The sequence below is a fragment of the Aricia agestis genome, chromosome Z, assembly GCF_905147365.1.
Source record: "Aricia agestis chromosome Z, ilAriAges1.1, whole genome shotgun sequence".
Classification (NCBI taxonomy): Eukaryota; Metazoa; Arthropoda; class Insecta; order Lepidoptera; family Lycaenidae; genus Aricia; species Aricia agestis.
In genome coordinates this window covers 27706024-27850202 of record NC_056428.1, presented here as the reverse complement: position 1 = coordinate 27850202, position 144179 = coordinate 27706024, and the positions used below count along the sequence as shown (strand labels likewise).

General features: G+C 34.9%; 3 protein-coding genes across 5 annotated transcripts; all 3 read right to left on the bottom strand.

The window, feature by feature from the left end:
• Positions 1–6535: 6535 nt before the first annotated feature.
• LOC121739393 (ATP-binding cassette sub-family F member 2) lies at positions 6536–35536 on the bottom strand. The gene is made up of 12 exons (XM_042131842.1): positions 35426–35536; positions 35033–35203; positions 33558–33764; positions 31642–31830; positions 20605–20748; positions 20290–20413; positions 18793–18991; positions 13843–14022; positions 13104–13244; positions 11394–11585; positions 9939–10142; positions 6536–6771 (listed from the first exon to the last, which is right to left on the bottom strand). Exons 2-12 carry the CDS (start codon positions 35181–35183, stop codon positions 6637–6639), a joined length of 1866 nt encoding a protein of 621 aa, XP_041987776.1. The 5' UTR covers positions 35184–35203; positions 35426–35536; the 3' UTR covers positions 6536–6636.
• Positions 35537–44776: 9240 nt separating this feature from the next.
• On the bottom strand, positions 44777–107325 carry LOC121739394 (calcium-binding mitochondrial carrier protein SCaMC-2). 3 transcript variants are annotated; one of them, XM_042131843.1, is made up of 8 exons: positions 106917–107325; positions 103041–103164; positions 102073–102160; positions 100379–100405; positions 94516–94627; positions 46943–47101; positions 45734–46310; positions 44777–45475 (listed from the first exon to the last, which is right to left on the bottom strand). In XM_042131843.1, exons 1-8 carry the CDS (start codon positions 107088–107090, stop codon positions 45291–45293), a joined length of 1446 nt encoding a protein of 481 aa, XP_041987777.1. In that variant the 5' UTR covers positions 107091–107325; the 3' UTR covers positions 44777–45290. The 3 variants fall into 3 exon arrangements, with proteins under 3 accessions (XP_041987777.1, XP_041987778.1, XP_041987779.1); XM_042131844.1 differs by lacking the exon at positions 100379–100405 and having other exon boundaries at positions 106917–107324; XM_042131845.1 differs by lacking the exons at positions 94516–94627; positions 100379–100405; positions 102073–102160; positions 103041–103164; positions 106917–107325 and adding an exon at positions 59467–59739.
• Positions 107326–126353: 19028 nt separating this feature from the next.
• LOC121738784 (nuclear receptor subfamily 2 group E member 1) lies at positions 126354–135114 on the bottom strand. The gene is made up of 5 exons (XM_042131023.1): positions 134976–135114; positions 132758–132816; positions 128035–128271; positions 127081–127787; positions 126354–126561 (listed from the first exon to the last, which is right to left on the bottom strand). The coding sequence occupies exons 2-5, from the start codon at positions 132786–132788 to the stop codon at positions 126382–126384; spliced, it is 1155 nt and encodes a 384-aa protein (XP_041986957.1). The 5' UTR covers positions 132789–132816; positions 134976–135114; the 3' UTR covers positions 126354–126381.
• Between the last annotated feature and the right edge of the window lie 9065 nt (positions 135115–144179).

Here is a 144179-nt window from a genome sequence, read left to right as displayed (position 1 = left end):
CTAATAGTCCAATTACGAGTAGTATAGTAAGTTCACCTCGGAATTCCAGATACCCAGCTGTAAGTCTGTAAATATTTGTATATTCGCACCTTGAATGTTGTCTCAAAACCTACATGTGGTAGGGTGTGCGCAACTATTAAATTTCAAGGTCAAAAGGTCACAAAAATCGTTTTTTTTTTTTTGTACTTATTTTAAAAATATTTAATTGTCTATGGGTTTTTTGCTATTTGTATTTATTACCATACCGTAGAATACAAAATTCTCTACAACTTTTGTTCAAAAAATTTTTTCATACACTGAACCGTTTCCGATAAAGAGGGCGGAGAGAGAGTCCCTACCTAATTTAAGCCTATTTTGACTGGACCATAAGCATTAATTAATGAATGTTATTATACTTATATACTTTAAAAAAAACCGCATCAAAATCCGTTGCGTAGTTTTAAAGATTAAAGGGAACAAAGGGACATGAGGGAAAAAAGCGACTTTGTTTTATAATATGTAGTGATTTCTTCGATAGTCATAGTATCCTCTTCTTAAATTACTACTTGATCAATCAGCTCATCTCCTTTCAACTTCAGAATTTCAGTCTCTTCTCATCAATATTAAACTCTGGTTCTGTATCCAGATCACATTGTACTGTCGCTAAGTAAGTTAGTTATATCCTTAGGGTTATTTTTGTTCAAAGTCGGAGGTAAATAAAACAAAAATTAACTGTTGTATAATTTATTGAATAGATTAGGTTCAAGCATAAGGACTAATATAATATGACCATTACAGAAAAGTCTACGCAGTATTTTAGAGAAATGTGTGAGTACCGAATATTTTAGATGTACAGGATTTTTTTTAATTATGGGTAGCATAAATCGCAACTTATGTACCGTAAATTTTCTTGTAACGCTCTTGCTAATCCACACGTGTACAGACGTTACAAAATTGCACGCGTTTAAAGCGACTTCAACGTATCATACGAAAACGAAACATCAAACAAACACCTGTATCAGAATCTAATAGACAAATGATAATACTGAATTAAAATGTTGTTAATTGTTATGTGTGATGCATTCAATTAGTGTTTTCGATATTCGGCAGCCGCACATGAAAATTTAACACTTCTCATGGAAATAGTTGTGGCTAGTGGCTACGCCTTTATATGACGCAGTACAAGGAAATATATTCATAGGGAGTGCCTCCGCTGCCGGCGCCAGCTATCAAAAATATCAGTAATGGGAACCGGCGGTAGTAACTGCCGGCAGCCGAGATATAAAACAACGGCTGCCGGCGCTGGCACTCGAATAGGAACCGGAGATAATGCGTAAAATGCTAGGTTATAATGCCCGTAAACAAATTTTAAAAATAAATAATTACAATCTCATTTACTTATTCGATTTCTTAACCGACTTCCAAAGGTGGCGGTTATATGTTCGGCTGTGGATATTTTAGTTTTTGTGATGCATTTTCATCTACTTTAGCTTTACTACCTTTTTTCGGCTACCAAAAAGTAAGATTTTGCACCACAGTGTACCCCGTGGCTACATACTTCCGAAGGTACTGAACCAGGGCTGTAGCTAGAGTCAAATTTGAGGTAGGGCAGCGTCGGTTACAGGTAGGGCGGAAGCAAAAAAAATCGGTCAAGTGCAAGTCGGATTCGTGCACGAAGGGTTTCGTACCGTTATAGATAAAAAATAGGCCAAAATTGTGTTTTTTGTAATTGAGCCCCCTTTAAATATAAATGTTATTTTAATTGTATTATTAATTAATTAAGTGATTTCGCAAAAATGGCCAGTGCCTACTGTTGCCATTAATATCAATATGCAGCAAAAAAGGCCAAAAAACACGAATCCTTAAATATTGATTTTATTTTGTTTTTAGTATTTGTTGTTTTGAATTATCTCTAGGTCAATGATGTATTCAATTCATTCAATAGTTATTCTTAGATACTTAAAAAAATTCTGTGACAAAGCATGAGCACTATATCTAAGAACTACATATTATTAAATCCTCAATTACGAAGAACAAGCGAACAATATGGTTAAACTTCTGGATGTAGCGATCCACGTGTGAGTGAGAGTGAGGAAATAATAATTAATTGTTGGGTTGGGTGATACGAATCAATAGATACGACTAAAAATATATTTAGATTATTATTGTTTCTGCAAACTTATTAAAATAATAATTAATAAGAAAATAACATAAAATATTTAAAACAGCTGAATTCTACGATTCGCCATATTATTAAAAATGCGAAGAACTTCTTTCAGATCAACTTTTTTTGTTCTTTTTTTTTCAAAGGCCAGAAATACCATACCAGCCATTCTTTCGTTACCCATTGACAGTCTTTGAGGCCTATTAATTGCAGTTAAAGTTGAAAACGTGGACTCGCACACTGCAGTACTACATCTTTTTTTTTCATTAAGATTATAATTAAATGGACGCATCGCTTCATGTAATCGTGATTCAAATGCCATCTATACACAGAACAAAGAATTATTATCGACGACTTCTGTTGCCCAAATGGTTGGGCGTGTGGCAGCTTAACCCGGGGGATGCGGGTTCGAATCCTGCCAACGGAACAATAAGTTTTTAAAGGTATAATAAAAATCTTAACTATATAATGTATAGTTTATATAAGAATAAAGGTTATTTCTGTTGTCTAATACCTGTAATGCAAGTCCTTTAGGTCGTCCTTTTTAGGGTTCCGTACCCAAAGGGTAAAAACGGTAAAAACCCTATTACTGAGACTTCGATGTCTGTCCGTCTGTCCGTCTGTTTCCAGGCTGTAACTCAAGAACGGCAATAGCTAGAGATATGAAATTTTCACAGATTATGTATTTCTATTGCCGCTATAACAACAAATACTAAAAACAAAATAAATTAAATATTTAAGGAGGGCTCCCATACAACAAACGTGATTTTTCTAACATTTTTTGCTTAACTATCAATGATGACAACAGGTAGGCACTTGAAATTTTCACAAAGGCCTTAATAATATATGTAATTTAATAAATAATAATAAAAGTTAAAAAAAAAATTTAAGGGGTAGGTAGGTAGGTCCCATACTATTTTTGCTCTATAACGGTACGTGCGCGGTATAACCCTTCGTGCGCGGGTCCGACTCGCACTTGGCCGATTATTGGTATTTTTAAGGTAGGGCATTGTGATTTTAAGGTAGGGCATTGCCCCACTATGCCCCCCCCTAGCTACGGCCCTGTACTGAACAGACTTCGGACTCCTTATACATGTTAGAGTTTAGCAAGTTTCAGCGTCGCGTTGTTTAAAGAAGCAAAGGTATGAGGATATATTGTATTATGCTACTATGCAGATCATAATATATTTTATCATCATCACTACTATTAAAATATGAATTCTCACATTATGAACTTATTATATTTTGTACTTTTCATAGTCCTTTAGCTCAAGACTGATGTTTTTAATCATTATTCTGTAATTTGACAAGCGATGTTTGCCGAATAGGCACCGGCAGCCTATTGACTTCGGCAAACGGCGCCGGCAGACATTTCGGCAACCGGCGCCGGTAGCGGAGGCACTCCCTATATTCATATACTGGTTATATCTCATTCGTTACTGATTACCGTAAACGATTTTTTTCATGTAGTCGCAGAAACATAGATGAAATCTATTAAGACTGCTACTACCAATTAAATATATCTTATGTTGTCTAAAATTTTGTATGCAAAATACTTTCTTAACAAAATTTCATTTGGTGTATGAAGTCACTTGTCAATATATTAATAATAATTATAATCTAGATAATATTGCAACAAGCGATCAAAAATTTTTCTAAAAACCGTTGTATTTCGTTTATTGCTACAGGCTATATTATAGAGGTAATTATTTATTGACAATGATAGCAATGTGGTTTAAATAAATATAAAATCACAGGTTACTAAAATACAATTTTTTACTACGCACACGATGCTCCAAATTCAAATGTTTGTGTTTCAGTTGGACGTACTTTACCTCGGAGCTACTTACAGACTACAGTACCACATATGACTTATTCAAACAGCGTGTAGGCCACACACAACTTTAAAACCACTCGGCAGAGTTCGATTATATTGTTCTCATCAAAGCCACAATAAGGGGCAAGCCACACGAACGGGGACAAGCTTATGGTAGATCAATCATCAATTGGGCCTTTATTGGTAGATCACGGTCAGATGTGGACACGTTATTGTTCGCCATTGCATCTTATTGGTTAATATTTCGAACATACGCCTATGATTGCCCTCTCCAGTTTCGCCTAGCGATCCTAGATTTGTGCGTGGCCCATTCATGAATAAACTTTTCCTGAATAATATTATATACTTACTCAATGTTATCAATTAACCATGCACTAGTGAAGGAAAAAGACGAATGGGTCTGTATTTTTTTGTTAAATGGTTGACGCAATTTAAAAAGTTGAAATATCGTTAATTTGATGTGACATCTTTTGGGGTTAAAATTTTTAAGTAATCTCAAAATAATGACCATAAACCATTTATGAAAGTGGTTAACGATAAACCACACTCATTAAGAAAAGTAAATAATCAACCCCCAAAGCTATTAAAACTTGGACTTTAAATCAGAGTGTTTCTTTCAATGTTAAAATACGAATAAATCAAAATTCTCAGAATTGTTATTTTCAAATACCACATTATCTTTTGAACGCATAAATACTTAAATATAATATTTTTTTATCATTATTTCCTATGGTTAAATTTAGGCAATATTCGGACTGTACATTTCTTAAGGATGTATGGTAAATACAATCGTGCATTTTTAAATAAACAACATCTTTTCTATGAATAATGTTAGTAAATCATAAGATATTGCGCTATTATAGTACTTCAGAAACATCATCAATGGCTTCTTAGTCAAGTTGTCCCACTTCATAGTAGCTATGTGGAGGATTAATATTATATTACAAAAGGTTGTTAAGGAAGCTTTAACCTAAGTAACTAAATATGTATATAAAAATATTATTATAATAAATCATTGTTGAATTTTATTATTTAAATAAGAAAATGGTTATACTTTGAGAGATATAAGAAGTTACACAACATTTTCAGTTAGAATAATTTAACATGGCACGGTCAAATAAAAGAATATATTTTGGCCGTGCTATGAGTTATGACACATCCCTCCGCTGCAGCGTAGTCGCTTATGGGAGAATTACACGGGTGACTAAAGCCGCACAACTTTGGCCGCACGACGAAAATCGACCCGTGTAGATCCCCCTTCAGTGGTTAATGGTTTTTTAGACCTTAATGGTTGCACTCGTGGACCAACCTTAAGACATTCCAATGATAATAATATTATGATAATGTTTCTGAAAGACCAGTGAACTTGTAACAATCACAAAAATACATTGATGTGACGTAGGCAGCTTCAAAATCACTATGACTCATCACATATTGGTATACTACCTCAATTTACACCTGACATCGAATTGTTTTAATTATAAATATTGAATGATAATAAATAAAATAATAAAAAATAAATGAATAGTTAAATAATTCTATTGACGAAAGAGTACAGCCGTTACAAACGGATAACTACTACAAAGCAGATAATAATATAACGTTAACAGCCATTTTTGCAAGGTATGTAGTTGCATCATGGGGGGGCGGAGGCAGTACTTGCTCAGAGAGCCCCACTCAGAGATTATTAATTACAAATCTGTAATTAAATATAAGCCCCATATATCATTATTTGTCACAATCTTCATTTAATTACAATTATGTAATTAATATTCATCAGTACGGCAATTCGACTTTATAAAAAAGTAAAAACAGAGCTTTGGTAACCGTTTTCTTTGTTTTCACAACCTGGTCACAAAACCAAATGGGTAGAAATTCAGAAAAACCAGTTCTAAATCTCCATATATTTCTTTCACAACACAAACTGGTCGCTGTTAAGAGTCCGGGTGCCATCGAAATTTTCATACAAACGTAATACCAAGATCATTTCCCGTAGGAGAATATTTACAATATTTGAGTTATTATTCAGCTGAAGATAGTGATTACCTAGGTTCCTGTACAAAAATTCACTGCAAAATATTTACATACTTACCAAAAAATATGAACGATTACAATTATTTAGTATGTAAATATTTTGCAGTGAATCTTTGTACAGGAACCTAGGTAATTACTATCTTAAGCTGAATAATAACTCAAATATGGTAAATCTTCTCATCTGCATTCATGACTCAATACGTATTTTTTGTGGGTTAGTACACGAATGCTCCAGCGCGCAGCGTCTAATTATGGTTATCGAGCTTCTATGCAACTGTTTTTATTTTCTTATCGACCTGCAGAACTTTAGTGGTAAAAACTCCGTCTTATCTAATACACAATATACCAAATTATTATTTAGGAATATAACTTAATTGACCTAACTAAGCGAACTCTATCAATCAAAATGAAAAATTTCCTAACATAGAAAATTAGATATTATAAGAGAGCATAAATGAGAGGATGAGGATTCTATTGCTATAAATAAATAAATGGTAAAAACCGGTAGAACTAAAAAGAAATTAAAAGATACATAAATACTTTATTGGGTGCATTAATTACATCTCAGGTGTAAAAGAGATAGCTTTGCATATTTTCTAAGACAATCGTACTACAATTTTTACTATTTGCGGATTTTTGCCGCGTTATCGGCGTTCTCCTTTAAGATCTTCGACTTGAGATGATCCTTGTACTTGAGAATGCCTCCCTGCCACTTGGTGACTGTACCGTTCTCGCAAATCCAAATCTCTTCAGCGACCTGAAATTATTAATCAAGAAACATTTAAAATAGTCATACTCAATCGAATCAATCAGCTAATTATAATACTGGATCTTAAAACGTGATATTTAAAAATATGAATGATTCAAATTATAATATTCAGAAGTAAGTGTAAAATAAATTGTTATTAGATGTTGCAGGCAATTTCGTTGCGTCGAAATCCTTTGAAAGTGCGGAAACCGTACACGTCTTGTTCCATAATAAACCGAACCAAAATGGAGAGGTAAGAGATACACAGACAGATAGACAGACATACATTCGCCTTTATAATATTATGAGCATTGATAAATATTATATTGATATTAATGTGTATAAAAATGGCAGAGTAATAAAATAGCATGGCATACATACTCCAGTATTTTTTTAAATAATTTAAAGCGAAGCTTTTCCATCCTTGGGCTTCCAAGATAATTAAGCTTTTAATGTTTTTTGAGCTTTCCAGAGCTTCATGCATCATTTTGTTAGTTTTCACAAATATTTTCACCACCATAGCAAAACAACTTAAAAGCTTTAAAAAAATATGTAAGCGCATACAAAAAACCGATTTGATAATTTCCAATACATTTTACCCAAACATAGCATGGTTATATTACAATATAAGTACATATGAACAGGCATCTTATCGTAACATGATAAGTGTATGAAAGCATAATAGACGTAGCCCAAAGTGCAAGTAACATCTAACGACTGTTTATTTACAAATTGTTGAGATGAAACTTTTTTAGGCACGTTGAGAGTGAAATTTCATGGTCACGTCATGAAAAAGAAGCTCGTAATTCGATCCTCTTTTCATAATATATCCGTCACGACGACTTGACAAAAACTAAAATAAGCAGCCTTGGTTAATATTATCGTCGTGGAGATAAAATAGTAAGCATCGGTTGTTATTATTTTAAGGCATACATACACTGTGCTGCCTTTAAAATTATATTATTAATCAATTTAACTTACGCCATACTGAGCAGGTGTGACAAGGAGTACATAAATAATATTATGTGGATGTAATTTAGTAATGATCTGCCTCGTCTCGTTGACCACATTGCCTTATTAATGTGAAAACAACAATATCTTTAGTATAAGTAGGTATAATATACTTGTTATTATAATATTGTTAGACGTGCAAAGTGCATACGAAATACCAAGTGTTTGAAGCCAGTCATATTAAAAGCATGTTAGCGGTGAAGTGCATGCAATGTGCAATATGCAATGTTAATAGTCGCACCGAATACCGATTCCAGCAACCAATCGTCCGTTAGTTCATATGAAATTCAAATTAATAAGAGTATTTTAAAAAGATAAGACCGACTTCAAAATTGTGAGTAATTGAAGACGTGAGTGGAAGCACCTAATAAATGAAGGCGGCTTAAGGGCCGGAAAAATGTATTGAAAAAAATATATCGGCCAAGTGCGAGTCGGACTCGCGCACGAAGGGTTCCGTACCGGTATAGAGCGAAAGTAGACAAAAATTGTGTTTTTTGTATGGGAGCCCCCAGAAAATTTTCAGAAGTCTAGCTATAGCGGTTCTTGCGTTACAGCCTGGAGACAGACGGACAGACATAATAAGGGAAAAATTAGTAAATGTCCGTATATTACAAAATGATAGTTATCGTGTTCTTCCACTCACGTCAGAGAATTAAAATTCCCTATTTCAAAAACTCACTGAAAAAGTTCTGGTAATGATTACATACTGACACACGGGCCACGGGTCAGATTGATAAACACCTTTTTTTGAAGTCGGTTAAAAAAGGTGATGTGATCATCTATATTGCATACATTTAAAAAAAAATAACTATTTTGCACACAAAACATAGACAGAGTAGATAAAAAAGTCAATAAAGACGGTCAACAGAAATCAGCAGTTTCAGCACCTTACTAATAATACACAGTAACAAACGTAAGTTTGCTCAGGGGCATGCACTCCTTGAAAGCAGAAATGCAGTGCATTACCTGCCATTCACAGATATTTTTATTAAACTTTCGTACGTTTCAGATGACTTTAATTAATAGTAAAAAAATGAACACACTAATAGTAAACAAATGAATAAACTAAAAAACGCTTATACGATTATAATAGCACCAATTTACAAGTAACTAAAGTTTAAATTCTAACAGCGCAGACCAAGTCATGCGGCGATCTCCCGCATGCCTTGCCATTAATGTGTGAGTTTTGATTTTGTGTGCGTTTGCGAACTGTGGGCACAGTTCGCAAACGCACACATACATGAATATCGAATTCGCTTCTATAGGCAAGGTCTGCAGGAGCTGGACTCAGGAGTTTACTAATAATCGGATATGTTCGTTACCTATAATAGACGGAAATAAAAATAATAGACGGAAATCTAAATAATCACGTATGCACATTATGCATAGCAGAAATGTTTTGTGTTTTGCCTCCCATTTGCTTTTTACATATTGCAATAGTGATGAGCAATGTATATAATATTATTTTTGTTTGCGTTATTTTAACATATGAAAGTTTTCTACATTTAACAGTTTATTACTGATTTTCTTTAATAAATGCGTTTTCCGATTTCTTAAAAATTTTAATTGAAAGCGAGGTTTATTTTACTTTTCACAATACTTGTCATTCAGTGAAAATATTCAAAATGTGTCTTAAGGTAGGTGTGTACCCGAGTTACAACAATAATTAAACCTTAAAAAGGAAATGTAACTCGAACGTTTCATGTTGAAAGATATGAATCATAATTATAACTGGCTGTGTGGTTGTGTACACACAGTACAAACGATTAAATTACATATTATGGTTTCCATGCATATTGTTTAATAATTGTAGTTCAGTGTGGACTGATTCAGGATATTCAGATTTAAATAATTTATATAAATTAAAAACTTTTGTATTTAGTTCTCGATGTTCTCGATAGATGGCGCTAAAATATTGCCGTCGCTGGCTACATTGCGCTATTAAGATTTTTTTCATAATATAATATATTATATCATGCTCGGAAAAAAATGTTAATGATGGCCTATAGGCCATCATTAACATTTGGGCATCCAACTACTCCGCTCCCCCCGCGTAGCTTGTGTCATATTCCTGTGCACGCCCCTGAGTATGCTCAAAGCACGGGTGATGCTTCCAATATTGCTAACCAGGTTTTGAATATAGTCTGAACTTCAAGTTCTCTTACCTGGTTAATAAGTCGGAAGTCGTGGCTAACTAGGACCATTCCTCCGTCAAAGTCATTGATGGCGTCGGCTAGCGCGTCTATGGTTTCCATGTCCAAGTGATTGGTGGGTTCGTCGAGTAGCAGTAAGTGGGGGGTTTGCCAGGCGAGCCAAGCGAACACCACTCTGCAACGCTGACCGTCTGACAGCTGACGCATCGGACACACCTACAAAAATATTTCAATTACTATTATAATATCCATGGGCGTACCCATGTAGGGACAGGGGGAGGGGGCAGCTATCCCCCCTAGAAGATAAAATAAACGTCAATTTTCCTAGCAAGTGGGAATTAAAAACGTGTTACCTACTCTGCGCAAAATGAATTGTTGGAAACAAAATATATTTTTTAGTCAGATCAATACAAGTCAATTTTCATGATTTTTTGTTTCAATATATCAGACCGACCATCTTCTCGAAACAGGTATGCTGCCCCTCTAGCTAAAATCCTGAGTACAAAAAAAATACAAAAATCTTTATTCACAAACTTAAAATACAATATAATAACAGTGTTTGAGACCCCCTTTTAAGTAAAGTTACCTGTGTTAGGGGAATCTCGCTCTGCCGAAAACAATAAATTTGGGAAGTAAGTATATTAAGTGAGGCTTAAAGCAAACAAACAAACAAACAAACTCTTCCCAATTATAATATTAGTATAGATTTGACATTATCCAAATCTTCTCTTAAATTGTCATTACTCATTATCTAGTATTTGACATTATCCAAATCTTTTCTTAATAGGCATGATGACTATTTTTTTTTCTTATCGGTAATTGAAAGACCCTTAAAAAATAGAAACATCGGTGAAAGAATGACTCTGATAGCTTAAAAATTCACCAAGATATGATAATTATTCAAATATCTCATAAAAAAGACCTGCCTGAAACGCTCCATACAAAGTGCTACGAAAGTATGATGTCAGTCTTTCGTAGTTTGTACGCATCGGGAGACAACTTTTTTCGACAGATATATTAAATATTGCGTTTATGAAAGTGGTTTCATAACAAATGTTGCTTATAATTAGATAAGTTATCGAATTGTATACAAATATTAAGAAATTTAATTGAAAAAAAAATCGACTTGAATATCCAACTTTGAAGGCGCATAACAAAAAGAAATACAAATGCTATCAAGTTGAAATTTTGGGAACACTTATTTTTTACCGTGATTTCTTTATTTTATTAACAAAATTCGCTAATATTTGACCTTGTCATCATCCCTATTGTCATTACTCATTAATGTGTAAATATATTTTTTTGTAACTTTTCTTTTTGTTAAGCCTTATCAAATGTTGCATTGTGTTATAAGAATTAATGTTGTGCATATTTTTAATCGATATGAATGCTGTATGAGCACCTTATTATTTTCAATGTAAGCTTGTATTCATATTGCCTAGTAAATAAAATAAATAAATATTGTACCTGTTGTCGACCCGTCAAGCCGTATCTTCCGATGATCTTCCGCATCTCCTCCCGTTCTCGCACCTCGGGGAACTCTTTGAGCATGTAGTCTAGCGGAGACAGATCCAGGTCGAGCAATTCGTGCAGATGCTGGTGATAACGACCGATTCGGAGATGGGAGTTCTTACGGATCATTCCGGTGCTCGGTACCAGCTGCATTTTAGAAAAACATTGTCTCAACATAGATAACTTTATAATGCGAATTAGAGCACAATGATACATAGAGGTAATATAATATTATAACCGGACTTTTATGTAATATTAATAGGTAATATGACATAAAGGTCCGGAGCAGAGGACGCTGTTATTACATATAGTAATTAATACATAAATAACCTGACATGTTGACATAACACAACATAATCGGCCTAGTTCAGAAGAATCAAACTTGTATTGTGCCTTCTCGATACGCCCACTGGGGCACGGATGCTGTTAGAATGAAAAGTATAACAACATGTTATACAAGGGTTGCTTCTCTTGTTTAAAAACAAACCATAAAACGTATTTCGGGCTTTCGAATCCTTTATTGTCATGATCCTATGATCATGACCATTGTTTATTGGATATTTACATGAGAAGAATTGGTCAGATCAGTGTGAAACCCTGTGGAAAATTAAAATTGCTGCCATTTTACAACCGTGATAGAGACAAAATTTGGGAGCCAATTTGTCATTAAATATATATTTATTTTTTTGACACACCAACAAGGAAATACTTTAGAAAACATACAATTGTAGAATAAATATTAATGTTTCCTAAATTACAGGTGTAGTTCTACATGCGCAAATCTTACACACATTATCTTAAGAACTAATAACTATGATGAATCTAAAATGGCAATAAATAAGCAATAATTACATATAAACAAGCCACAATGTGAGAAAGAAACGAACAGAGAAGGGTTAACACAAAAACAAAACAAAAATTGTATGTAGCTTAAAAAGTGAAATATCATTAACAACCTAACGCGACAAACCAACAATTAATTTTTTAAACTTAGCATTTGACACCTAGTATTTGACAAACTGTTATAAGACCTGCACATCCTTTTAATCGGCGAAAATTGACCCAAATTGGTTTTGGCTGATTTAATGTAAAAAGGTTTGTATTTATTTTTCCTTGGTAAACGATTTGGTACATTTAATTTTATTCGTTTCAGGAGTTCTTTATTATCAATAGTGCCGATTACAAGTTTGTGCAGGAAAATTAGATCGAAATACTGTCTACGATCATGAAGCGAAACCATCCGAAAGTAATCAAGTATGTCTTTATAATGTGGCAAAGTATGTTTATTAAAGGATAAATACCATAAAAAGCGTTTTTGTACTCGTTCAATACGATTAGAATAGACAGCGTAATCGGGGTTCCATGCAGGACTACAGTACTCTAGTTTGCTGCGAACTCTAGTTTGCTGCGAGCGAATATGTCATACATCATAACATTAAATGATCGGACACCAGAGTTGGGACACATTGTATAGCTGTGCCCTGCGGTGTTACCCACGGTTTATTAGGGTGTATTATAAATTATGATATTTTTCTTCAGCCTATGTGTTAATCCAGGGCATCAACAATTTAAAATCGTTTAAAATACAAACTCACGAACTTATAATAATTAGTGTGATTATTTTAACTTTTAAATCTTGTCAGAGTTTTGATTATAATCACTTACATCTCCGTATAGTAGTTTCAGCAAAGTAGATTTTCCAGCACCGTTAGGCCCAACGAGCGCGAGCCGAGTATCGAGATCAATACCGAACTCTAAGTTCTTGTAGATCCACGGACTACTGTCTGTATATCTGAACGATACATTCTGAAAACATGCGAACACGTTAAAATATTGTATTACTACTAGGATTAGTTTAATAACATTAGACAGAAAAGAAGTCTCACGGACTTCAGAAAACAATAACGGGGAAAGTACACCGCCTTGTGGGACTCCAGTTAAAGTGCAGCACCAGTTTGAGAAAAGTTCATCGATTATTCTTTATTTAAGATTTAACGCCTCCGTGGTCTAGTAGTTAGAGCGTCGCTCTCGACTCCGGAGGTCGTGGGTTCGAATCCCGCGTTGGAAACATGTTATTTCCAAGTTTGGTTAGGACAATGCAGGCTGATCACCTGATTGTCTGACAAGTAAAATGATCCATGCGTCGGATGGGCATGTAAAAAGTCGGCCCTGCGCCTGATCTCTCGCCGGTCGTGTCGGTCTTCCGTCCCACTGGGTTATGAGAGTAAAGGAATAGAGAGTGCTCTTGTGTACTGCGCACACACTTGGGCACTATAAAATTACTCCTGCGTACCTGGCCTGGTTTCAATGAAACCGGCCACCGTCACCGAAACCGGTGTGGGGAGTATTATTATTATTTAATATTACTATAGATTAAGTTTAAAAAACTTCAAAATAACCGTACCTGCACCATAATAACCGGGGGAGGAACCTTTCCACACGACGGGAAGTAGAAGTTAAGGATTTTGTCATCAACCACCTTCTCCGTAAGACCCTGGGCGACCATCTTGGCTAAAGTCTTCTCTTTGGACTGAGCTTGACGAGCGAGCTTGGCCGAGCCGTGACCAAACCGAGCGATATAATTCTGTGAAAAAGAAACGGTGTGCATTAACGATACGCTCAACATTAAAGCCAAAAATGCAAAATGGATCGATTTAAATGCGTCTGTGCGAACAAACGGATTGGACGCTACACAACGAGATGACTAGCACTTAATTCGCAAAACGGATTACTCCATTTTTTTCACGAAAATGGCTTTTTGGTACCGAACGTAACTAAGACTGATTGACTATCACTACATATTATAAAACGGAGTCGCTTTTTTTTCCTCGTGTCCCTTTGTTCCCTTTAATCTTTAAAACTACGCAACGGATTATGATGCGGTTTTCTTTAAAAGATAGAGTGATTCAAGAAGAAGGCTTATAAGAATAATAACATTTATTAAATAGTGGAGAAATACTGTTAATTTTGGGGTTTCTAATGTGATGTCGTAAATAATTACATTTTCTCCTCCTACTCTACAAGATTTATCAAAATAATGTACTAAGTATTGTACATTATGAAAAGGTCTACAGAGAAAGCTCCGCGATGGTATATGTCTATCTCTTATGGATATCTCACAATAACATTTTTTGTCATTTACTTTTAACCTCAAATAATGGCTAATTTTCGAAGCGATTTTAACCAACACGGCAATAGTTATGTCCACACTGTGCACTTTCATCTTCAATTTTCGTCATCAACTTTCATATTGGCGCATTCAATAATTGAATGCGCCAATATGAGCGCAATGATCAGGTGATCGAAGCCGCTCGGAGCGGTCGTAAGGTTAAGTTACGAAATATAATTTATTTTTGAAAGAAAGCGTGTTAGATGCCTTACTTACGCACTCAACACCAAATTATTATCAAGTGTCTCTGAATCTGTGTTGAGAATAATATTCAATGTTTGTCTGTCATAGGTGCAACAGCGATGCTAGAGATGGAGTGCAATGTACCCAATGCCTCAATAAATATGACTACCTTTGTTCTGGCATAATGGCCGGTTATCGAATACTCGGTGAGAAAAAGGCCACGTTGAAGTGCAGTCAGTGCAGAGTAAGTGGTGGTAGATCTACAAGTCCGGCATGTATTCCAATCGATACACCAGTTGTTGGCCAGGTGGCTGCCTCAAATCTCAATACCCTGACGGCCTGTCCCTCCTGGAGTGGACAACGGACGGCCCTCAGGGCTGTCATTGGCATTGACATCTCACTGCCAGCACTGATCCGCTAGATGCTGTGCGGTGAGGAGGAGTGGAGGGCGGTCGAATACTTCGCAGAGGAGATGGTGACTGCCAAGAAAGAGGCCGAGCGCACGAGAGAAAGGGAGGCACTCGACTCTAGAAGACGGCCCAGGCGGAGACGTCGCGCCCACAACGGCGATAACCTCCCGCCATAGATGGGGAGCTCAGGGTGACGGCAATGGCAAGCCGTCACCCATTGCACCGAGCCCCCGCGAGAGTCGTGATGCGCAACGTGCTCCCGCGCATCGCGACAAAAGGAGAGGAATGGCCTAGACAAGCCCGCACTGGGGCCTCTGTTCGGCCTGGGGGGCGAGTAATCGACCTTTTCTGCCGACCACGAGGGCGCACCGCCAAGTTTTAGTGTGTAGGGCTTTTTTCGAGCGAGTCCCACATATCCGCATCAGGATCTCCATCATCCCCCGCGGAATGCGTAAATGCATTTCTTTGCGTTAAAAAAAAAATGGCTGCCTCAAGATGATCTTAGCGACATTAGGCTCTAATTAATAAAACTCAGGGAGCAAACGGCATCTCTCCCGCAACTGATTAAGAATGTAATAATACGGAGCAGTCTCTCAGAACTGATGACTATTAAGAACGAAATGACTGATTTCAAGAACTCCTTATAGTTAAAACTATGTGCAGTGTGCACACTACTATGGATCAGCTCAACAGTAAGATTCTAGAAGTCGAAAAAATTCAGTCCCTACAGAAAGCGGAAGATGATATATCGCGACTAGAGCACCGCCTTGGTAGGATTGAATCTCCTTGCAAGAAAACGAACAAAGGACCTTTGTTCGTTTTCTTGTAAGGATCAACATAGATATTAAGGGTGTTCCTACCACCTCTGAAAACCTCTTTAATATTATTATGTCGAAGATTGGTGACAACATTGGCTGCAGAATTGTGAAGGAACAAATAAATTACATTGCTAGAGTAATATTGCAGCGTAATGATAAGGATACTAAGAACATTATTGTATCCGTACATTATAGATACCTTCGAGATGATTTTATTACAGCCGCTAAAAAGTTGGGTCTCTGACTGCTTCGGACATCGGTCTCACGGGAAATATCAAAATATATATTAACGACCACCTAAGCTTGGAGAACAAACAGCTGTTAAATAAAGCTAAAATCCTAGCGAAGCAGAAAGAATTCTCATTCATCTGGCAGCCTACAGCATACACCTCTAATATGTATATTGTATACGCCATAAAGACAGAAATGGACCTAAAGAAAATCTGTTAAAACCGTATCACCGATGTATTATTTTTATGTATATATTTTAAGCTATTTGACCTAGCTTTGCTCGGTGTTCGATAAAACACGAATAAAATGACATTTTCTAAAAATGATTCCTAGCTAGATTTATCGCCCCTGGAATCCCCTATATACTAAATTTCATGATAATTGTTGGAGCCGATTCCGAGATTCCAATTATATATTTATATATAAGTATACAAGAATTGCTCGTTTAAAGATATAATAAGATAAGATACTTCAAATATTATCTTCTTTCATATATGTATATGATACAGTCAAAACTCTTAACCAATCAAAAGTACTATTGACTACCAAAATCAGTCAAAACTACTTTTGACCGTATGCTTTAGTCAATAATACTTGTAACTAAAATAATAGTTAATAGTACTTTTGCCCAATGAAGCTGGTCAAAAGTATTTTTGACTAAGTGATTTAGTCAAAAGCGGTTATGACTGGTTGTATTAGTCAAAACTTCTAAAAAGTGAGAAAAAGCAAAGAGTGGATTCGATTTTAGTCGGTAAACGTGGTACCGGTTTTTCTAAGACTTCGATGTCTGTCTGTCTGACTGTCTCCAGGTTTATCTAAAGAACCACTATAGATAGATTTCTGAAGTTTTCACAGCTTGTGTATGTCTAGTGTCGCTATAACAACAGATACTAAAAACAAAATAAATCAAATATTTATATATGATATCTAATAACGCATACAACAAATGTAATTTGCTACTTTTCGAGGCGCTCGATTATCTAATAACTCATACAACAAATGTAATTTGCTATTTTTTGAGGCGCTCGATTATCTCACCAATTCTATTGACATGCCGTTTCTTTACCCGAGTGAACTCTCTCTTGAAGGACCTAGAGGCAAGGACTTCCAGTCAGCAGAATGTCCAACAGGGAAGGATTCTGACTGTCCACATCTGGGATTCGCGTAGGCGTAGCAACCAGTTGTGTTAGGTCGTTCGCAAAGGCAAAATCGCAGACAGATCTCCCCACATGATCAGTTGAGGAATTGAGCCAGTCGGCGTTTTGGGCGTTAAAGTAGTAAGTATGCCAATATAAAGCTAAGTAGTATGATCTCTGCGGATGGGATCTGCTGCTGCATTAAATCTGAATCTGTCCTCGATAAATGGGCTATCTGTTAGATAGCCCATATTTTATCGAGGAAGGCTATAAATGCTATAATAGGCTATATTTGATCACGCTAAGACTAATAGGAGCGAAAAAAATAGAGGAAAAAATGGGGGAAATTATTTGAAATTGCTTATAATCTTACGAACTACTGGAGCATTTTTATGTTATTTGGCACACATGGCCACGTGAAGGGACATAGGTTATTTTGCGTAAAAATGTACGGTTCCCGTAAAATTCCTAAATAACGCGGGCGAAGCCGCGCGGAACATCTAGTAAATAATATATAATCTATCCGATCATTTTCACCACATCTTCGCCGGGTTAAATATTAAAGATTATTACAATAATCATATCTCTAAAAATATACATCCTGAGTACTTAATTAAAAAAATCGGTCAAGTGCGTGTCGGGCCACGCGCAATATAAGGTTCCGTAGTACCGCTAATTTTTAATTGGTCAATGACAGGACATTTATAACGTGTTTTACACTACTAACAACATCATCTCAGTTACGTTCAAAGGAATTTGAACGAAAAGTTCCTTTATACTTCGTCGAATACTTTTTTGTAGTTGATCGACAATTACTCAATAACTTATGAAGTCTTCTTAGCCGTTAGTTTTCCTTTTAAATTCAGCATATCTACTATCGTGAATTTTTTCACATTTCTCGAAGCAACCGTTTAGCTGGTAGAAGGGGGGGACACTGGACTCTAACGATTTTTTCCACTTTAAAACTTCACATTTCACAAATGGATCCTTAAATCGGAAAATGATCTATGAATCCTCGTATTATTTAAAAAAAAAACCTATCCAACGACAACCCAAACGGTGGGGTGGGCGCGAAAAATAAAATTCATCCCCGCTTGATGTGTAGCCCGGTCCTATAAAAAACATTTTTTTAGGATTTTATATACCATTTTGTCGGCACGATTAATGTGTGCATTCATGCCGAATTACACCTTTGTAGGTCCTATAGTCTCTGAACAAATACGCGGACAGACAGACAGACAGACGGACGTACATTCCGAAACTATAAGGGCTCCTTGTTGACTACGGAACCCTACAAAAAGGTGTGTTTAGCTCATCTAAAAAAACGATATTTCAATTTACGATTTTGATTTACAAGTAAGCCCTTTGCCGCACCTGCACCTCACGGAAGTACACAACAAAACTTACCTTCATATGCGCGATCTGATCTTGTTCCCAATTGTACTGTTTCATTTGGTTCTCGAGTAACTCCATACGCGTGCGTACGAACGCCTCGTAGTTACCCGTATAATACTTGAGCCGTCGTTTGTTCATATGAACAATATTTGTGCACACACCGTTCATAAAATCTTGTGAATGTGACACAAGCACTAAAATTCGTTTGTACCTAAAAACATTATATTTGTAAAACTATGTTCATTTAAAATAGCACCGCTCACAAAAATTAAAAAAAAAAAGCAACGTGTGATAGCTAAACAAAAAACATCATAATGCAAAAAATATATTAGTCATTAATCACTAATCAGTTAAGAGGGCGACTAACCCAAAAAATCAAACATCGTCCTTCTCTCTTCACACTCACGCCCGTCTTTCATATGCCAGGTGACAAAGGACGACGCGGATTCATCACCAAATTAGTTTTTCCTCAATAACGTCTTGATAAATATACAACATTTTAAAAATCCGCTAGGTAGGTTTCTCAATGATAGAATTTTATACGTGTTTTTAATTTTATATGTGTAAAAATATTAACTTAGTTCAATGCACGGTTATGGAAATAAATGAAAAATTCGAGAAAATTAGATGCATTTTTGTGATTTTTTTCTATCAAGAAAATTTTAAGATATCGTGTTGTTCTTGGAAATATAATGAAGTATCTAATTTTAGAAAATGAAACAATTCGGAGCTTATTTTCAAGTATAAAAATGAATTATAAAATCGAAAATTTTGGGTTAGTCGCCCCCTTAATTAGAAGTGTTATCGCCAGTTAACTCCCATCTGTATTTGCTGACGTGAAGTGGGGTCATCAGCAGATACGTCCACCCTGTAGAGGCGTATTAAAACAAATTGACCAACAGGCGACGAATGTGAGTATACTGACTAGCTCAATAGGAAAGCGAAAGAAAATAATGTAACAATTAGATGTGGACGAAAATGTGGCTAAAAACATATAATGAACTGCGTAAAGTTTGGTGTTACGAGCCTAAAATAACGCAGCCTTAAAAATCGGCAAAGTGCGAGTCAGACTCACGCACGAAGGGTCCCGTACCGTTATAGAGCAAAAACAGGCCAAAAATTGTGTTTTTTGTATGGGAGCCCCCTCAAATTTTTATTTTATTTTAATATTATAATTGAATAATTATTAAAGTACACATAACTTTGTGAAAAATTCAAGTGCCTACCTGTTTTTCATTATTGATATAGAGCAAAAAGAACCGAAAAATTCACGTTTGTTGTATAGGAGCCCCCCTTAAATATTTAATTTCGTTTTTAGTATTTTTTGTTATAGCGGGAACATAAATACACAATCTGTGAAAATTTCAGAAGTCTAGTTATAGCGGTTCTTGAGACACAGCCTGGAGACAGACAGACGGACAGACATCGACGTGTCAGTAATAGTGTCCCGTTTTTACCCTTTGGGTACGGATCCCTAAAAAAGACACTTTAATATTGAAATATACTTACTGCTTAAGTTCCTCTTCTAACCATACACAAGCATCCAAGTCAAGATGGTTGGTCGGTTCATCAAGAAGCAATAAGTGGGGCTTTACATACAGTGCACGGGCAAGAGCAATTCTCATACGCCAACCTAAAAATTAAGAAACGAATGTAAATTTACACTGTATATTGGTGCAAGCTATTAAATCCTGGAGATGTTAATCAGTAAGTCGAGACCGAAATTTATTTCAACGAAGTTCATCTTCGAAAATGCTTGGACCGCACACCATGGGTCACCGTTCGGTGACCCCTGAAATAGATTAAGCAATCAGGCGTACCCACCTCCAGAAAAGTCCTTGGTGGCTTTATTTTGCATCTCCTTGGTGAAACCTAAGCCGTGGAGAATATTAGCAGCGCGCGCTTCGGCCGTGTCAGCGCTGAGGTCATCTAACCGGTCGTATACATCTAGCAGCTGCTCCTGGGACTCTGAAATTAGCAAAGTACAACTTGAATAGTAGTAGGCCCGTAGGGGAGGGAAAGGTTCTAATTTGAAGTCACTCGAGCGTCATGGAGAGATTCAAAAATTGCAAAAAAATAAATGCCCTGAATCGGAAAATGATCTATGAATACTCATAATATTTTTTAAAAACCTATCCAACGACAACCTACACGATGGGGATGGACGCGAAAAAAAAAAATGATCCCCGCTTGATGTGCACCATAAAAAAATATATTTTTTAAAGATTTCATGTACCATTTTGCCGGCATCATTAATATGTGCATTCGTGCCAAATTACAGCTTTGTAGGTCCTACGTAGAGGCATAGACTCACTCTTCCTGAAGATATTTAAAAAAAAATTTAGATAAGCTCTATTTTGAAGGAGGAATCAGAGGACTTTGTTACCTCGATTTACGCTAAAAAATTGTCGGATAATGGGCCTGAGTAGCATCTGTCTCTATCACAATACATGGGCCGGGGCACGGCGAAGCGCGATGGCAATAGTTTCTTCAAATACCTATTTTTTAAATTCTACTGCACCCACGTACGCTCCTAAAACTAGGAGAGATACGCTAAGATTTACTCAGGGTAAAATGAGGGGTAGATAGACCTGAAGAAGCATATTAATTTTTGCTTCCTTATCAAAAATATTGCTTAGTGAAATTACTTGTTAGTCTAGGTACTTTACTATTATTTTATTTATGATTAATGATTATATAAATAAATTATGAAAAAATCGCCAAGCCAAGCTCCGTACCGATACAGAGCAAAAATAGGCTAAAAATTGTGTTTTTTGTATGGGAGCCCTCTTAAATTTTTATTTTATTTTAATATTATAATTATAGTATACACACCGGCACAATTAGCGGAACACAAAAAAGCAGGATTTTAAAATCTTTTACTTGAAGAACTGGCCAGTTATGATATTTTTTTAATTTATTGTCAAAGGCCTATGGGGGATTTTGTATGGACCCCGTCCCCACCCTTCAACAGTCATGGGATGCGTCTCGATTTGTTCACTGGGACCCAGAAAAGTCTTAAGTATCAGTGTCAGTTTCAAAATCAATTGGGTTTATTAAAATAATAAAAATAATAGAGATATTATGTTGACTTTAAAGGAAAACTATCACGGCTAAGAAAACTTCATAAATAAGTAATTGAGTAATAGTCGATCAACTAAAAATATGTATTCGAAGAAGTATAAAGAAACTTTTCGTTCAAATTCTTTTGAACGTAACTGAGATGGTATTGTTGGTAGTGAAAAACACGTTACAAATGTACATTCATTGACGATACAAAAATTATCAAAAACTAGCGGTACTACAGAGCCCTATATTGCGCGTAACCCGATACGCACTGTGCTGGTTTTGACGATTTAATTGAAGACAATAATATTAATATGATCTCCATATTTTAACACTATTTATTTGCACATTAAGGAATGCGTATGTAAAATAAAAATAATATAATATTATTATAAAACCTAAGGCCGCGTCACCATCAAACACGGCGCGGCATCGTCACCGTGCCACAGAATATATATTAGTAGTACCAACAGAAGTCCAACTCGTAAAACCCGTTTAAAAAAATAACAACTCTTGCTGCGATACGATAAAGTTCAAATTCCGACCGCGCAGTGCTAGGTGCCTACAATTATATTTGCCTACATGTGCGCTCCCTATCTAACGCGTAAGAGGTACCCTTTCTGACGAAATCAAGATTGTCACCTTTTAGAAAATAAAATAATCTTCTTTTAATTACTATAGCTACTAATAGCCAACTTTTTATAGTAATAATCAAATTTTAGTAACCCAACGTATATTTTTTACTTAATAGTTTTATATTCGATTATAGTGTAGGAGCTGGTCAGGAATTTTTTACTACTTAAACATAGTAACTTGTGTTTATTTATGTGTAGTATGCGGTTTGTTTGTAACAAATTGGTTTATTTGCTATGTTTGTGTATTTTTTTATCTTTTTTGGTATTTTAAAGTCTTAAATTACTTTATTGAAATATTTCTTTGACTTTTTTCAATTGTTCATATTTATCAGATTAATAATGATTCTGTCACAGCGATTAAATCAGTACGTAGATATATGCGACGAAAAAATCTTGCGCACGCGTCACCGCTCGCTTGTGAGTCCCTTGTGATCTGCCCCTTGAAAGGGGTACTTACAGTTCGATACCTAAAGGCGCGAGTAGGACAGGCCTGACCGTGCCACGATACGACGCCGCCACCGTGACACGTGACGCGTGTTCCGACTTCCGGTTCCGCGAACAGTGCGCCGCCCCGTGGCCCATTTAGTTTGATTGAAATCTGACAATATTTCCACTACGCGACTTTGTTTGATAGGTATTTCACATGCCTCGTTTAAGTTTGGAACGCCATTTTTCGGAAGTTTCACCCTGAATAGAGGCGCGCGGTGCACCGTTCGCGTCATCGTCGATACTGTGCGGCATCGCACCGTGTCAGGTGCGATGTGGCGGCTCGATTATGGTTTGGGGAGGGATATGTTTGGGAGCTCGCACGGAGTTAGTGATGGTCACAGGAGGGACCATGACAGCAGATCGATACATCAGAGACATTTTAGAAGAACACCATTTGCCCCATTTATTGGTGACGACTTTATTCTAATGCAAGATAATGCTCATTCTCATAGTGCACAATCGGTACAGGCATATCTGAGCCACGTAGGTATACAGGTGATGCAGTGGCCGGCAAATTCCCCCGATATGAATCCGATAGAGCATGTCTGGGACTTGCTAAAAAGAAGGGTTAAATCCAGAATGAAACCCCCCAACAATCTGAATGAACTTGGAAACGCATTACTTGAGGAGTGGGAGCGGTTGCCCCAAGAAATCATCGATAACATAATCTGTAGCATGCCCAGACGAATGGAAACCGTAATCAGAGCAAGAGGGGGAAACACTCGTTATTAATTTTGCTTTAATTTTATTGTTAAATCATTTAATGCTTACTTTTTTTATTTTTTGTGATGGTTCATAATCATCTATAAAATTTCACTTATTTCAAATTTCTTTACTTTTCAATAAAAAATAACGAAGACTAATTAAAGTCGTCGTTAAAAGATGTTAATCAATTTGTTATTTTGTGTCTAATTACATTTTCGTCAAATATATGCGTTACTAGCTGTTGCCCGCGACTTCGTCCGCGTGGACTTCAGTTTATAGCGCGCGGTGTCAATAAAATTGGTGTCAAAAGCTTTTTAAAACCCTGGTACCCCTTAAATCAAAATACCCAAAACAGCCGTGTAGTGTGCACAAAACAGCCGTGTAGTGTGCAGATATACTAGTCACATTAGGCACTTTTAATTGCCGATCAGTTAAGCGTTCGGCGGAACAAATACGCGCGCTAACGGAGCATGTTGACATTTTAGCTCTACAAGAGACGTGGCTCCTTCCGCATGATTTGGGGTTTATAAGTGAGCTGAATATAAACTTTGGCAGTTATGCAAAATCTGCGGTAGATACGTCGCAAGGTATTTTGACAGGCCGACCGTATGGAGGCGTCGCGCTCATGTGGCGTAAAACTCTGTTCCCCAACGTATCTATCATTGACTGTGCCAGTGATAGACTGGCAGCTATAATTATTAAGTTGGAGGGCCGTAACTTGCTTATCATGAGTGCCTATTTACCGTATGATGAAGGGACTGATGAAAGCCTAGCGGACTTTATAAGCTGTCTGGGTGACATCGAAGCGATCATTAGTGATCACGACATCGAGGCAGTTTTTGTGCTAGGCGACTTTAACGCCCACTGCGACTCCAGATTTGGACAAGAGCTATGCGCTTTCTGCTCGGATCATTCTCTTAAGTCCATCGACGTTAAGCTGCTGCCCTCAAACTCTTTTACGCACATCAACGATGGTAGTGGGGCGAGGCGTTGGTTGGATCACTGCATCGTGACGGCGGCCGCCCAGACGTCGGTGACATCAGCTGTTATCGACTACGGAGTATACTGGTCGGACCATTTTCCCCTATTGATTAAGTGTAAGCTACATAACATACAAAAGAAACTCAGTCATACAAAAGTAAATAACCCTCTTTCTAGAGTGTATTGGGGTAACAGATCCATTGACGAAATTAGTCTGTACAAGAAGTTATGCTGTGATAATTTAAGTAAAATTAGTTTGAATTCTAGTCATTGTATTGTAAATTGCACTGAATGTGATATTTTAAAATTTTATATTTGTAAGGAACATGTTTTAGAAATAGATAAATTTTATGATTATATAGTTAAAAGTTTACAAGATGCTGCAATACAAAGTGTTTCAAGTCGCGATGTACCGGCTAGGAGTAAAAAAGTTGTAGGGTGGAACCACCATGTCCGTGAATTTCACAAAAAGGCCAGATTTGATTTTAACTGTTGGATGTGGAATGGGAAGCCAAAATCTGGTACTTTGTACAATAATATGGTGAGTAGTCGGAGAAATTTTAAGAATAAGCTAAAATGGTGTCAACGAAATGAAGAGAAAATAAAGATGGACATCATTGCCACACACCGGTCGGACGGAAACTTTTCCAAATTTTGGAAAGCGACAAAACGTCTTAACTTTGAGCAGGGTCTTCCGGTCTGTGTCAATGATGTTCAGGACCAAAGTCAGATAGCCGAATTATTTGCACACCATTTCAAAGTAAGTCCCTTGCCCGTGTCTAATAATACCGATACCACTAAAGTTAGTGTCGATAGGAATAACTTTGCTTGTAGTGGCTTCTCTCTTAAAGAGATATCAGAAGTTATTCTTAAAATGAAGAAAGGCAAAGCGCCTGGTTTCGATGGACTTAGTTTAGAGCATATTTCACACGCGAAGGAATCTGTGATGCCTATGTTGGCAGATCTCTTTACAATCTGCGCCAACATAGGCTACTTGCCGAAAAACCTAATGAGAACAATGGTGGTTCCCGTACCCAAAAATAGAACTGGCGATCTCTCGAATCCCAAAAACTATAGACCGATCTCTTTAGGAACCATTATAGGAAAAATTTTTGAAACATTAATCTACCCTAGCATAAGAAATAATATTAGGATTGATGATGCACAGTTTGGCTTTCGTCCCGGTCTCTCAACAGATTCAGCTATATTTGCGCTCAAATCAACGGTTCAGTATTACACAAAAAGAAAAACATCCGTATACGCATGCTTTTTAGATCTTAGCCGTGCTTTTGACCTGGTAAATTACAATTTACTTTGGCAAAAGCTCCTACAATGTAGTATACCCGACCAAACAGTGAATCTGTTGAGGTACTGGTACGAAAATCAAACGAATTTCGTAAAATGGGGCGACGCAACCTCTAATGATTTTAGATTAGAGTGTGGGGTGCGCCAAGGAGGGTTAACCTCGCCGGACCTGTTTAGCCTGTACGTCAATGGTCTGATTGAGGAGCTCAGAGGCACCCGTGTGGGTTGCCACATAGGTACGACTTGCATTAATAATTTGAGCTATGCTGACGATATGGTGCTTCTGAGCCCCTCAATCAGAGGCTTAAGACGTCTTCTCGGCATTTGTGAGACCTATGCTAGAAGCCATGGCCTCAAATACAATGTTGCTAAGACGCAGATGATGGTGTTTAGGGCTGACAAGGGTCCGGAGAAGGTCCCGCCGATTTATTTAGATGGAGAAGTAGTGCAGCGAGTTGAGCGTTTCCGATACCTGGGACACATTTTGACCGAGAATCTGTCTGACAATGAAGACATTGTTCGTGAGAGACGGGCGATGGCCGTTCGGTGTAACATGCTCGCGCGCCGTTTTGCACGTTGCAGCGCTGAGGCAAGGCTGACACTGTTCAGGGCATACTGTCAATGCCTGTATACGTGTCAGCTTTGGAGCAACTGCTCTAAATCTGTAAGGAGTAGCATCAGGGTGCAGTATAATAACGCATACCGCATTCTTATGAGACTGCCTAGATACTGCAGTGCTTCGGGCATGTTTGCCGACGCCAGAGTTCCCGATTACTTCGCCGTTGTTAGGGCACGAGTTGCGGAATTCTGGGCCCGCGTGCGATGGTCTAGGAACGAAATTCTCGGTGTGTGTGCCGGGTGTCCGGAGAACTCGTTTCCAGCCTACTGGTTATCGGTACATCGCGACAGAAACCAGAAATGACTTTTAGAATTATTTTTAAACGATATTTTTGTAGCATTTTATTTTATTTGTATTATTATTTAAAATTCACAATGTTTATGTACTATTTAATTTTAACTTTTAATTTAATTTAATTTTATATATTTTATATGGGTTTATTGCCTGCAATAAATGATTATTATTATTATTATTATTATTATTATTATAATATGATTTTTTTTTAATTAAACTTTTTTATACCTTTTAAAGCTTATTTAGCGTTACACAACTTAGCTGCATTATGCATTACACAACTTTAGCTTTGCCCAATAGCCAATACCCATAGGCCATAAACTATTTAGTATTTGACTGTTGTTTCTGTTTTCTATATTGGTACGTGAGTTATTTAAGAGGATTCCACACCGCCATTTTTTCCATACAAACGTTGTCCCCTGTTTCCTCCCTGGATAATGCTAGTAGAGTTATAATTTTTTTCCTGAATATCTACGGCCACTAATACAATGTCCCTATGTTTTCTTTTTTTTCATAATTTAATTACTAAATAAGATATGAACGTTCAAAAACCCAAAAAAATGGCCAGATTTTCCACTGTGTTCAAACGTCCAGAAAACAGATTTGGATGGATTATACAAAAAAAGCAAAACATAGGAACACAGCTCAAGCCTTTTTTTAATCTTTAATGAAAAAGTACTTAAATCGGTTAAGTTTTGGAGAAGGAATCAGGGGACAACGAATCGTTGATTTTCTGGATTTTCTGCAGTTGTCTCTATCGCGTTCTGCGGTATAGGCTTGAGGTAAGGGAGACAGCTATAGATATTACACGTACTTTTTTTTCATTTCTCTAGCCGCTGTGGTATCCTCTTAATAACATGTATAACAATCAAAAGAATCGAAATATTAACTCAACATGGTACCACCTCTTATAGAAATACGCATGAGCAAGCAATAGCGCGATCTAGGGGACTCTTGGTGTCATCTATTTTGAGTTTTTGGAACTAATTTAATTTGACCAAATTTACGCATTTTCACCTCCTTACAACCCCCTTTTCCAGTTAAAAAGTAGCCTATGTACTTTCTCAGTCTTTAGACTATCTGTGTACAAAATTTCATTACAATCGGTTCAGTAGTTTTGGCGTGAAAGCGAGACAGACAGACAGACAGAGATACTTTCGCATTTATAATATTAGTATAGATTACCTCATAGTCTCACTTTTTTTCTGTTCCGCTAATTATTGTGCCGGTGTGTATACAGGATGCAATTAAACCTACCTGCCAAATTTTTTCTGGGGCTTAGGTATCATTAGGTGAGTCCATTAAACCAAAAAATAGGGTGTTAATTTTTTTACAATAACATATTTTATCCCAAAAAAAATCGATGCACAATGGTCACTTCATAAGTTAATAATTACGATATTACCAGCTCGGTCTGGATATCTGTGCGGCGTGATGTACTAGCTGTACATCACGCCGCACAGATATCCAGTGGCGAAAGTTTACGCGGAACCCAGAGACTGTACGAGCAAGAAAGCGTTCCTCGTCTTCGTAACAGCTGATTGATAATTCTCGAATACAGCTGTACCCTGAATCTGAATCGCGAGACAATCAAAGAATCGGATTATGGACAGTTCGCACTTCGCAACACCTGCACACGCCTAGCCAGCTTCGAAAACATGCCTCTGACGAGGTTAAAAGTGACAAAGTTGTGCTTAACAAACTTTTAAAGTCTTAAATACAATGTGCAAAACGCGCTAGACTCTGCTTAGAGCAAAACGGATTGCAGTTTGAACTCGTTTGAACTATGCTAAGTGTAGACAAGATGGAAGTAAATAAGATTTAGAGGTGGGTAATTTTGATTTTTATTTTTTAATTAGTTGTACTGTGTACATAAGTTAATTGAATTTTTTAAATACGCCTAAATGCAAAGGATGTGGTTTAGATTTATTATAAATTTCTAAAGTGCTTATTTTTCGTAATTAAAAAGTTGTAATTTTCGATTCTTTTGATGGATTACGAACTACTGGAGCAATTTTTATGGCAATATTTGGCACAGATAATATCTAAGAGTAGACCAAGTGAAGGGAGTAGGGAAATAAGCAATTTTTTATGGGAAAACGTACGGTTTCCTTAAGAGGATTCCACACCGCCATTTTTTCCATACAAACGCTGTCCCCTGTTTCCTCCCTGGATAATGCTAGTAGAGTTATAATTTTTTTCCTGAATATCTAAGGCCACTAATACAATGTCCCTATGTTTTCTTTTTTTTCATAATTTAATTATTAAATAAGATATGAACGTTCAAAAACCCAAAAAAATGGCCAGATTTTCCACTGTGTTCAAACGTCCAGAAAACAGATTTGGATAGATTATACAAAAAAAGCAAAACATAGGAACACAGCTCAAGCCTTTTTTTAATCTTTAATGAAAAAAGTACTTAAATCGGTTAAGTTTTGGAGAAGGAATCAGGGGACAACGAATCGTTGATTTTCTGGATTTTCTGCAGTTGTCTCTATCGCGTTCTGCGGTATAGGCTTGAGGTAAGGGAGACAGCTATAGATATTACACGTACTTTTTTTTCATTTCTCTAGCCGCTGTGGTATCCTCTTAACATTCCTAATTTACGCGGGCGAAGCCGCGCGGGACATCTAGTATTTTTATACAACGCTTTTGCTGTACCATCAACAGCAAAAACGTTATAAAAATAGTTGAACATTTAATTGAAAAGGATGTTCAATAAAGAAAATAAAAAAAAATGTTCCTTATAAATAAGTCAAACAAGATAGGCTTCGCATCGGCTGGATCATGCTGATGGAGCGAATGTTGTTTGGAGATAAAAATTCATAATTGGTCACTTTGTTAAGTGCATTTCTCATTCTTTTAATCTTTGCGCCTCGTATGCATGTAAAAATTGTCAATAGGCGACGAAGACTTTCGTGGGCTTAACCAGATACAGAACTCTCCTAAACGAATTGGAAATTTTAAATAATTTCAAGCATTCACAAATATCAAACTACATACTCCACCCTACTCAAACAAGAACTATCAATAAAATAATTATACTTTCAAGCTGCAGTTCGTGTTGCTACATTGCTTTCGGCCTCTCCAAGGCTCTTGATTCGACGACGATCGACGGCATTGTATCTGGAGTTCTTCAATTGGCATCGCCTCAAGAAAGAGATAAAATCCAAGACTTGCCGTAAAGTAGGTAATTATGTTTACTTTACGACAAAATACTGACTGCATAGATAGATTGCTATACAACCTGAATATTTAGGTCTTACAGAAAAGGAAAAAATGAAGCAAGAAATATTTATTCCAGACGTGAAATGAAACAAAAATATTAAACTGTCACTTCTCGAATGAGCAGAAGCATTTACCGATGCAAGAAATATACGTAGGTGGACTGATCAGAATCAAGAGAGAGAACGGAGAATTAGAGGAAGCACAGCTTAATCTCTTTTTACATAAAGTGCAAGGAGTTATGTCGAAGCCACTGAATGGAATTAATAAGCCGAAGTTGACAAACATTTTAAGAAGTTAACATAATATTAATAAATCCATATTTGTTAACTTTGGGTCAACTCAATTCAGACCGCAACGAAACGCGTAGATGCATTTCTAAATTTGTATTGGATTTCAATTGAAATCTGTCAATTCAATACAAATTTAGAAATGCATCTACGCGTAGCGTTGCGGTCTGAATTGAGTTGACCCAAAGTTAACAAGTATGGATAAATTAAAACGCAAAAATATCTTTTCGTACAAATACAATACCGAAAGTGCCATCTAGAACGAAAAATATGGTTTTTGATAAGGCAGTTATGAGAAAATATAAGTGTGTTTAATTCGAAATATGACGTTGATCCGAACGAGAACTCTATAGCACGTCACTAATTAACAATACCAAGGGGATAGAAAATAAGTTGGGAACCCCTGATGTAGACCCTAGTGGGTGGCCAAATTGTTATACGCAGTGTGAAATTTTTACGTAGATTCGTATTAGTTGATTGTATAGGCATTTAATGTTGTGTGTTTTACTATTTTTGATTTATTTTTTGTTTCTTTAGAGCTTAGGCTGTCTTCTACATTTTCTGAGTTAGTAACATTTATATTCAATAATAATTTTGTTATAGTAACACCGGAAGTTGGAAAGAAAGTTAGATGCGATACTTTTGTTTTTGTTTATTTTTATGAACTCCATGTAGAATAGACCACAAGTAAATATATTAAAAAAATAAAACCCTGGAATTTACTGCAAAAAATGCGGTTTTAAATTATTATTGTCAATTTAAATTTTGGCGCCAAAAGGGATCCATAGTCTGTTTGACATCACGACTACTATTTGATAATAATTATGTTGGGGCCATTGCCTGATCGTACCTCTTAAAAAGTCGCCATGCCCCACGTTCCATTTAGTGTTAAAAACGATTAAAACGCTCAAAATGCCTCCCGCGTTCCATTTAACGTTCAAAACTATCAAAGCGCTCAAAATAGGAGCATATGGAACGCGATATATGGAAAATATAACATACAATGGAACGCGGGCATAGCAGGTGTGAAAAATTTTAATTTTAGAGCAGTGATACTCAACCTTTTTTATACAAACAAGTTTTAATCTGGGCGTCGTCGCCCAATTTTCACGACTTTCAAGACACCTCTGCACTGTTTTGCCGGTAGTCGAAATTCTAAATGGTTTAACTTCACGAGGGCCACAGAAAAGTCCCGGTGGGCCACGTGGTAATAAATTAATAAATGCGAAAGTGTAAGGAAGTGAATTCTTACCATCGTCCTCACACTGAGCGAGTTCCTCAGCGAGTTTTTCCAGCTGGATCCTCTCCTGGTCCACCTCCATAACGCACTTCAGCGCAGTTTTATCGGAGGCCGGCATCTCCCGGGACAGATGGAATATATCAATGTGCTCAGGTATCGGCACTTCGCGCCTACCCAACGCTGACAGCAATGACGACTTGCCTGCGAAGACAGCACCATGTTATAGACTTTTACTCGGCTACGGCGCACCAAAAATAAATAATTTCCTTATTTCATAATTTTGCTACCCACATAAAGAGAATTTATCCAGCTGGTTAGGGCTACACACAGGTTCTTTTATTTTAGATGTTGAAAATAAATTGAAGAAAATTACAATTTGCATAGCATTATCTTAATACAAATAAATTGTCTTAAAGCATTTGTTGCAAATAACTAATCGCTTAGCCCTAACATTAATATAAATTATTATTTAAGGTGAATGGAGATATAGCCTCATAAGTCATAACAAATGTTGCTGTTTCTTCTAAATTTTATGCAAATCAATGTCACGCACAGCCCTATCAACGGATTTTCTATAAAAACAAATAAAGAGCCTGCAGTGCAGCTTGTCTTTTTAACACTTCTATCCTCAGATAAAAAAAATCAAAGAGGCATTTCACTGTATTATATTCCAACAATGAGTAATTTCTATTTATTGATAATAATTAATAATTATACATTTACAAAATATATATTTATAACTTATTTACAACTACCTCGAGACTCTAAGGTTAATTTATAAACTTATTCATTACTATGGCTGGTTTTATTGTTAAGCGTTTCGGCAGCGCCGTTGGAGCGCCGCGCGTTCGAAGATGTATGGGGGTAGTAGTTGCGTTTCTAAGTCGCGCGCTTGAGCAGCGCCGTTCGCCCGTATGTTCGTTACATCTTAGAACGCGCGCGCTCCAACGGCGCTGCCGAAACGCTTAACAATAAAACCAGCCTAAGAAATTTGTTTGAAATGTGTTTGCAAACTTACTGACTTCAGTCATAAGGCTTTATTCAAACCTACGCGACCACGCGACTGCGAAGCCGGAGCGTCAATACAAAACACACATTTGACAACTTGACGCAACTTGACGCTTCGCAGTCGCGTGGTCGCGTAGGTTTGTCCTAAGCCTTATGACTGAAGTCAGTAAGTGGCTTCTCAGTAATTAATAACTTCCTTGTTTACATTATCATTAAATGTGGTAATTATATTATATTCAATATTGTATAATAAACTAGATGAAAACAAATACAAAATAATTTGCCAAAATAGAAGTAGATAACTAGGTAACTAAGCTAGGCAAGTTTTATACATATGTTTTGTAATATAAACTTTGTTTTTGTTGCTTTTAACACACTATAAGCAAAATGTGGGATATTGCCGGCAATTTCATTTGTTGCATGGGAATCGCACAATCCGTATAGATACTATATTATGGCTATATTTCTATTTTCATAAAAATCAATTTCAGCACAAAGAAGTACATACAGACAGACATATTTTTGCATTTATAATATTGATATGAAAAAAAAAACACTTTAATTCATTTATTCCATTTGCCAATAATAATTGATTAGTGCAATTAATCAACTGTACATAATTCTAATTTAACAAGCATTACTGTTATCGCAAGGCAGAGTTTAGCATTCTTTACATTACATTATACATACAATTCAAAGAATAAGATTAAAATTTTTATTTATAAGCTTAAAAGCTAGTGATGATTTTAAGTTTCTATTTATTTTCATCCAAAAGTAACATAATCTGCTATAACACTTTAAATTTAAATGCCATTTTAATTAAGAATATAGTGCATTAATTTTGCCAACATGAATTTGTTTACATTTACAGCAGAATCAATAGAATTTTGTATACATTGAAAAAAAAGAAGAATACATACCACATCCATTTAAACCAACTAATCCATATCTTCTGCCGCAGTTGAGTTCTAGCAGAGTATCTTGAAGTAGTTCGCTACCATAGAATGTGATGGAGAAATTTGCTATCTTGACATCCCTTGAGCGAGGGTGCACAGCTAAGGACCCAGTGCAGGATCTAGCTTCGGAATTCATCTTGGCCTCTTCTTCCAGTTTCAAGCATAATGCCTCTAAAATATTTAGACATTATTCAAAGGTTCAAAAATGTATCCTTATATTAACAGGATTAAAATGAAATATCCATGATTTTACTAAAATGAAAATATTGTATGTCAATACTGAAAATTATATTAGCAGTCAAGGTGCTATGGTGGAAAATCTATTGGACATAATATTTTGATTACACGTCAGATTATATCCATTTGCATAATATTATGCAAATGCATGTAATGACACTTTTTAGTGCATATTTGGAAATTTTTCATTGATAGTGCATATTTCAGTCGTATTATGCCCTCGAAGTCTCTGAACTAGCTATCATAATAAACACTGGGGCCACTAAAACGAGGTACAATAGATCAAAATACTTCAAATATGTGGCCCCATCCCTATTAAGACTATTGCAATACATCCATTTATATCTTACTAGAAACAATTTTTTTATAGATGGCAACATTAGAAAAAAAATTACAACATAATGTAGGTAATGAAAGAATATTCTAAATAAAGAATTAGCGGTTGACTGGTTTTTGAGATTAGCCCTTGCCAAGTAACAACACATTTAGCAATTCATTTTTATATGATTGATAAGTGTAAAGTTGGACATATATGACCTATATACTGAAATTAGTTTTTTGGTTTATTTGGTGCTGTTTGGTGACCCAGCAACTTTCAAGCAAGTTGAGGCTTAATTTATGTATCAATTAATCATCATCATGTTTACAGTCCAGAAAATTGTGTTATGTAAGCAATCCTGCGAGAGCAGCAGTGATGCAATTGAGAAGCTATAAACCAAAATCTTGCTCTACTTCCAAGGTCTTGCATAGAGCAAGATTAGAAAAGCTAAGTAATTTCCCTAGTTGGATATTGCTTAAAATTTCTAGAAAATTACATCTCGTTTAAAATCCTAGTATAAATTCAATAAAATACTTGTACACTAGAAAATGTTTACAAAAAAAAATGTGAAATTAAATGTAAAATAATCCTTTGATCGTGGATTCTTAGAAATCTATTGTAATTCTATTGTGTCTCGCTCACCGGTGAGCTTATGGGGTTTGATGGGTTAAAATAGTAAATAATTTTTACTGTGAATATTTACCAATTTTAGTACATGCCGCATACAATTATGCAATTTAATTTTATCCAAAGGGCAGTTATATGACATAGTATATATGAAGAAACAATTTCAGTGTGACTGATTTCAGGTAATAATTTATTCAAGAGTTTAGAACTCAATGTGAAACACAATTAGATCATGATGATCCTTTTGTTTTATTACCTTCTGCAGTGAGTTCACGGTCTTCTTTCATAGTTCCGTTGGTCGATCCATTTTCTTCCGCATTAGTTACCCTCGCTACGGGTTTTTTGTTCCTATTACTCGCTTGCTCTTTTTTCTTTTGTTGCGCTCGTTTCTTCGCGTCCGAAGGCATCGTTTGGATATAACCTTAAACTGTAATGAAAATGTAATCTAAGCACGTGAACTTGTCATGTAAATATTCAATGCTATGAAATCACTCCGAAAGGAAAATTTCTTCTAAAACCACATCATTGTCAATGTTGCAAAGTAACTACTAGCTCAATACGCGCATGTTTCATGTTTTAAGTAAAGCAACTATCTACATACGTAAAAAACGCATTATTTCATAAATACAGTATACAAATTCATCTGTACCTAATAACTTTTAGATAATATGCAAGTCGACAGCGTCTACACGTGCTGCATTGAAGTTAAAAAGACAAGTTTAAAAAAAAATCTCGCCTGAGTGGTCTATTTGTCATTTAGATGACAAGTCTTTCTCACCTTCTTTTGACTTTCCGATATTTACTATTTTTGCCAGTACAAAGTAGTTTACGGCCGTTCCCAATATTTGATCTATCTCTGGTTTTGCCCTCTAGAGATAGGAATAGCTCACAATTGACATAAAATATATGTCTCTAATGTCTAATGTGAGCTATTCCTATCTCTAGTAGGGCAAAACCAGAGATAGATCAAATATTGGGAACGGCCGGCCGTTAGACTTTAGCAACCAAGATGAGAAAAGCTTCACGCGCTAGAAAATAGAAATAACCATAATTTACTAAAAATAATATTACCAGGTCCATAAATCATCTCATATACAGTTTATTTAATAATATTTGAAGTTGTCTTTGTTAATAATAGGTTGTTTTCTTTTTGAAATCTGCACCAGAGGGCGTGATGATAGACATTAGACACTTCTCATACACTTCTAGATTTTCTATTGGTTCCCCACCACTGACCTCCTTTATACAAGTACGCTTGAGACAATGATATTCTACTTATACAGATATGTTATAGCCCGTCAAAAAAGTCACGACATTAATAGAGTCGCCACTTGTTTCCGGTGTGGCCTCTTATGGCCACACTGTATCCAGTCACTATAAAAGATTTTGATACTTTATATTAAATACAGTTTAAAAACACGTTGTAAATATTATGATTTAAAATTTGAAATAATTATGATGAATTTATATTGTGTGTTTAATTTACGACATTACAAGAAACAGTCTAATCTATGTAAAGTACCTACCTATTATAATCTTTGTATATGTCATAGTCTGTCTCTGTCAAGAAAGTGAAGAAATTAAAAAGTGGCAACATCGTACTGTCATCCCTTTCAAATCAATCTAAGAAATAATCGGTCAAGTGCGAGTCAGACTTGCGCACGAAGGGTTCTGTACCGTTATATTTTTATTTTATTTAAATATTATTAAATAACACATATTATAATTATGGCCTTTGTGAAAATTTCAAGTTGTCATCATTGTTACCGAGCAAAAAATGATTGAAAAATTATGTTTGTTGTATCGAAGCCCCCCTTAATTATTTAATTTATTTTGTTTTTAGTATTTGTTATTATAGTGGCAACAGAAAGACATAGTCTGTGAAAATTTCAACTCTCTAGCTATTACCGTTCTTGAGTTACAGCCTGGAGACAGACGGACAGAAATCGAAGTCTCAGTAATAGGGTCCCGTTTTTACCCTTTAGGTACGGAACCCTAAAAAGAAATGACACTACGATGTTGCCACTTTTTAATTTCTTCACTTTCTTGACGGACTTATATAAAAAATGCAATAACTCGATTAAACGGTTGAACTGATGTGGCTAATTTTAGTCTTTAAATATTTCTGGAAGTCCAGGGAAGGTTTATAAGTGACACGAAGTTCACCGGGACATCTAATCACTAGTGCTACATATTATTATGAATTTATAACGCCTGTTATTTAAGTACCCTCTCCCTGAAAGCTGCAGAAATACTTTGATGACCAGTGAGAGCTGATAGAAGCTCACTCCTTTTTTATTATGGAACTACTTATTTAGGAAATACAAAAAATAAATAAGTAAAAAACAGGGTTTTGTTATTTTAATAAAATATGATCATCCAAATAATATTCTACAATGCAGCCGGAAACAGAATCATCGCCACTTTCTAGGTCCATGTAGTTACAGCAGTGGTGTTACAGTGAAGAGGCACTTTCATCTTCAATAATCAGCTCTTCAATATTGAATTTAGGATATCCTAATAAAGGGTTAATTCCCACTCCTTGTATTTATTTTCAGTGTTTCAAAATGATAGCATAAATTCTCCCAGTCATTTCGGTTATTTCGTTAAACGCTTTTTCTGCTACCTGTAAACATAAATCGTAATAATTATAATATTATATTACGCTGCATCAAAGTGTTAAAGGAGTTAAGGACATACACTGTGACAAGAGAATTTTATATAGGTATATAAAATTCTATTCTTCAAAGAAATCTATCATATAACGCGCCTAACAATTATTGATACTTTGACTTAGGTGCTTTGCGTTTTTAGACATAGGTACATCTAAAAACGCAATGCACCTAAGTCAAAGTATCAATCATTGTTAGGCGCGTTATATGATAGATTTCTTTGACAGTTCATTGTTTACGTAAACATAAGGTTTAACAATGATGAAATACTCAAACCAGATATGTTACTACCGCGCGCGTTGGGAAGCTTCAAATACGGCCCAATTGGGCCGTCTGTTGTTTAGTCTGCATCAAGCGCAGTCACGAATGTGCCGCGTCTTGTCTTACCTAAATAAATTGAAAATGACGTCGTGCGTGTATCGAAAATGTACCAATTATGACTCGAACAATGATATTGTACTTAAGCAGATATGTTACATCCATACTATTTTCCGGCTTAAATCTCTTCCGAACAATTTTCAAATTCAAAATTGCAGACATTGACAAATTTGACAGATGAGTCAAACAAAAGGTACGAAAAACCATATACGTAAAAGAGACAATTCTATTTTTAAACGTCGAATCTTATGTCTTTCTCTTTCTTCGCCTGAGCTATGACGAAAATTCGATTTTTTCCAGATTGTTCGAAAAAATAATTGAAAATGTAAATAATCGAGGTATTTATTGCAATCAAGACATGCAGTAAGAGATTCCATGTGTTTTGTTTACTTTCGAGTCATAATTGGTACATTTTCGAAACACACACGACGGCATTTTCCATTTATTTAGGTAAGACAAGACGCGGCACGTTCGTGACTGCGCTCGATGCAGACTAAACAACAGACGGCCCAATTGGGCCGTATTTGAATCTTCACAACGCGCGCGGTAGTAACATATCTGCTTTGAGTTTTTCATCATTTAATGGAGATCACTGATCAGTGTTCCCCACCGATCTGAAATTATCTGCAGGTTGGCATATTTGACTTCATATTGGTTGTTTCTTAAAAATATCAGTATAGTTTCCCTTAGCATAAAATTAACACAAAAATATATTATGTAAGTACCTACCTATATTTTATACATTTCCATATATTTCTATGTTGTTTTTTGCTTTGTCTCTCTAGTTACTTCTTACATAAATGCGAAAGTGTGTATGTCTATCTGTCTGTTACCTCTTCTCGCCCAAACCGCTGAACCGATTTTGCTGAAATTTGGCATGGAGATGCTTTGAGTCCCGGGAAAGGACATAGGATATTTTTTGTCCCGAAAAATGTTCTCGGCTTCCCGCCGAGATAAACGAGTTTGGGCGCAACGGTGTTGCGGGCGTCATCTAGTTTTAGTATATTTTCTAAATTATAACAATTAAAATACCTCCACACCGGTTTCGGTGATAGGCAGGAATAATTTTAAGTTAAAATTTTTCTCTTCCTTTACTCTCAAAATCCCCACTGGGTTAGTGAGATTCGATAGAAAGAGGATAACCTGCTATTAATTTCAGATCAGTGGGAAAACAATAGACAATCCAAAAATAAAAAAAAATCGGCCAAGTGCAAGTTAGACTCACGAAGAAGGGTTCCGTACCACATTAGGCCTAGCGCGCACCACGACTTTATGCAGCGCGATTATTTTATCGCATAAATACAACGTATGAATGAGTATGACAGTGCGCGCATATGCGAGTAAATAATCGCAGTGAAATCTTTTGAAAAAACGGCAAATAAAGACCTAATAATAGGAAAAATGTTAAATGTAATGTAATGTTCTATGTCAACTATTAGTTCATATTGGTGTCTACTATTAGTGATGTTCGTTTTCTGTGATGTCATCTATTAGTTGTTATGACTAAGTTTACAAAAATACCAATGATATATTTTTTAATTGATTTGTCAATGAATAATCATAATAGTTTTATTTTCTAAGAGTTACTGAAGACATGGAAGAAGTTATCAATCCTTTATTTTGTTGTACAAATGTTCCATGTTTCCTTAAAGCGTCTGCCTTATATACTTGGATAATCTTGCTGAAATAACAAAAAACAAGCCATATTAAAAATGACGATGTCTTTTGACACATCGAATTCTCTGAGATCTAGTAACCCTGACGTCAATACATGTCAGCGGTAGCGCTCTCCATTGGCTATTGAAACCACATACCTATGACGTAAAATAGGATCAATGAAATATGATAATGTAATAAGCAAATATGATCAAATGATCATATACTTATATTGGATCCTATATAATATGATCATAGAAATGATCCAATATAAATGATAATGTAATACCCCCCTAAGGCGTGATTGTTAAAAGGGTAAAAAATTGATTAGAATCATAAATTGGGCATAAAAATATTGAAAAAACGTTTATTTTATATAATTAAACACAATTAGGTACTAAAGCCAGAATGGTAAGATCTGCATTTTTCCTCATTTTTTAAAAATGGGTGAATTTCACCCCTAAAATGCACAAAGCGCAATACGAGCGTATGTCACTTTTGAAGTAGAGGATAAAACATACTCAATTCCAAAATTTTATCCAAATCGAGGGAGGTTGTGCCTGATTTTTGCCTTCATTAACTGTACTACTAGCGGAATAAAGCAACAATCTCGAGCTGTCAAACGAAATCGAAATTGATTTACATCTGTGTGTAAAATATGTGTACGTATATAATATATACTTACACAAGCATCTTTCTATGGTCAAGGTGCCGATAAGTGCCGATTGGACGTCAAAAAAAGAGTTCTGCTGTCATGTATCACTGTACGTCTCTTTTTACCACACAGTGTTACTAATAGTGACATCTCGCTTGTTCTGGCCTGTTTCTCTATTCCGCTAGGTCAGGGTTTCTCAAACTTTAGGCTCCACGAACCCCTTACTTATATTGAAACCCCCCCTCCCCCCTTCCCTTTTAAGAAGGGGAATTCACCGCTTTGCGTGAGAGTTCGAAATACTCTGCCTGTCTAGCTGCCCAAATATCTATCACATCCTTTTTAAATCAGCTTAAAGAGTTTCATTAACGCACATAATTATTATATAACAATGACTCCTGTTGCCACTATTACGTAAATCTTGTCGCGAACCACCTGCCGTCGAATGGCGAACCCCTAGGAGTTCGGGTACCCCACTTTGAGAAACCCTGCGCTAGGCAAGGGCGTCGCCAGGAGATGGCGCAGAAGGGGACAAGTTGACTTTACCTACTACAATTCATACTTTTCTCATTCTCTATGAATGAGAAAAGTAGGTATGAATTGAGGGTAAAGCCGACAGCACATGAAGCTTTTCACTTTTACTACGAGCCTTACGTCTATTACCAGATTTTAATATTATAGTAGTCGTTGTTTGCATTATATTGCGTGGCAACTTTTTTAGAATCTCTGAGGGAGGGGGTAGCCGCCCCTCCCTGCCCCCCCCCCCCTGGCGACGCCCTTGGCGCTAGGTATATTAACTTTATGAGCCGGCCACACGGGCGCTGCGTTATTACGAAATACGAAGCAGTCTTAACCGCGTCAACACCACGTCCCGCTTCGTTTCGGGGGTTGCTGTCCGTCATGTGTGCGTTGCGACGACGCAGTGCGTCTTGTGAACACCTTGGTTATTTGTATGTACTATCAGAGAAGTTGATTCCTATGCAAATCGGGGACCTAAGTAGTTTGGTTGCGTTACGTCAAACTCAGCTGACAGATCACAATTAACATTGAATCTACCATTGAATTGACATATTCGACCAAATAACGTTGGTCTGTCAATTGCATAGGAATCAACTTCCTCGATGGTACAATAACGCAACGGCAGCGCTGCGTCGACGCACGCGCCGTGTGGACAGGCTCATAAAGGATCGGTCACTGGTGTCGGGACACATTGTAGGGTTCTAAGCCTAAAACAGACGTAGAAATAAAATACAATATTTTGGGCACAATTTTAATAGGATTAAGTCAACAGACAATAAGTAAATGATGTAGGTATCGAAAATTTTAACAAAACAATTCAGAATAAATAGTAAGCTTTTTACTAAGAAATTAATAATCTTAATCGTATTATTTTCAATTAAGTATTACGAGTAATCGCCTATACGCGTAGTAGTAGGCTCTTTAACGCGAATTTACATATTATTGCATTTAATGCACTTACAAATAAGGGCCTGTGCAGTTCGACGACAGAATTGTCTACGTCACACCGCACACTCAATCTCTCGCACACAGAGACAATTAACCGTGATTAAATGAAGATTTTGACATAAGCCCAAACACTATCCGTCAAATTCTCCATTAAATTGAAGTTTATTCATAATTAAGGCTGAAGTCTCGTAACCAGCGGGCAGCGGGGCGGGAGCGGCAACACAAAGAACGCAAAACTGACCGCTTGAACGTTTGACCGCGTGACGTCGATATCGATCTCTGTCTGATAGGTGGCTATAATTTAAAAATAAAAATTTGAAATGGGTCAATTTATACTGGCGCAGAGTCGAAGCGCATCGAAGCGAATTATTAACACTGAACATAAAAAATTCAACCTTAACTCCGAAGCGTTAACGCACATATTACTTCTCAGAATTTACGCGAAAGTTCGCCCATCCTCGCGCACTTTCGCGAATTCGCTTGACCACCGCTTTTTGGTGCGCGCGCATTCTCGCGCATCCAAGCGAATCTACGCGTCATCAGTGGTAGGCACTCTGGCGAATCCGCGCGCATTCGTTCGACTTGTTGCGAATTTGACGCTTCGACGCGCTTCGCTGCACTTCGACTCTGCGCTATCATAAATTGACCCTAAATGTCTCTGAGCGTGGTCGTTACACACGCATGTGAAAAGCAGACTATTTCGCGCAGTCTATAGTCGATAATCACAATGTAAATGGCAGGCAACGAAGACATTTCAGTCTCTGTCCGCACGGAGTCTAATACGTTTTGAACCATCATAAATACCTACTTACAATAATGAACAGAGTATGCAGTATGATCTAATGTTGACAAAGTAGTGGTTATATTCACTCTCTAGGTTTTATGCTTACAAACATATGATATAAATGATTGTTCTAGTTAAAAGGTTTAGCATTTGCTACGAAATTATAATACTTTGTTAATGTAAACAAAATTGGAGTTATTTACATCTAGACCTTCTCACCACCGTATTAAAAAAATTTACACATCAAATAACTATACAAGGTCTTGGTCTGGAATATTGGAAGTTCTAATACGGACAAATACGATCCTTGAATAGTTTTTCGCTGTGTCAATGTCTTTTTACAGTAAGAAGTAACTGTTTGAGACAGACTGAATCAGTCAAACCAACTCAAATTGTGATTTTAGTGTGGAAAGTCAAGAGGCAATTCCTGAATCCTGAGAATTGATTTACTTAACTTTTAAATTTGTCTTAAGTGAGATGAGTATCATCTTATACCTACCTAGATAAATTTTTTTCACATAACAAGTGACGACAATACTTTAATTTTTATATCGTAGTGTCATTAAGGTTTATCAAGATGTATTGCGACAGTAATTTGTTACCTACCTAGCTAGCAAAAATACATTTATTAATATTAAATACTTTGGAGAAAGATTATATAAGCAGTAATACATAATATAGACTTGAAGTTTTCATTAAACATCTTTCAAAGTATTAAACTGTAAGAGATCTTATAAATGTGAAATGACAAAAACTCAAGTACCTACAAGTACGTAAGCAAAAAAATTTTTGAAAAAAAGCTTTTATTTAAATGCTTACTTTAAAAAGAAGAAAATAAATTTCCCCTTAATAATTCTAACTATAAGTTATAACCTCAATATATTATACAATTTGCATGATAATAAAAGCTTGTCGCGAGACTTAACAATCTGTCAATATTTAATTACTTTAATAAATAAAAAAAATTAAAAATTACTTTAATAAAAATATAATATCAGTTTACTTAGTTATTAATAATCACGCGACAAGCTTTTATTATAATGCAAATTGTATAATATATTGAGGTTATAACCTAATAGTTAGAATTTTTAAGGGGAAATTTATTTTCTTCTTTTTAAAGTAAGCATTTAAATAAAAGCTTTTTTTCAAAAAGTTTTTTGCTTATAATTTATTTTAATTTCTTCACTTTCTTGACAGGCTATAAATTGGCAAAAACCTGCGTACTTAAATTAGAGCAACACCTATAATTAAAGTTAATATTTGATTCAATATCATATTTGTCATCTATCTCGCTCTTTATAACAATTGTTACAATTGTTATTGTAACAATTGTTATTTTAACAAGTTACAATAACAGACGTTAGTTAGCAGTTAGCACCCAGCCTAACTTTTAATTTAAGTTATAAAAAAGCTAGAAAGCAGGTACTTGTTTACCTAACACTAACTGGTGTTATAAGATACCTCTCTTTTTTTAAGAATTTCAATCAGTAAGATGATTTTCAAGCAGGCGGTGAAGGTGATAGCCTATTAGCTATGAAAAAACTTTTTCTTGTGATAACTGTCTGTAGTAATGTGTAATCTAGCTGTAAATCTTTATAAAGATAAATACGAACCTAATTTATTCAAATATTCAACTCCAAAAATAAGGCCAAGGGTTGGAATAAAATACGTCTATTGTTTTAATTTACTCCATTCGAAATTTAACTGTCGTCGTCATTGAAATTATTGTGTTGAGTACAGAAAAAAATTAAATGATCGCTTCAAGAAAAATAAATATTTTCAAAAATGGGTTATAAACGTAACAATCATAAAAGCCTATAAGCAATTTTCGAAACGAGTTATTTAAAATTAAAATTATAAAGACTCATTAGCTGAGAAACCTTAAAGAAATTGCTACTCGTTGGAGTATGTATTTGATATCTATGATTATTGATTTATGAGAATAGCTGAAGACATCACAGCCAAAGTATGATTAAAATCAATAATATTTGGCTTCAGCCGTAGTAAATTTTAAATAAGTACGAAATAATAGTCCTAACGTCGTTGTAAAGTTATAATTTACATCAGCGTTTAATAAACAATAATTTAGTATTAAAGTCCAACTAAAAAAATAATGATTAACTAACCTCTGATATCATAAATATCCGGCAGATTGAATTTTTTAATTCTGAATCGGTAACTATAAAATAGTTTCCGATTCTCTGACCCGGAAGTCAACTTTGTAGACTGGGAAACCTTAAAATGGCGGCAACGTTACATTATTTTGCGCACAGAATATCTGATTTAACAGTTGACACTTTCCATGGATGTTAAACATGATCCTATTCACTTACATCTACTCTTTAACAGCCTTATTTATCATGGATCAGGGAAAATTATCAAAATTAAATTAAAAAAAAAGTTTATTTTAATCACAGATGTTTCGGCGCGTTAGCCGGCACCTCACTCGAATAAACCAATTAAAATACAGTGTTAACTAAAGCCGCAAATATGTTACATATTTGCAGTCACAATACGAATAGTAATGGAATTCACAATAAATAATCTTAATATAACCACTGCTATTTACAATGACATACAAAATTCGCTAAGGCTTAAATTAAAATGTGACGAGGCTCTGAAAGGGCTTAGGAGTTTCGGTAGATTTCTTCCTCTTATGGGCATGTGTGAACCTGATGCGGTCGCAGTCAAAGTTTTGTTTTCGCGAGTTTGAGGAGGAGGGGGAGGAGGGGGAGGACTCGAATTGTTAAAGGCACGATACCTACGTCGAAACAGAGACTCACACTAGATGTTGAGGGTGTCATTGTCTGCGACCGCCTCGGACCGCGCATGAGGTGAACGCAAAACCATATACATATTCAATGATTATTTTGCTGTAAATAAGCAGAACAGTAGGCCCGAGGTTTCACGTCATATTAACACCGAGCGAGCGGCTAGCGTACTCGTAGACGACGTAGGATATGGACACGGCCGGTATGACCTTGATGAAGTTGGGTGTGATGCCGCGGTACAGGCCCGTCAGTCCCTCGCGCTGGACGATCTCGCGGAACGCACCGCGCATCGTGCCCTCGGCGCCTTTCGCGGCTTTCTCTGAAAACGATAGTATATATAAGGTAAATAATCGGCCATAATCGGCCAAGTGCGAGTCGGCCTCACGCACTGAGGGTTCCGTACGTTAATTACACTGCCTTTCGGTTTCACAGCAGTTAGGAAAAAAGTACGCGCAAAACTACCTAACTGTAAGAAAAACAAGTTTAGGCTGCTTTTACGCAATGCTGTATAATAAAATGAGCATACGGGTGCTTCTTGATAACCTGTTATTGTTCTATTTCGATAGACGATAATTACCTTGAGCCTGCAACCTCGTCCGCACCAGCGCCAAGGGGTAGGAGCAGACTTGACCCAGGGTGCACGAGGTACTACCGCAGGCCAGCAGCAGCAGCATGCCCGGCTGCTCGTTATTCTTCTGGTACTTGTTGATATACTTCTTCTTCAACGTCTCGTAGACCGCGAGATCGATACCAGCGTAAGGCACAATACCAAGGATGTTTGGAATGTATCCTTTGTAAAAACACTTGAGACCCTCCCTAGCGTATATCTTCTTGGCCGCGTCCATTATGCCGGCGTACTGGCCCGTCTTCCTTAAAGCTAGTCTCGTCTTTAGCACCTCCAAGGGATAGATCACAGTTTGGCTTATGGCTCCCGCGCTGGCGCCAGCCACGAATCGCTCGTATATTTCGAGAGGCTGGTTTCTCTTCTCGCCCTTTATTAATTTCTTGACTTGCTCGTACGCGGCGAACTTGAGTGCGGACTCGGGGGCTATCTTTATAACATTAATACCGTTCCCCCGCCACAGCCCACTGATACCACCCTCGCTTATCATTTTAGCTAAGCACTTAGTCATATTTTCTCTAGTAGGATTAACCTGAAAATAAAAAAATATATCCAAGTTAATAATTTGCATAATTAATCGAAATACGTCAACTTTTTTTTGGGTAATAGTCGTAATTTAAATAATCGCTATTCTTAATGCTTGTAATTTGGTTAAAATAACCTGTAATTTTTTTTAATAAGTACACAATTAGTCAAAAATTACGGCGCCTTTTTAACTAAAAATATACTCTGAAACCGATATACGACGGCCATGAGTAACTGGACCTTGGAATATTTGTAACAATCATTGTTCAACTTTCAACAAAATTAGCGACAGATAACTGCTACCAAAAATATCCAGCAGGTAATCAGTAACACGACAGCATTGATGTCGCTTCCAGTAAACTCGAATATGCATTCGACTTTAGTGAAAAGACAGAAAAAATTGAGCGGATGTAAAATAAAAACAGAATAAGAGCAACAGCAAATAATGTATTACAGTCATAGTGGTTTCAATGGAAATAGGATATTTCATAGAAATTAATACATTGCTGTAAGGTGGTCGTACATTTGTGAGCACACAGTGTGGTGCGAATGAATGTGTGTGCAATAAATTGCGGCGCGTACGGTGCTGACAAATGTGGGATCAGCTTTAATGGTAAGAATTTGAGATTTGATTGTTACCTGCAAAAATACTTTAAGTCTATCTAGGGGGGCAGTGCATGTTCTGCTAACGGCGCCAGCTATTCCACCGGCCAGCAGATGCCTCCACCATTTACCGGACTGCAGCTCACTCTGAGTGAAATCATCTGGCACGTTCATGTCTTCTCCGATGTCCAGGTACTGGAAATATAACACGACTTATTTAAGAATTTATTGAAAAGCAATGTCTCATTAAAAATTAAAGGTGCTTTCAACCTGAGATGAGCCAGGATGACCCGCTTTACGAATATTATGTTTTTCATAAACCAATTGAATCGCTGTGCTAAGCGAGACAATGAAAAGGTGAAAAAAAAGCCTTGCTAATTTGGCTGCAGCGATATCAATTTTTCTCAACAATGACTAAAGCTAAGAAATTAAAGTTCATTGTCAGTATTCATGATGTCTTTATCTTTGAATTACTTATGTCTTATAGAATAAGACGATAGGTCAACTTTTATAACATAGAATAATTAATCAAAAAGACCTCTATAAAAACAGGGATTCTAGTTTTGCCAACAGAGGAGAGTGATTTAACCTTCCAACATTTGTACATAGATTAATTCAAGCATATACATATATTTATGGTTTTTAAATTATGCGACAAAAACCATTCTGTCGTTACGCCCTTTCCATTTCTTGTTTTCTATTTAAACAAGCAATCTAAAACATATCCAAAACGATTTTTTACTTTAATGCGGCGTCACCTTTAATGTAATTGACACGCACCCTAGTACAGGCCAATGGAAGGTGGTCGTAGGTAGATTACATAAGGTTTTACGTCTTGTAACATCTACTTATGCAAGAATGAAGCTACACTATTTATTAAGTATATAACCTAATTACTTTGTACATGGTACAATTTTGTGTAATACTTAAATTATTTATTATCTACGCGATAAGTTTACTTTCATTGAAAATGAGGGACAGTATTACTTCCTAATTAGCTAATAAATCATATTATAACAGCTTATTATTATACGATTTAGCTACTTTGAAGTAACAACGTGATTCCATGTTTACAAATAAGGCCCTGACAGGTTCGTCAGCACAGTTACACCAGCCTGGTAAGCTATAGGTGAGCATGAAACCCTGCACAGTTGTGCAACTTACATGCTCTGTTTTACTTTTAGGTGCTTTGCAGACGACCGACAGGGCGAGGCGGGCCGGTCAATTTCGCCGCGTATGTACGTCGATGTTTGCGGCTGCCCGTGCCGCGGTACACGAAGCACACGCCGTCTGCGTTACTGCATGTAAACTGGTTTGTGTGATCCACGGCGGGCAGCCGCGGACATGGGCCGCCAGTGCGGTGCGATCTCTTTGCCCGCCGTGTGCGTTGGTAATATAGGATTCTCTTTGTGCTATCGTTCGCGTCGAAATTGACCAGCCCGCGCCGCTCCGTCGTCTGCAAAGCGCCTTAAGATTCAATTCAGGCCTGTCAGGTATATATTCATACCCCTAAGGCGGTCACGAGTGGACATAATGACACAGCAAATGAGTAGCCGCCTTACGTGTATGGCTACAATTTATAATGCAGATGTAACATCTATTTTATAAAAATACTTTATCTAAATACTTATGTAAAGTTTCCAATACCACGCTATTGTAAATTTCCTTCGGGGCCAACTTTTTCACAGAGAAGAGGGTCGAGAAATTTTTCCAGTTCATTTTGAAAAGTTTCATTAAGCCTGAGTAAACAAAGTTTATTATTATCATTTTATTTATCTTACTAAAAAAGGGCGTGTACGTTATTTTAGAAAAAATAAGTAATTTAAACTGAATGTAAAATACTGCTAAAATATTCATTCTTTTTCTTTCATTGTTGTCAAAAAGTACCAATTTTGCTATATCAATGACATCTATAGGCAGCTTCAAGATGACCTGTCGACTTGGACATTCGTGTACGGTACCTAAAGTTCGACCATAAAGTTAATATACCCGCTAGACCGTACCTATATTAACTTTATGAGTTCGACAAGGCTTTATATGATTATGAAGGTGGGTGACATTGACGGGAGCGCTGCTGGTAAAAGAGAACTGTCAAACACATGTGTTTTTGTATGACAGAAGCGTTTAGTTCCTTTTCTCGCCTGCACGTTCACAGCCTTGTCAAACTGTAAAGGGCCCCGAAGACGATCAAACGGTTTGACTCAAACACGTAAATTTTTGTTTGACTCAAACCGATTTGATGGTTTACAAAGCTTGTTTGAACGGTTTGTCAAACATTTACGTGTTTGAAGCATGTTTGATGAAATTTAATATTTTCGTTGTGTTTGACGTGCCGTTTGATCGTGTTCCGACGCGTTTGAAGGTTTGAACAAACCTGGCTTAGTTTAGTGCTGGATTATGAAGAAGAAAAAGAGAAAGAAGCTGTTTCGTGGGTAAAACGATATTATGTTAGTCCATACTCCATACCATTCTTTGGAGTTTGGACCAGTCTTTTTCTTTTTTTTTTTCTCTTCTGACGGAGGACATTTACGCAGGGCAAGGGCTACTGGCGCCTGTGTGCAAAAAAAAGGATTTTGGCGCCCCTTTAGGCAATTTTTTGGGACTTTATTTTTGGCGCCTCTAGAGGATGGCACCCGTGTGCATTGCATACATTGCACATATGGTAGCGGGGGCCCTGAATTAATGTTATAAACATAAGATAAGAAAATCGCGATCCTAGTTTTAGAATCTAGAGCATCTTCTACATCACAATTCACAAGACGTGTACTCGACAGCGCGTATTGAATGAAACTGTGCAGTGTCGTTTGACAAACCGTTCAAACCGACATCAATTTGCATCAAACACGTAAGGTTTGAATCAAACCGTTTGATCGTCTCGGGGGTTCTTAATACCTAATCCTAAACCATAGAGCAAAATACAAGAATACAGAACCTAAGACCTAAACATAATAATTATAATATATACAGAACTGAATACTGATATCCTGAACTTAGATGCGGCCGCACCCAGAGTTAGCAGGCCCCTAGACGAGCAATTTTACTGTCAATATCACATATTGCATAATATTATTGACCGTCTAGGATTCATATTGAACATCGCGCGCCTTCAATATAATTGTCGTTTAAACTGTTCAATAAAATTGAAGCGTGATATTGTCTATTGAGTATTGACAATAAATATAATAATGGATTTCTACAGAGCACTGGTCTACAAGTCATGAACAAAACAAGCGATCACCCAACTCATGGAGCAGTAGAGTGGCGAACCATGGAAGGCTTAACCGCAACAGAACATGGACCTGTTTCACCGAAGCAGTACGAGAGAGCGGCAGATATTTCTGTGGTAGAGACCAAACCTAATAGTATGGGAGCCCTAGAATAATTTTTTTTATTACATTATGCCAATTTTTGTGAGTAGCTTCATTTTGATGAGACGAACAACATTTTTATCTGCGAAAAATCTTGAAAGTGGTAGCTAACAGAGATAGAAAGGATTTCATAATTTGAATTGATGGTCCTAATTCCTAAAATATGGACTGTTTTATTTGTAGGACAATGTTACTCTTAAATTATATGACTATTATAATCTATCAATATACAAAAAAATCAGCTCGTTAGGGTTCCATTATAGGGTTCTGTTATCAACAAAACTTGGTTGACTACTGAACCCTAAGCCTGAGCCCTAACAAGCAGATTTTTTGTATATTGATAGAGTTATATAATATAAGAGTAACATTGTCCAACAAATAGAACAATCCATATTTTAGGACCATCAAGTCAAAGTATGAAATCCTTTCAATCTCTGTTAGCTACCACTTTCAAGATTTTTCGCAGATAAAAATGTTGTTCGTCTTATCAAAATGAAGCTACTCACAAAAAATTTGCTTGACAGTGATAAAAAAAATTGTTCTTCGACTCCCGTACTTTAATTAGCCTTTCGTCACATTTTTTTATTATATATATATATAGTTGGGACAAATGTTTTGTATTGGTTCATTAATAATATATGTAATATTCAGTTACTATATTTAGGTTATTTTCTAGATTAAGGCACAAAGAGACTGTATGTCTCTCTGTATGAAATTCTCTACAGATAGGAGGCATAAATACAAAAAAAGCTGCAAAATGTCCACACAGCAACAAGAAACGAGAGACTGAATTGAATCTTCTTGATTATAGGAAAAGCACAAGAAGCGAATCTGTCATCGAAGAAATGTTGGCTCGATTTTTGAAAATTAAAAGATATAAGTACACCAATCTCCAAAATTATTCTACCAAATGCTCGAAATACACAATTTCAAATATATATTAAACAGAAATAATCCGCCAAGTGCGAGTCGGACTCGCGCACGAAAATTTTTTTTTATTATTATTATTATTATTTATTAAAGTACACATCTAATTAAGGCGTTTGTGAAAATTTCAAATGCCTAAATGTTGCCATTATAATATTGATATCGAGCGAAAAAGACCGTAAAAATCACGTTTGTTGTATGGGAATTGGGAGCCCCCTTAAATATTAATTTAATTTTGTTTTCAGCATTTGTTGTTATAGCGGAAACAGATATACACAATCTGTAAAAATTTCAGAAGTCTAGCTATAGCGGTTCTTGAGATACAGCCTGGAGACAGACAGACGGACAGACAACGAAGTCTTAGTAATAGGGTCCCGTTTTTACCCTTTGGGTACGGAACCCTAAAAACCAACAAAGGCCCTATAAATTGATAAGTTGATGAATAATAGGTGTATAGAAAAAGTGTACCGAATAATTGATATGAAGCCGTCGACCATTGGTGTCAAGGGTTTCATTTCAAGGTCACAATTTCGTCAAGACTCGACTACGATAACTACGTTCGGTTAGAAGGTTACCAACTAACCTTAGATATTTCCTTTCTATGATTATAGGTCCATACTGAGAAGGCACTCAATTGATAAAGATATCAATAATTAGTACTCGTATGCAGTTGCATAAAATGACTACATCCTGCGAGAGTCGAGAGTAAAATGGTCACATTTAGCAATTCCTCTCAATCAATTCAGCAAATCAATTGTCAAAACTGTCAAATGTCAAATCAGTACAAAAATACAGAAATGAATTGCAAGCAGAGTTGCATTTTGCGATTTTAGAAAAATGAATCATATTATGATTCATATCATGATTCTTCAAAGCGACCATTTTAGCCCCGCTGTGGTGTTTAGAGCAACGCATCTGATAGTGGTTATAAGTTATAACTTTCCTAACGATTATTAGCGCGTTGAAATATGTTTTCGAGCAATTCAAACTGAAGATGTAATTTTTTGGTTAGGTACAAGAGTGTTGGGGACTGGACGCCACATAACTTTTTTATCTACTCATTAAGAGTTATCTAATGGTGTATAATTTATCTTTATTGAGACTATACAATGTGTCCCGACACCGGTGTCCGATCCTTTAATGTCAACCAAAGTTTAAGAAAAAAATTGTGTATTTTTTAATTAATGGCTTTTTGTGAAAAATCTAGCACATTAAACTGTTTTTTTTGTCTTAAAAAGATAGAGGAGGTTTTTATCCTAAATAAATTCTTTACTTCAATGCTCTAAGTCAGATAGTTTAGAAGTTATAACGAAATTTTTTTCAAAATTTGGAGACAAAAAAATCGAACTCATGATTTATGGCATATTTTAGTGACAAATTGCCTTTCAAATATATTATTTTTCTAATTTTTGAAAAAAAATATTCTCTGGCTTCATACTAATCTGACCTATACTTCATAGGAAAATCGTTATAACTTCTAAACTATCTGACTTATCTGACCTATACTTCATAGGAAAATCGTTATAACTTCTAAACTATCTGACTTAGAGCATTGAAGTAAAGAATTTATTTAAGATAAAAACCTCCTCTATTTTTTTAAAACAAAAAAGAACCAGTTCAATGTGCTAGATTTTTCACAAAAAGCCATTAATTAAAAAATACACATTTTTTTTTCTTTAACTTTGGTTTTTCTTTGTTTAATTCCACGAAATTTAATACAACCTGTGTAAGCGTAGTCCACAAGTTTAGCTATCAAATGAGACCTTTTTTATCTTCATAGGATATTTACATAAGGAAGTACTGGTCAGATTAGTGTGAAAGCCCGAGAAAAACTAAAATGGCTGCCATTTTACAACCGTGAGAGAGAGAAATAATTTGAGGGCCAATTTGTCGATAAAATATGCCATAGATCATGACATTAAAAGATCGGACACCGGTGTCGGGACACATTGTATATAGTCTCAAGCCAGTTGGTATATCAAAACGCCCATCATCCTTTAAGGCTTTGGGTTTAGATGTACGCATCAATTAAAAACATTCGTTTGTTAAACAATTCGGGTATGTTTTTTTTTATTGTTCTGTGGTGAAAAAAACATTATGACGTCACACGCGCTCGGGTTAGTGCCGGAGCTGTCGGCGTGTCTTCCAATTTTTATTTATAAATAACTTTTGAATTATTGCGAAAAAAAATAAAACAAAAATGTTTTGTTATAAAACTTAAGTATAAGTATATGATCTTTCCATTTATCAAAAAAAAATTGTCTTGTTGAAATACCCAATTGGTATAGGCCAAAAGATTTTATGACAAGTTCATACATACTATAATACGAAAAGACTTTTCCCCAACCTACTAGTTAGACCTTTTAGACCACAACAAGCTTAAATAAAAATCAAGATCAAATGAAATAAGTACTCAACCATAAAAACCACACTCTCACCATGTTTTGGCAACTAAAATTAAATTAATTTATGATGTAAACCTACAAAGCTACAGCTGATATACAAAGGCACAAATATTACCAGCCAAATTGAATTATCACTAGTCTAGTGTTTATATGAAGTATAATACTTTGACCTGCTATTACGTTGATAAGGTTACTTTAGGTTAAAAAATTATCGCTAACTGAAACCGCTTCGTATCATCGACCTCTCGATTCGTTTGACTCTTTTAAAATATGTGATTTTAGTCCACCGAAATGTTACATTTGCTTTGCAATTAGTAGAGGACGCAATTTTATTTTAGGGATATGTTGGGGGGGTCAATAGAAGCTTAACCTCAAGTTTGTGGGGTCGCCACCCTTGTCCCCTGGCAGCCATCTTGAAAAAAAGAGTGACAACACTATTTTCGCGACATCTCGGAAACTACACGTCTTACAAAAAAATTGTAAGAACATAAATTGTTGCAAATTATTTTGCCTACAAATATGATTATATAATTTTTTACCCTAAATTAAAAATTTAAAAAGTTATAAGCAAAAAATTTGAGATTTTTTTACAAACGTTTATTATCGCTCTTTAAATTTAAGCATCTTTTGAGAAAATGATCCCTCAATCCCGATCTCATGAAATTAATTTTCTGCAGATTCAAAGGAAACTGTGGAAGCATGTGTGGCTGCAGAAAAGCAGGCCTGAAATGATCTACAGAATAGTAAGAATACACTGTAGAGCATTGTATGCCTGCTTTTCTGCCCATGATGGGTTGCCCCTGCGCATCAAAAAAAGGGCCCGCTTTTCTGCAGCCACACATGATTTCACAGTTTCCTTTGCATCCGCAGAAAATTAATTTCATGAGATCGGGGGGGATTAGGGGATCTTCTTCTCAAAAGATCATCTACTAGGTTGGCCTAAGGTAATTTTTTTGTAAAATGTATTAAACAAAGTTAAAGAGCGATGATAAACCTTATAAAAAAACTAAACCTTATAAAAAAACTAACTTTTTTGCTTTTAACTTTTTAAATTCTTAATTTAGGGTAAAAAGTTACATAAACATAATTGTAGGAAAAATAATTTGCAAAAAATTATGTTCTTACAACATTTTTAAGACGTATAGTTTCCGAGATATTACGAAAACAGTGTTGTGACCACTTTTTTCAAGATGGCGCCACAAGGGTGGCGACCTCACAAACTTGAGGTTAAGCTTCTATTGACCCCCCCAACATATAACAAACATAAAATTGCGTCCTCTAATAAATGCAATATTCGGTGCTTAAATTGTAGATAACATTTCAATAGACTATTTTTTAATTGTGAATCGATTAAGCGGTCAATGTCATGTGACTTAATTTAACTAGCCTTGGATGTGGTAAAAACACCGTCGTCTAAATTAATATATGGTAGGAAAAGATTTGCATTGAAGTGGCTCCAAAATCACTCCAAATATCAGGACAATGTTGTGACACAATATTCCCATCGGAACGACAAAGCTAATAAGTCTACGAAATTCGAAGAGACAGACAGACAAGACCTTATAATATTTAGTGACGCTAAAAGTGTAAAAGTCAATGAGCAGACAAAGACTACATTGGACGAGTTATCTGCTGAGTAAATATTTTTTGAAGGGCTACAACGCTGATAACAATTTTTCATTTGTTAATATTAGCAAACGAGCATTTCAAACATATGACTTTTACGTTGTACCACAGAATACATATTAGTAGGTACAAGTAGTTGTACTCTACCCGTGTTATACATTATACATACGTCACTCAATTACTGCGATTTACGATCATGATAAACATACAACAGATAACAATACAATACGTACCGTCTAGTTTTTATTATTCGTAGGTACCGTCATATACTTTTGAACTTTATTGCTAACAGTATTTAGCAATTGAGTTTAAAAGTTTCTTCAAAAATTATTTAAAAAACAAAATTTTCATAATGTAATGAAGGAGGCAGACGGTTCCGTAGGAATTGCCTTTATCTTTTATCAAGTTTGAATAATCCTTAATTTTCTTCCGCCTTGATTACAATTACGTTGCACAAATCCTAGATATATTCATTACGCATTCTGAATTGTTACTAGCATCGATATGTATTATTTCGCAAACGACAGTTATTTTCCATTCTAACTATTTTATGTTTATATCAGATTATCCGGATTTGAAAGAAGTTATTTAAACGACGAGACGATATAACTTTATTCAGTTATATCGTCTTCATTCTTACTTGTATTTAATATTCTATTGAATACAAGTAAGAATGTGTTAAGGAAGATTTTTCACGAGACTACGTCGTACCGTGAGATGGGATGTCGTATGTATGATGCCATACTTTTTATTTTGGCTTCACTAAATGCGGTCACACAAAGTCTCCCGGAGCACGTTTTGATCTAATTTTTGTAATGGTGAAACGCTACGTCTTTTATCCGTAATAAACGTCTTCAATTTACGAAGCACATAATTCTATACGTAGAACTTGTTATAATGATTAGAAAAATTTTAACTCTATATTAACATCGCTGTTTATAAGAAAATTGTCAAATAGTTATATAACTTTGAAGAACTGTGAAAAAAGTGAACTCAATAACTAAAAATTTAAACAAGCACAAACCCAAACAAAAATACCAAACAACTCAAACAGAATGCAGTAGCTCCAATATCCAGAAAAATAAGATAACAATGTAGAATATATAGGTGACGGAGAGGATGAAGGCTTAAAAACGTTTCTGGGAACTAGAATTAAAACACTGATTAGAAGAAATGAAAATTCTTCTGACTTATACGATGAACAATATGAAACGGGAAGGTTTGTAGTGAAGCTAGCCTTCAAGGAAAAAAAATATATTTACAATTTAAGAGAAGCTGCCAAGAAAGAAATGGCGCACCGGGAGCAAGATTCCTAATGGATCCGCGTAAGGACATTTTGAGAGAATAATATAGAAAGTCAAAACTCCACCATCTACGGAACCGCCACCGAACGAGAGACGCTGCATGCCCATTGGCGTTGCGGAAGAATATATTTTACATGAACGCAGAGCGAACAGCTGTTGAATGCTTATCGCACTTCTGCGGTAATGGAGTAAAAGTGAGGAAAGTTACTGTATTATCAAGCTCTTAAGAGTTCATATCTAGATCATACCGGATAGATAACTTAAGTGTTTCTAATATACAATTAATTTCCAGAGAATACACAGCGGTAAATCATCTAAATCACACGTGAAAGACTTAAAACCGGGTCTTGCTGGTATTTCCCCGTATCGTTAACATATCGTATAAGAATATCGTGTTCGTGATTCAAGCGTGACACATCGCGGTACGTCATGGCTCGTCATCACTGTACAGTCGCAGACGATACCACCTTATTTCAGTAGTAATAAGGTCGTTATACTGCGAATGTCAAAGTATGCCAGTCGGATATTGGCTCGCAACTGGCCGATATTTAACTGTGAATAGACAGAATAGAATCCAATTCTGTTTAATTTAATGTTATATTGATTAGGTAGATTAGGTATTGCAACTTTTAGGTATGTCACAGGATTTTTCATAAAACATTGAAAGGGTCTAAAGTCTAAACTCTAAATTAACGCAGAATTAACAAGAAACGAACATAAAGAAAATCATGCCAGTAAAAGGATTAACGCGAATCAAGGGAAAAAGCAAAAAAAGCGACTGGGACTCCACCGTTTTTGTAGAGCGCTTTTTTCACATCCAAAGACGAAATAGTATCGTCAGTTTTCCTACGATTTTACTAGCGCGTGCATCAGAGGCGTCTCATGTATTGTAAACAGCTGTTGTGTTACATAAACGATTATTTACCTATTAACATGATTAACATCACAATTTCCTGTTAAATTAAGTATACTACATATTATATGCCGTATGCGATTCTTTCTTTGCCCGATATTTTCTGGCTTAAAAAGTTAACGGTATAATAAGAATGAAGCGGAATTAATAAAACTAGAGATCGCCCAATGGTCGAAATTCGACCTTAAATTTAATTATCTTCTTTTTTTGGGTCCTCGTTTAAAGTATTAACTATTTCAGATTTAATAAAAAAAACAACAATCCATTTTCAATTCACTTAAAATAAATAAATAAAAAAAAAAAAGATTTCAACCATAAACAAAGGAGTATAATTCGTGTGTTTAGGCTTGACAATCAAAATCTCCCAGTGTGTGTATGTTGCAGTGTGTGTAATGTTTTATTTGTTAAAAGAATGTATGGTAAAAGCATAATTTTAAAAACAATTTCAGCTCGATGCACTCCTTCACCATATAAACTATAATTGTGCAAAATTTCAATCACCTATGTTTCCGCATTTTTCGTCAAAAGGGATCCAAAGTTTTTCGCTCGCGTATTAATGTATAGATTACAGGATAATATAACTATAGTAATTGTTATCTACTTTTTTCGTAATTCCCATGGAGAAGTAAAGATTGTTTAAAAGATATTACAATCTATATAGATTATCTATATCTATAGATAGTTTTACTGTTCCAGTAATTTGACATGATAATATTTGCACTACATGTCAATTTGTGACGTCATATTATGTCGTTGTGTCTGATGTGGTATCAGACAAGCTGTTTGTATAACCTAATTGATAAACAATTATGTAGCTCTTAGTCTTGAATATAGACTTGAATATAGTCTTGAATAAGATTGATGAGTTAACAGAAATTAATGCTTAAAATTAAATACTTATCAGTAACGTTAAAATATACAAATAATACTTAACAGTAACGTTAAAATAATCTAAAATATAATAAGTTCTGGTAAAAGGACGACGCGGAATCATCGCCAAGTTAGTTTTATCTCGATAAATATACATTAAAAAATCCGCCAGGTCAGTGGCTGAATGATAGAATATTATAATGTGTTAAAATATTAACTAAGTTTAGTGCACAGTTATGGCAATATGTATATGAAAAATTCGTGAAAAATTAGATGCATCTCTGTGATTTTTTTCTATCGACAAAATTTTACGATTCAAATTCTTGGAAATATAATGTAGTACCTATGTTTAGATTTTTAGAAAATGAAACAATTCGGGGATTATTTTCAAGTATAAAAATGAAATATATACTTAATCGACAATCTTGGGTTAGTCGCCCAATTTAATGTTATTTTTTTTACCAGCTTCATTTTTTAAAAACGTTTTATCGCATAGAGTAATGTTAATGTCATTTTGAAATTCGCTTTGCAGACTTTCAGTAGTCAGTCATACACTAATATTTAATGTAATATTCAAATTAGAGAAACTATGACGTCTCAGATTAATGTATGTGAAAGTTTCATTATGACATTGGAATGTCAAAAATTCATACTTTCGCACTGCGTGCCATAGCCATGTGAGAATTCGCGCTATTAAGTGAGGTTATTGGTAGAGCGCAAGTGTGTAAAGTAGTAAAATCACTGGTGTATTTAATGTGTATAACGTAAAATTGACGTCATAGGCGTCAGAATGTGGGAGACTGAAATTCGATTAACCTACAAACTATGAAATACTTCGTCGTTCGTAAAAATATGCTAGATATATGTCCCTTCGCAACAGCCGATTAGTAGAGATAAAATAAGCGTGATAAAAAATAGCCAGATGGCAGTGTTCCTTAACCTCAATTTCGAATTATATTAAAATAAAAGGAACGTCTACTTTTAATCGACTAAAGGAATTACCGAACTTATATTTGAAAGCCAAGGTTACACCAACGCAAAATTAATGAGCACACTTCATTAACATAATATGGTCGGGGTATAAATTAAAAGGAAGATACACAAAAATATCTAGACTTTGAAACAATGTCCTATAAATTAAATTTACCTTTGCCAAACACCGACGGAGAATGTACAGGAAATCCTCGAAGACATCGCCAGTCGAGACAGTCGCCTCTTCCAATTCCAGAGACATAATTAATTTAAATACTCGCTAATTATAATTTAAGATCACAGACAGATTACTTCTTTGGAACTATAAAATCAGATCGCTTAATACTTTAAATAGTCGAGTGTGTTCGTAGCGCGACATTAGACGCGTATGGTGTCACTAACGTGTACGCTCACACTGGCCGACGACTGTCGAGTTTCGTCACTCGCACGAGAAACCGCTAAGCGACGGTTGTAAGCGGCGGAGACAAGCCCTACTATCGTACAATTCTAGAAACACGGGCGACTAACGATACGTTAAGTCGACTTATTTAAAAAAACTTTTCGTATTGATATATCGAGACGACAGCGAGGAGCAGACTGTTGGTTGGGGTATCAGCATTAGGGTCAAACCTCAAGTTCAATAAGGCAGGGGCTCGTCACATGAAAATTTAGATAAATTGCCAGTTGATATAATAATAATAATATTACGAGTGTATAGTTTATACTTTATCGCATAATAAAGTGTACCTAGAGATGAGCCTTACACATTTTAATATCTAATGAAAATTTACAGCAGTAGAATCCTATTAACAGGTTAAGTAACTTGTAGGATCTGCAGAGAAGGAAGGAAGTGTGACAGCAAAAGATAGAGTCATGAGAAATGCAGGAAGGACTAATACGAAGCGGAAGCTAAATTGACATTGAATTACTTGCTTATTCAGAATCATTATTTATTGTTCAGATACAATACAACACAACAACTAGTACAAAGAGAATGTTTCTAGCCAATGCATCAGAATAAAATTCGGATTATTTTGATTAAATATACAAGTTATATAAAAAGACATTAAACACATAAAATCAATCGAGCCTTATTGAGTTTGTACTTAAGCTAAGTGTAACGATTTTGTATGTTGCCTGTAAAAAACATACCAATAAGGTTGTATATTATGTGATTTTTTCTATACTGGCTGGGACGCCAAAACTGTTTTTGTTTTTTTTTTTTAACTTTGACATTTTGCTTCTGATTTTCTTCTGCTACGACTAGACGAATTTGGGAAAACTAAAATTATTTCTCTACTTTTTCAGTTAATGAATAATAATATTATTACTATCCCCACTTGGGGATCGCCGCGATGGCCATCACCGCTACGGGTGAATTTCTACATGTTCATATCTTTTTTTTTTTCTTTTTTTTTTATGAAATAAGGGGGCAAACGAGCAAACGGGTCACCTGATGGAAAGCAACTTTCGTCGCCAATGGACACTCGCAGCATCAGAAGAGCTGCAGGTGCGTTGCCGGCCTTTTAAGAAGGGAATAGGGTAATAACTAATAGGGGAGGGTAGGGATGGGAAGGGTGTAGGGGACGGTAGGGAAGGGAATAGGGTAGGGGATTGGGCCTCCGGTAAACTCACTCACTCGGCGAAACACAGCGCTAGCGCTGTTTCACGCCGGTTTTCTGTGAGAACGTGGTATTTCTCCGGTCGAGCCGGCCCATTCGTGCCGAAGCATGGCTCTCCCACGTATATATATCTCCGGGCTCTGCGGTCATTGGGAGAGCTACCTTACCTGCCTGCGTCCTTCCTACATCCTACCCGAATCCTACCTGCCTGCGTCCTTCCTACATCCTACTCGAATTCTTTCTGCCTGCGTCCTGCCTTTCTGCAACCTAACCATCTACCTTCCGGGACTCCTCCGCCTGCACTCCAGCCTCCAGGAAAGTAAAGTACCATTGGTACAACAAGGTAAGTACATTTGTTCTGAACGACCGAACCACGATGCTTCCTAAATTCTAATTTTAATTTAATTGTAATATATTTTTAAGTTACTAACTAATACTTTTATTTAACACCTACTACAAGTGTTACATAATAATTAAAGTCTACACCCTTATAGAGATCGAATTACCATATTTATAGATTTACAATAATAATATATTTACCACCATTTTTTTCTATAATTATTATTGTCATTATAATGCGCACGCTAAACGGTAATTCTGCATTACATGCATTACGTGCTGTAATGCACGAATTATCGTGTATTGCAGTGAATGATGCGAATTACATGCAAACTACGTGCTGTACAACGTGCTGTACATTGAATGACAACTTCTTTAATTTTTCAGCACGACATGAGTGACGTGCTGTAATTCACGCATGATCGTTTATTGTAGTGAATGACGCGAATGACATGCAAACTACGTGCTGTACATTGATTTACAAGTGATTTAATTTTTCGTCATGCAATAATACAGCGGATCGCGCGATCGGTATGTCATCGGCATGCCCATGGGACAACTCAGTTCCAGGGTGGTGCTCCCGAACACTTAAAAAAAATATGCGTTTCTTTGAACAGGGCATACAAACTGTTAATGTGCGCAAAATTAATAAATCAAATAATATATTTTGCCATAATATAATATTTTATTGCTAATAAATAACTTTTGGACGAATATAGGCTGATATGATGATGAAATAACTTTTTCAATTTAATTTATACAAAAAACGTCGGTAAGTATTTACAAGAACGTATCGTGATCTCCGTGGTCCAGTGGTTTAGCGTGGTCGTGGGTTTGATTCTCGCGTTGGAAACAATATTTTATTTCCAAGATTGGTTAGGACAATGCAGGCTGATCACCTAATCGTCTGACAAGTAATGATCCATGCGTCGGATGGGCATGTAAAAAGTCGGCCCTGCGCCTGATCTTTCGCCAGTCGTGTCGTTCTTTCGGCCCACTGGGCTAGGAGAGTAAAAGGAATAGAGAGTATACCTACTCTTGTGTACTGTGCACACATTTGAGCACTATAAAATTACTCCTGTGGGATGGTCTCAATGAAACCGGCCACCGTCACCGAAACCGGTGTGGGAAACCGGAAATATTTGTACAATAATTTATTCAAGGTGCAATGAATAAGATTATCATCATAAAAAAACTTGAGAGGTGTCAAGGGACACCCGGATGGAACGAAGGTCCAGTTTACATGTTATACTAGTTACTTTAAAAAATATAGCAAAAATGCTAAATAGTTGTAAGCCGTGCGGTAGTGCTTGTTTCTCTCCCCCTCTCTGGCATTGAACAGTGCGGTGAAGCGACGTCTATTTTTGAGTGTAGGGGAACTGCATGCAAAACGGACCATGCAGGCAAAACGGAACGGTCAAATTACTTGAAACCTACTAGGGCCATCTATTTGCTAGGTAACGCTACTAATTACTCGGGCCCTTCCCGTTCTCGGTCATTGCCGGCGAAACTGTCATACGGAACAGCGGATTTTTATTGCGGTTAAATATTTTTTTCACATTTTGATGTAAAAAACACAATTTTTGACCAGTCCGCACTTTTGTTGTAATTAATATTTTCTATTTAATGATATGACACAGTGTTCTGCATGATTTTAACTTTAATATAGTATTTAAAGAATGAAAGGGGTAAAACGGTTAACTTCAAAATGTGACATTTATTCATGAAAACCTAAAAACAAAAAAGACGGGTGCAGTGCATGATTTGTCTCCTCTAGGCACATTGTAGTTTAGTTGTACACAACATTTATTTGTAAAAGGTATTCCCCAAATGACATATGCATTGGGACCATTTTGCCCTTTACCGTGATCCATTTTACCTTCACACGCAGGCAAAATGGCCTGTGTGATTAATAGGAATTGTAGAGTGATTAATAATAAAGATATTCTATAAAAAATTTAATAGTAAAGCTATATTTGTTGATGTAAGACGAGTTTTGCCTTAAATATACAATTTTGCCTTCAGTTCCCCTATACAGGTTTTTATTACTTACATAAGAAATAATACCTATCTAAGCCCGGGTGTCCTTTGACACCTCTCAAGTTTTTTTTTGTTTTTTTTCCGTTATTATGGTGTGTGAAATATTTTAGTGAAATTATACATTTATTCGAGCTAATTTTTTTTTTAATTTTTGGCAGTTTAGAGTTTAGACTGAAATGTTTCTTAAAATGTTTAACCTATACTTGGTACTACTAATATATATTCTGTGCCTAAACATAAATTAAAAAAATATATACTTATCGGATATAATAGGTATGTGTTTTTTTTCTTCTGTTCTGAATTTCGAAATTCAATAATAGAACAGAGAAGGAGATCATTTTCCGAGCTCCACGCGGTAACTTGTTTTCGCATTTCTTTTATTTAATTTTTAAGTTTATTAATTTACGTTTTAGTTTTATTGTTCAATAAAGTGTTTTGATATGTAACTTCTTTCAATACATATCTGTATCTATCTAATATCACAGCTAATATATAAAAATAAGTCGGGGTTTCCTTCCTGACGCTATAACTCCAGAACGCACGAACCGATTTCCACGATTTTGCATTCGTTGGAAAGGTCTCGGGCTCCGTGAGGTTTATAAAACAAAAAAAAAACAGAAAAACTTCAAGAGAAAAGCAGGAAAACTGGGTAAACAGGCAAAACAACATTTGCCGGGACAGCTAGTACTTATTATAAAACAAAGTCGCTTTTTTTCCCTCATGTCCCTTTGTTCCCTTTAATCTTTAAAACTACGCAACGGATTTTGATGATTTTCTCAGTGTTAGATAGCCCATTTATCGAGGAAAGCTATAGGCTATATTTTATCACGCTAAGACTAATAGGAGCGAAGAAATAGATGAAAATGTGGAAAAATATTTGAAAGGGCTAACTTGAACGCGCTAATCTCAGGAACTACTGGTCCGATTTGAAAAATTCTTTCAGTGTTAGATAGTCCATTTATTGAGGAAGTCTATAGGCTATATTTTATCACGCTAAGACTAATAGAAGAATGCGGAAAAAACGGAGGAAATAATTTGAAAGGGCTTATCTCGCGAACTACTGCGGCAATTTTTATGTTATTTGGCACAGATAAGAAGTAGCCCACGTGAAGGCTATCGATTTTAATCAGTTTTTTAGTGGCTATTTATTTTATACCTACCCGTGCGACGCCGGGGCGGGTCGCTAGTTTTAATTAACTTGTTAATAACACGAGTGTGTTTATTATGACAAAAGCCCCGCCACCCGTGTACAGACACCAGCACTAAATTTTAATTATTATTTTTAATAGTTTATAACATAAATTATAATAATTAGTTTTTAATAGTTTATAATATAAATTAAAAACTATTGAGAACAATTAAATTTTTGTATATTTTTTTAATGAAATAAGGGGGCAAACGAGCAAACGGGTCACCTGATGGAAAGAAACCATATCGTTCAATTTTTGAGCAGTATAGGGTTGGGGATGATACTCTAGTGCGAAGGAGTCACAATAGATCCTCATGGGTCGCAGTGACGTCAGGGCTACAGAGACCTGCCTGCTCGATGCCCCTAGGACCGCGGCGCCCGTGTGCACCGCACACGTTGCACCTATGGGAAAGACGCCCCTGAGGGGGGGGGGGTAGGGATGGGAAGGGAAGGGAATAGGGTAAGGGATTGGGCCTCCGGTAAACTCACTCACTCGGCGAAACACAGCGCAAGCGCTGTTTCATGCCGGTTTTCTGTGAGAACGTGGTATTTCTCCGGTCGAGCCGGCCCATTCGTGCCGAAGCATGGCTCTCCCAGGTTTTTTTTTTAGTTTAGTAAATAACATTATTATTACACTCTTGAATTATCCTCCTGAATTATCATGCTGCATGATGAAAAATGAGCGTTCATCATGCAGCATGTAATTCACGTAAATGAATGGTCATGCTGAATTACCGTGTACGGGGTACTTAACATTTTTCTAGTTTCCTCTTGGAAACTTGTACACAAGTTTAATGCGTTATTAATTATTACTCCTTAGGTATAATTGATATTTGACCAGCATTAAAAACATTGTCGTATCTAAATTAAAACATTTTTTTTTGTAAAACACGTGCAAACGTAAACTAAAAAAGGCACGTGCCGTTAAAATTGGAACTCTCAATAATTTTGAAATATATTGTTTAGAATAAAAATGTGTATATCAGCAACAATAATGAAATTTAAAAAAGAAACCAAAATGTATATGATAAATATATGTATAATATATAAAAGGCAAAGCTGATTAACTCACAGGCCAAACCATTGGTACTTGAAAGTCGCACATGGGTTTCCCATGATACTGCATTTATACATTCGCGTTCACTATTCGCCTCGTCATTTGACGAAACATCCCGCGACAGCATTCGTATACGAATGCTATCGCGAACTACCGTTCACACATTCGTGGGGTGATTCATTTTGACATTCGCGCACGAACTTGGAGGACGTGTTCATATTATGATAGCGATGTTGAATGAGAAATATGAAATTTATGATAGCGATATTTTAGGTCCCAAATGAGCTCATCCTTTTTGTAAAATTATAGGAATTCTAAAATTCGCCCTTCACTCCACTCTATTTTTATTACATAATAATAATAATAATACTAAATACTTAATAATAAAAAATCTTTATGAAATATATTTCCTTATTATATTAGCCCGCCAAACTGCATAGCAGTTTATCGGCGAGCTACGCGCTCATAAATACTATATTAAAACTAACAAATATAATAATATACTTTACTAACTACAAAATCTTTTTGTATGTATAATGTATAATAAGTTATAAGTAAGTATCTTAAATTATGACTTATAAGTTTACACAATAGTAAGAAAAGAAACGACTGTAATAACTAATAACATTGTACTATAACATAATAATAATAACATGATAACATTTTTAATATACACTGTACTAAAAATAGGCTTATTTTCAGTACAGTGTACAGTCAAATATTATGCATGTTCGGCTTTGTACTGTACGTTCTGTAGGTTCGGACGCTAGCTGTCAACTGAATACAGGCGAATGTGTAAACAGTAAGTTCATATTCGCTATTCGTGCCCTTTGATTCGCGCCCGAAAAACCGCTCTCAACGCGAATGCCACGAATAGCGAGGCGAAGTGCGAGGCGAATAGCGAGCGCACTGTTTACACATTCGTGTTCGTCATTCACCTCGTGATTCGCCTCGCTATTCGTGCGAATGTATAAATGCGGTATAATAATAATCATATCTCTAAAAAGTCATGTATAAAGATGACGCTGTTGATTACCCTGTTGATTTTATAAATCCTTTTAATCCGCCTAGTCTTCCATATCATAAAATCCTTTGGCGTATGAACACTCCAAAACTTTGCAATGGTACTAGACTGCAAGTCAAAGCATTGTATTGTAATTTGTAACATAGTAGAAGCCTATATTATGTCAACTGAACCTGCCGAAGGAGAATTGATGAAAAAGAACATTTACGACGGAATAATCAAAACTGATAGTATAAGTGAGACTGGTTCAAACAAATTGACATCAACTTCTGGTAGCTTTAAACTCCAGGTAATGATGTGTTACATTAGTAACACAAGGATAAAACCAAAATTCAGTAGGAGTTTTGGCCTAATGAGGAGTTATAATTTAAGTCTACGCCCTTAATAATTATTGTGATCTACACAATGTTTTGTGTAGATCACAATAATAATTATTGCATGTCTTATTTTTTTTTCAATTGTTTCGTACTTCAGTTCTATGTGGTGTTTCGCAAGGCTCACTGTTATCATCTCTTCTGTCCATATTTTTTATAAATAAAATTATATAAGTCAACTGTGATTTACTTGTGGTATTGTCTCTACTTAGTCCTATGCAAAACATACGTCTACAACATTAAATATAAATATATGCTTAACATACATTTTATTAAACACTGTATAACAGTTACCCTCTAGAGTCTAGAGTATTAAGCGCCTTACATAAACATTAAACGCCCTTGGATCGGAAAATCACAATAATAAAGATTGAAAGGTGAGCTGAAAAAGTGATTTTTGTTATTGCTTTCACACTCCTTGTTTAAGAGTCGATGCAAACTAGCGACCATTTACTGCGACTAAAGAAGACTACAATGCATGATTTAGTATCTATTACTGAAACACTTCGTACTCATTTATAAAATCATGTATTTATAGCTAAAAAATAACAACCGAAAAGCTATGAAAAATTAATGATTACATACGGAATTTTTAAACATACGTGATTTTTGGATATTGCTTAATTAAATATTGTACATTGTTTAAGTGCTTATCATGAAACGAATAAATTAATAATATTTTAAAGCTAGATGACGTCCGCAAATCCGTTGCACCTAAATTTGTTTATCGCGTCGGAACCGTACTTTTTTCCGGAGCAAAAATATATCTCTATCCTTATTTAAAATAAATATGTATAAAATAAATCTATTACAAAGTAAATCTGTATCCTTTCCCGGCACTCAAAGTATCTCCATACCCAATTCAGCTAAATAAAAAAAGAGGTGAGGTAACAGACAGACAGACATACTTTCGCACATTTATAATATTAGAAAGTCTGGATATTCACGATCATTGGTCGCCGGTTAGTACGGGGCCTAGTAATCTCGCAAGTGCCGCACGTGTAGGTTAAAGATAGCCCCTCGGTAAACTATCTGAACACGCCTCCATCTATCTAATGTACTCGATGGCCGATATCAAGTCCAAAGTATTGTTCTGTGACCTATACGTTTCCACAGTTGTTTGTAGCGCGAGACGGTGGGCTTTTTGTTCTATTAGAGGAAAATTTTGTGTCTCAATTGTTATGAGTCTAGCTAGCTAGCTCTTGTCTTACACCCTTAATAAAATGGGTATTTTTAAGTAACGAAATGTATCTCCTGAAAAGTCTTTATGCACGTTAATGACCAACTTTAAATCGCACCAACAAAATTATATTTTACGTTTCTTGGCGATAATTTTTTTTATGATACTTGATTGAATTAATCAATTGTTTTTGTAGTAAGTAGAATATTCCAGGTATTCACCTGGAACATTCTAAACTAATAACACTATGATTCTAGTTTAAATGTAAAAAGCGAAAAGCGACGCTAGATTGGTTACTAGCAAGATCAGGTTGAATATCTCGGCCAAAGTTGTACTTGACATTTAGTCGAGAAACTTGTATTTCGTATCTTTAGTTGCTATGCCAACACAATACAATCAATTTCGCGGATAAAAATAAAAGCTCTATTTTCTTAAATGTTTGCAATGCATGTAGGTACTACTTATGTCAATTATATAAACTAGTGGTAGCCCAGTGGTCGAAATTCGATCACGGGCGCATTAGGCGGCCAGGCCAGGCAGTTATTGAAAATATTATAACAAGTTTGAACATTATCTATGTTTTATTGTCAAACAATAATTGACTATAATTATTATTGATATAAAAATAAAATAAAATAAATAATTAAGGCACACACAAATAACACATTTTTTTATCTATATATAGTACGGAACTCTTCGTGGTTACTTTCTTCCTTCTAACAAGTTGTAAAAAAAATTTATAAAAAATAAAAAGTAATAAAATGCATAATATATTTATTTTTTATTCTTATAATATACAAACAAAAAAAGCTATGTGTTAAAATAAAAATTGAGCGAAAAATAATTTTTCAAAATATGCAGAATATTTCGATAAATTAATTAAGTATACTAAACTTCCCTATAAACAATATTTTTTGTGAAAACTCTTTCGTCGTGTGCTAAATGGCCTTGAGCATTATATTCAGAAATATAAAATCTCAAATCATCGAACGACGGAACTCTACTTGCTGCGACATACAATTACCCGTGTGTAAAAACTGGACGATTCAAAAAAAATCCCAATTTTTTCAAAAGTTTGTCCTTGGAACTTATTTATTGTCATCGCAAATGCAGGTATTACAGGAAATTCTGTTCTTTGAATGCTAAATGGTAAAATAGTTCCGGAGTATGTTAAATTTATACGTGGAATCAAAATTACATTAACTAATGCTTCCTTTATGATATTTATGTTTCTGATCAGCAAAACTATGCAATTCACTTTCAATACTAACTTATACGGTGGTAAACCACTAATCGTTAAAGAATTTAAAAACTCTATCGGACAGTTATTAATGGCATTTTCGTCATCAGTAATAATTTTATCATAGCTGTGATACGTTCGCTGTTCTCCAGGAATTTGATTAAGTATATCGGTATTAATCGAACTACAATCATCATTTGTAGCCTTTGTAGGTACTAAAATAACGGAGTTCAAAATTCTTTCTGAGAGTATATTTTCGGCAATATAACCATACACCTCATTAATAATATTATTTTTATCACCTATTAATTGTTGAGTTATTTCGATAACATTCTCACGAAACTCAGAAAATTGTGTGGCTTCATCATTTCAATTTTTTTAAATTCTACATAATCTATTTCATTTGGTAAGACTATTTTGAGTTAATGAAATGAAAAAAATTTATGAAAATAAATAAATTCATGCCAACTTGTAACACCATTTTCATTTAAAGTTCCACGTCATCCATATGGAACAGCAGGCAAAATTTGACGAAAATCACCGCAAGTATCGTTTTTTATGTTTATTATTTTCATCGCATAGATCTCGCAATAACCTGTCTATGATTTTTAAAACTTGTAGAGGACACATAAAAAATGCATAGAAACTTCATCAATTATTATCAGTGATGATGAGTTTATATAATGACCGTAACTAATATTCGTAGTAATATTTGCAACAGATTTTATTTAAAACAGGTATAGGTAATTGAAACAAGTGCAAAGTCCTACCTTCAAGTAATAAAGTTGAAGCTATGCCACTGAATGCAGTTGCAAGACAACGAAGATAAAGTGAATTAAATTTGTGAGTAATTGCTGTTAGAGTGAATGTTTTGCCACAACCTGCATGAGCAGTTTAACAAAAAACATTTGATGGAGAATCATGATAATATAAAATTTTACGAATTACTTGATCGATAAAATTATGCTGTTAAGTATTCGCGGTTTCATAACACTCACAAAACAGCAATTCTTGTTCTATTATATCAATAGTATTTGCTTCGTCTATGATTTGCAAATATGTCGGAACTGGTAAACCAAGTATGTGACATGACAAATTATGAGCATTTAAAATATCATCAATTTCTAATAGAGCTCTATTGAAGGATTCTTTTTCGTTGTAGAGTCTTAGAAAATCTTCGCCGAGATATACTTTAAACTCATTGGGCGAAGCCCGCCCAGACGAAAAAATAAAACACATTAATAGACATTTAATTTTCTTTATCTCCATGATAGTGGAAATGAAACTCTTTACAGTTTTAAAATTAGATGTTTGAATTTTCCGGAATATTTCTTAATATATTTTGGATGTTGTCATGACTGGGTAATGGTATTGGTTTTAAATTAATTGTGGGAGTTTCTGTCGTTTAATGAGTTTAATGAGTAATTGTATGAGTCACTGTTGCTGGAGATTGATGGGCCTTCATAATTTTATTATAAATATATTTTTTATTTTGAATGGAATTCTTAATGTAACCACTAGCCACTGTATCAGATCTCCAACCACCGTGTTGCTTTGAAGCTCCGGAATCAGTTAACAACGTTGTTGACGTACGCCGAAAACTCTGACCGGTATATTTCTCGGGATCAGGTAAATTCAAGTAAGTTGCTATTTTTTAGGGATTTTTTCGAATGAGTTCTTCCCCATGACTTGACGGACGCTTTGACCCTTTTGCATTTGCATTTGTAAGAAAAACCTATCGGTATTTGGGTTCTCAGGTCGCAGAGCTAGTTTATACTGCAGAAATTTCTCCGTTTTTGTTTTTAGAATCGTCACAATCAGCTGATTATCAGTATCTTCGATATGTTGCACTCTTAATAATTCTGAAAATTCTCCGCCTCGTATTGCTCCAGCGATACCAAAAATTGCGACAACCTGGAATATATTTTTTATAAGTATTTGTAGAGAAATGTATATAACAGTATATATATGCGCAACAGTAAATTATAAAAGTAGGACTATATTTAATTAATTACTTATTTTTTTAAATTACAATGAACTATTGATTAAAATATTATTTATTGATTTTTAAGTGTAGATTCTTATTTTGGAATGTTAAAATTATTAATAATAAAATACTTCCGGTCTTAATACTAAAATGAAAAGGTGTCATTTAAGTTTTCTTGATTTATACATTTTAATTATAATTTTTAAATGCTATTGCATTAAAAACATGATTTAAATTATTTTTATTACTTTTTATAATTGTTTGTTTAAAAAATTACAATATTTACAACAATTGAAAATAACACTATTTGTTGTTTAGCTTAAATAATAAAAATAATTAAGTTTACTAATTTGATGTAATAATTACAACTCAAAACATTTGTCTCTTTAAAATTGCATTATTTTGTAAACAAGTTCAAACCCTATAAAACCTGCTGCACAACACTCAATCAGTTCTGTTTGATTTGAGCTGTTGTGCAGTAAGGATCAAATAATAGTGCTGTTACGCTAAATTTTAAGAAGAAATTTGTGAGTTGTGTTAAGAATAGTTGGAATAAAAGTGTTTTTGAATTTAAAAAGAAGAGTTTTACTTAGTGAGTGCTTTTCTACTTATATCAGCATGAGTTCTGAATTTGATAATAATTTGGATAAAGAAAGTGATGTCAGCAATGCTGACATCACACATTTTAAAAACAATACTGGAGTTCTTCATTCGTCATCAAGAAATTTGTGAGTTGTGTTAAGAATAGTTGGAATAAAAGTGTTTTTGAATTTAAAAAGAAGAGTTTTACTTAGTGAGTGCTTTTCTACTTATATCAGCATGAGTCTGAATTTGATAATAATTAGGATAAAGAAAGTACATTTTAAAAACAATACTGGAGTTCTTCCTTCGTCATCAGAAGTGGGATCGCAAACAAGCTCGATTCAAACCACTTCCTCATCAGATCGTTCAGCTCCTGAACAACTGGAATCAACTGAAATACAGCAATCCTCTGTAGTTGCCCAAGTAATAGCTGATGAACCTGTGCGAAATATTCAACATGTAGTGCAGATGGATGGGATTCCACCACAATTCGTTATGCAAATGATGGAAATGATGCAGAAAATGTCGGAACGTTTATGTACTGCTCCGAGTGAATCAAAAATTAAGGTCAGTCAAACGAAGGTAAATAGACATCTATTTACCTTCGTTTGATCCAGATACTTATGTGGGAGTACGTGAGTGGTGTCAACATATTGACTAAGCCATTGTTGCATATAAATTAAATGATTTTGATGTACGCATGAAAGTTTGTAGTTTATTGAAAGGACACGCAAAAATGTGGGCCGATTATTGAATGGTAGCCACAAACAATTGGGAGCAGCTGCGCAAAAACCTCATTACAACTTTTGAACCAGAGATTAGATATTCCCGTGATATCATCATGTTTAGGGAACATGTTTATGACTCTACTAAGGATATCGCAGAATTTTTGTCACGTGCATGGATTCTTTAGAAAAGAATCACCAAAGAAAAACTTGGAGATGAACATGCTGTGGAAGCTGTCATTGGATGTATCAACGATGAACGTTTGCGTATTGAATTATTGAATGCAAGGGCATCTACAGTTCCTGAACTGATTTCCATTGCATCATCTATACGTAAGAAACGTTCTCACCCCAATTCAAGTTCGGCAATTCAGAATAAACGCCCACGATTTTCAGACCATACACAATCAACTTCAAGCTGTCGCATTTGCAAGAAAACAAATCATTCTACTAATGATTGCCGATTTAAACAACCGGATAACAAACCTGAAAACGCTGATAAAACTATCAAAACACCAACACTAATTTGTACTTTTTGCAAGAAACCAGGACACAATTATGATACATGCTTTAAGCGTGAACGATCATTAACTTCTAATGTTAACTGTGTAGTCGGCAATAAACTTGCTCCTATTACTATCAAAATAGGAGAAAAGTTATTACAGGCTATTTTTGACAGCGGGGCGGAACGTTCCGTTATAAGGGAGTCGATTGCCACAACGCTACCCGGACAAAGGATTTCAGCCGTGAATTACCTTAAGGGAATTGTTTAGTTTCCTGCATTGTCTTTAACTAAAATTATGGCCCTGTGTACCATAAATACTATTAGTGTTGAATTGGAGTTTTTTATTCTTCTCGACTATGAAATGTCAACAGATATTTTGGTTGGTATGAATTTAATTCATGGAACAAATTTGAGTGTGGTCATTACGTCCAGTGGAACAGAACTTATTCACGAATCTGTGATCAATAATATGAAAATGCATTCTCCATTATTCAATGATTTGGACTGCGACCTTTCTGATGAAAATGAAGTCAAACAATTGCGGGAACTTTTAAATAAATACGAATATTTGGTTAGCCGTGGATATCCTAAAACCAGAGTCAATACTGGTGAATTGGAGATCAGACTTAAAAATCCTGATAAATATGTTGAAAGGAGACCATATCGTTTAAGTCCGGTGGAACGAGAAAAGGCTCGCAATATTATACAAGAGCTGCTCGAACACAATATAATACGAGAAAGTAAATCACCGTATTCAAGTCCCATTATACTGATGAAGAAGAAGAACGGCGATGATCGCCTTTGCGTGGACTTTAGGGAACTTAACTCAAATACGTTACGTGACCATTATCCACTTCCATTGATTAATGATCAAATTGATCAATTAGCTGATGGTCATTACTTCACCTGCTTGGATATGGCTGCAGGGTTCCACCAGATCCCTATTGCTGCAAATTTAATAGAAAAGACTGCTTCCGTTACACCAGTCGGCCTGTACGAGTACCTTACGATGCCATTTGGTTTGAGTAATGCCTGCTCTGTTTACCAACGTTGCATTAACAGAGCCCTTAAATCGTTACTTGGAACTGCAGCACAGGTGTATGTGGATGATGTGTTAAGTAAAAGTAGTGATTTTGCTGAAGGATTGTCATATTTAGAACAGATTCTTATAGCACTTCAAGATTCCGGATTTTCTATTAATGCTGATAAATGTAGTTTCTTTAAAAGGAAAATCGAGTACCTTGGAAATGTAGTAGCTGATGGTCAAGTTCGACCGAGTCCCCAAAAAGCAGAGGCATTGGTCAAATCTCCAATACCTAAAACGGTCAAACAAGTTAGATAATTTAATGGTTTGGCAGGATACTTTAGGAAGTACATACCTGATTTTTCTCGCATTATGGTACCCTTGTATACACTCACTAAACAAGCTGCGAAATGGGAGTGGACCGAAAAACATGAAAAAGCACGAAATACAATCATTGAGTGCTTAACATCTACACCTGTACTTACCATATTTAAAGAAGAAGCACCTATCCAACTTTTTACAGATGCCAGTAGCCTTGGATTTGGAGCTGTCTTAGTACAGATCATCAATGGACGTCAATATGCTGTTGCTTTTATGAGCATGAGGACCACGGAAGCTGAGAGCCGTTATCACTCCTATGAATTGGAGACTCTTGCAGTGGTTAGAGCTATAAAACATTTTCGGCAATATCTGTATGGGAGGAAATTCACAGTGATAACGGATTGCAATGCCTTGAAAGCATCTAAACATAAGAAAGAACTTTTATCTAGAATTCATCGTTGGTGGGCATTTCTGCAAAATTATGATTTCGATATAGAATATCGAAAAGGTGAACGCCTGCAGCACGCTAATTTCTTTAGCAGGAATCCTACAGAATTTGCAGTAAATGTCATGACAAGAGATTTAGATTGGCTCAAGGTTGAACAGCGACGAGATGAGAAACTAAGATCAATTATGGACAGCCTCAGTGATAATAATAATTCTGTTGATGGTTACGTTTTGGAAGGCAATGTTTTAAAAAAGAAGGTTAATGACTCAGTTCATGGTCAGCAGTTTAGTACAGTTGTACCTGAATCATTTCAATGGAGTATCATAAACTCATATCATACAGCGCTTAAACATCCTGGCTGGGAAAAAACACTGCAGAAGATAAGAGAGACATAATATGTCTCTCTTATCTTCTGCAGTGTTTTTTCCCAGTTTCGTACAATAGAACTCATTTTATTCAAAACAAAGAGAGACATATGTTACGAGAAACTACGAGATCATCCTTCTTCCTACAACAAGGCTGGTGCAGAGCGCACCGCCTGTCAGCATGGCCGTATCGGCGCAACAGTAAATTATAAAAGTAGGACTATTGACAATTAATTACTTATTTTTTTAATAACAATTAAAATTACAATGAACTATTGATTAAAATATTATTTATTGATTTTTAAATGTAGATTCTTATTTTGGAATGTTAAACTTATTAATAATAAAATACTTCCGGTCTTAATACTAAAATGAAAAAAAGGTGTCATTTAAGTTTTCTTGATTTATAAATTTTAATTATAATATTTAATATTATTGTTATTACTTTTTATACTTGTTTGTTTAAAAAATTACAATATTTACAAAAATTGAAAATAACACTATTTGTTGTTTAGCTTAAATAATAAAAATAATTAAGTTTACTAATTTGTAAATTTAAATATTGATTTTTGATGTAATAATTACAACTCATAACATTTGTCTCTTTAAAATTGCATTATTTTGTAAACAAGTTCAAACCCTATAAAACCTGCTGCACAACACTCAATCGGTTCTGTTTGATTTGAGCTGTTGTGCAGTAAGGATCAAATAATAGTGCTGTTACGCTAAATTTTAAGAAGAAATTTGTGAGTTTTGTTAAGAATAGTTGGAATAAAAGTGTTTTTGAATTTAAAAAGAAGAGTTTTACTTCGTGAGTGCTTTTCTACTTATATCAGCATGAGTTCTGAATTTGATAATAATTTGGATAAAGAAAGTGATGTCAGCAATGCTGACATCACACATTTTAAAAACAATACTGGAGTTCTTCCTTCATATATACAGGGTGTAACAAAAACAAGTGATAATACTTTAGGGTGTGTACGTGTTCCTTGTAGAGAGTTCAATGTGAAAGTAGCAGCGCTGAAAGACCAAAATTTCTTTTCACTTTTGTATAGGGAAACTCGTGACGCTCGGGCCCTTGCCCATACAAAAGTGAAAAAAAATGTTCGTCTTTCAGAGCTGCTACTTTCACAGTGAACTCTCTACAAGGAACATGTACACACCCTAAAGTATTATCACTTGTTTTTGTTACACCCTGTATACGCTGATTATTTCAAAACAAGAAATCCAGATTTTTTTTTATTATTCTTTTGAGCTAATCTTAAAAAAGCCTAGAAGAACCCTTTGGAAAAATTCAAAAATTTTGATTTTTTACTTTTTTATGAACAATCAAAGGCATACAAGAATTTTTCATGTAAATAAATATATTATGTCTATTGTCTACTAATAGTTAGTACCCAATTTTTTTTATTGATTTATATTAATATTTAATCATTAAAAATATATTTTTACTCTTCTTTTTTACCATTTATTTAAGGTCGCTTTAATGTAGGCATCTATCCTTTATTCTTAAACCTTTCTTCTTAAACTCTCAGATTCCTAACCTAAAATTAAACCAGAATAAAATGCCCCTGATTCGTTTTTTCAAGTTTATTTTCAATGTACAAAAATTTTACCTCTACGATTTTATTATAAGTATATAGATAGATATAGCTACATTGATTAATACTCCCTAACTATGAAGGTAAACTGGATGGGAAAGACAGAAAACGTTACACGCTGTATTTTCAACTTGATTAGGAAGGGGGACAAAGTTTATCTTACCGGATCTGCGTTGAATACACCTAAACCAGATTTTTGACGCATAATGATGAAACTTAACATTGTTTATTTAATTGGGTAATTAGTCATGATAAAGAGTTGCTGTACACTTTTTGCTGGTAGCACCACGTCAATATAAATTATTTTAGATGAATATTAAAATATTTCAATTGTTATTGAATATGCATGATATTATTATCATTATTTTCTTTATATTGCATCATTTACAAAATACACTAAAGCAACGTGCTGATAACATTTTAAACGTTCAAATAATCAAAAATATTTTTTTAAAGACTGTAATATATTGTAGGTATTACAGTTAATATAATATCAAAGATTTGACAATAATAATTACTATTATTTTTAACAAAAAATTAAAACCGACTTCCAAGGTAAAAACAATAATAATATGAACTAAAAAGTATTAAATAACTCTTACTCTATAATAGTGCCTTTTTCAGAATTCGTCTAAATCTCAACTATTTCTGAACATACTACAGTCTTCATTATTTGAAGTCGGTACCAGCTAATTTTATCGTGAGTTCAGTCAATGTCAGAATATCTGAAGCTTTTGGGACTGGTACCGACTTCAAAGTAATGAAGACTGTAGTATGTACAGAAATAGATTTAGACGAATTCTGAAAAAGGCACTACTATAGAGTAAGAGTTATTTAATACTTTTTAGTTCATATTATTATTGTTTTTACCTTGGAAGTTGGTTTTAATTTTTTGTTAAAAATAATGTAATTATTACTGTCAAATCTTTGATATTATATTAACTGTCAAATCTTTGATATTATATTAAAAATAATAATTTCACTCTTTTTAGTTATCTACAAGATAAGGCTTTAAATGCGTAATGACTACTACGAATGTTCCTTATTCACATTATGTTACTGTAAGCAAAATTGTAGTAATTGCTTGCAGTTATCTAAGCGATGCTGCAATTTAAAAACTTTTATCTTTAAAGGTTCAGGAGTTCTGTTCAGTGCCTTTGGACCAAGAGACACCTTCGTATGAACTTTCTCTTATTCGTGACATATGTTTAAGTTACTAGAAACAACATTTTAACCACTATGAGTCTTTTGGTTAATTTCAAGGATTTCCTTCGATTGCTCATAGACTCCATCATCAGCTCACCACTTTCGCAATTATTATACAAAATCAAGATTATACCCTATACAACAACACAAGAATTTTGAAAATATCGATATAATCATCAAAAACATCTGCTTCGATGCAAAATATCACGAAAAGCATCAATAATTGGGTCATAATGTGATGACCCATGGCATAATTATGATTTTGATGATGATTATCAAATATATTGATGTGTTGGCTTATGCTTTCAGTTGTTTAAACAACGCCGATATCCCCGAACCTGTATCTATAAGGATTCAAAAGTTCTGTTGGGTACCTTCGGATCCAGGGTATAACCTGGTGCGAAATCTTACTTTTTGGTAGCATTTACCTCGAATGCTTCAGAAAAAATTGAAATCACTATATGTTTCCATACAAATTTCAAGGAGTGCCCTCGATTCCTCCAGGATCCCATCATCAGATCACCACTTTTGTGAACATGGTACCAAATTCGAGTTAAACCCTATACAACACAAAAAGAATTTTGAAAATCGGATCACAAACGGCTGAGTTATCGTTGAACATATAAAAAAAAAGATACATACAGCCGAACGTATAACCTCCTCCTTTTTGGAAGTCGGTAAAAAGGTAAACCGTAAAGCAGATAAACATTGTTTACAAAATCTTCACGACGGTTATCTTTTAGCTTTTTTAACCTTTGATAGTGTTTTCTGGACTTCGATCGCAGTTTCTATTTTTAGAGTCTTACTAGCTGTCCCGGCAAACGTAGTTTTGCCATATAAAGTATTTCACCCATATTATTTTATTGAAGTGACTAATTATAAGATTTATAAGTATGGCACCATGGCAACATCCATAGCTATCCCGTCACACAAACAATGATCGCCGTGAGTCTTGGGTTGTAATAATTTACTACTATTTATTTAAAAAATGCACTTATCATTATAAAAAGTAGCAAGTAGCCGATACTCAGACCTACTGAATATGCATTTAACCCGGCGTCATGGGGGTTGGGTCTGTGAGACCCATCACTTTTTATTTCACTTGTAATTCAGTTACCATGCGTTCAGCGTTGCCAAATTTCTCAATAGCTGGAGCTGTTGAGTTGGTCTATGAGTCACAGGTAACGCGTTAGTCCTGCGACGGCCGCAGCGGTAGTAACAGGGGCCCAAAGTTGCATAAGGTATGTGAGACCCATCCCCGCAGTCAGTGTTACAATTTCGGGACATCTTACACAGACGTTATTTTAATGATTATCAGTGTTTTTAACATTTATTTTTGTATTTTTGTTGTGTTTTACAATAAAATTAGATGATTTATAGTAAAATGTATTTTATTTTTTGTAGGTACTTACTTAATTACTTTGCGTTTTTTGTAGGTAAGTACTTGAAGTACTTTAATCTTTCGATCGTGGATTCTTGGAAATCTATTTTTATTCTATTGTTGTCGCGATCACCGGTGATCTTATGGATCTCAAAATGGATTGAGAAGAGGAAGAACGACAACCCATTCTTTCAATTTTACAAGAGTCGGAACTCGGACTCTGATTCTGCCTCGTCAGACCAGGAAATATGCAAAGAAGATCTCTTGAGTAAACGTAGTAATCCTAGTGACGCAGAGCAAGATATCTCTGGCGATGATGACATTCCACTGTCTTCGCGTGCAGATAAAAATCGATTGTCGGAAGAGCATTGTACTGTATCTGAATCGGCTAGTTCGTGGCAAAGACGGTACAATTTGGTACAAGACGCCTATTGAAAAATTTCTTGGTGAATCTTCAGGGGAACCTCCGGCAAAGAAGCCGAATATTCGCAAAAGATGCCAAGACTGTTCAGCCAAAAAATACCGTAAAACGAATTATTTCATTTGCGAAAGTTGCAACTTGCACCAAACACATTTGCTTAGAACATGTTGTACCTTTCTGTGCTGATTGCACCAAAGATAATGATTAGATGTGATTATTTGTTAATTTTTTATAAAAATATTTTAGTATTCTTTAAATAAGTGCCATTAAAAAATTAAAACTGGTTGTTAATTAGTAATAGACTAACATTTAAGTAGAGGAGAAATATTTTGTTGACTTTTGTCGTTCTTTTTTTAAAGCTCTATTAAATATGGTTATAAATTATATAATATATTTATGTTTCATTAATGCATATAAATACACATTGAATTTAATATAAACATATAAAATAAATTGATTATTATAAAAGGTTGGACTAATTTTGATATCTAACACACGGGTATGTGAGACCCACTCCAACGTCCGTGTAACACTTTTCTGCCCCCATGACGCCGGGTTAAATAAAAATCAGTAAAGCCATTTCGGAGGAGTACGGTAACTAACATTGTGACATACGAGAATTTTATATATAAGAAGATAAGAATAAGATAAGATAAAATTATTTACGTAATTCAATAATCCTTTTTCAACTACTTCCTCTGTGCCGAGTTGACGACGTCCGAGGTGGAAGGTCAACATAATTATATCAATTTTTATACGAATTTCATCTAAAGCAGGCTTGAAATATCAAGCCTAAGCCCCAATTTCACCACTGTATGTTAGTGTTAACAGCTTGTTAAAATGTCATGTCTTCTCTTTCATTCATAAGAAAAATGAAAGATGTAACGTGATACTAATTCGAGCGTTAACTTTAACAGTCGTTGGTGAAATTGGGGCTAAATATCAAAAACTGACATGATATTGAATTCACTATCTAAAATGTATAAAAATGGAATGGACATTTTAAAATCTCAAGATAAAGCGACATTTCAAATCTGGAAGAGCTCATAAGGTGAAATGTAAAAAACTAGATAGTTATCTTGATGTAGTATAAACAACTTCAACAAATAGGATCCCGCAAAGTACTGCTGTTACCTAAATAGCCAGAACACCAAAAAGTCGATCGTGACTTATCATCACGCCTCTGTCGCAACAGAGTGCTTGGTCCACAAACTACATTCTACATAACGTATTATATGCCAGTTTCAATAGCAAACTTAGATGTCAAAAATGTATGAGATTTGACATAACGCATCTCTAGGTGTCATGTCGCTTGCGTTATAACTTATATCAAATGCCATTCATTCTTGACATCTAATCTAACTTCGTATCAAAACAGGCGAATGCATTTTGATTAAAAAAGCACTCTGGACACACCCTCAAGTTAACAACGCAAAGACACAGTTAAGAGTAACCTCAAATAGTTTAATTATGATTCGTTGACTAAAGTAGATAAGTTACAAACATTTGTAGTTTTTCAATTGATTTTATTTATCATGTTTCCTTTGAAAAGGTAACACATGTTTACGTAGTGACCGACGGAGTCAACAAGGGAATTCCGAATTGAAATAGGCGATCACAAGAATAGCTTGGACGATAATCTATCTAATGTTAATAGTCAACAAATAAAAAGTGTAAACCATACACACCTACTAGTCACATTGACAGTATGACGATATGTAGATTGAATACAGTGTTGCCATATACAGGGTGTAACAAAAATAAATGATAATACTTAAGGGTGTGTACGTGTTTCTTGTAGAGAGTTCACTGTGAAAGTCGCAGCGCTGAAAGACCAAATTTTTTTTTCACTTTTATATGGGGAAACTCGTGAACGCTCGGGCCCTTGCCCATACAAAAGTTAAAAAAAATTTTCGTCTTTCAGAGCTGCTACTTTCACAGTGAACTCTCTATAAGGAACACGTACACACCCTAAAGTATTATCACTTGTTTTTGTTACACACTGTATGCAGATTTCTCCGTATTTATACAGATTTTTGGTGTGTAATACAGATAAGTACTGGATTTTTAAGTTAAGTTATACAGAATTACAGAATTTTAACAAAATGATAAATTTTGAAAAATTCAACCACGAAACAGGCTAAATACAGACACCATTGAAGATCCTTTGCATTCAAAGTAACTGATTGGTGCAAAGTAGCTGCAAAACCATGCTATAATCTCTAGAGGTTGAAGAAATTTAATAAAATACAAATGAAAATAATATTTATATCTCATTGCTATATTTTTTTTGGTTCCGTACCCAAAGGGTAATTTTGATTTTATTTTGATTTTACTTCCTTATAAGTGCCGGATACTTAACTTGACAGATAAAGTATGGAGAACCATGTCAAAGAAGCTGTGCCTTTCCGGTACATAATCAGGAAGGGGTAAAACAGGCCGTATGTAGTGTGTTTAATTTTTTTTCTATCAGATTTAAATTTTTTATTTGCGATAAATTGTTACCATTTTATGTACCATCGAGAAAGTTGATTCCTATGCAATTGACAGACCAACGTTATTTGGTCGAATATGTCAATTCAATGTTCTTCTTCTTCTTCTTCTTTTGGCGTAAGCCTCCCCATTTAGGAGTTGCCAGCGTCAGAGTTGAGGCGAAAAATGTGAACAGTTATAACTTATAACGTAAACTGATTGCCATGCAGCGGGCACGGGTGATGACTTCATGCGACCATGCAAATACAAGATAAAATAATGAAACAGAAAAAACCAGAACAAGCAAATAAGTACAGCAAAATATTGTTTCTTAGCCTTTAAAGATACACAGAGTACATAAACATAAATACAATCTACTTATATTAAATAAAAAAGGAAGAGAATTCATATTACAACTAGAGCCTAATGTGATTATGAGCAATGAACGAGCATAATATGTCTATAAATGGAGAATATACTAACGATAAAATAGATTTAAGATTAGTGGGACGAGGAATATTAGGAGGAAGGTAATCGTACAATGAAAGGTTGTTTTCGCAAGCAAAAAATATATGGTCTGGAGAGCCTTCATCCAAGCCACATTCACACAATGAGCTATCCCTCACCCTTATTTTAGCTAGAAATACCGGGTTACACGAGTGACCCAGACGTAGCCGACAGATAGTAGAGCAAACAGGCTTATTAGCTTTCAAATATTTAAAAAACCACGGTCGACTAGGTACTGAATCCTGAATTTCAGCGTAAAAACGTCCTTTATCCCTACTCGACTCAGTCCAAATGGTATTCCACTCCAGAGTCAAATGCGACTTGGCCAGAGGAAGAAGATCCTGACAAAAAATTTTGAAATTACTTAAACCACCAGACTTTGCAGCTTCTTTGGCATAAAGATCCACACATTCATTTCCTATAATCCCGCTATGACCAGGAATCCAAGCAAGTACAACCTGTATGTTGCTACAATAGCATTTAAATAGTAACTGCCTAATTTTAAAAATTAAAGGGAATTTAAATTTACTTCTAAAGGGGTTTGACAAAATCGCTTCCAGGGAACTTTTACAATCGGACAAAATAATTGCCTCAATTCAATGTTAATTGTGATCTGTCAGCTGGGTTTGACGTAACGCGACCAAACTACTTAGGTCCCCGATTTGCATAGGAATCAACTTCTCTGATAGTACATAATATTTTTATTCATTTTACAATTATCACCTTATCACGTCAATACGTATTCCTTTTTTCATAAAAAAGCATAGATAATGATTAATAAGTAATTTTTTGTTGACTTTAATACAAATTTTATACAGAATATTGAGACAATATAACATACAGATTTTATACAGATTTTAGCAGTTCCCACTGCAGATAAAAGGTTGAAACCATCTGGCAACACTGATTGAATACATAGAGTAAAATCAATAAAACGAGAGCAAACCTAATCAGAATAATTGTATGATCATAACACGTATTTTTAGTTAGTGTTCCCATGTATTTATCCATGTATTTATTTTATAATCAATGCTCCTACTAGAAAACATTTTGAAGAGAACGTTGTATAGATCATGACTGAAGCAGTCATTGAAGTGGTATAAAGTAAAAAAGGCTACTTGAAAAATACTTACCCCTTGGAATAGAAAGTGTAAGAGCAAAAATAAAAGGTAAAATAGTTTACAAGAGGAGGTGAGTTCGGAAAGTTATTTTGCGATGGTTAGCTCAGAAGATAAAATTTCCGAGGCTTTTACAAGTGGAGTGTATCATTTCAAAATACATAATGTTTTTTATCATAAAACGGGTCCAGCGACTGCTGCATATGTTCGTCCATCAAGCTATGCGCAATAATATATGTATGGCAGCATTATCTACATAAATAGCAGCATTATCTACAACATAAATAATGTCGTAGATAATGCTGCCATTTATGTTGTTTGACAATAATGTTCAAAGTTATAATTTAAATTATTTATGGTCAAATTTTGACCACTCGGCAAACGCTGCTTTTTATTAATTAAGTAGTATATTTTATTAATAATTATTTTTTAAACTGCCCAGAAAACTCGACTAGTATTTTGAAGGAACTTGGCTACGAATCAATAAGACATCACACGACTCTGCGTTGTACTAAATCAGAGGACGTGTGCATATGACCTAATTTTCATCTTCGGGACACGGAACCATAAATCGCTTCCAGACTGGTGAATTGCAATCTTCCTAAAAGTGGTCGTTATGTGCAACAATGGGTGGTTTCGAACCGGTGTGCACTCGTCAGAGATGGCTCGGTGACGTATCGCCGACGCCCACTACCGCGCCCGCCAATTTCAATAATCACTCAATTGCGTTGCGGTGTCGACGCCGACATTAGGGTTGCCGATAAAGAATTACTATTTATCAAATTCCTTTGAGTAAAACTTTAACTGTTAGAGGTATACTTACAACGGCATCCCTGTGTAAGCTAATATGTAAAATAATAAACACAGCTAAAGAAGGATACCGTACATTCAATTGCTTTGCTGATGCCAGTCAAATGTCCGAAAGAAGTCCCCTAGCTTGTAGCTTTTGCATTTTTAGCAAAAGCTACAAGCTAGGGGACTTCGTGCTTCTTAAATTCCATCAATTTAGCAATTAATAACTCGTAAATTTATGCCAAAACGTGATGGTCCTTATCGCGTTAAAGTAGTATCAAGTAATTAACTTGCACCACATTTAATATAGCAGACATTACCGTGGAAGTTTTATCATTGGTTAATACCATCACCGATTTGACCTGGTCAAAAAATTGCGAGTCGTTTGACATTGATGTTGGATTTACTATTTGAATATTTCTGTATCTGAATCTGACTTACTGGCGAAATCACAATGCGAGTAGAACTCGAGTCTCGTCATCCGAATTGAAAGATTGAAAGGGAAAATGGTGGTCCAACGGAAGTAGCAGCGATGCCATTGCGGAATCTTCGGCAAATTTCACCCAGGTTGAATTCATCCAGACTTCGACCTGGATGAAACATGAAAAGGAAAAATGGAGGTCCATCGGAAGTAGCTGCGATTTCAGCCAATGCGGAATCTTCGGTTTTTTAACTGATAGTTTTTGCTGATGAAGTAGTTTTGGCTAATATAAAAGTTTTTAGTAGGTTTTAAAGTAATTTAGTTAAATTTGTTTGAAAAACCTTCTTTTTTTCCTTACTACGTGAAACTTAATCAAATCGGAGGTAATGATCATCAAACAATTTTATAGATGGCGTTAACCGGGGACAGTCGTAGATTGTATCTTGTTCTGCATGCGACTGTGGTCGTAGATGCGGAATTCAAGAATTGATGCGACACGAAAATTCAAACACCAAGTAAACTGTAAAAAAATTCAAAACCAACCTAAGCTTACATCTTTGTTTGCGTCAACATTAAAATCACAGGATCCGCAGCAAATAGCAAAATTAAATTAGCATGTCTTATTGCTATATTGTTGTATGCGGAACAGACTTTCAATACTAGCATTTAAATATTACTTATGTTATATAAAATAATGTGTAAATTTTATTAAAATTTACACATTATTTATTTTATATAAAGATGATAATTTCATGACATTTCTGGTTTTTAATGCCCTTCCTAAAATATATTTCTATCATCATTAAAAAATTAAAAAATCCAAAAAGGATCAAACTGTCAATTTACTGTTTTTCAATTTGGTATTTTCATTTTCTTTCATTTTCTTGGGGGGGGAAAAAAGGTCCCGCTTTTGGTTTTTTGCTTACTCATCAAAAACGGTGCTTCGTACGAAATTCTCTTCTACTACATAATAAAAGCTAATTAAATTCTCTACAACTTCGTCCTTTACACTTTGTATCTATCTCCAATCATTGCCTACTACAACTACTCTAAACAAAGTACCAAAGTTAAAATTTCTGCTTACGACTTTTCCAAGCAGACCCCCATTTTGAGCATTCGTTTACTAGGCTATAATATAAATTGGAAGAATAAGAATAATTAAAATAACCACTTTGAAAATTATTTACAATATATAATAGAATAGTCCAATAATGGAAAAAAGTAATAATTTGCTTGGTAAACATAAATTATGAAGAGAAGATGTTTCAAGATAAAGTGACAACAAGGCGCATAAAAAATCTAGAACTGATAACCCCGGAAAACACAATGTCAATCTCACTCTAGTAACTTCGCTTATTCACCACACCGCAAACATCAATAAGAATAGTTGACGATGATGAAATTTATTGCGTTTTATAATACACGCGATGCGACGCGTAATCTCTGACAAACATTGTTAAGTAAAATAATAATAAATAGCAGAAGTCATTGGTACTTACTTACTAATAGGTCAATGAAAGTTTTAACGCTGAAGCTGCATATGTTGAGTTTAAAATCTACGAATAGCCATTTTATTCCATAATTTTGGGACCCGCAACAAAATTAATTAGAAGAACGGTAGGAGCAAGAGATATTCCAATTTTCCCGAAACAAAGCGGGACACAGCTTAAAAATACGCAATATGTGGACCCAGCCTAAGTAAAAAATGACACTATTGAAGACACGTTATCGAACTGTCCTCATGACCCGGGCAAGTGCGTACATGTTTGCGTACAAGGGCAATGTCGGCTGATGTTCGTAATCTTCACAAATCTAGATTAGTGACCGGCCTTCATAGGTAATTGGATAAAGACTTATCGTGACGCGCGAACAAACATTGAGATTAGAATTGCGCAGGTAAAGGTGGAAATACAAATAAAAGTTAGTAGAATTATCATTCTAACTCAAAATGTACTTCACATATTGAGTTAGCCCAAGCCCACCCCGCCAAGACACAAGTCTGCGCGTTCACCACTAAAAAGTCACCAATGGTCGTATATCCTCGTTTCGAGGGTACATCTCTAACCATCTCCCCCAGAATTGAGATACATGGCGTCAACATATCGAGCGAAGTCCAGTTCCGATATCATCTAGAAGGTAAGGCCAAATTAGCCTCGAAGAAGCTTGGTGTTCTTAACAGAGCGAGACAGTACTTCAGTCCGGACCAACGCCTACAACTCTACAAGGCGCAGGTTCGGCTTCATATGGAATATTGTTCTCATCTCTGGGCAGGGGCGCCAAAATACCAACTGCTCCCTCTGGATCGTATCCAACGAAGGGCCGCTCGAATTGTTGACTGCCAATGTGTTTCAAACAGCTTGGACCCCTTGGAGTTAGCCGAGATGTAGCTTCACTCTGCATCCTCTATCGGTTGTATCACGGGGAGTGCTCTGAGGAATTGTTCGGAATCATACCATCTCCAATTTTTTTAACATTGCTTTTTAACTATCAAACGCACCTGCAGCTCTTCTGATGTTGCGAGTGTCCATGGGCGACGATAGTTGCTTACCATCAGGTGACCCGTTTGCTCGATTGCCCCCTTATTTCATAATTAAAAAAAAACATCAATAGATTCGATTTATGTATAGTCAGTACTGGGCCAATTACATATTACATTCAGGATAGTAACTGCCTGAAAGCGATATTACAGTATTGTTAGCAAATGGCAGCAAGGAATTCAAATTAAAGTAATTTTATTCACTCTTACAAGAAAATGTTGCATAATAAAGATATGTAGATAATAGCGACCAATCTAATTGATAACATAATATTATGACGTATATTTGCGAAATACTGTATATTAATATTTCAATCATCAATATTACAGCCCTCACAAATATTAAAAAGCATAATATGCTGAAACAATGTATGTGACTGCACTTTATTTCTCGACTAAAACCCACGGCCGTACGAGATTTCTTGGCGATCTCAAATTCAAGTGTCAACTTACCAGCGCGCAAGTGCTTACGCATTACGCATTGGACGAAACTTTTGAGGTACATCGTTGTGCTGAGGAAAATGAGGAAAAAGCATAACCAAGGAGTAAAACTACGCAACATCTTGATTCTTGGATGCTTCCAATTCTTACAAGCGACAGGCTTCCTCCGGCTGATGTGGAGGTTCATCAAAGAGAAGAAGGGGTCTGCTTAGAGCTTATCGATTTTTGGGGACACCTAACGATCGGAGGGCATTTCGCCCAGTCTGGCGCTGATGACATAGTGCTCTCGTTTTTGAAAACAATTTGCAAAAATGGAGAGACAAGAGCAAACTGACATTAGCCATTAGAGACTCAAGCCCCAGTCAACACTCGCCAGCTCTAGCAGACTCTAGGGCTGAGCACGAGCGAGTTACCGATAAAGCCAAAGAAAGAAGAGAATGATTGGATCTCGCAATAGATAAGATGACCTTCAATCCCAATTCCCAACATAGTCAATTGAGCTGGGAATTAATGGCCAGAGTATTGAGACTCATCTAGATATTATATCATAGTTGGCGCAGAGTTGATAATAACCTATGCAACCAGCGCGTGGACAAACATTGCGAATAAGCTGGGTGCAAAGTATAAAAGCAATAAGAACACTAGCAAATTAAAATATTAAGTGTGTGGCGAAGGATGTTACAGAATAACCAACTGCGAAATAATCTAACAGAACGTTGGCTTAACATTGACATTGCTTTTTAAATCAATGCTTTTATCAAACAGCGTGAGATAAAAGCGTACATAATACTCAATAAAACAAGATTATGTAACTTCCAAGTTCCAACATTATCTATATACTACGCAATACATTTTTGCAGACAAGAGTTATTTAGTAAAACTAACAAGCAGTAACATAATATGGATTAGAATATTTTTAACAAGAAGTCCCAATACAGTTCTCGTGTTTGCTTCCAACTTCTGCTTCTGCCTGTGAACACTTATATCGTGTTTATTGCAATAACAAAAAATAAGTGCAACTGTGGTTTGGCTATAAACTTAACCCACAAAAATTATTATTTGATTTTAAAGAAATTAAAAGATTATTGTTTAGAGCTAATTTAAGCCCTACCCGCTCCAACAAAATTTCTCATTACTTTATTTTGTTATTTCAAGACTGTTTGCAGTAAGATTGTGTGGCTGTCAAAAAGTAGGCTTTTTTGCTCACCTGTGTGCATCGATTGGCAAGGTCAGACTTGCTCCAATATCGAACAAAAAGCAACAGATGGAAATATTGATGTTATCGATGACGAGTCAATTGATGCATCAATCATTGATCATGCAGAAATATTGCAAAGGAAGAATGAGCGGACGAAGAAATAGTTCTTGAAGTAACCAATCATATATTATAATAACAATAAGAACAAAACAATATAATATACCACTTCGTCAATTATAGTACCGTTTACATAATTAATAACATACTAATTAGTAATTACTATCGGATTAAACTTGCATCATCATTCGTCACAATAATATAATATATCGTGGGGTATACCTATAACTGGAGAAACGACGTTAAAAAATTGGCGAAGTGCGAGTCGGACTCGCGCACGAAGGGTTCCGTACCGAAAGCGAAAGTAGACGGAAAATTTTGTGTTTTTTTGTATGGGAGCGGCGTTTTAATATTTTTTGTAGAGAACTCTATGATCTACAATCTTGACATACCTATTTTATGATAAAACTAGCTGTTGCCCGCGACTTCGTCCGCGTGGACTTCAGTTTATAGCGTGCGATGTCAACAAAATTGGTGTCAAAAGCTTTAATAAAAAAACCCTGGTACCCCTTAAATCAAAACAGCTGTGCAGTGTCAGTAGGGTTGCTAAGGATTCCTCTTCCGCTTACTCATAATGAGGAAGTTCCGCAATATTTTGGGTTCCTCAACCGTTACCGCATCCTCATAAATAAATAAAAAATCCGCTATCGCTTTCTCAAAATTTCAGAGGAATTTATGAGGAATTTCACTGCGCATGCGCGTCGCGTATCCCTCTTTTTTGTGTGCGTGTGTTGTGTATGTGTATGTTGTGATTCTTTATTGTGTGTGTTTTGAGAATGGTTTAGATTCATAAATTGGTCCACTGGATTCCCTTCCAATTATCTTTCCCTTCCCTTCTAATTATTTTTTGTGTAATATAAGTACCTAGTTATTGATAGACAGGACAAAGACTTTTGGGTTGGGTCCGCTAGTATTTATACGAGGGCTGCTATTTATGTATCCGGAATTAAAAAAAGAAACAAACATATATCATTTAATATGGTTTTATTGCTTTTCAAAATATTCGCCGCGATGATCGACACACTTTTGCATACGCTGGAACCAATTTTCATAGCACTTTTTCCATTCTGATTGAGGTATCTCCAAAACGTGCATTTTGAACGCATCAACAGCCTCTTCGCGGCTCGAAAAACGTTGACCACGTAATTTGTTCTTTGCGTATGGAAATAAAAAGAAATCGTTAGGTGCCAAATCAGGGCTGTACGGCGGATGACCAGTCAATTCGATCTTTTGACCCTCCAAAAACTGAGTTGTTTCAGCTGAGGTGTGACAGCTAGCATTGTCGTGATGTAATATGATTCTGCGTTGTCGGTTGTCCTTTCTTATTTCTTCAAAGACTTCTGGTAAACAAATGGTCGTATACCATTCAGAATTAACCGTTTTACGATTCTCTAATGGCACTGTAGCCACATGTCCATTAATTCCAAAAAAACAGGCGACCATTTGCTTCAAAGTACTTTTTGCACGAGTAACTTTTGTTGGTTTCGGCTCATCTTGGAACACCCACACTGTTGACTGTTGTTTAGTTTCGGGGTCATATGCATAGATCCAAGATTCATCACCTGTGTAGATATTATAAACGGCTTTTGACGTACCACGGTTGTATTTTTTTATCATTTTTTTGCACCAATCGACACGAGCCCGTTTTTGATCGATTGTCAAGTTGTGCGGAATCCAACGCGAACATTTTTTTACAGCCAAATGTTCGTGTAATATCTTATGTATGCTCGTCATACTTATGCCTAAGGACGCCTCTATCTCGCGATATGTAACATGACGATCACGCATTATTAGTTCCCGCACAGCATCTATATTTTGTGGGACAACAGCTGTTTTTGGGCGACCTTCTTTATTTTCATCCGTGAGCATAGACCGCCCACGATTAAACTCACTGTACCAGTGATAAACAGTGGTTTTTGATGGTGCTTCATCTCCAAAAGTTGCGGTGAGTTGAATAAAGCACTGTTGTTGATTTAGCCCACGCCGAAAATCGTAGTAAATCATTGCACGAAAATGTTCACGCGTTAAATCCATGGCAAATGAAGACACGCAATTTTCAAAATGACGCCACAATGGAAAAATAATTGACAGTCACATGAAACAAAATGTATTCTTCAGCCAAAGAGTTCTATTTTCAAATGTTGTAATTACTTTTTAAATATTGTTCTTGTAAGTGGCCAGTTCCGGATACATAAATAGCAGCCCTCGTAATTTCCTATCATCCTCTTCCTCATCCGCATCCTCTTCCTCATCCGCATCCTCTAAATTTACGCGTAAAAACTCCTGTTCCTCCTCTTTCTCATAATCACTTCCTCAACAACCCTATTAGTGTGCATATAATTTTTCAATTTTTTAAATTAATCTTTATATTTTGTGCCAAATTTTTAAGCTTATTTAGCCCCCAATTACACAACTTTACCCATAAACTATTTACCATTGATAGGTTTAAGGTTACGTCACTGCATAGATAAAGTACTGATTTAATAAGTAACGAAAAATAAGTAACGTATAAAAGAAATAACAATCGAGAAAAATTAACTATACGATAATACCACCTCTATAGAACGACTTCTGGGCAAGCGTTAACGCGATGTAAGAGACGCACAGCGCCATCTATTTTGAATTTTTGGAACTAACTTAATTTGAACAAATTTACGCACTTTCACCCCCTTACAACGCTTTTTTCCAGTAAAAAGTAGCCTATGTCCTTTCTCAGGCTATGCTATATACTATCTGTATACAAAATTTCATTACAATCGGTTCGGTAGTTTTGGCGTGAAAGCGAGACAGATAGACAGACAGAGATACTATCACATTTATAATATTAGTATAATTTACAATTAAGAAAAACGGGAATATACCTCATTTTCGCACATTTGACCTTGAATAAAATTTTTATCACTGGGAGTAGCGCCGGGGACCGTAGAAGTTTTACTTATAATCAGAAGTTGCAAAAATCTTAATGTAAAAATTAAGCATTACTCATTATTTTTTTCAATAGTTATGTAATTTTTATCCATTACTCATTGAAAAAAAAAATTAATGTAAACTATTCACATTACTCATTAAGTAATTTATTTCATGTAATGTTCATGTAATTTGTGTCAATCCATTACTCATTCAACGACGTTGGCTAATATATCTTTAACTTAAGAACAATAAAAAATAATTCAAGGTTTTTTGGAAGTTGTGTCCTTTGGCCTACCATACATTCCCACCGCTGTATCTCCTGTGACGCCAGGATCTACAGCGGTATCCAACCACGAAAACCCTTTGATATGATCTCAGGGAGCCCGAGGGACATGTTAAAACTGTCTTGGTATCCGCAACGAAATTAATCAGAAGAAAACAGGAGTAGGAAGTATACATGAAGTTGTATCCGCGGAACCTTTCTCAGAACCAGTAGTTAAAGATAGTGAGAATGTGATGGATGATTATAATTTTGGAGAATCAACTTCAGCCGTTCTCGAATTCCAACCATCGTTGTTTTTAGTATTTGTTATTATGACGGCAACAGATAATATACACATTTAAACAAACTGAAAATTTCAGAAGTCTAGCTATAGCGGTTCTTGAGATACAGCCTGGTGACAGACAGACAGACAGACAACGAAGTCTTAGTAGTTTTTCCCTTCCCCTTTAGGTACGGAACCCTAAAAACTAAAATATTTTACAAAAGGCGTATCCACACATTTAATTCTTTCTTCGACTTTTTGTGAAAGTTTAGGTATTTAAGCGCCGTAATTTCACCGTAATGGAATACTCATTACTCCTGCATTAGATATTAAAAATAATGAGTACTTAATAAAAAATTGGTAAGTACATTACTCATTAACATTAAAAATTGTAATGTAGGTTTTTAAAATACTAATTAAAATTATAAAATGAGTAATGTATAGATGATCATCTTGACTTTCATTGAGAGGCCTATGTCCAGCGGAGGACGACTATAGTCTGATATGATGATAGATGATACATTTTCATTACAACTTTATTGACAATTAATTTTTATTAAATAAAAAACGAGTATTGGGAACCGATTCCATTACTAATGAGTAATGGAATTACTCTTAATGAAGTAACTTAATGAAGTCTTATGAAGTACTAGAATAATACATGTTTTGCAACTCTACTTATAATGTTGTGTAATTTAACGTCTCTACCAATTGTCAGCTTTATGCGAATGCGGAAATATATTTTCCTAGGTTACGACTTTTTTGTGTATTATTTGTCTGGGCTATGAATTTAACAAGCTATTAAAATATAACCCAAGCTGTCATGCCGTCTGGACTTGGAGGTACAGCCAGGCATTAAGTGCAAGGTTGTCGATGGCCCATGCACAATGGTTAGATCTTATTACATCTAGTTAACTGTACAGTAATTCTATTTATACATGTATAGCGACTGTGCAAACTGCAAAGTAAGGCACAGTGATATGACGTCATCCTAAAACAAAAAGCGAATTAAATCAGATTCTTCTTTAGGAACTGCGACGCAACCGATTAACCGACTTAAAAAAACGGAAATATATTTTATTTCTTCTGTTTTAAAACTACTGCAGTAAAGGCGGAGCAACTGCTTTTCTTAAAGTGCAGGCGCGATTTTCTGAATATTCTTTATATTTTTTTTGTAATCAGTTCAGCAATTTAAACGTGAAGAGGTAACAGCGGTGCCGGATAAAATATATTGTTAACTAGCTGTCCCGGTGAACTTCGTGTCACTTTAAAACCTTCCCTGGACTTCTACGAATATTTTAAGACTAAAATTAGCCCAACCCGTTTAGGCGTTTTCGATTTGCGTTACTAACACAATTGAAAATCCATGTTTATATGTATATAGATGAGTGAAGGCTACTTTATTTCCGCCGCCCCATTTACGAAATTTGCCGCCTCCCTAAGTCGCTGCCGCCTCCCTAAAACCGCCTCTATAAATCTAGGGCAGGGTAACAGATAGACTTTCACATTTATAATATTAGTATGGATAGTACATACCGTCGAATGTCGCCAGAAGTGTATGAGAGCGTGTATGTCCGTCGCCGGCGCGAGCAGCAAGTAGTCCCGCCATTCGTCATAGCTGATATTCAGACTGCCGTCTTGATCCATCCTGGTGACAAACTTTCACATTAAGAGTCCGTATACGAAATTTTGCCGATTTCGCTGATTAACAGACGGGATTTAACAGTTAAAATACAGTATTTTTATAAGTTTTAATGCACAACATGTAAGATCATTTCAATTATAATCTAATGTTGGAGCTAGATTTTTTTTAAAGTATTTTTAAATAATCCAACTCAAACCCTCGACAGTTTTGTGATTTTTGCTGTAAAAGGTTTAGAATATCACCTGTTTATGGATTGTATTGACGTCTTAACGGTATGAAAAAAATACAATGTACTATTGAGAAAGTCGTCTATACAATGTTGGAGTTACTTTTTACCACTTTAAAATGAAATAGTTGAGTAAAAAAATATGTAACTCGGCAAAATTTTAGAGAAAATGGGCAAAGAATTGCTGTTAATTTCGGCAACTTGGAGCTGTAATTCATAAAAAGAAAACGACAGAAATAAAAAATTTAATAAAATGAAAACCTGATATCTATATATATAAAAATCAATTGCTGTTCGTTAGTCTCGCTAAAACTCGAAAACGGCTGAACGGATTTATCTTATCTTGGTCTTGAATTATTCGTGGAGGTCTAGGGAAGGTTTAAAAGGTGAGAAAAATTCGAATAATTGCCGGGAAAATCCTCAAAACAGCATTTTTCTATTTCCCATACAAACGTTTTCTAAATAAAATGGAGAGTCAATTTGTAATTTATTACCGCTGCATAAAGTTCAAATTCGCGTGCGCGTTGGAGGACCTAATATCGCGTTCTGAAACTCAACAAAAGTGAAAGTGAATCGCGAACGCGACAAAATTGCATAGTCTCAAAATACATAGTACATAAATGAAGTGGTGATCTGATGAAGTATCCGTAAGTAATCGAGGGAACTCCTCAAAACTTATAGGGAAACATGTGGTGACTTCGGTTTCGTGAGAAGTATTCTAAACATATGCTACCAACAAGTAAGATTTTGCACCGAGATATACCTGGTATACCGTGGTTCGGGAGGTGCTGAGAGAACTCCTGATTCTTTATAGATACAAGTTTGGGAGTTTCGACGTTGTTTTAAGAACAGAAAGCATATGCTACTATGCAAATTACATTCATCATCATCATCATCACTACCATATTATACCATTTCATATTCTTTTAGATCGAGACTCGAGTTTGTCAAGCGATAGTTAAAAAAAATCTATACCTACCTAATATTATAAACCTGAAGAGTATATTTGCTTGAACGCGTCAATCTCAGGAACTACAGGTCCGATTTAAAAACTTATCTCAGTGTTAGAGGTAGAGTAAGACTATAGGCTATATTATATTATCACGCTAAGACTAATACGACCGAAGAAACTCAGGAAAATGTGGGAAAAACGGGGGAAATATTTTTTATGGGAAAATGTACGGTTTCTGTAACATTCCTAATTTACGCGGGCGAAGCCGCGCGGGACATCTAGTTGACAATACAATTATTGCTCGTCTAGGCGGCCGGTTAGTCATAAAGTGGCATTTTATTTGAATTTTTGTTGGGCGCGGTCGCTTGCAACAAATATCGGAAAGTCAACTAAAATAATAAATTTTTACATAAGTAACTGCTATACATTTTAGTCCCCTGACTTAGTCAGCAAAATAATATAATGTAGTATGTACATTGTACAAGGTCTACTTGTCTTTGGCAGGCACATATGAAAAGTCACATGAGATTTGAGAAAGACTGCGGACCTCGAGTATATAAAACCAGCGTTTATTAGTAAAAAGAGGTAAGAGGATAATGCGACCACGTAGGCGATCACGGAAGACCGGGGACAGCGACGAGTGACGACCGTCGCTGTCAAAACCTGAGTGGTCCCTTTCCCTTATTTTTTGGCATCGCACTGAGATTAAATATGATTTTTTTAAAGATTTTATTGTCTAGCGTTTCTTTTATGTTCTTTCCTTTTTGCTTTGATTTTTGTGACTGTGTAATGTTTAAAAAAATATTGCTTATGTTCTATGCCTTCGGTTTTGTAAACTTCTTAATATTGTCTTAAATGAAACTTAATATTAAAACTGTATACAGTATAGCTTTTGCGTATGTACTATGTATAATGTAACACAGAATTTATTTTGGTAAACCTTCTCACCAACGTTAGGTTTATAGGCATTAATCGTTAAGAGGAGTCCACAACGCCCTTTTTTCCACACAAACATTGTCCCCTGTTTCCTCCCTGGATAATGCTAGTAGAGTTATAATTTTTTTCATGAATATTTACGGCCACGAATACAATGTTCCTATGTTTTCTTTTTTTTCATAATTTAATTATTAAATAAGATGTGAACGTTCAAAAACCCAAAAAATGACCAGAGTTTCCGCTGTGTTCAAACATCCAGAAAACAGATTTGGCTAGATTTTACAAAATAAAACATAGGAACACAGTTCAAGCTTTTCTTTAATCTTTAAAGAAAAAGTACTTAAGAGGGCGACTAACCCCAAAAATCAAACATCGTCCTTCTCTCTTCACGCTCTCGCCCGTCTTTCATATGCCAGGTGAAACAGAACGATGCGGATTCATCGCCAAATTAGTTTTTTCTCAATAACTCAATAAATATACAACATTTTAAAAATCCGCTAGGTCGATCTCTCAATGATAGAATTTTATACAATGTGTTAAAATATTAACTTAGTTCAATGCACGGTTATGGCAATAAATGAAAAATTCGTGAAAAAAAATCACAAAGATGCATCTAGCATCTTTGTGATTTTTTTCAATCGAGAAAATTTTAAGATATCGTGTTTTTTGCTCAGATCGAATTCTCGGAAATATAATGTAGTATCTAATTTAAAAAATGAAACAATTCGGGGCTTATTTTCAAGTATAAAAATTAATTATAAAATCGACACTTTAGGTTAAGTTTTGGAGATGGAATCAGGGGACAACGAATCGTTGATTTTCTGCAGCAGTTGTCTCTATCGCGTTCTGCGGTATAGGCTTGAGGTAAGGGAGACAGCTATAGATATTACACGTACTTTTTTTTCATTTCTCTAGCCCCTGGTGTACCGTGTATCCTCTTAAGTATATAATTAAGTAGTAATTGTATTGTGAAAATTATTCTTGCCCTTGAATATTTCTATTGTTAGTTATTCTTGTACATTCGTTGCATACATGTTTTTATCAAATAATCAGAAGATATTCCATCAAAATTGTGATAAATCTGTACGATACTTAGCCTGCATTATTGGGACAAAGATATTATGTAAATCTAAGATAACTATTTATCTCAAATCAAGGACAACATAAACATTTATTTTTTTACCAGAATCATTTGTGCATATTTACAACTTTTTATAGTTATTGATAACGGAAGGAGAGAAGGAATACAACTCCCTTACTTAAAATTCCCTTACATTGTGTAACCATAAAGTTGTATATTATTCAATATGTAAGTATAAGATAGACACAGCATTGTGTAAAAAGTATGAAGTATATATACACAATGTAGAAATATCTACATTGTGTATATATACTTTATACTGTGTATATAAATAATGGATTTCATGTAAAATTGACTCTTTTACCGATTTTGAACTATAGTCTGTCAAAAAAGTGAAGAAATTAAAAAGTGGCAACATCGTAGTGTCATCCCTTTTTTTCCTAGATTGATTTGAGAGGGATAACACTACGATGTTGCCATTTTTTGGGCTCCGTACCCAAAGGGTAAAAAAAGGACCCTATTCATAAGACTTCGACGTCTGTCTGTCCGTCTCTCGTCTCCAGGCTGTATCTCAAGAACCGCTATAGCTAGAGTTCTGAAATTTTCACAGATTGTGTATATCTGTTGCCGCTATAACAACAAATACTAAAAACAAAATAATATTAATATTTAAGAGGGGATCCCATACAAAAAACACAATTTATGGCCTATTTTTTTTCTATAACGGTACGCAACCCTTCGTGCGCGAGTCCGATTTGCACTTGGCTTATATATTTTTTTTATTTCTTCACTTTTTTGACAGACTATATATTGTGATCAGTGATCACGGAGCGATTAAATATTCGTTCATAGACATTTCGCTCTCACTAACCTGTGGAACGAATTTTTATGCAGAGTAAAAAAAATGACAATATTTTAGGGTGTGTATGTGTCCCGTCTATAGAGTTCACTGTAAAAGTTTTAGTACTGAAAGAGCAATTTTTTTTTTACTTGTATGGGCAATGGTTCAACGGCATGAGTTTGCTCTTATAAAACAATAAAAATGCTTTTTCAGCGCTGCCACTTTCATAGTGAACTCTACACTGTAAACAGGTGACTTATACACATCCTAAAGAATTATCACTTTGTTTTGTTACACCTGTGTTTGTACGTGAATAAAAAAGAAAAGAACGACAAAACGTTAAGAATTTTCACTTTAAAACGTTAAGAAAATGTACATTTTGTAACAATAATTGTAGTATTCAGTATTCTCTATTACGTAATACATTCTATAATAGTCCATTTGAAAACATTCCTTTTTATATTTAACATTTTATTTTAGATCGCTTGCCAACTCTCATGAGTGTAACATTGTTACAATCAAATTATATCTTAATAAAAAAAATTCAAAAACAACACAACAAACTTATCAAAACTGTCAATTTTCAAATTTTTCAAACTAGTAAAAACTACCTGTTATAATTATTATCAAATATCTGATGTAAATTCAGTATAAAACTCAAACATAAAGTGTACATGCACAACAGTAAGCAATGGGCGGAACTATAGCCAGATCAGAGTAAATTTACCACGGAGTTACTTGTGTCATTGGCCTTAAATGAGGTGTGATAAAATCAGGTATATTGGGAATATGATCTAGCTTACTTATAAAAAATAATAATTTGTGTAATTTTTTTATAAAAATTGTATCTCTGACCCATAAAGGTTTTTTTAGTTTAAGAAATTTTCTTCGGCCTTAACATCTATTATCCCCTTAGTAAATATTTCTACTGAAGAGAGTACATAAGACAATGGATATGGTACACAATAAAATTGTACCTTGTATGTGGTTGGTTAAAAAAAATGATAATTAAGGAGAAAATATTGTACATAACAATGTACATTGTTTATTAAGGGTGGGTTGTACCAGAGGTGTGATTAAAGTTAAAGTAATGGTTATAGTTAAGGCTAAATTTAGCTTTAACTTGAACCTTAACTTTGACCGGAGAAATTGACCGATGACAGCTGGTCCACCAAGGTTATAACTGAACGTGGGCAGGGGCGCTGCTGGTAAAGGAGAACTGTCAATAATGGCGTTTTTGTATGATGTCAGCGTTAGTTCCTTTTTTCGCCACGTGCATTTAAAACCTTGTCGAGCTCTATGATCATGGTTAAATATGGCGTCTTGATGGCGTCCATTATTAACTTAAATCAAAGATTTGTCATTTTGCATTGTAGTTAAAGTTACAGTTATAATTAAAATTGGTTGGTGCAACCCAACCTAGGAGTAACATACTCAAACTTAACTTTTTAATAAGTAAAAGGGTCTTTCTCAAACAGTGAATCATATGCCTAAACTATCCATTGCTTTTATCACACATTACAAAAGCCATATCACAGCCCACAGGTAAAATAATTCTGAACCGTCTGTGTACATAGTTATTGATTTTTCTTAAAGTGTTAGCACTTAAACATTACACTATTGTTATAGAACATTAAGTGGGAAGTGTACTACACACTATTTTGTTATTTTCAACACAATGTACATAATATACAATGTTTATGTACATTTACACTTACCACCAATATTTTGCGTAACCAGCTCTTCTGAAAAATGATATATATTTTCAATGAGTTGTCATACTTAATGACATATTTTTGTAAGATCTATTTGGTAGGCCTTTCCCGGTATTTTAATTGAACTTTTTTACAGCTACTTTCAATCCCAAATTGTTTCAAACACAAAAGTATTATTCTTATACAGATTGTTACAAAACTAAATGATAATAATAATTAGGCGTGTGTATTGTGTATTATAATATATGTCCCTTTTAATAGAGTTAACTGTGACAAAAGCAGCAGCAGAAAGGTTTGGTATTTCCTGAAGAAACATAAAAGTCAAAAGTAAATCTTTCAGCATTCAGCGCAGCTATTTTCTCAGTGAACTTTATTTAAAAGGAACACAAACACACTTAAAGTATTATCACCTTGTTTTGTTACACCCTGTTTAAGTCAAAGGTTAAACAACATATTTTTGGAGCTTTGATCAATCAGATCAAGGTAATGAAACCTAAATTCGCTTATAAGGCTGACATTCTTAATTTTGCATAGATCTATCATCTATCTCAGCGGTCGGCAACCTTTTGGCAGGCAAGGGCCACAAGGTGGAAAAACAAACTAAAGGCGGGCCGCAGGCCTCATCGTATTAACCCTAAAAGCTCAGTATGCCTACACATAATGAAGGTAAATAAGTTTAGTGTTTGTTATAAAATGACACAAACAGCTACGTTCTTAAGAGGCAATTATTACTGGCAATATTAGAAAACACTGTTTTTGATACGTCATATAACTTATTCATAGCACATTCACGGGCCGCAAGTAAGACGTTCGCGGGCCGCGTGTTGTCGACCGCTGTTCTAACTTATAAGTTATAAGTGAAAATTGATATTACCTGCAAGTAATGGTCGTCATAATTATGTCATTTAATATTATCGATAAAGTTCCTGCTCAACCAGCTTAATACTTTGCCTTAGCATTAGGAACTAGGAAGCCATAATATTTAATAAAGAAATATCTTCGGAAGCCTGAACTTTACAAGTACCTATAGAAGCTATAGGCCATATGAACATAATATTATTTGCGTACACGCGATTCAATGCTAAGCGACTTTCATTGTAAGCCAACTTTGTCGTTATAACGTACATTATAATATGTACTTGCTATAATAAGTAAGTTGTTATATAACCAATATAATTATTCGCGCATCGCCCACCATAATTCTATATGACGCATTAGGTACTTACTAGATGACGTAACCACATGGATGCCTTTATATTCGGAATTTATTCATTATACGGATCGTATTTAGTTAAACCTAGCAATAATACAATGGTGTGATTCACTCCGTATGGACAACAAGACATATAGACATTTTGAGATTTTATATAAAGCCATGGTTTGCACGATAGAATCTACTTAAGTATACGCAAAATTTTGATTATAAAATTAATTGACTTGAGAGCACCTTGAGAGAGAAAGATATTTGCGTTCAGCAAAAAATTGTATTCATGGTGTGACCTAGTAACTCAGAATGCATTAATTAAGTTTTAAAAGCTAAAACTTGAGCTGATTCTCGTTGAATTTATATAAGTAAGTATATTTTTATGCCAAGCATCAAGTCCAGTCCACGTAAGTCATTCTTTAACATCCGTAATCGCATAGCAAAATTCGCAATTAAAACAGTTATAATATTGCAAAGTAGAAATATTTCTCACCTTTTCAGTAGATTAGTAGCTTCATTTCTACCAATCGCGATACCCAGATCAGCAAAAGCCGATATAAGTTCTTCAAGATCAACTTTGCCTGAAATAATGTAAATATGTACCTAGTTTATAATTTTTCATTTTCATTTCATTATAATTTACATCAGTAATAAATAAACTTTTTGATATGCATAAAATCATGAGTATTTTGTAAATATGCATACAATGTTTGTAGCGCTATGAATATAATAATTATGACAATAATATGCAATGTGACTTGAACAATATCACGTATTGTATAAATTACGCAGCGTAATATTCTTGGCCATCTAGGGTTATTATTGAACATCGAGCGCCTTCATACCCCAGTCAAGTTATTAGACATTTGAGGTTGCATAAATAGGTACGCACCAAGCTGAAAATCGGTAAAATTGTTTAGAACATGATTAAAAATTAAATTTGAAAGTTCCCCATAATTCCCTTGTGTGGAAAAAAAATACCCAAACGACGATTGCAACTTTAACAACTTTTTTAATCGTTATAATATTTGAAAAAAGGTGGCTCGTAGGAAAATATATTGGTACCTACATTTCTTGTAGATAATTTTATGACCTACAATTTTGTGTCAGGCATTTTTATGAAAAGCCTTTACCGTTTTGCTAAAAATCGTGAAAAACTAATTTTTTGGACCTTTGACCTCGGGTAAAAAAAGTTCCTTAAAGGGGAACTAATGGGGGACTTTCAAATATCATTTATAATCATATTCTAAACAATATTACCGATTTTCAACTTGGTGCAACATCAATCTTCTTGACTCCTCAGTCAAGTTAGATATACTTACTTATTATGAGTTCAATAAAATCAAAGCGTGATATTGACAATAAAATTGCTTGTCTACAGTTTTGCATCAGTTTAAAAAACAATAAGTACCTACTATGAAAATAAATTTATAAACCTATTCATATTCTGGTAGAACTTACCATCTTTGTTTTTGTCAAGATGGGAGAATTGCAGCCGAAGGTTTTTTTCATGTTCTCGTACATAATGTATGAATTCTGAGAGAGTAACATCCCCTGGATCTTTTCCAGTTTTAGCGAGAAACTTCTGTAAAGTAACACAAATTTATTTTTATGTATTAGTAGATTTGACGACTAACCCTCTCACTTATAATAATTACACAGACAATAACTACAAGTTTTGAGTGTGCTGTGTGTATAAAGCAAAGGAGGGTTGCAAAATATTTTTCCTATCATAGAAAAGGTTGAAAAACACTGGTTTATTCTCTATTAATTAGTCACAGAGTAAGGCAAAATATTGGGGGATATGCAGTATTACTAAATAAAAACATGAATAATATCTGATAGAAATCAATATCTTCAATCATTCACACCCTCCACATAAGAGTGAGAAATATATCACTATTCACTTCCTCTTTTATTCACTTTCAAACCTATTTATAGTTGATCTTAAATTGTTATTTATATCACCCTATAATTTCATTAAAGATATCTGTAAGCTACAATGGCCTTAGTACAGGATAGTTTCTTTGGAATGGATTAGGAAAACATAAAAATACATCAATTTATATACTAGTTTTTATACTGGATTACTAAGATTATAATAAGGGTTGCTAGGTGATAAAACCTTATTGCCAGCCAGATTAGTTGGCTTGGCTCAACAACATGATTACTGATATACCCTCAATAAAATCCTAATGTGGTTGTGTCTGGATTTATCTGGCCATCTTAGTTGATTGATTATATGAATGCCAAATCTTTCCAATTATTCTCTGAAACATTGCTTTCAGCCATCCCATTATACTTATAGGTCTCACTAACATACTATTTATCTAGCATAATATTATTATCAAATGAAACGGTTATACTAACATATTTAATTACCTACAGGGGAAGGAAAACCTATTTATATTATAAGGGTGAATCAACTATTCTTTTTTACTTATCACTATAGGGAATCATCTTAATTATACATTTAATTTTATATCAGTAGTTTCAGCACCGATTTTCGTTGACTTTTTGAGCGTATTTTGGGAAAAAGTCGTCACGTTTAATTAGTTGGATTTAACTTTTAAAATATAAATAATAATTTAAGATATTGATAGATCAAAATACTTTATTCATAGACAAAGTCGTAATGAATCAGAAAAGGTCTTCCAAAAAGGTATGGTTTGAACAGAAACACAAAAAATATTGTGTTATTTTTTTTTCTCTTTATATGTTCAAAAATTAGAATACAGATTTTATCTATTTATTTTATTTATTTAAAGGCATGGTAGCTGAAAACGGACGTAAATAACGTTAGTAAACCAAACGGTTAGCAAATTTAGTTAGAAGGTAAGCATCTTAGTAACAATTGTCTCCTGGGTAACGACAGGGGAATCATTACCCAGGAGACATTTACACATATTTTATTTTTTGTCAATGAATATAAGAAATCTAAAAATTTCAACAATATCCAGGAAAACTAAGACATTATATCCATATATAACCACAAAAATTTATTGAAATTATTAATATATTTACCTTAATTTCGATGCTACCCCACAGCTCGACAATAAAACTCGCTGCCTCACTCAGAGTCTCAGATGAAATTGCCGATCAATTAGCGAAATTAAAGTGGCGTGACGAGTATCAGGTGAAACCCAAAAAGGTTCCCTACTGTCCAGCTATTTAAGGGCTGTGTCTGTCGCACTTGCCCCACCTTATGTGTTGTGAAACAGCAGACCAGCATATTTTAGTTTTGAAGGGGACAATTTTGTTAAAGTCAAATTATCAAATAAAAAAGAACTAAGTAGCCTATAATTAAAGTTTTATGAACCGTTACACATTCAAATACGTATTCGGAATGTTAAAACAGCCTTTGCTTTGGAACTTTTTGTCATAATATTAAATTCAATACATCGATTTGTCAAAAGCACAACAGAAATTTATATGAAAGTGAATTTTCGTCGGTGGGGACATGTAAGTTATTATATTTTTCAATAGAAAATGTCCATTAATCCCTACGTTAATATGATGGCAGTAGTTTTGATATACATATAAAAGCAGTTATTGTTATTATTGCCAATAGTTTTGTCACCAGAGCATTCCAATTGTGAGGGACAGGTTTTGGCAAGGAAAAGTTGATCCACCCATATAATAACCATATTATAGTACATTAATATGAATTACTGAACAGAGATGTATTGTTCTGAAAATAGCATGTAATGTAATTTGCTTGTTACATATTATATGAAGCCATTTAGGTATAATTTTAAGTATAAAATCTACTCAAACATTATTTGAGAGAAAATTTAACATCTAATTGAAATAAATGGAATATACTTAGATGTAACATATTTTTCAAAGTTGTCTAAGTTAACTGAGATAAAAAAATAAGTGAGTAGATATGTTGCAACAGTCACCTTTTAGGGGGATATTAGATTATCATATATATTGGATCTGAGATCATTGCATCAATGATATTGGATAATGTAATATAGACATATGATTCATTTCTTCCTTGATCATAGATTTTTGACATTTGCTGAGAGATTGGATCCAATACGGTCATAGATGTAGGTGTTGCCAGTTATTTAATATAAAAAAAGAGTTTTTAATTTCTTGTTTGTTAATATGTTTCAAATAATGTAATGTAATTATTTTTCTAATTATATATAAAACAAGCCATATTAAAAATGACGATGTCTTTTGACACATCAAATTCTCGGAGATCTAGTAACCCTGACGTCAATATCTGTCAACGTTAGCGCTCTCCATTGGCCATTGAAACCACATATGACGTAAAATAGGATCAATGAAATATGATAATGTAATAAGCAGATATGATCAAATGATCATATATATTGGATCCTATATATGATCATAGAAATGATCCAATATAAATGATAATGTAATACCCCCCTTAGACTAAAGTTACATTACACTGTCAGCCTGGCATCAGTTCAGTTCATCAGTCTCAGATTGACACCACAATGATGACCGGAAACTACATAATAAAAAAAAAAATTAAATTCTTTAGTCACTTAGTTACACAATAATTCTTTTGTCAGTCTAGTTCAGACTGTTGTACTGAGCTGATGCGAGACTGACCATGTAACCTTAATCTTTCAAATAATCTACACACTTAACTCATCAACTCCCAAGCGACACCCAGGTGCCAAATAAAAATTGAATATCTATTGCGTCTGTGATTCCCACACACACACACAGGTATGACGACAGTAACACTGAAAACGACAACTTGGTGGTATGTGCCGTTAGCATACTGTGGGCTCAATATTGGCTAATGTATCTATTGGGTAGTGTCTTTGGGCAGAAATTTATGTAGGTAAGCTATATATTAAGACATGAGGGCTTATACCTGTGATCATACAATACTAATTAAATGAAATAAGATAATATTAATAGGGATAGAATTAATGAAATTGACTATCTAGCTGTAAAGATCTATAAGCTTTTTACTCTATCAAGGCTAATACAATTCTGATACTATTTGTATTAAACCTATTGAATAACATTTTCCTGTTAGCAGATAGAATAAGATTGTAATGACAAAATATGAAATGGAAATAGTACATTATGAAAACACTTTACTGAAACTAGCAAGAAAAAAAGGGAAGTAGGTACCATACATGGATTTGGCGAAATTAAGAAAAAGTTCGTAATTTGGTGCTCCCTGCTGACGTGACCAGAAGAGAAAGTGAGAACACCCGACACCGTTAGATTTTGAACAGTTACATTCAATGATATTCTATGTTACTAACGTCTTTTGTAAGACATTGCTACTCTAGTATTTTAGAAACTCATTGGTTACATTGATATTAACATTCTAACCTCTGCATAACTCCGGTTGATGTGCGGTGCCAATTCCTTCAGGGCCACAGACAAGTCATGGATGTCAATTTTACCATTTCCATCGGCATCTAATTTAGAAAAGAGTTTTTCTAGCCTTTCTTCGTCTTCTTTTGGCAATTCCTGTATTTCCAACGGTGGATGACACTGCACCATGGTGTCTATCGTTTGCGTAAGTACTAGAGTTCAATCGAAACAATTCAATTGCAAAAAGTCGCGTATTGGCATACATAACTTTAACCTAATTACTATAATTATTGTCCAAAACCATTTTTATGGATTCCCAAAGACTTTCCATTTCAGATGAATCCCAAGACTTTGACAGATCTTTTCTATTCGAGTGTGTTGCAGTGTGTGTGAGTTTCTTCTCGTGCGAATAAACTCAAACACGCGCAATTTACAGCACTGCGCTGTAATTTCTAGGCCATTTAAAAAGAGCGACATCTATGAGCTATTAAGAGAAACCACTAATGAACATTGTCTATTGATTTTCAAATTCATAACAAAAAAGAGCCTTGAGATACTTAGTTGTAAAAAGTATTCTTTACGACGTTAGAGTATTAATAATAATAATCTAAGTTTATGACTATTTGGTAATAAAACCGATATAATAGCTAACGTTAGATTGGTGATGATACTTATATATAAATGAATCTTGATAATTTTAAATAATATTTGTCTCTCAAGTTTCTACAACGTAAATAAAGTCTTGTCATCCTATGATATTCTATTTTTGTTGTTTAGTATCATGAATTACTTGTCTGTTGCTGTTTCTTGCAAATAATTTGACTAACTGATTACGAAAAATCAAAAGCAATAAAGTATCGATTCTATATGAATACATAATATTAATGGTAAGTAAGATAAGTATAGTCCATAGCTAAAGTATTATAGTAAAGCAACAGTAAATCATTATAAATAGTATCTCAATCATTAATTACTTTATCTATAATCTCAATCATTGAACCTGGAGAGAGCCTTATATCGGTGTATAAGCGTCAAAAGCGTGTAATATTATGTCCTACTTACTAGGACATAACAAAGGAGTCGGTCGGCATATTTCATGTAATAAAAGTGTTAATAAAGGTTTTTAGTGAACGTTTAATGGTATATATTGTTGAGTTTTGTGGTTCCGCTAAATAATAAACCTTAGGAATGGTCAAAGAATGCCCCAAACACGTGGATTTAACATTAAATACTTAAGTTTTGAACAACGTTTTTTGGGCTTTTTAATTGGTATTTTTGTAAGCTAAAAAGATAATTTATAAGTCTATTAATACCTTATTCGTGCTATATAAGGCATTAGTGCTAAAAATGTCACATCAATTAATAATTTGGCTATAAAAATTGCATAGCTTTTTACGTGTGTTTACAGATTCTCATCACTTGAACTATAGTTAATCGATATCATGTACTAATTGACTTTCTTTCCTGTATCATAATGTGCTTCGAAATAATCGACAAATAGAAATATTCAAGAAAATAAACGCACACTACTTGTATGAAAATAAGCACAAAATGGCCACGCGATGACGGGCTAAGACTACATCTATACTATAATACTTTATCTATGATTGAGGTAATATCTCAATATAGTCTGTCAAAAAAGTGAAGAAACTAAAAAGTGTCAACATAGTAGTGTCATCCCTTTTTTTCTTAAAGCTGCTAATGATTTAAAATTTACCCTGTTGCTACTGTAGCGCCACCTTAATTAAACGCATTTCAGCGGACAGAAAGAGAGGAATGACACTACGATGTTGCCACTTTTTAATTTCTTCACTTTTTTGACAGCGTATATAAGTTGCCAAAGTTAACTGAGATAAAAAAATAAGTGAGCATTAAAACAGCCCGGAGGAGCCACGCGTAACAATTCCTAAGCAAAAATTTCTGCCACTTTTGGTGCGGGGTGAGGTAGCACACATAGACTTTTCAATCAAATCGCTATGCACGCACACAACAATAATATCGTACACACTCATAAACTACACGCACACAATCGCATACTCACACAGTCGTCCACGTAATGATGTCTGTCAGTATACAACACAATGGCATAGTAAAAAGTAAAACAATAGCAGCAAAATGAAACAAGCTGGTGAATGACATTATCGATATTCGACTATCGATGAATTCTACCAGAAACACTCAATTATTTTTACCCAATTGCCGAAAAAGCGAAGGTTAATAAATAATAATTTACTAATATTAAAGCAGAATTTTATTTTGTCATAAGCAACTAATCAAGTAGGGTGTCAAAACAAAAGGTTTTAATTACAAAATATACACTACATGTATGTTTTGAAACGTAATTTTAAAAAGATAAATTGCACAGTAAAATACTGCAGTTTGGTATTGGGTATGGGTAAGGAAATATAGAAACAAATTATGTATTATATTCGTTTAATAACTTTATTTGTCACGATAGTATATAAAATGTAAAGACTAGGGGATAGTAAAGGAAGGAATAGTAAAAAAAGAAGATACAATTTTATTGATTTTTGAAGTGAATTAGCTGTGTGTATACATGCCACACTTTTGAGGATCACTTTTCTTAGACAAATAAGTAATTCTAACATTGGTATATTTTTCTGTTACAAGTTTTGCTAGTTCAATATTGTGCACAATGAAATCATTATCAAAATAGTGACCCCCGATGTTAGGAAAACATTGCTTGCCAATTGCAAGTATTCCATCACTTTATTTGTAATTTTCTGCGTCGAACAAGAACGACTAACTGTTTTGTCAGGAGTTAAATTTTTTCGGATTTGCACTTCACAAAGACGACACATATCAATAACTTCCTTCGAAGCATACTTAAGACCACCTCTACTTTTTTGATATGCTAAACTTTTCTCATTCGGTTGACCACATAGACCTTTTATACATGTGCTGCATTAAATTTTTTTAATAATAGAAAATACTACAAAACCTGCGATATATTCCACAACTTTCTCGCCAAAAGGTGATAAGTATGTTTGTGCCTCTATTTCTGTGATCATGTCAATCTCTTCTGAAGGATTGTCCGTTAAAGGTATTTCGAATTTCTTTTGATTCGAGCTAGAATTGATTTTTTTAATCGCGGACGTACAATTAAGAATTGAATTTTTTTCTAGTGGGATACAGTTTGTACCCCTCTCATTCCGGATCAATTCAGTATAGACTAACAATTTTTTATAAATGGCTTCAAATTGACGAGCAGATGGATTATCTGAATAACCACCGTGACTTATAACAACTGAAAAAAATATCTCTATATAATCCTGGCTAGTTTTGTGCAGGGGTAAGTATTTCATTTGTGCATTAGGTGCCAAAACTAAGTTTTCAAATAAGCGTTTTGCACTTTCTATGCATACAAGAAATCCAAGAAAACCTGTGTAACGAGGAGACTCCAAAATATTGACTCTTTTTGTAATTTATTGACGGTTTTGAACGTCAGTCTCCAAATTCAAAAGAACTGCTTAAGCTTCGTCTAATTTCGCAAAAGCAGTTTCATAGTTTTTTGGATTTAAAGCTTGCTTAAGCCGATCGCCCCAAGTTTACTATTAAGTATGTCAAATAAATCATTAATCAATTTTAAAAATTCTGCAGTTTCAAGGACGTTGTCACTATCAAGCATCGGCCACACTTGTGCTGAAAAGCTGGGCTGCGAGCCGAACGTTCATTATTTTCGTTTTAAAATAAATGTGGTTTGCTTTTAATTTGTTCGCCAAGTAAAATAATTCCTGTTCCTGTAATTCGTGCAATCTTTGAATTAAAGACCACTGAATGTAATTTTCTGAGTTTGGTTTGGAAAAGAACTTGTAATGCTCGAATGAATTTCGCACAATCTTGAGCATATGGCAGGGATCTAAAAACAAGAAGCATTGTTGTCCTGTTTGTGGATCTAGAATTGTGGTTTGTAAATTTGTAACGTCCAAACAGCAGCCTAGCTCTTCAGCCATAGCAAGATTAGCTTTAGTACCGTCACAAGTCAATGCTTTGATCTCTACACCAGTTTCATGGACTAAATGGAATGCTTGTGTCACAAGTCGCGCTTTTAGACTAGCATTAATGCCTTTTATTAAAAACTAGGCAATGGGTAACTTCCACGTAGTATTTATCCCAACTAACAAAAATACTAAAGCGTCAGTTGCCTCTTCAGAATTATCAGAAATAAAATCAAATCCATGGTTCACGTAGCCGTAATGTCCCAAAAGTTTTTCGCACGTACCTATAGGCTTTGGACGAATAGAAATGTAGCGTTAAAGCAAAACATCTAAGTTCCGAACAATATTTGGTTGTAGGGATTTTTCCTGTTGTGCTTTTAATTAACTGTCTCTTAAAAAGTTCTTTCTCTTCTACACCAATTTTGTCTAAAACTTGACGCTCTTCTTTAGCGATCAAAGATTTATCTGAAAGAGTTTTTAATATTTCTTGCAGTCCTGCTACTTTTTTCTTTAAATAACTTTTTTGCGACAGAAGTCTTTTTATTTGCTTATTTTTCATCTGTAGCTGTTTCTTCAATTTTTTCTTTCTTGGCGTATCGTGTAATTGTGGTTTGACAGTTGAAGTGGTTGCAATACAAATGTTGTGTTCCGGTGGATGGGTATGTAGTTTGCGAGTTTTACCTTCTTCAATTTGAACTGGCTGAGGAGTTTCAATTTTTTTCCGTTTTGGTTCTTGTTCATCTTCAGAGTTTTCGCAAGGTTGAACCTGAAACGAACAAAAAATATACAGGTTGTTTACCCTCGCACTACTTTAAAAGCTGCAGATCATATTATATTTTATGCACTATGTCAGTCGTGGGCAAGTAAATGAAAATTACCTCGGATGACAATTTTAAAGCTGGAATGGAGTTCTGTTTCAAATTTCTCTTATTATTTGACTGTGTGATGAAACACGAAGTTACGAAATGTGCGGAGCAAATTGTGCTCGTTCTTTTAGGAGTCCATGTTTCATGGTTCCCACATGCTTTAACCCACACACATCGAATCCCAATATCTTTTGGAAATCTGTAAGAAAAAATAAAGAAATGACTCACAAAATTACGCTCGCTCTTTGGCTTATTTATATTTGGCTGGTTTAATGCTCTAAGCTCTTTGGATATTATAATAATTAATAAAAATGGGTTATGGGGGCTGTTTCTGTAAAAAAATACAATAGTTGTAAAATTTGCACGTGTTTTCTCCTATTTTTTAAAAAACTTTGACTTATTTAAACTTTTTGCATAACAAAACCCTTTTTTGTTTCTTATGGTAAGTTATATTACCCTTCATTTAAGGCTATTTTTATAACAATAGGACGAAATCTGGCTGAGAAAGAATGTTTTTTGCTAACCGGTTTCGCGAAAAATTTGCCACTGTGTAACAGCACTAATTTTTGGTACAAGAGCATTAAAGTAAAAGAATTTTAGAGGATGAAAACTTCCTCTATCTTTTAAAAATAAAAAAGAACCAGTTTAATGTGCTAGATTTTTTACAAAAAGCCATTAATGAAAAATACACAATTTTTTTTTCTTAAACTTGGGTTTTTCTATGTTTAATTCCACGAAATTTATAACATATTGCGTAGTCCACCAATTTAGCTATCAAATAAGACCTTTTTTATCTTCATAGGATATTTAAACGTGCAGTTCTGGTCAGATTAGTATGAAAGCCCGAGAAAAACTAAAATGGCTGCCATTTTACAACCATGAGAGAGAAAAAAAAATTGAGGGCTAATTTGTCGATAAAATATGCCTTACATCACGACATTAAAGGATCGGACACCGGTGTCGGGACACATTGTATATTTTTTTATAGGTCTACCGTCTACCAGAATCTGATGGCAAAAAGTGAGAAAATAAATTGTCTCTAGCAATACTGGGGTAATAGGAATATAACATTTTCATCCTTTTTTATTCCTTTAGCGGCTTATTTTGTGTGTGAAAAATTAAAATATAAAAATTTATCCAATGATCAAGGACATTTTTTTGGAAAATCTGCTGTCAAACATTGCCATCAGATTCTGGTAGAACTATTATAGGTTGCCTATAGGTAACTATAGGTATCTACCAAAATCTGTAGGCAAAAAATGAGAAAATAAATTGACTCTAGCAATACCCTCGGTACCTACATAATTATGATGTAAGTGCATGATAATGGGGTAATTGGAATAAAACATTTTGACCCTTTTTTCTTCTTTTAGCGGCTGATTCTGTGTGTTAAACATGCAAATATAAAAATTTATCCAATGATCAAGGATATTTAATGAAAATCTGCTGTCAAAAATTGCCATCAGATCCTGGTAGACCTACAATATTCTATCTTCTATAAGTACATAATATTATAAAACAAAGTCGCATTTTTTCCCTCACATTTCTTTGTTCCCTTTAATCTTTAAAAGTACGTAACGGATTTTGATGCGGTTTTCTTTAATAGATAGAGTGATTCAAGAGGAAGGTTATAGGTATAATAACATTCATTAAACAATGGAAAAATACTGTTATTGTTGGTGTTTCTAATGTGATGTCGTAAATAATTACATTTTTTTCCGATAATACATTGTAAACGCAAGGTGAACCCTACGAGATTTATCAATACCAGATTACCAGGTGATGCTGCAGCACCAGGTCAACTTTTCATTAATGTCTAAATATTCATATATGTTACAAACTAGAATGCAAAATATAAAGCCCAATAAACGACTGCCCAATAACGAACCAGATGAACCGCAGATTTTGCAGCACGGAGCAGGCTGATGATTATGAGCTATAGCTAAGAACACTCTCGATTAAGTCAGCTTTCAAACAAAAAAAATTAGATCAAAATCGGTCCACCCGTTTGGATGCTATGATGCCACAGACAGACAGACAGACAGACAGACAGACAGACAGACAGACAGACAGACAGGCAGACAGGCAGACAGGCAGACAGGCAGACAGGCAGACAGGCAGACAGACAGACAGACAGACCGACAGACAGACACGTCAAACTTATAACACCCCTCTTTTTGTCGGGGGTTAATAACAAATACATTGTTGATTTAATGTAGATCTAAATGGCCCTTTAAAGCTATAGTATAAGTACTCACATACGGTTTTGCTCGATCGAGCAATCACGTAGAGTAAAAATCACGGCTCGGGCTTTCGTCCACACCATAGACTTATTTATATACTGTCGTATAGACCACCTGACAACCCGAAAATGCGTGACGATTTTTGATCTGTCAATGTGTACGTGTGCTAGTGATGTATCTTTTACTATCGATAGTATAGTCCGTTCAAGTTATTTTACCTGAGTTTCTATGAGAAATAAATAATATGCAACGTTGACAGATTTTGTATTTCAAATTAGTTATCATATATTTTTTTTGGCAGAACAAAGGTGACGATTGAAAAGTAGAAACTCATTTTGGTTTGGGGTGATTTTTCAATCATCGGATACGTTATGACATGAGGTTCTTATAAGGGTAAATAATATAAATATTATAAAGTTACTTATTTATTTTACAGGCAAAAGCTATGATCTGACAAATCAGCCCTTACATTAATAGAAATGCAAATATAATGTTAAAAGTAAACAACACACATAGTATATTATTTATTCTTAAATTAAATACATATTATAATACTTTTACAGCCCCATTTCATTTTTAGATTAGTTTTATGTTATAGACCTGGATCCCAGAAGGATAAGACATAACTTACTCTCTGATGGATGAAACCATAGGTTATTAGTAGTGCCTCGTGTACTTAGAATACCTGTATTTTGTGTAGCTCTTAGTGTGACACCTGGAACCAAAGTGGACTAAAAATGAGTCTTACTTTACTTATTTTCAAACGGCTAATATTTATATATAATTTGTAGATTATTGTTCTGAACTAGTATCATGTAGTACCAAAACTATTGTAAGACGTTTTACAAGTAACTTTGTTGCTATTTTTTAAAGGCATTATTTTTATTTTATAAATTAAATTTATTTTTATTATATAACACCTTAGAAAACAAAACGATATTGCAAGAATTTATTTTCTACTAGCTGTTGCCCGCGACTTTGTCCGTGTCAGCATACTACATAGTATAATAACAAAGATGGACAATTTTTCCCTGTTTCCTTACCCAAAGGGTAAAAACGGGACCCGATAACAAAGATATTTCAGCCTGTCCGTCTGTCTGTCTGTCCATATCCAGACTGTACCTCTCCTTTCTATCTCAATCACAATCTCAATGGACTCTGGTATGAACCATAGACTTATTTATATATATGGTATGAACTATAGATAAAGTATTATAGTTCATGATATCGATTAACTATAGTTCAAATGTTGAGAATCCGTAAACACACGCAAAAAGCTATGCAATTTTTATAGCCCAATTATTAATTGATGTGACATTTTTGCTACTAATGCCTTATATAGCACAAATAAAACTGGGTTGCACCAACTAACTTTGACTTTAACCTTAAGTATAACCGGAAAAATTGGCAGATGTCGTATGAGAAATGAGAATATGGGGTGTTTGGACGCCATATTTAACTTTAACTATAACCACGCCTCTTATAAACTCTCACTTATAAATTGTCTTTTTAGCTTAGAAAATACCGATTGAAAAGCCCAAAAAACGTTGTTCAAAACTTACGTATTTAATGTTAAATCCACGTGTTTGAGACATTCTTTAACAATTCTTATGGTTTATCATTTAGCGGAACCACAAAACTCAACAATATCTAGCATTAAATGTTCACTAAAACCCTTTATTAACACTTTTATTGCATGAAATATGCAGACCGACTCCTTTGTTATGTCCTAGTAAGTAGGACATAACATTACACGCTTTTGACGCTTATACACCGATATAAGGCTCTCTCCAGTCTATAGTACCTCAATGGTATGAACACAGTACCTACGTTATAGATGGCCACAGATTACTAGTATATATTTGTAGATGGCGCTGTACGACGAAATTCCAAAGTCAGACTTATCATTTATATTAATCTACCTAGGTACCTATTTAACCTTCGGGCAATCGCTGCCAAATTGCTGAAATTGCTGTATAGGTAGTTTACTAAACATGGAATCACTTATAGACTTAATATAATGGAATCACTTGTGAATTTACACACACGCAGAAAAATAAAAATTTTAAACATTTAAATTAGGAAAGAAAGTGAAAACAAAGCACAGTTATTTGTTTAAGTACCTAACCAGAATGCGTTAGCATTCTAATTTCTATACTTATAGTTTGTGAACCAGACCTACTTTATTATTATCCTTACCTATACCTAACTATTTATGTAAGTAATTAGGTACTTAAACTTATTTTGACCAGTTTATAGCCATTTTCACATTTACCCAAAGACCTTTAAACCTACATTTACCCATAATTTACCCAATAGCACCAAAAGGAGGATTATAAATTTTAGATAATACCACAGAATAGATAATAGTACTTACAAGTAATAATACGCATACGGCATACCGCACCTAATCTTAGGGAACAACATACCTATATTACGTGACCTATTTAGGGGGGGAGGGGAGATCAGTGACAGGATGGGGGAGGGGGCTTAGATTTTTGTCACGTACGGTAGTCGATTTCGCCGAGAGAAACTTTTTTGACTATTTTAGAATCTGGCGCGCAATGTTGGGTGCTTCTTCACAGTTGGTGGAGCTGACGCACGTAATGGGCCTGGAGATACTGACATGACTGGATAAAATTCTTGGTCATTTGTACCAGGCTGGCGGTTCTACAGGGGTATAATTACATAAAGGCAAAAAGGAAAATGATGGTCATAGCGCTCGCACTGGCAGCCCAAACGCGTGGGCGTTAATCGAACGTGTCGGAAAAATAACGAGTGTCGAACGATTGTATAATTTCAGATAGTCGAAAAAAATAATAGGCGAAAGCGTAATCCCATACCCGGGTGCGGCTTACAGCCCGCCATACCGACGCGAATACGTTAATTTTTAATAAAATAATTGAACCATTTGTACCAGGCTAATTTTTGCATAGCTAATCGTCGAGTAGCCATTCACGAAAATCACCTTGCCATACTTTTCCGACAGATCCCAACCAAGAATTTTGTGTAAGTATCTCGAGGCCTATAATATATTAAATCGTTGACAACTTCACCAAACTATAAACTACAGTGCCGTAGCTACCAAGGGGCTAGGCGGGGCAGTGCCACGGGGCCCTCTAGCTCATGGGGCCCTCGAATCCTTACCAGAAATGTCGATCGAGCTGAACATTTGGAAATTTCTGCCATTTTCAAAATAAATTTGACAGGTAACAGTTTTGCAACCCCACTTTAATAATTCAGTTAATACACCGCTTAAATTAGATAAAAGTATACCTTGCATAAATTCGCACTAAACTGAAAATCGGTAATATTCTAAGAAAGTGATTACGAATAGAAAGTTCCCCATAATTCCCATGTGTGCTAAATCTGGGAGCACGGCAGTGCTCCAGCCAAGCTTTTTAGCAAAGGCACTGCTGTAGCATACTTTTCTCGAAGCGGTTCGCGGTTTTTTCACACCCCCTTTATCTTCGATGTTAACAAAGCTAGGGATTTAGAATTTCGGTGACTAGAAGCAAGTATTAAAACTAGCTTAACCTCCAAATTACAAAACATTTCGATAAATAGTTTAATAGCTATGGATGATCAAAGTTACTACATTTTGTCACTCACTGACTGACAGATCATCAAAATTCTAAGGTACTTCCAACAGACTCAGAACCTTGAAATTTGGCAACAAGGTAGGTCGTTATCCACAATGAAAGGAAAAATTATGAAACTGGTCAAGTGCGAGTCGGACTGGCGTACCTAGGGTTCCGTACCGTAAATTTGTATGGGAGCCCCCCCTTAAATCACAAGTTTATGTACTTTTTATTACTTATTATTAAATTTAAAATAAAATTAAGTATTTTCTGAAATTTTCAAAAACCTTACTTTTACCATTATGGATATAGAGCAAAAAAGGGCAAAAAAACGTGTTTGTTGTATGAGACCCCCGATTAATCATTTATTTTATTTTAGTTGGACTATTACCTTTTATAGCGACAACAAAAGTACATAATTTGTAAAAAATTAAAATATCTAGCTATTGCGGTTCTCGAGATCTAGCCTCGTGACACACGGACGGACGACAGACAGACAGCGAAGTCTAGACTCATTAGGAATAGACTCCCGTTTTCATCCTTTGGGCAAGGATGAAAACGGGAAAACCCTAAAAACTGAAAAGTATAATATAACTTTATTATAAATATAAAAGAAAATATTTTTATGTTTGTGGCTTTGAACATTAAACATGAGTTTCGACTTCTTAATAATTATTTTACGTACTAAAGGAAAAATAGTGTTAACAAAGTTAACAATGAAACTAATTTAACTAAATTCGATTAAAATTAAATGAAATCAGAACTGCGAATTACGATATACACTCTATTACCCGCTCGATAGATGGTGTAGCACTCCCTTTATGTCGCGGTATCGCTTGTTTGCGGAGTATAATTATTATGGTTTAAAAAAATCCGGGATAGGTCGTAATACTCAATCGAAAGTAACATCGGTGCACGAATAACCTCCTGAAAGTTCAAAAGTTATTGGGCTATCGTCATAGAATTTGTACTTTGTAGAAGTACCTACCTGTTATTATCAATTAATTTTACGACCTAGAATATATACCTAGAGATAGAGAATGGGTGCTAAGCTAAGTACAGAAAAGTTTTAACGTGAACTGAAAAGAAAAGAAACCTTAAAAAAAGAAATGAAATCCCACCAAAACATTAAATGTAAAAAGGAGCCAAGCAAAATATTGCATAGCCATGCAATATATCTATCGTAAAAAGTTTTCAGATCACATTCAAGCCAAGCCTTCAACTTATTTTGTAATTTAAATCAACATTCAATGAATTTATCAATAGTTTTCTTTATTTTATAATTATTATAGTGGCTCGGCAATGAGCATAAGAAAAACAAATATAAAACTTCATATTCGGTCATCATTTAACTATACTCACGCTCTTAGACTTAAGCAATGCCTTCAACTCCGTAGATCACGATATACTATTACTTCTACTCAACTCACTCAACCTATCTCCTATCGTGCTCAAGTGGTTCCGTAGTTTCCTTCAGGGACGCCGGCAGCGTATCAAAATTGACCACACATCGTCAACTTGGAGCTATGTTTTCGCCGGTGTCCCGCAAGGCAGTGTCTTATCTCCTCTCTTGTTTTCAATTTTCATCAAATATACATAACATTTAAAAAAAATGTTATGTATATTTTTTATTCTATAAATAACACTGGCAATCTTATATAAAAAAAAATTGATAGGAAGTTTCAATATACAGTGTGTAACAAAAATAAGTGATAATACGTTAGGGTGTGTACGTGTTTCTTGTAGAGAGTTCGCTGTGAAAGTAGCAGCTCTGAAAGACGATTTTTTTTCACTTTTGTATGGGCAAGGACCCGAGCCGCGAGCGTCACGAGTTTCACCAAACAAAAGTGAAAAAATATATAGCCACCGAAAAAATGATTAAAATCGATAGCCTATGATCATTCACATGGTCTACTTCTTATCTATGCCAAATAACATAAAAATTGCTGCAGGAGTTCGCGAGATAATCCGTTTCAAATAATTTCCCCCGTTTTTTACACATTCTCCTTTATATTAGTCTTAGCTTGATAAAATATAGACTATAGCAGGGGTCACCAATAAGTTTTGCTCGAGGTCCATTTTAAGAAATGAAATGACCTTCACATTTTATTTAGTATAAAACAAATTTAATTACGGAAATTACAAAAGTATTTAATGGTATTTAATATATATCAATGAGAAAAGTGTCATTTTTTGTAGCTTATTATCTCTCTGATGTTTGGAGTGAAATTGGTGTAAGCTACTTATGTTCATCAGATATAATTTTAATTTTCATTAAAAATAAATTTCAGTCTTGACAAACTTATGTCGAGACTGAAATGTATTTTTAACGAAGTTCATCTTCGAAAATACTTGGTCCGCACACAATGGGTCGGCTGCGGTCCGGATGCGGACCGCGGTCCGCCATTTGGTGATCTCTGGCCTATAGCCTTCCTTAATAAATGGGCTATCTAACACTGAAATAATTTTTCAAATCGGACCAGTAGTTCCTGAGATTAGCGCGTTCAAGTTAGCCCTTTCAAAATATAATTTTCCCCGTTTTTTCCACATTTTCCTCTATTTCTTCGCTCCCATTAGTCATAGCGTGATAAAATATAGCCTTCCTCGATAAATGGACTATCTAACACTGAAATAATCATCAAAATCCGTTGCGTAGTTTTAAAGATTAAAGGGGACAAAGGGACATGAGGGAAAAAAGCAACTTTGTTTTATAATATGTATAGAGATAGAATGTATGTAAGTATTATAATATTATTTATACCGTCGCGCTCTTTAAATTTGTCATCGTCAGTCGTTATCCTCCAGGCTCCAACCCTCAGAATACAGAACAATCTGTATTCTGAGCTCCAACCCTACAACGTGACAATTCATAAGAGTTGGCTTTATAGTCTAATATTTATTATAACATCATTTCACTCAATAATCGGGCCATATTCCGTTAAGTACGCTATTCATTTTCGCATTTTATCCGCTGTCTCTGTTGCTCATTGGGAGTCCAAATGTGAAGAGGGAGACGAAAGAATCATTTGTCAAAAAATAGTGGTGACTTTCATCAGCCCTCAACCAATAAATCCGCGGGGATGGCATAGCTATTATGTCAATATGACAATACAATTGACTGACATGACCGAAAGACTAAACTCTAGAAGTTAATGCGGGCAGTCACTTTTGATGACGGGCCAAAGAAATTGGCACTTAACAGACTTATGCATAGAGTGCAAAATACCAAATTCAAGTTAAGAACATCGTGCGTTGCAATAACGACTCTGGTGCATAGGCCGAAAGCACATTTTGTTTTTGCATATTTTTTGTATTGTTGATTCCGAACGCTGAAAAAATTGTTGAAAGGGAGTTAACAAAAGCTCATAAAAGTTGGAGATTAATCGAGGATTTAGACACAATAAGGACGATGCACACACATGTCATGACAACGGTTTCGGGTTTGTTTGGCGACGACATTATTTCACGGGCGGCTACAAACTCGGCCTGCGGATATCACGTGATTTAAATTTTTATATGGCAAAAATATACTTTATTATATTATACGTTTTAGAAATAAACAATTTCTAGTAGCTAACTAACTAGCTAATAATTGCAAATATAGGTAAGCTTTTTTATTTAACACATTTTAACGAATGGTATCAGGGTATCTGCAGATTACCTAGGTAATGTGCACATTAACGTATTCTGCATTCTAACGGTAACATATACATTATACATACATAATTTATGTTAAAAATAAATAAAATCCTTCAGTATAACACAGAGTTTATTAACTTACACAGAACAATTAGTATCATCAGGGCCGGATTTAAACTTTTGGTGCCCTTGGCACTGAAAAATTTCCGCTCCATTATTGAAATGTGTAGTTATAAAATATGTTATAACATTTTGAATCAATTAAATTAATTAGAATAAATTTTTACTTATTGAGTTGCACCATTTAACTTTAACGATTAGAAAATGTCAAAACAACAGTCAAATCTCTGGTTTAGTCAATAATGGATTGCACCATTTTAGCAATGGTTAAAATGATGTCACATTTTAACGATAACCGTAAACGGTCAATTTTGGCCGGTATTCGTTAATGTTTCAAAATTATGTTATAACCTCTTCCAGTTGTTTCATCACATTTAAGTTAAAGACTTAAAAGTTTATGAAAATATTATTAACGTTTAGATAATGATAAGATAAAAAATGACTATGGTGCCACAAATATTTGTAAAGTTCTGTGGTTTAATCGTTATATTATATTAACCTACTAGGTAACAATTAGGTATAGCTCTACGCCTTCGGAGTTCAGTGCAACTATTAGGTACTTAGGACTTCGTGTTAAAATTATGATTTAAGTACTTACAACGTTTCAATTTGACAAATATATATTACATGAGTCGAATTTCCTAAAATATCAAATAAATCTTTTATACAGTTTGTAACAAAAATAAGTGATAATACTTTAGGGTGTGTACGTGTTCCTTGTAGAGAGTTCACTGTGAAAGTAGCAGCTCTGAAAGACGAAAATTTTTTTTTCACTTGTATATGGGCAAGAGCCCGTCAGGAGTTTCCACATACAAAAGTGAAAAAAAAAATTGGTCTTTCAGTGCTGCTACTTTCACAGTGAACTCTCTACAAGGAACACGTACACACCCTAAAGTATTATCACTTATTTTGGTACACACTGTATAAAATTCTCGTGTCACAATGTTAGGCCGCGTACTCCTCCGAAACGGCTTTACTGATTTTAACCAAATTTTATATGCATATTTAGTGGGTCTGAGAATCGGCTACTGGGTACTTATTATATTGATAAGTGCATTTGTTGAATAAATAATAGTAAATTATTACAACTCGAGAGTCGAGACTCGAGACTGACGGCGATCATAGTTTGTGCGACGGGATACTCGTAGTGATGGATGCTGCCATGGTGACAAACTTATTTAGTCACTTCAATAAAATGATACGGGCGAAATACTTTATATGGCAAAGAAACGTTTGCCGGGAGTCGGGACAGCTAGTATAATATACTTAATTAATAATAATGAAAAAAAAATCTATTCAAATATTTTGATAGCACTTATAATTTCTTCTACTTTCAAAATTTTGCCGCCCTGGAAAATTTAAAGCCCTGGGCACCAACCGGCAACCCCGACTGCCCCTAGTGTAAATCCGCTACTGATTACCTTAACACCAAATCAACACCTCGACTAAACAGTAATAATTCTACAATGATTTACTTTTAATGGATCAAATATTGACGACTCAATGATTAGAAGCAAAAAGACCCGAACACGAGGAAATTATATCAATTGTTTAATTAAAATAATAAGTACATTGTATTATAAATATTATATATTATTTATAAGTACCAACTACATAATATTTCAACAGAACTTTATTTACAGTAAGACCCAATAATAAAAATTTTGTCTAAAATGCGATAAATTAGTAAGTAGGTAAACGTACGGACCGACAACCAATTTTTTTTAAATATTTACCTATATCAATGGTGAATTCGACATGTTTTGAAATTATTATAGGGTAGAAATGGTAGAATGTTAGGTAATTTAAGAAAATAAAGCTGTTATAAGACGATTAACATAAACCTACTGATCAAAAACAAAATTAAATGACAGCCGATATTTCGAAACTGAAGCATCAGCCCAAATGAACCACCTAATGAATGAGGAAAATGAAAATAAAATCGCCCAAGTGCGAGTCGGACTCGCGCACGAAGGGTTCCGTACTATAAAGCAAAAGTAGGGAAAAAAAATGTTTTTTGCCCCCTTAATTATTTATGTTATCTTAATTTTATTAAGTATTAAATATTAAAGTACCTACACATATTATTGAGGATTTTGTGAATATTTCAAGTGTCTGCATGCTGCCATTGTGGATTACGAGCCAAAAAGGCTAAAAAAAATCACATTTGTTGCATGGGAGCCTCCCTTAAATTTTAATATTAACTTTATTTTGTTTTTAGTATTGGTTGTTATAGCGGCAACAGATATACACAATTACACAATCTGTGAAAATTGCATTAGTCTAGCTATAGTGGTTCTTGAGATACAGCCTGGAGACAGACAGACAGACGGACAGACATCGAAGTCTCAGTAATAGGGTCCCGTTTTTACCCTTTGGGTACGGAACCCTAAAAACGAAGGAAACGTAACTTAATCGTTGGTACTCATACTTCAATCGTTTTGAATTTGGTTCTTTTCGCACACTTAGGCTGGGTTGCACCAGAGGCGTGGTTAAAGTTAAAGTTATGGAATGGAGAAATTTACAGATGTCTGTTGCGTTTATTTTTTTTATTGAAGCTACAGGTAACAGGATTGAGGGTACAAAAAATTGAATTATCCGTAAAAATCGACAGGAAAAATATAACACTGTAAAACATAGTAAATTTTCAGGTATACGTATGAGCGGAGGTTAAATATGGCGTCCTTGGACGCCATATTTAACTTTCACCAAAGATTTGACATTTTGCACTGTAGTTATAGTTAAAGTTATGGTTAAAGTTAATTGGTGCAACCCAACCTAAAATAATATGGCAATACCTAGTTACGATACATAACATTCAAATTGACAAAATAAAGCTTACCTAAAAAATATAACAAGTTGTTATATTATGTAGAAGTGACAATTAACAACACAAAATTCGGGTCACATTTTGTAGAATCGGTACAAAGACACATATAAACTGTAAACTTCCTTAGTTTTAACTTTTATTATTCGTAGCACTAGATAAATTAAGTGCATTTGCAAGTATTAAAAATACTATTAGTACGGGAGCCCTAGAAATTTCTTTTTTATTACTATCAAGCTGATTTTTTGTGAGTAACTTCATTTTGATAAGACGAACAATATTTTTGTTGGCGAAAAATCTAGAAAGTGGTAGAGATAGAAAGTCAGAGATAGAAAGGATATCATACTTTGATTTGATGGTCCTAAAATATAGACTGTTTTATTGTTACGTTAGTAACATAGAATATCATTGGTTTTATTTGTAGGACGATGTTACTCTTAAATTATATAACTAATAACCTACTATCAATATTACAAAAAATCAGCTCGTTAGGGTTCCGTTATAGGATTCCGTAGTCAACAAAACTTAGTTGACTACTGAACCCTAAGACGGAACCCTAACAAGCAGATTTTTAGGGTCCCGTAGCCAAATGGTAAAAACGGAACCCTTATAGATTCGTCATGTCTGTCTGTCTGTCTGTCTGTCCGTCCGTATGTTACAGCCACTTTTCTCCGAAACTATACGAGCTATACTATTGGAACTTGGTAATTAGATGTAGTCTGTGAACCGCATTTAGATTGTGATACAAAAATGGAAAAATTACTAAAAATTTTAGGGGTCCCCATAGGTATAACTGAAACAATTTTTTTTTCATCTAAGCTATGCGTGTGGGGTATCTATGGATAGGTCTTTAAAAATCATATTGAGGTTTCTAGTAAATTTTTTTCTAACCTGGATAGTTTGCGAGAGAGACTCTTCCAAAGTGGTAAAATGTGTGTCCCCCCTAATACTTCTAAAGTATGATAATTCTAAAAAATATATATAATGTACATTACTATAAAAACTACCAACGAAAATTGGTTTGAACGAGATCTAGCAAGTAGTTTTTTTATACGTCATAAATGGTAAACCTTAATTTAACTTTCATTAAATCAACTGAAATATAAAAATAAATCAAAAACATTTATTTTAATTTCATAAAAATAAACCTTATTGCTGCTGCGGAACCCTTTATGGGCGAGTCTAACTCGCACTTGGCCGGTTTTTTTTATTGTTGGTAGGTTAATAGTCATATAATTTAAGAGTAACATTGTCCTACAAATAAAACAGTCCATGCTTTAGGACCATCAATAATTATTCAAAGTATGAAATCCTTTCCGTGGAGACGGAAAGTTGTAGCTAACAGAGGTTAGCTACAACTTTCGAGATTTTTCGCCAATAAAAATGTTGTTCGTCTTATCAAAATGAAGCTACTTACAAAAAATTGCTTGATAGTAATAAAAAAATGTTCTAGAGCTCCCGTACAATATGGACTAAGAATAATTTAAAATTTTATTATTAGCTAACAATCACAAAATATTATGCGGTGATATAATATTATTAAGAGTAGCGAGTTGCAGCCCTAGTACCTACCTACTATAATAATTTAGGTCCTAAAAATTAATAAGTAAGTACATTGGTCCCAATAAAGGTATATTTTAGATTTAAGTTTTTACAATTAATTATCTATTTACAACATTATTATATGCTTCTATGACTATTTAGACCAGTGTAAGATACCTTCAAAAATAATAAAAGAAATAGTAGGATGAAACCATTTGAAAAGGAGGAGAATATTATAAATCGATTTTCATAGGAATACCTATTAGTTTTGCCGGAAATCGCGATGAACCATTTTTGCCCTTAAAACCTCCCCCCCCCCACACCCTTCCCGACCTTCCGTAAATTATTTTTCTCTTAATTTTTATAATAATATTCTCCTCCTATTCTAATGGGTTTCATCCTTCTATAATTTTTTTTTGTTTTAAAAATTAATCGGTCTTGGTCTAATTGACTAATACTTCGTCTGAAACATACAATATCCAATATTGATATATTCCCTGGTAGGTATACCTACCTACTTAGATACCTACTATTTATTTGGGTGACTTCTATTCCTTTATTTCGAAAGTGCTTAGCTTGAATAAACAATCTAACTAATTTGGTTTCATACATTTTCAGGATTCATAATTATTATTAGTATCCTACGTTTTATTAAAAATCAATAAGCACACATAATTCACATAAATTAAGATTTATTTAATCGTCACGAGTCTTTACCCGATCTGTACATATCACTTATTATCCTTTCTATTGGTATGTCACCAATGGTAGTACGAAAGAACAGTTCTACTATTGTGTTACTTGATACTCTTCTTATCGTCGAAAGCACGTGAAGAAGTCGACTTGAACGTGTAGAGTCCACCGGATACATGCGAGTAGTGTACTGGAACAAAACAGCCGTTGTATAAAGTGTAATTTTAGCTTGACCGTTGCTGGAGTCGACACTCGTAGCATACTCGTAGCATACATTTTATATGCTACGAGTATGCTACGAGGGTCGACTTTACAGCGGACAAGCTTTAATCATCATGTTTTGTCTCACGGACCCATGGTTATGTAATATGTAATGTGTAAGTTTCTACAGCATGATCCGTTTAAGGTTAGATTAATTACCTACTAAAATAAATTTGAATCATTATCATTTCATGTACTTAATTGAATCAAAATCGTGAAAATAATAATTTGTTAAAGATTTTGTGTTAACATTTTATTTTAAAAGCTATATGTACTCATTAACATAATTTACTCGGATGTTTATTTAATAGTACTTACTAAAATAGTAGAGTATTGTTACAGAGACAAGCATTTAATTAAAAAATTTAACTGTTAATTTTATTAAATTGAATTTTGCCGCCTTTACATAAATAATTTACAAAGCAATGTTTAAATAAGTTTCTCTTACCTCATTCAGTACAACTTGTGAGTGATCTTGTAACGCAGCTATGGCTGGCAAATCCTGCAGCCTTTTGACTTCCGTCTGATTCGGGCTGCCTGTAACATTTTTCTCCACCGGGCTGGTCCGGAACAGCGCTATTGCCCGTAGACACGCATACTCGTTTGAGTCTGGATGCATTCTGGTCAATTCCTTTAGAATATTCTGGAATTCCTCAACATCACTTGCATCGATTCTTGGATTTTTTGCATTCAGTATATTCAAGTCGAGAGGATAGAGAAACTGCGCCGACCCGATTACGAAGAGGTCTCTCCAGGACTCCTCTAATAATAATAATCTGTCAGAGAGGGACAGGGAGCCAAAGGCGGGTACGCTTTTGGTCCATTTCACGTTCATGAAGAGTAATCGTGCTGCTGCCTCGCACAATGCTTCAGGGTCTGCGGGACTCAGCAGAGAGGCGGTTATTGGGGGAGGCGAAGGCGCCTTCAAGGAACATGGCGTCATAGGTGACGTCATCAAGCTCAGTCTACTATATGCGTGATACGGATGAAACAAGGACATCGGCGGCGGCGTGAGAATCGTGTGCTTAGGCACGGCTAAGTCTAATATAGGCGGGACTGGGGCGGATATGTCCGAAGATGGAAGCGGATCCTTTAGGAATAAGGCCATCTGACGTCTGATTGTTGAGTTCCTTGGTCCGCGCTCGTGCTGCACCGCTGAAAGTTTAAAACCAATGAGCCATTGTGGAGATTTATCTTGTAGAGTTTCGGATTGATATGGCAAAACATTTAAAACGGAAAAATAAAATAAAAAATATGACTGATATCAAAATTGTAAGTATTGATATTAAAAACGAGAGCATAAAAGTCTGCAAATGCAAAGTTTATGTTATGTAGAGCTCACAGGACGAACGTAAATAGTTAATTCCGTATTAATTGCAGAGCGAGCATTAGAAATACTTACCATCCTTATTCATGCCCACATCAATACACTTCGCCAGTCGGCAAGCTCTGCACTGGTTCCTATGGGCTTTATCCACCAGGCAGAGGCCAGGGTTTCTGGCCTTGCAGGCGTATCGCCTGTCCCGTCGTACGGAGCGTTTGAAGAAGCCTGCGCAGCCGTCGCAAGCGAACACGCCGTAGTGCTTGCCCGAAGAGTGGTCCCGACATACCGCGCAAGGTACGTCGTAGAGGATGCGACCTGGGAAAATTATACATTTTGAATGAATTATTTTGCACGCAACTATAAAAAATATTGTTTTTTTTTTTGGGTAAAATAGCAACGCCAAGGATGGTGAAATAATTGTACCTACCTAAAAGCAAATAAATATATACAATGTGTAACAAAACTAAGTGATAACACTTTAGGGTGTGTATGTGTTCCTTGTAGAGTTCACTGTAAAAGTAGCAGCGCTGAGAGACCAAAAAAATTTTACACCCTGTAGCTGTATGTAACATAGAATTTGCAGAGTCGTATTAGGAAAGCTGTTGTCTTACCGCCGTACTCAGAATTATGATTACCTACGGTACCTAACCTTTATTTTAATGACGAGTTACAGATAATGTATGGGACTAAGGGCCTGTGTAACCACTTCCTGATAAGGCTATTCACCAATTAACTTGACAGATCAAGTATGGAGAATCTGTCAAAAAAGTTGTGAATGGCCTAATAGGCACTTTATCAGAAAGTGGTGAAACAGACCTTTAATATGTCACATTTCCTGATAAGTGCTAGATAGGCTATTCACCGCTTAACTTGACAGATATAGTATGGAGAATCTGTCAAAAAAGTTGTGGATAGCCTATCCGGCACTTCATCAGGAAGTGGTGAAACAGGCCCTTTTAAGTTTTTAATACGTAACTATAGTTCATAGAGAAACGGTCTACCAGAATCTGATGGCAAATTTTGACGGCAGATTTTCAAAAAATATCCTTGATCATTGGATAAATTTTAATATATTTGCATGTTTCACACACAGAATAAGCCGCTTTATGGAAAAAAAAGGATCAAAATGTTTTATTCCAATTAGTCCGGTATTGGTAGAGTCAATTTAATTTCTCACTTTTTGCCATCAGATTCTGGTAGATGTTCCACTCTGAGTGCGGCAGTTAGATAGCAAAATCACATTTTATTTAATAAGTACATACAATCACGCAATAAATCTTTGCCGTGTTCAGTTGACAGTTGACACTGCGGTGTTGAGTGGGGTCGCTCAGACCCCGCCCCTAACAAAACTCCTCCCGGTCATAAATCATCACTGCACTCGATTACTTTCAGCCATTTTATGTGTAACTTTTTAGGGTTAGAAGGATAAAGTGTTAAATAAATTTGAAACACTCCATATTTTATTATCAAGTAACAGTGATCAGAAATCTAATAAATAGTGGGTCAAAAACTGCTGTAATATAATATGAAATTAAGCTATATTGAACTTGCTTTATTTAAAATAAATTTATAATTTCTTAATGTCCAATACAAAATTATGTAAGTACCTTACTCTATTGGGCGAAAACTTTTTATGGTCAAACGATTTAATAACGTTATAAAAATATTAAAATACGCGACAAGACGCCTACAAAAAATCCCTTTATAAAAATCGCACATTTGAAATGTTTTGTTCGAGCCTCAACACGGTCCCACGGAACAACAGTAAAGCACAAGATAATACGTCTGTATTAATACACATCCAAACATAGCCCAGTCGAAAAGGCACAAAGGCACTTCCATTCAATAAGACATTCCGAATTAAACGGTGCACATGAATGGGTACACTTGCGAGGCAGGAAGCGCGGTGTCGAATGTATGGCGAAATAAAAAACCCATTATAGACAATAAAATAAAAGCTAAGAAGTGGAGGCTCACAACAAATGGGTTCGTCTTAACGAAATTGTGTGAGCGTTTCTGATCGTTATAGCTCGGATACAAGTCAACTTTTTCCGCTATTGTTTTACTACGTACAACCACAGAATATATATATTAGTAGTACCAAATACAACCATTCCGAAATCGAAAGAATGGAAATCTTAAAATTGTCACACCCCAAAAAAATTTAAGTCTAATGATGTAGGTACTGAACACATATTAAGGATGAAATTTATTGTTAGGTAAAACCTTTTATTTTTCTTTTTCTCTACCTAAGTTTTTTGCACTGTATTTTATCTGATCTATGAACCACAACACATTCATATTTCATTAATATTGGATGGGTGAATCATTTCATTAAGCATCATATCATTAACAAAATCAACGGTTTGTTTAACGATGGCAATCAAACCCCCCGCTGCGTGCGAGCGGTCACCTGTACCCACCGCCCCAGTTGCGTGACATGCGGATAACAAAACAGCCAGATATTAATTACCCCCGATAGGGAATGAGATGCTCTCGTATTTATTAGCACATCATCACGCAGTTAGTGTTCCCACGTTTGAACGATGCGTCGATAGTTTTTTAACCGACTTAAAAGAGAGGATTTTAATTTTTTACATACTTATGCATGTACCTATGACAAATTTTTTATTGTCAGCTATTACTTAAAACTACTGTTATGTTACTTTAATGGACAAGACTCATTGACCCATTGACAAGATCACCTTTTTAAAATAGGAACAGTTCGTGCAGTACAAAGTTTAATATAATATTTTTTAATAAAGATTTTTAAAGATGAGCCATGGAAATAAAAGAGACTCGCAGCCTCTGCTGGCTATGTTTGACTTTATTTTTATTTTTTTATAGCAATAAATTATATTAATTTATATTTCATGTCTCTTGTAGAAGAGTGCAAAAATAATAAATAAACAATGTATATATAATTTTTTTATTTCAACTGAAAATGGGACTTACAGCTCGACAAGGCTTTAAATGAACGTGACGAGAAAAGGAACTATTAAGCTTCTATCATACAAAAACGTCATTTTTGACATATTTTTGATAGTTCTCCTTTACCAGCAGCGCCCCGTACACGTTCATTTAAAGCCTTGGAGCACTATACAGCAAGTTCATGATTTTTATATTTTAGTATCCCAAACATTAACGTTTCTCTTGGTTTTATGTATGTGTATGGTGTCTATGAAAGCAAAAAGGTGCTAATATTAATTGAGAATATTTTTTTTATTAAAATAAACGGTTTATAAATTTAATAATAAATTTTCCTAAGATTTTAAAAGAAAACAGTTTCGCGATATTCACATTTTAATAAGAACATCATTAATAATAATAACAAATAGCTAGTATCGTTATCACGTTTTGTCATGGGATTGAGAGGGTGAGAGCGGAGGCAGATGCGCTAATGTACTCGTGGGAATACCGACATGGTCAAATTAGCCCTAACATGTCATCTAAATACGCATCATGAGTAAGTGCATAAGTATAGTTAATTGATGAAATTGTAATATCTGTACTTTAGTAACACGTTTATTTTAAGTTCACAATCCAACGGCTGTTTTTACTAGAGTTATTAAAAGTATGAAAAATGTCATACAGTAGGAAAAAGCGTGGTGGCGACAAAGGAAGACAGGCAAGGCGACCGAGCGAGGTGTTAGGGCCAATTCACACGCGATCGGCAGCGGCCGGCAGCGGCGCGAAGAGGCGCGGCGAGGCCGGCTCGCGTCGCCGCGGGCGGCCGCTGGCGGCCGCACTACCTTCAGAGCGCCGCACAGTGGATCGAAAATCGAGTTTCATAGACATAGGAACTTGAATTTCCAGATGTCTTTTTTTGGGCTGAAACATGTTTTCCTAGTTGTTATTACATAATAAAATGTAAAAAGACTCATCTACGTGTAATAATAAGGGAGTAATATTTTTTTTAAGAAATTTTAGTATGGAGCCGACATGAAAAATGAGCATATTATCGCATGGTTGGCCGTTATATCCTCACACACTATTATAGTACTAATTATTACTCACATTTTGGCATTTTTGTATTACGGCACCATTTGTACTACATTTTGGTTAATTAAAATCTGTCCATTGGTACTTTATTTTGGTTAATTAAAAACTTAATTCAAAAAGAAAGAAGACTGAAATGATAATGGTGATATAATGTATCAACCCTCTCTTTTTCCAGTGTCCCCAGTAACAATTTAAAACTTCCAACTGAATTAAATTAAATTGTCTGGAACTACTTGACATATTCTATTGTTTTTTTGTTAAATGATTGTAACTCCCTTATCATTACACGTAGCTGCGTCTTTTTACATTTTATTATGTAATAACAACTAGGAGACCATATTTCAGCCCAAAAAAATGACATCTGCAAATTCAAGTTCTTATGTCTATGATACTCGATTTTCGATCCACTGTGCACCGCGCGTCCGTCGGCGGAAAGTGCTCGCGGCGCCTCGCGACGTCGCGCGCGGTCCCGGGAAGCCGCGAGCACTTTCCGCCGACGATCGCGCGGCACCTCGAGCACTTTAAAAGTTTTCAAGCGATACTAGTAGTTGATAAGTAGTATGTAAATAAAGTTTAAAATTATTTCACACTAAAAGTGCTCTTCGCGCCGCTGCCGGCCGCTGCCGATCCGGTGTGAATTGGGCCTTATGCTCGGTCAGGCCCACTGACGTCATTTCAGACGTCGTATACCTACAATCTACATACATAATATATTAATATCTTGCCGTTCTCCGAAACTTCGATAGTGCTATGCAGGATTTTTAGGCGAATCGTGTGTGCGCCACATAAGTATACTTACTTGATGACGCGGGAATTGACTGCATCTCCATTTCAGTTTCTTTGTCAAGACATAATATTCTGAAAACAAATAAATAATATAATAAGCACTTAATTTATCATGGTTTCCTCTAATTTAACAACGAAACATAAGAAAATAACAATTTCATAGATGAACAAATAAGAAGACCAATGCGGCATTATGTGAAATTTGTTCACACAGTAGGTACGTGCGAATTTGATATTGTGAAAGTCTTATCACTTGAGGTTTTGAAGAGCCCTACAAGTTATTAACAAAAAAGAGAAGAATAAGAAAAGAAGTAGCAATTCGCAACAAATGTATGAAATAAAGCACTATTGTTGCTGACATCTTTTCGCCATAAAGCTGAGAGCTCCTTGTAATTTTGTTCATTATTCATATTGTTCTAGGACCACTTGTTAAACTAAATGGCTTTTATACAACGACCTTATGAGTGGTTAACGTTTTATTATTTTTTATACTAATCAATATCCCAATTCGCAATACCATTTAAATGTGTGGGAAAATATTTTATTTGTAATATAAATACAATTTCTTATGTGTGATATAATGGAATGAATGTTTTTAGGATAAGATTGTTTCAAAAGTTTGAGTTTTAAGTAAAATAAGTAAGATTAAGTTTTCCAGTCTCTTTTTAAAGCTAGCATAATACTTTTAGTTATTGACTGCAACTTTCGGAGAATTGAGCTGAGGTGTAATAGTTTTATTATTTATTATAGCATCCTTTCTAAAATAATTTCGCGTACAGTAGCTATACTTACATTTGACACTCCTTTGTTTGGTTGTCGGACATTTAGTTGTAAAAGTTGTTTTTTCTAACCATAATTATAGTTTCGCAAAACAGGTAATTATGTTGGGATAATCCAGATAAGTACGAGGTACAAAAGGACGGATCATCTGAGCCGGTCGAAAGAGCCCGGTGCGCACCCGAGGGTTAGTAACAAAAGCGGACAATAATAACGTCGGAAAGTCGGTAGCTTCTTGCTTTTGAAATTGCGATGGGCAAAAAATATTTCGGCCGGTATATTATATTTAGTTCATAATACAACTTTCGCTTAACACAAAATATTTAGTCAGTACGCGCAAAAAAGATAATCTTGCATCAATTTTTGGACGCAGCGTAAGGACTTTCTGACTTCTGTATCTTGTTCGTTTGTTGTTGAAATCGTTTCAAAAAGGAGAGCCTCGACCTCATACTACTTAGTAATCGTACTATGAGGAGATTCGAGACAAATCAAGTACCTGATCAAATCAAGGGATCAACGGCCTTACAGAGATTTATTGATTAATTTTAATTTAATCAAGAGTTTGAAAGAAAATGTATTAAGTCTATGTCGAAATCATCATGTACTAGGTAATTAAGATCATCATATTTTAATGTCTCTGAGATAGAAGAGAAGATAAAATAAACGTTAATTTTCCTGGCAAGTGGTAATTAAAAACGTGTCACACTTTGCGCAAAATGAAGTGTTGGGAGCAAAATATAATATTTACAGTCAGATTAACAAAAGTAAATTTTCATGAATTTTTGTTTCAATATACCAGATCGACCATCTTCTCGAAAGAGGTATGCTAAATCCTGGGTACGCCCTTGGCCCTTAGCGGCCACACCAAGCTCTCGATGTCTGCCGCGACCTGGCCGCTAGTGCGCTATAATTGGGCTATTCTTGAAGTGGAAGTTCAGGGAACGTTGATATTAGAAGGAAAGTAATTCGAAGTTCACCGGATCATCTATTATTGTAAAAGCTCAATACGAAATATTCTTTCAAAATAAAGACGTACCTAAATAAGAAAAGTATGCATAATAGAACGCTCGCTTAAACTTAATTCATCTATTGTAATTAAATCTTTGGAAAAGATTAATTACGAGTATGGAAGTAAAGATCGGGCCTTGGCGTCAAGTTGGCTGGCCAATTCAATTAGATCGCTGCTCTCTAGACTCTCCTACAGCGAGTAGTGATCCATACTTCCATATCCATACTAATATGTCGTGTACGTCTTTTATATTTTAGTCTATTACTTCTTTACGCCCAAATTGCAGATCTGATTTTGCTGGGTATGGAGATTCTAGAAATCGCGGCGGGAAAGGACATATAATACTTTTATCCCGGAAAAATGTACGGTTCCCGCGTGATAAACTTATTTCTGCGCAACGGTTGCAGGCGACAACTATACGAGTAGTTACCTACTAATAACTTACCTCCTACTTCAGTTTTTAGCGTCAGTTACAAAACTTTGCTTCTGGTAAAAGAGTGAACAACAAAATATACTGGACCAGCGTGAAATTACTGCTGTTTTATTACGAAGTTAATGAAAGTGCTAAAAGCCATGTCCAAAGAATATTATGAGTTTTACGCCTTGATAAGTGGGTGAAAACTAATTGAGAAAATAAACACCAATCGTCGTTATCGTTTTCAATTTTGAAATGGATTTTACGCTGCGTCAGAGAGTTCCGTAGTTAGTAGAAACTATAGAGATTATAGAGGACCCTAAAAATTTCACAGCTAGCACCGCTGTACAACCGTAGACTTTTTAGGACTTCGTAGAAATACTCGTAGTAATAAATGATAATATCTATGGACGCTTCACACCCCTGTACCCTACTAGTCTGGCCTGGCCCCGTGGTAAGTAAGTAGGTACCTGAAGGACTTGTCTTGTGTTACGGGTACCAGCTACCAGACAACGGAAATATAATACTTAATACGTGTATTACTATATAAGTACATATACAAGATTTTAATGATATTATGTACACATAGGTACTTAATACACATCCAAGACAAGAACATAGTAAACTTTTTGTTCCATCTGCGGGATTCAAACCCGCGACCCGGCTTGAGCGCTGACAACATGCTCAACTACTGAGCCACAGAGGTCGTCAAAGTAACCATAAGTACCTAACTCTTAGGTACGCTGGATGTGTAAATTTACAAGCGCAGTCGCAAGTAGATGTTTAAATTAATAATCATCATCATTCATCAATTTTAAGAGAATGATTCATGTGTATGTTTGCGTTTGTAATAAAAAAAAATATCCATAGCCAAACATATACCCTCCTCCTTTTTGGTCGTCGGTTAAAAACTGTACAACCATGATCATTCAAATTTTTTTCGGTATATAATATGTAGTATGTCCCCAAAAAACGGGACCCTGTTACTAGGACTTCGTTGTCTCTCCGTCTGTATGTCTGTCTCCAGGATGTATCTCAAGAACCGCTTTAGCTAGACTTCTTTTCACAGATTATCTAGTTCTGTTGCCGCTATAATAACAAATATTTACTAAAAACAAACTGAAATTAATATATTTTATGGGGGCTCCCATACAAAATCCCAATTTTTGGCCTATTTTTGCTCTATAACGGATATACGGAACTTGTCGTGCGTGAGTACCGTATAATATCGTTAAAGCACACGGGTAATTCGATTTTTTAATTGTAACCTAAATAATTTTACAAAATGACTATAAATCAGCACAAGGATCATTGCTTATCAGACAATCTGGTGATCTAGCCTGCATTGTTATTACAAAACATAAAAAACATTTTTTTTGTTCCAACTTCCAACGCCATATTCTCCAAGTCAAGAGCCACATATTTTTACTACTTAAATTACTACAACATTTTATAATTTTGTAGTAATTTAGAAAAAAATTAAGCTTATGCTTGACAACGCAGGCATTATTATCATAAACTAGCTGACGCCCGCAACTCCGTTGCGCCAAAAATATATTCTCTCGGGATAAAAAGTAACCTATGTCCTTTCCCGGGGCTAGGACTCAAAGTATCTCCATACCACCATTAAACCATCAGGTTTTAAACGGCAAAGCGGTGCGAAAAGATAACAGACAGACAGACACACTTTCGCATTTTGATGTTGTTCCCAAATTAGCTGTGGGCTGATCTGATAAGAAACAAATGAAGGATATCATAGTCGGTAACTAAAGCGCAAAAAACTCTTATTGCTAAAGCTCAGCTTACAATGGCTTTCAATCTGCTAATGGCAACTGAGAGACTTGAGCTTAGGAAAATAACACCTTGTTATTTATAACATAGACTAATTTATAACAATATTCGTTTTAGTGTTTTTAAAAGAAGTTCGATTCGATTTTACCCTTTGGGTACGAAATTTTTAGGATTCCGTACCCAAAGGGTAAAAATGGGACCCTATTACTGAGACTTCGATGTCCGTCTGTCTGTCTGTCTTCAGACTGTATCTCAAGAACCGCTATAGCTAGACTTCCGAAATTTTCACAGATTGTGTATTTCTGCTGCCTGTAGCGGCAGCAGAAATACACAATCTGTGAAAATTTACAAGAAATAACTACTAAAAACAGAATAAAATTAATATTTAAGGGGAGCTCCCATACAGCAAACGTGATTTTTTTGGCTTTTTTTTCTCGATATCAATAATGGCAACAGGTAGGAACATGAAATTTTCACAAAGTCCTTAATTATAATATAATAATGTACTTTAATATAATATTAAAATAAAATAAAAATCAAAGGGGAGCTCCCATAAAAAAAAACACAATTGTTGGCCTAATTTTGCTCTGTAAAGGTACGGAACCCTTCGTTTGCTAGTCCGACTCACACTTGGACGATTTTGTTAGAATTAGAAGAAAATACTAAATAGTCAAAACTAACAAAACGAACAAAAATAGCGCGGTAAAGGCTGTAAACTGTAATTATAAAAAAAAATCTATCTACAAGTCCTAAGCGTTGGATTTGCCATGAAAAATGAAAAAAATCGGGCAAGTGCGAGTCGGACTCACGCATGGAGGGTTCCGTACCGTTATTGAGCAAAAGTTAGCGAAAAATTGTGTTTTTTATATGAGAAAAATAAATCCCTTAAATTTTATTTTATTTTTATTATTAATTAATTAAGTACAAATACTCTATAATAAGGAATATTGTGAGTATATCATCTGCCTTATACCTGCTACCATTATTAATCACGTTCAATTAATCAGGCCAAAAATCACGTTTGTTGTATGGGATTTAATATATATTTTATCTTTAAACGAGCGATTCTTGTATATATATAATTGGTCAAACAGCTAGTTTGTTGTTATAGCAGCAACATAAATACATAATCTGTGATTTTTTTCAGAAGTCTAGCTATAGCGGTTCTTGAGTTACAGCTTGGAGACAGGCGGTCGAACGGACAGGCGGACAGACGCCCAGACGGACAGACATCGAAGTCTTTACCCCGTATAGGGCCCCGTTTTTACCCTTTGGGTACGGAAATCTAAAAAGGAATAAGGGCATCATGTATCAAGTTTACTTATTTAAAATTTTTGTAAGAAAACTTGACGGGGCTGTAGTAAAGTTTAGACATGTAGTACCCGCATACTTGATATATTTTTTGTGTGAATCGTCTGAGACCTACCGCAGCCTTAGAAACCTAATACCAAGCTAATACTGCTCCACAGCTTGCTTGATGAACAATAATAATTACCATGGTAGAGCGTGGAAAAGAGTCGATTGCAAATTGCAATGGAATGGCCGTCGCGCGTCGTCCGACGTGCCGATTTTCGCGATTCTGATAGGGTAGACCAGTGTTTTTCAACCTTTTTATGACGCTATCCACTTGGTGTAAAAACATTTCGAGACCCCCCCACCCTTTGATTTTATCCAGTATGTGTTTGAATATTACATATAATATATTATCTATTTCTTAAAAATTTTCTGCTAAATATATCCCCACAGGTTGAAAAATACTGGCGTAGACGTAGTACACGTTCTTCAGTATTCCAGGTTAATTTTAGCAGCTGAACAGATTTTGTCAAAAATTGTGTGCTTATCAGTAAGTCTGACATTCGTCCAACATTAATTCTAGAAATGACGGTGTATCATATTAAATACCGAAAAATTAAAGTCCTGAATCGCGCCCATCGAAAATATACCTGATATATCTACCTTTTACGTAATTTATAATTTATTATTAATTTATTTAATAACTATTTAATAACTTAAACAGTTAGCTCAAGCATTATGGCAATACAAGATTTGCAGGATCAACTAGATTTTAGAAACATTATTGTTTATCGAGTGGAATAGAGAAAAACATAACACATATTATGCAGTTAGACTGTTATTATGCAAAACAATCATTAATAATTCTTAGACGATGATAAGGGTGATGATGAAGAAAATAGTTTGCTCCTTATAGTTCCCGTTCCCGTTTACGATGTCATCTAAACATTTGTTTGAAACGCTGATATGAACGCTGTGTGGGGGTTGAATAGTGAAAACCTTGTAAGCAGACTGATTTTCTTACAGAGCTATACTTACAAAGTTCCTTCCAAAAAACACATTAATATCATACCAAGTTTAGGGACATAATATTTTATGTCACCTAAAGGATGTGTGTTACGAATAGGTACCTACACGATATCCTATTTACGAGTATAATAACTGTGTAAGTATGACCATAAATATTTCAATTACATATGACTTATTTTTTAAATGAAAGCTAACTTTGTTATCGTGAAAACTGTACATTGTTGCATGATAAAAACTGTGCTATAATATTATGTTCTTGCCGGAACTCTAGCTATGCAGATAGAGTACGCGAGTTACCGGTTTAAATATAATATATTAACCTATAGGTAAATCTATTTTCCTGCTCAAATTTAAAGAGTTAATTCAGAGATAATCAATCACACTTTTTAATAATATTACAGTATGGAATTATTTAGCATTAGGTTGGGCAAATTAAAAGAAAACATTTTTATAAAAGAAACCGAGAAAACACACCAGTCACGATAATGATATAGGTAATAATTATTAGAGCAAACGAGCATCTACGGCAATATTAGTTTTGCATGTGGCATATTGTGGTAATATTATTCATTTCCATACCTACGAAAAGGTTAATGGATGATTACTGAGGAACATAAGCAATACGGCTATATGCCAATTAGTCACTTGATATTGCGCTCTGAGACGAATTTTAATAACTTAACAGTAATTTAATAAAGATTTTGATATACCGTCCCATACATTATCTGTCAAACTCTTCAATAAATTGAAGTTTATAATCCATAAAATGTTTGAGTAGGGTCGTTATTATCTTAATATATATATTTCTTGTGTGCGTGTGTATGTGACTGAACTCCTCCTAAACGACTGGACCAATTTTGATGAAATTTTTTGTGTGTGTTCGTGGAGATTCGAGAATGGTTTAGATTTACAGTTTGGTCTACTGGAAAATGTTTTTTCAATTAATTTCTTATTTGTAAGGAGTTGTTGATTTTGGAATGTTTTACATTAGATCCGGCGGACGGCGCTATCATCGCATTCAATATTATTCTATTTCAATTTAGAATAATATTGAATGCGATTTACTCCGCCGTTTGTGAACCGATTTTCAAAATTTTTCTTTTGGTATATGTGGTATCATCCCAATTTGGTATTATATTCACAAAAGTGGTGATCTGATGAAGGATGCATAAGTAATCGAGGGAACTCCTCAAAATTTATATGGAAACATGTGGTGACTTCGGTTTCGTGAGAAGTATTCTAAGCATGATTTTGCAGCGAGGTATACCTGGTATACCGTGGTTCGGAAGGTGCTGAGAGAACTCCTGATTCTTTATAGATACAAGTTTGGGAAATTCGGCGTTGTTTTAAGAACGGAAAGCATATGCTACTACGCAAATTACATTCATCATCATCATCATCATCACTACCATTTTATACCATACATCGTCTCATGGTTATGACTTATGAGCCTATAATGACCCTGTTATTGGTACTTTGCATAGTCTTTTAGATCGAGACTCGAGTTTGTCAAGCGATAATTAAAAAAAATCGATACTTAATATTGCTTGAGAGTATATTTGCTTGAACTGAGAGTATGTAAGATAGTTAATTTATCGAATAAGGCTATAGGCTATTTATTATCACGCTAAAACTAATACGACCGAAGAAACTCAGGAAAATGTGGGAAAAACGGGGGAAATATTAGAAATTACGAACTACTGGAGCAATTTTTATGGCAATATTTGGCACAGATATAGAGTAAACCAAGTGAAGGGAGTAGGGACATAAGAGCTATTTTTATGGGAAAATATCCGGTTTCCGTAAAATTCCTAATTTACGCGGGCGAAGCCGCGCGGGACATCTAGTTTTATTGTAAATATAACAGAAATAATTAACCATTATAATATTAAATATAATACAGCCGAGCATCTTATAAATTATAATTTATAATGTCCTTTTCGGAAGTCAGATAAAAATTCGCAGCACATCAAATAAATTCGCAATGGTCATCAAACAGAAATAATGTACATAGGTAGGTACTTAGTTTCAAAACACAATAAAAAATTATAAAAAAAACTTACCAAAATTTAAAAAAAAACCACAACACACACACTTTCCGTAGTTGTATCAGCGATGCGCGATCCCGAAATGACTCGCGCGCAGCCCCGTGATAGGGGTGTGGGGAGACTCCGCCTGTTTGTGATACAGCCAGATATTGATGAACGGGGCGCTAATTTTTGGCGAAAAAAAATATTGGGCGATTTTTATTTTATGGAAAAATGTAGAGAAAACGATGTCGAGCGTTATTTCTTTTAAGTAAGAACTGCGTTTTGCTAAAACTTGTTTGTTACACAATTTTATTAGTGTTAGATATAAAAAATAGTCCAAGTGCTTTTTTGTTAATAAAAAATAAAATAGTGCAATTTTTATCAAATAAAATATCCTTTGAGAAACGGACTAATTAATTAAAAATTTTATGATAAGTAATTTCTTAAACTTTCAAATTTTAATTAATTTCATGAGTGAATTGGTCGAATTAACCACAAATCTGAATATTTGGTTGTACAATAAACAACCATACAATATAATAAAGCAGCATCCCTAACGATCATGAAAAATATGAAATATTAATAAATATGATACACAATAGGATATTATAATTGTGCCATCATAAAGATGAGTATCTGGAGGGTGTGCTATTATATTAATGCTCAGAACAGGGACATTTTTATTAATAATAATAATAACAGACAATAGGATCGCGGTGCCATCTTTAAATCTATCAATAACAACTGTCAAGCGCGTGACGTAGATCGAAACTAGGGACGCTATTGGTCGCTGCTTTGAGGGTACCTAATGCGCCCTGCTGCGAAGGGAGGCGTTTTATATTAATTTAGGGCCACTTTGCACAGATTACCCTTTGTATATCTGACTCTGGGGTTGCCTTTGTGACGGCTAGTCATTTTTTAATCGCAGCTCATTATACCTTTTGTGAATTCGAAATCTCTTTTCCCTAAAAGTTTTATTGATAAAACCTATCACTGACAAACAATGGGGATGTCTGTATTCTTCAACAATAAATTTATTTATGAATATAATTATTTCATTATAAGTATAATAAATAATCTAGACTCAAGAGTGCGGTGTACCTCATTAGTCATATAGAGAAAACTAGAAAGGTCTTTAGGTTTTTTTTATGAAATAAGGGGCAAACGAGCAAACGAATGAAAAATGGAAAGCAACTACTGTCGCCCATGGACACTAGCAACATCAGAAGAGCTGAAGGTGCGTTGCCGGTCTTTTAAAAGGGGGAATACGCTCTTTTCTTGAAGGTTTGCAGGTCGTATAGGTCCGGAAATACTGCCGGTGACAGTTTGTTCCAGAGTTTTACAGTGCGCGGCAGAAAGTTACGCGAGAAACGCACGGTGGAGGACTGCCACTCATCAAGGTGATGAGGATGGTATATTTTTCGCGTGGGATGATGGCGAAAAGTTGCAGGTGGTATGATTCCTAACAATTTCTCAGAGCACTCCCCGTGATACGTTCGTAAATCGAAATCGTTTGGCGAAACAAAAATACAGCTTTGCAGTGGTATGGCGGCCTTTGGGACCTGTCGGAAAAGTATGGCAAGGTGATTTTCGTGAATGGCTACTCAAAGATGATTAGCTATGCAAAAATTAGCCTGGTACAAATGGTTCAATTTTTTTATTAAAATTAACGTATTCGCGTCGGTATAGCGGGGTGTAAGCCGCACCCGACAAGTACCTATGGCATTACGCTTTCGCCTACTTATTTTTTTTCGACTATCTGAAATTAGAAGCATTTTTGTGGAACAAATCGTTCGACACTCGTTATTTATCCGACAGGTTCGATTAACGCCCACGCGTTTGGATAGTCGGTGCGAGCGCAAGACCATCATTTTCCTTTTTGCCTTTACGTAATTAGAAGAAGAACCGCCATACTGGCACAAATGACCAAGAATTTTGTGTCAGTATCTCCAGGCCTATTAGACATTTAAATGTAATTTATACTTATAGATAGTGTTTAGTTATTCATTTATTTATAACTTAATTGTATTTTATTGTAACATATTATAATAAAAGTAGATAAGTATTGTTTACTACCCTTGCGGTCCTCCTTTAGAATTTAAGGTAAGTAATTATCTAAATTCGAAATGCATTTTAAGGTAGGTAACTACTTAATTGTTTTAGAAAAATAAAAACTATTTTTATTTTTAATATTTTATTAAAAATATATATCGCGAACATATTTTTATATTCACAAAAAATACGTCTATCTTGTACAAAATATCTTTAAAATATTTTGCACTTTTAAAGATATATTGTGTTTAAAAAAGTTTTCGTAAAATATTTCATTATTAAACATCGCAAATAGTTGGATTATAAATCATGTAGGTATATCTATAAGTACTTAGTATATTTTATATACATTGTATGGTTACATCTATTTTAATATTAGGTACTGTAATATAGTCAACATTAAAAAAAACATTTTCTTTGCTATCTTATTTGTTTAACAATTTCAAAGCTAACATTGTTAATTACGAACGAACATTTAAGTAACCTTTAATTTTTTTGTTAATGTTACTGAGACTACAGTTTTTGGGTTATGTACCTAAAGAGTAAAAAATAAGAGTAAAAACGGTAAATAAAATAGGGTCCCATATTATTACTAAGACTTCGATGTCTGTCCGTCTGTCTGTATGTCTGTCTCTAGGCTGTATCTCAAGAACCGCTATAGCTGGATTGCTGAAAATTTCACAGATTGTGTATATCTGTTGCCGCTATAACAACAAATAGATACAAACAAAATAAATAAAATATTTTGTTATATTTTGCTCGATATCAATATTGGCAATATTGGTGATAGCAATAATTAAAATAATTTATTATTTTAATTATTTATTTGATTTAATTATTATAGTATCAATACAACTGAGTATTTTGTGAACATTTCAAGTGCATATATCTATTGCCAACTACGAATAATAAAAACTAAGGAATCGTAACTCCCATACTATTACCGTTTTAAATTTGGTTCCTTTTGATCTGTCATGTAACGTCAGCCTAGTACCGCTCAAGGTCACCTAAATATTGCAAATGTATTGAAAAGTGTACC

Coding starts and splice junctions, on each gene's coding strand:
- LOC121738784 (XM_042131023.1), bottom strand. CDS start 132,788: ATGGAGATGCAGTCAATTCCCGCGTCATCAA. Junction 128,272..132,757: donor GTCAATTCCCGCGTCATCAA/GTAAGTATACTT, acceptor TAATTTTCCCAG/GTCGCATCCTCTACGACGTA. Junction 127,788..128,034: donor TGTGGGCATGAATAAGGATG/GTAAGTATTTCT, acceptor TTAAACTTTCAG/CGGTGCAGCACGAGCGCGGA.
- LOC121739394 (XM_042131843.1), bottom strand. CDS start 107,090: ATGGTGCAGTGTCATCCACCGTTGGAAATACAGGAATTGCCAAAAGAA. Junction 100,406..102,072: donor GCTACTAATCTACTGAAAAG/GTGAGAAATATT, acceptor ATCATTTTTCAG/AAGAGCTGGTTACGCAAAAT. Junction 94,628..100,378: donor GGTTACGCAAAATATTGGTG/GTAAGTGTAAAT, acceptor GTTTGTCACCAG/GATGGATCAAGACGGCAGTC.
- LOC121739393 (XM_042131842.1), bottom strand. CDS start 35,183: ATGCCTTCGGACGCGAAGAAACGAGCGCAACAAAAGAAAAAAGAGCAA. Junction 13,245..13,842: donor CCCCGGTTATTATGGTGCAG/GTACGGTTATTT, acceptor GCATGTTTTCAG/AATGTATCGTTCAGATATAC. Junction 10,143..11,393: donor GCTTGACGGGTCGACAACAG/GTACAATATTTA, acceptor ATATTTTTGTAG/GTGTGTCCGATGCGTCAGCT.